Raw genomic sequence first — 142,312 nt, 5'->3', positions numbered from 1 at the left:
ATTCTGCCACCATTGTCACAGAAGGCAATGGAAACGCTCCTGACTTGGCTAGTCCTGTCTCTCCAGTCAAAACTCTACCCCATTCCACCATGTGTAAGTTTTGGGGTAACCTGGGTAGCTGATGTCCCCCCAACAAGTCCCATAGTTTATGCCGTCTTGTCCTCTCTTACGCTGTGCTGCCCTGCGATCCCCCCTGCAAGCACTCCTTCATGTCAAAATTCTACATATTCTTTTAAAAATATATATATATATTGGCTGTGCTGGGTCTTCACTGCAGCATATGGGCTTCTCTCTAGTCCCCCAGTTATATATATATTCTTGAGTGCCACTCAAATATGTCCCCTTACACAAGCAGCCTGACTTCCCAATGCCTTTACTGAGGATTGTCTAAGTCTCTCCCTGTGTTTCCACAAGGCCTCTGCTCATGACTAGGGAGAGGATGAGCCTTTGTGGGCTTCTCTGCTGCTGGGACCCTGTGACTCAGAAGGTGTGACTCTCCTATTTGACAAGGAAAAGTCGAGAGGAGATCCTTTTCATCAAATTAGAGCTTAATTTGATATGAAATCTCTTGTGATATTTTTTGAAACAGAGTAGAAAAATTTAGTAGTTGGGGGGATGTTCTTAGTCTTCACACCTTTTTCTCTTGGGATACTGAAAATCACCGATTTCTTTCACAGTTGTCACCATGCTACTAACCTTTCTCCTTAAGGCATAATCTTACACTAAAGATGTACCCTAACTGAGCTAAAGCTTTGTTCATCCTTATTCATTAATTTATTCAAGGAAGATGTGCTTATCATCTTCTCTGTTCCAAGCACCGACACCCAGGGGGTTTTGCATCCATTAACCGATTATACATTTGTGAAACTACAACCTTGGTTTTTACTACAAAGCAGAGGTGTATGGTATCTGTGAATGGGACTTTGGCCAAGCCATTGTGACATTGTGGATGGCATCAAGCCCTGAGTGAAGAAGGAAGGGCTGGAAGCCAGACTTTGCCACCTGCCGTATGTCCATGTGGGCAGGGCCAACAGAGCTCTCCAGGTACAAATAGCCCTGGGCTCCCCAGGCTCCTGAGTCCAGCTCCTGATTGCTTGTCATTCACCAAGGCTGAAAACTCAAAGCAAAATAAACCATGAGGCTGTCTGTGACTGCCCTGCTGGTTACTCTGGCCCTTTGCTACTACGAGGGTGAGTATCCTTTCTAATCTGCCCAGCACCAGCCTTGGTGAGAACTTTTCCCTTGTATTTTCACTGGGTGAACTTATCTGGGGAGTGGGGAAGCAACATATCAGAATCCAAACCTCTTCCTCTACTTGACAGTGAGTCCCCCACAAGCCCAGGCCTCATTTGATCAATTTCCAATATATTCTAGAACTCTTACCAAAAACTCATTGCAGGCAAATTTTAAAAGCTTTCCACCCAAAGTCTCACTCCTCGTCTGTGATCTGTGTTTCAGAAGCAGTGTGACCTAGTAAGATTTGGATGTGAATCACAGTACTTTGACCTTGAACAAAATGCTTAGTCTCTCCAGATAATCCTCTTATCATTCCATTTTTCAGGGTCCAGCAAGAGTAGTTTACCACAATAAAGTGGGATTAAGTGTGTCAAGAGTCTAGATATTTAGTAGTTACCACTGTTCTTGCTCCTAGAGTTTCTTAGGTGACAGCTGAGTTGACAGCCTTTTTAACTAATAGACTCAGACTCAGAAAATGTTACAGCTGGAAGGGTTTTGGGGAGAGATTTTTACTTCAGGAAGAGTCAGTGTTCTCTGAATCTCTGAATATAAGATCTTCAAATGGGGTCTGCAAATAAGCAGCACTCAGATATCTACAAATGCCACTTGTTTCCTAGGAGTCTTTCCACCAGGATTGGTAGAACTAGTGTGATCATTAGAGTCACAGACTTCATTTTTCTACAGTTAATTCCAGCCACTTCTTCATCCATACTTTCGCTCTGCTTCATGCCGTCAATACTGGTGCAAGTCCCTTTGAGTGTTTCTCTTTTATCGAACTTGCTAAACGTCCTTCTCTTTCCCTGTGCTGCCCTTTCAAATTCCCTGCATAGTTTGATGTCTGACCAGGGGGCAGATCAGAGCCTTGACAGAATACATCCCAGGCTGCCAGGTGGCTGTCAAGAGTTGGTGGGGATGGACAATCCAGACCAGGAAAAGGTGATCACTTCTGGCCTCAGCACCCTTCTGGTGGGGTCAGGAATGAGCACCCATTCCTACCTCTCACCTTCTCTAAGAATTCTGTACATCACTACAGAATACAAGAGTCAATCATCACTTTGTGTATAAGCTTCAAATGTGTTCAAATTGATTAGATTTTTTTTTTAGCTACATCTGCATCCAATGATAGAAACCTATGCTTTGATTTAGTCTCAAAGTAGCATATAGTTTACATACTCTTCTCCAGGTTTATTCTTCCTCCCTTCTGTGATCGCTGGTAAGATCTGATTCTACCATTCACTTGAAAACTCAGTTCCTAGAATCTCCTCTTCCCCAGTATCCAAGACAAAATACGGTGTCACTCAACTGATAGGCAAAACTTGATTTTTTTTTTAAATCGAAGGAAAGTGAATTTCAGCAAAGCGAGGGAGCTTTGGAAAGTAGTGGGTGTACTTTAAAAAAAGGAAAAAAACTGAACTCAGGGAAACTGATTTCTAGTCCTGGCTCAGCCACTTGCTCCGGGGTCTTGAGGAGTCACAGCCCTAGGGTCCCACGCTGCCATTGGCACAATTACCAGATGAGATTGTAACACCCTTGGGGTTGCTGTCTTGTTCTAATTCAGAGAACCACGGGGGAAAGTGACTTTCCCTACATCAATTGTATCTCTTTTCCTTCTGCTCCAGCCAATGCAATTGTCTGTCCAACGTTTGCTGTGGATCTGACAGAGTTCTTCTACTTTCCTGACCTGCTGTACAGGCTGTCACTTGCCAAGTACAATGCACCTCCAGAAGCCGTGGCTGCCAAGATGGAAGTGAAGCAATGCACGGATAGATTCTCAGTCAAAAACAGATTAATCATTACCAACGTACTGGTAATATCCTTCTTGCTGCACAGAAGCTTCTGCTCAGCTGCACATGCCAGGAGTGGGGTCAGCGGGCTGGTCCAAAGCGGGCAGCTGTCACTGCTCACTTCCGACCCTTGGCCACCGGCTGGATGGTGACATCCCGCCTGCCGAGCTCCCCTAGGGAAGATTGCACAGGGCCTCTGGACATGTTCCTCCTTCTGGGGTCACTCCCCTGGGTGCCAAGTGGTCCAGAGTGTCCTGAGGAGGAGGACGTGTGCTGTCCTGGCCCCATCGTAAGGCTCAGAGCAGCAGGAGATTGTCCTACTCTCCCCTCACTCCCGCCCCGATCCTGTAACCCTGTGTCCCCTTTGGACTGAACATGTGGGGTTCCTGGGAGATCAGAGAAAAGAATGCCTGGACTGCCCCCTCCAAACTTCATCCTCCTCCCTCCTTTGGAAACCCAAGTCCTGCCCATGATGACCACCTCACAGTTTATCTGCTTGTCTATGGAAAGCATTCTTTCCTGACTTGCGTGGTTTGCTGTGATTGTACCAGGTCTATGTCATTGACCATGCACTCTGGCTTCCTGCTTCGGGCCCTCCCACTTGCCTTTGGCTGGTTGAAATTTCATCGACCACGTAGTTGTGAATGAGAGTCTGTGTTAATGTAGTTAATGTGTCATCTCCAGCAGCAAGAATGATCTCTCCTTTCTTTCTTTCTTTTTCTGTTTCAGGGGAAAATACTGCTGAATTGTACTGTCACAGATGCGAAAGCTGTACTAAATCCTTCTTCTGCATAATCACCTGATCTTCCATTGAAAATGTAGAGGTTTCAACATCTTGCTCAATAAATGATTTACCCTGCACTTCTCTGCTTGTCCTGTTATTATTCAGCTGTTTCTGGCTTTGAGTAGGGGTGGTTTTCATCATGAAGTGACCATTGAGTGTCATCACTAGTAAATTTTAGAGGCCCAATATCCAGTTAGCCACAGAAACCTGAGGTGCAGGGCTCTCAGGAAGAAATATCTGGTTATGTATCAGTCTGCATTTCTCTGCAGGTTTTCCACTCATGGTGCCATGATGAAGGGGTGTTGCTGCTGTTTAGTCTCTCAGTCTTGTCTGACTCTTTTGCGACCTCATGGACTATAGCCCACCAGGCTTCTCTGCCCATGGGATTTCGCAGGCAAGAATACTGGAATGCATTACCATTTCCTTCTCCAGGGGATATTCCCAACCCAGGGATCAAACACGGCTCCTGCACTGGCAGGCGGATTCTCTACCACTGAGCCACCAGAGGATGAAGGGATACTTAAGGGTAAAAAGCAGTTAAACATTCCTGTTACTGGTCTTGATTTGAGGGATACCCACATCATGGCAACCCACTCCAGTGTTCTTGCCTGGAGAATCCCAGGGATGGGGGATCCTGGTGGGCTGCCATCTATGGGGTCTCACAGAGTCGGACACGACTGAAGCGACTTAGCAGCAGCAGCAGCACATCATATCTGGGGCTTCCCCAGTGGCTCAGGGGTAAAGAATCTGCCTGCAATGCAGGAGATGCAGGAGATGTGGGTTTGATCCCTGGGTCAGGAAGAGCCCCTGCAGAAGGGCATGGCAACCCACTCCAGTATTCTTGCCTGGTGATCCCATGGACAGAGGAGCCTGGAGGGCTACAGTCCATGGGGTCACAAAGAGTCAGGCACGACTGAAGCGGCTGAGCACGCACGCAGTATGCACAACATACCTGGCCAGTCACGTGACCTCCAACCAGCAGCATCATTCATACTTTGTCCTCATATTAACCATAACCAAACTGCTTGGTCTTTTTACCTTCACTGTGGTTTCAAACCTATGAATTGTCCAGTGCAATTTGTTCTCCATTTTCTTCTCAGTTTTTAGTGAATACTCAGGGCTCAGCCAAAGGTTAACTCCTTCTCACTCTGCACAATCACATTGATCATCGGCATCTCTACCTTCACCAACCTCTTGGCTTAATGCTTCCTCTCTCCAACTGTCCCAAGAACTCCAGAAGCAAGCATCCAGCTGCCACCTGGACAACACCCTTCAAGCACTCCACAGTTACAGCTGAAGGAAAGTATAAAACTGAAAACACCATCTGCCCGTAACCTACTCCTCTTTCAGGTGACCCCCTCCCAGCTACTTGACCCATCATCTAGTGAAAACTGGAAGATATCATAGGCTTCTGGACCAGTTTCCAGTGGCTGCTGTAACACATGATCCTACACGTGGTGACTTCAGTCAAATTATTTTCTCAAAGTTCAGAGGGCAGAACCCCCAAATCTGTTACACTCTACTGAAATCATTGTGTCAGGAGGGCCATGCTCCCTCTGGAAGATCTAGGTAGAAATCTGTTATGGCTTCTTCCAGCTTTGATGACTGATAGCATTCTTTATTTTGCACCCACATCACTCTGATCTCTGCCCTGTGGGATCACATTGCCAAATCTCCCTCTACCTCCTTCATATAAAACACGTGGGATTGCATTTAGAGGACCCTTGAGAATTCAGGTTAAATGTCCCCATCTCAAAATCTGTAACTTTATCACATCTGTGAAGTCTTTTTTTTTTTTTTTTTTTTGAGCCTTGGAAGGATAATGTTACAAATTTTAGGGGTTAAGATATGGATATCTTTAAGGAGCTTTGTCAGCTTACTACAGCTCATCTCGCCTCTGACATCTGCAGATTCACTAAGTTCTGCCCCCTCCACTGTGGCTTCTGAGTAGGCCCTCCTTTCCATCCTCACAGCCATCGTCACAATCCAGCCCTCATCCTTCCCGGCTTGGACCAAAGTCTCTTAAATGGTCTCCTGGGCTCTGTGATACCCATCCTGTGATACCACCTCACGGATGCCAAAGTGAGCCTTCTAAAATTGGGATGTGAATCTGAGACCACTTCTGTAAATACAAGGGCACGTGTTTCCAAATGCTTCAAGTAACAGAACTTATTATTCATTTGACAGCACTCTCAAATTACATGGGGTATATTTACACAATCACTTAATTGAGAAACAGAAGATAATGATTATCAATGAATAACAATGTTTTTATAATAAGTGTATTTTTAATCACATCAGGAAATACATGTGCTTAATTTAGTCCCTATTTTGTGAAACACATTACATATTCAGTCTACACACGATGCTTCATGGACACAGGGATTCATGGAGCTCTTGCAACACTCTGAGAAACCCAAATTGGAATCATTGCTGGGAGGATCAAGGCCCACCGTGGACACTACACATGAGGACTTCCACAACTCAGTCTCTGGGTGTCGATCCAAGAAATCCAACTAGTAGAATTCCAGAATGGAAGAGATCACAATGATAAGGAAATCTCCAAAGAAATACTGTGAGAAAATTTCCTATAAATGAAGAATATGAAATTGAATAATCCACTCACTCCCCACAACCAAACACATTTTGTGACTTTCTGTGACTTTAACTTACTCTAAAGAAAGATGCTGCTTTCAGAAAGAAACACTAAGTCATACCCGAAGATGGAGAATAAAAACGGAATCAGCTCAAGAGGGAAGGGATAGATGTATACTAATAGCTTATTCATGGTGTTGTACACAACATATAAAACAGTTATCCTCCAATTAACAATCAACTGTAAAAAATAGAATCAACACAAAACTAGAAGATACAGAAGTAAAACTAAAAATTCAAAGGCTCTGACCTGCAGCTATCAGTTCAGTCGCTCAGTCATGTCCAACTTTTTGCAACCCCGTGGACTGCAGCACACCAGGCCTCCGGGTCCATCACCAATTCCTGGAGCTTGCTCAAACTCATGTCCATCAAGCCGGTGATGCCATCCAACCATCTCATCCTCTGTCGTCCCCTTCTCCTCCAGTCTTCAATCTTTCCCAGCATCAGGGTCTTTTCCAACGAGTCAGTTCTTCACATCAGGTGGCCAAAGTATTGGAGTTTCAGCTTCAGCATCAGTCCTTCCAATGAATATTCAGAACTGATTTCCTTTAGGATAGACTAGTTTGATCTCCTTGCAGTCCAAGGGACTCTCAAGAGTCTTCTTCAACACCACAGTTCAAAAATGTCAGTTCTTTGTCACTCAGCTTTCTTTATCTGAAGCTAAATACAAATATAATTCTATATGCAATCAACTATCATTTAAACATGAAAATAAAGATATTTCAGAAGTGCAAATCCTCAAAAGTTTTGCCTCCAATGAGCTTTTTGTCAAAAGGTATTAGAGGATGTGCATTACAAAAAAGAGGAAGTAGATGAAGAAAGAAGTATGCTGCTGTTTAGTCACTGAGTCATGTCTGACCCTTTGGCAACCCCATGGACTGTAGCCCACCAGGCTCCTCTGTCCATGGGACCGTCCAAGCAAAAATACTGGAATGGTTTGCCATTACCTTCTCCAGGGTATCTTCCGGACCCAGGGACCAAACCCACATCTTCTGCATTGGAAGGTGTATTCTTTACCACTGAGCCACCAGGGAAGCCTGTGGAAAGAAGCATGCAATCCTGTATATACAGGAAATAACATGGATTTTTATATATTAACCAGTAGAGAACAGAAAAAATATTGAGAACATGTCAACATTAGGAGACAATTAAAAAAGTGGTAGATGAGAATGAGGGTACATGGTGAGGATGGGAATGGAAGGTGTCTAATGTTGTTCCTTAGGAACTCCTTTTCTCTCTAAGTTTTAAATATTCTTTTTCTTTTCTTTTTTTGATATTTTTTTAATTTAATTTAATTTTTAAACTTTACATAATTGTATTAGTTTTGCCAAATATCAAAATGAATCTGCCACAGGTATACATGTGTTCCCCATCCTGAATCCTCCTCCCTCCTCCCTCCCCATACCATCCCTCTGGGTCGTCCCAGTGCACTAGCCCCAAGCATCCAGTATCGTGCATCGAACCTGGACTGGCAACTCGTTTCATACATGATATTTTACACGTTTCAATGCCATTCTCCCAAATCTTCCCACCCTCTCCCTCTCCCACAGAGTCCACAAGACTGTTCTATACATCAGTGTCTCTTTTGCTGTCTCGTACACAGGGTTATTGTTACCATCTTTCTAAATTCCATATATATGCATCAGTATACTGTATTGGTGCTTTTCCTTCTGGCTTACTTCACTCTGTATAATAGGCTCCAGTTTCATCCACCTCATTAGAACTGATTCAAATGTATTCTTTACTGGAAATAGAACTGCCTTATGATCCAGCAATCCCACTGCTGGGCATACCCACTGAGGAAACCAGAAGGGAAAGAGACACGTGTACCCCAATGTTCATCTTTTTCTTTTCTTTTGCCCTGTTGTGCAACTTACAGAATCTTAGGTTCCTGACCAGGGATTGAACCAGTGCCAAAACAATGAAAATGCTGATTCCTAACCACCGTACCACCAGGGAATTCGCTCTTTTGTTTTTTAAATTGAAGTATAATTGATTCACAATGTCGTGCTCGTTTCTGGTATACAGCAAAGTGATTCGATTATCTATATATATTCTTTTTCAGATTGTTTTCCATTGTAGTTTATTATAAGATATTGAATACAGTTTCCTATGCTATACAGTGAGGCCTTGTTGTTTATCTCTTTTATGCATCATAGTTTGTATCTGCTAATCCTAAACTCCTAATTCATCCCTCCCCCATCCTCTTCACCCCCTTTTCCCTTTGGTAACCATAAGTCTGCTTTCTGTATCTGTGAATCTGTTTCTGTTTCGTAAAGAAGTTTATTTGTATCATTCATTAGATTCCACATAGAAGTGATGTCATATAATATTTGTCTTTCTCTGTCTGACTTACTTCACATAGTATGATAATCTCTTGGTCCATCCATGTTTGCTGTAATTGGCATTATATCATTCTCTATTATGGCTCAGTCATATTCCTTTGTATGTATATATCACGCCTTCTTTATCAATTTATCTGTGGGTGAACACTTAGATTGCTTCCATGTCTTGGCTACTGTAAACAGTGCTGCTATGAACATTGGAGTGCATGTACTTTTCAAATTAGAGTTTTCTTCAGGTATATGCTCAGGAATGGGATCGCTGGATCATATGGCAACTCTATTTTTAGTCTTTTAAGGAACCTCCTTACTGTTCGCATAGTGGCTGCACCAATTTACATTCCCACCAACAGTGTAGAAGAGTTCCCTTTATTCCACAACCTCTTCAGTGTATATTATTTGTAGACTTTTTGATGATAGCCATTCTGACCAGTGTGAAGCAGTGCCTCATTGTAGTTTTGCTTTGTCCTTCTTTCATAATAAGCAATATTGAGCTTCTTTCCACTTGCCTATTGGCCATCTGTATGTCTGCTTTGGTAAGATATCTATTTACATCTTCTGCCTTTTTTTTTTATTGGCTTGCTTGTTTTTTCCGAATATTGAGTTGTATGCTTATATATTTTGGAAATTAAGCCCTTGTTGAATGCACAGTTCACAAATATTTTCTCCCAGTCCATAGACTATCTTTTAATTTAGTTTGTGGTTTCCTTTGCCGTGCAAAAGCTTTTAAGTTTAATTAGGTCCCATTAGTTTTGTTGTTGTTGAGTCCCTAAGTTGTATCTGACCAACTCTTTTGCAACACTGTGAACTGTAGCTCACCAGGCTCCTCTGTCCATGGGATTTTCCCAGGCAAGAATATTGAAGTGGGTGCCCTTCCCTTCTCCAGGGGATCTTCCTGACCCGGGGATTGAACTTGCACCTCCTGCGTTGGCAGGCAGCTTCTTTACCACCAAGCAACCAGAGAAGCTCCCCCGTTAGTTTACTTCACTTTTATTCCTCTTGTCTTGGGAGATGACCTAAGAAGACATTGCTATGATTCATGTCAGAGGTTGTTATACCTGTGTTCTCAACTAGGAATTTCATGGTGTCATGTCTACATTTAACCTTTAAGCCATTTTGAGTTTATTTTTCTGGATAGCATAAGGGTGTGCTCTAACTTCATCAATTTACATACAGCCGTCCAGCTTCCCCAACACCACTTGCTGAAGAAACCGTCTCTTCTCCATCGTATATCCTTCCCTCCTTTGTGGAAGATGAATTGATTGTAGGAGTGTGGGGTTTTTCTGGGCTCTCTATTCTGTGAAAACTGTTTTTCAATATTTTTGTTTTTGAACAATCCTAAAAGGCAGAGGAACCAGAGATCCAATTGCCAACATCCGCTGGATCATAGAAAAAGCAAGAGAGTTCCAGAAAAATATCTATTTCTGCTTTATTGACTATGCCAAAGCCTTTGACTGTGTGGATCACAATAAACTGTGGAAAATTCTGAAAGAGATGGGAATACCAGACCACCTGATCTGCCTCTTAAGAAATTTGTATGCAGGTCAGGAAGCAACAGTTTGAACTGGACATGGAACAACAGACTGGTTCCAAATAGGAAAAGGAGTTCGTCAAGGCTGTATATTGTCACCCTGTTTATTTAACTTATATGCAGAGTACATCATGAGAAACGCTGGACTAGAAGAAACACAAGCTGGAATCAAGATTGCTGGGAGAAATATCAGTAACCTCAGATATGCAGATGACACCACCCTTATGGCAGAAAGTGGAGAGGAACTCAAAAGCCTCTTGATGAAAGTGAAAGTGGAGAGTGAAAAAGTTGGCTTAAAGCTCAACATTCAGAAAATGAACATCATGGCATCTGGTCCCATCACTTCATGGCAAATAGATGCAGAAACAGTGGAAACAGTGTCAGACTATTTTTCTGGGCTCCAAAATCACTACAGATGGTGAGTGCAGCCATGAAATTAAAAGACGCTTACTCCTTGGAAGGAAAGTTATGACCAACCTAGATAGCATATTTAAAAGCAGAGACATTACTTTGCCAACAAAGGTTCATCTAGTCAAGGCTATGGTTTTTCCTGTGGTCATGTATGGATGTGAGAGTTGGACTGTGAAGAAGGCTGAACACCGAAGAATTGATGCTTTTGAACTGTGGTGTTGGAGAAGACTCTTGAGAGTCCCTTGGACTGCAAGGAGATCCAACCAGTCCATTCTGAAAGAGATCAGCCCTGGGATCTCTTTGGAAGGAATGATGCTAAAGCTGAAACTCCAGTACTTTGGCCACCTCATGTGAAGAGTTGACTCATTGGAAAAGACCCTGATGTTGGGAGGGGTTGGGGGCAGGAGGAGAAGGGGACGACAGAGGATGAGATGGCTGGATGGCATCACTGACTCGATGGACGTGAGTCTGAGTGAACTCCGGGAGTTGGTGATGGACAGGGCGGCCTGGCATGCTGTGATTCATGGGGTCGCAAAGAGTCGGACACAACTGAGCGACTGATCTGATCTGATCTGATGTTGTTATTTTAAACAAAAATTCTGACAAGTACAGGAAGGTGTAAGACAAATGAAAAGAACAGCCTGGATAGAAGAAAGGGGGCTGAAAAAATGGTTTGTAGCAAAGTCTGACCCTAAAAGTTGGTTACAATGCTTAAAATTATCTATGGTCAACTTGGAATCTATGCTACACCAAACTTAGGAGAAGCTGGATGTGTTCTGTTGAAAGAATTACTGAATTTCCTTAAGGAATTAATTATCGTTAAGTGACAAGACATGAGTGAGAACTGAAGAAAAGTAGGAGGTATATCACTGAGAATGAGAGTCAATTATAGAAATGAGCAACCACTAGATATTCAAGGATGAACAAAGCTCCTAAGAGTTTGCATCCTCTGGGAAGAAAGAGTTGCTTAGGCAGGTGGTGGCTGAGTCAGATCTTGAAAGACAAAGTGGATGAGTATAATAGAGGAGAAAGAACCCTACCCCCACCCTCCCCACCCCCCCCCAGGAGTGAGGACAAACCGGGGAAAAGCCATGGATATGAAGCTGAACACCCCTATACTGGAGGCTGCAGATGCCCTCACTCCTGCCAGCATCTGTCTGCCCTGGGGCTGCACTTATAGCCCCAGAGTAGGTAGCTACCTAGACCTATTGATCCATCATCACAAGGACAAACAACTTAGATGTTTCCCTAGTCTTGAATTTCTCAACCATGGCTTTACTGACATCTGAGGCTGAAGAAGTCTTCTTTGAGTAGATGCCCAGGCATTGCAGGTTGTCCAGCAGCATCCCTGGTCTCTACCCACTTGATGCAAACAACATACCATCCACCCTGTGCGGACAACCAAAACATCTCTAGACACTGACAAATGTCCACAGTGTTGACACCCAAAACATCTCTGCTGCTGCTGCTGCTAAGTCGCTTCAGTCATGTCTGACTCTGTGCGACCCCATAGACGGCAGCCCACGAGGCTCCCCCGTCCCTGGGATTCTCCAGGCAAGAACACTGGAGTGGGTTGCCATTTCCTTCTCCAATGCATGAAAGTGAAAAGTGAAAGTGAAGTCGCTCAGTTGTGTCCGACTCTTAGCCACCCCATGGACTACAGCCCACCAGGCCCTCTGTCCATGGGATTTTCCAGGCAAGAGTACTGGAGTGGGGTACCACTGACAAATGTCCACAGTGCTGGAGGAAGGAGCATGGGTACCAGCCACAGTAGACAATCACTGTTCTAGCAATGGTAATACTTCATACAAGTTCTTCCATATACCCTTCACAATGTCCCTAAGGACCAGAGGTTCACAACTGAGGATGTCAATGGTTAGCAACAAAAAGTGGCCATGAAGTGAGGGGAAAGTTACCAGCTGAACAGAGAAGAGAATGGCGTAAATACCTAATTAGCCATGTAGCTATCACATGGGTATGGGGATTAAAAGCTTAACCACAGAGTTTTTGGAAATGTCAGTTGTGTAAAGTGCAGGATTTTGGTGGATGAGCCAAAAAGAATTAGCTGGAGGTGACTCTTGATCCTGGCTCAGCTTCCAAATCCGGCTCACCACTCTAAGTCCGTGGATAGATCCAGGTTAGATTGGATCAAGGTAACGCTTACTTCTTGGAGACAAGGAGGTGACACAGTCCGCGGACGGCTTGGGTTCCAACTTCCTTCTCTCTTGACCTGTCCTCTACTTATTTTGACTCCAAAGTCCTCATCCAGAGCATAAAGAAGATAGTGTTAGCACCAGGATGTCAGGCTAATGCCTGCTTTTAATGTTGAGTTTGATCCTTTAGTAGAGAGTCAAGTTTAAATAAGCTTCTCTTTCTAAATAGACTTAGTAGTAAAAGCAGGTATTATCATCAGTGAAGTCTTTGTATCAATTCAAGATCTATCTCAAAAAAACACTGACACAGTGATTAATTAAGCACTTACCATAGTTCCCTTCACACAAAAATCAGAGGTGCACCGGCCATGCCCTCAAGGAACAGAACAGGGAGGAAAGGGCCATGGATTCAAGATTCTGCAGAGATCAAAAGAGAGCTCACCATGGAGAGCCAAAGGGACCTTGGAAGGGAGATCTCCATAGATTGAGGGGCCAGGAAAGGGCATGAAAACACGCGGCTGTCCTTGATGAGGCATCAGGAATAAATAAGGATTTTCAACTCAGATGGACTGAGGCAAGAACAGTGAGGAAGGAGGGCTCACAGGGAGCAAAGAGCTGGAGAAGAAAACTATCAGACCCCCACGGAGGTCAGTCCGTAGTTCACACGGGGCAGTTGTGTAAGTCCAGGTCACAAGAATCCCTCTGACTTACTTCACTTAGTATGATAATCTCCAGGTCCATCCATGCTGTCACAAATGGCATAATTTCATTCTTTATAATGACTTTGCTTTGAGAACCCCATGAACACAATGAACAGGCAAAAAGATATGACCCCAGAAGATGAGCCCTCCAGGTCAGTAGGTGTCCAATGTGCTGCGGAAGAAGAAAGGAGAAACAGCTCCATAAAGAAAGAAGAGGCTGGGCTAAAGTGGAAGCGTCACTCGGTCTGGTGGTGAAAATAAAGTCCGATGCTGTAAAACAATGCGTAGGACTGATGCTGAAGCCAAAGCTCCGATACTTTGGCCACCTGATGTGAAGAGCTGACTCACTGGGAAAGACCCTGACGCTAGGAAAGATGGAAGGCAAGAGGAGAAGGGGACGACAGAAGATGAAATCGTTGGGTGGCATCATTGACTCTATGCACATGAGTTTGAGCAAACTCTGGGAGAGCGTGAAGGACAGGGAAGCCTGTTGTGCTGCAGGCAGTGGGGTTGCAAAGAGTCCGACACCACTGAGCGACCAAACTGAATGGAACTAACTGTGGAGCACAGTATGGAGATTTCTTAAAAAATTAAAAAGAATTGCGTTATCATCTAGCAATCCCATTCCCGGGCATATAACCAGACAAAACTGTAATTCATTCCTTCCAATGAATATCCAATACTGATTTCCTTTAGGATGGACTGGTTGGATCTCCTTGCAGTCCGACATTCCTACACTGTTGGTGAGAATGTAAATCGGTGTAGCCACTGTGGAATGTTGGAATCAAGATAGAGTGCTTTAGGAACTTCCCTGGTGTTGGTGTGCTTAGCTGCTCAGTCGTGTCCGACTCTTGCGACCCCAAAGACTGTGGCCTGCCAGGCTCCTCTGTCCATGGGATTCTCCAGGCAAGAATACTGGAGTGGGTTGCCATCTGGGTGGGCCCAGTGGCTAAGACTCTGTGTTCCCAATGCAGGCAGACCAGGTTCAATCCCTGGTCAGGGAATTAGATCCCACATGCCCCGACTAAAGATCCTATGTGCCACAACTAAGACCCAGTGCAGCCAAATAAAAAAGTAAAAGGGATTGTAGTTAATTAGTTGCTAAGTCATATCCTACTCTTTTGTGACACCATGGACTGTAGGCCACCAGGCTCCTTTGTTCCTGAAATTTCCCAGGCAAGAATGCTAGGGTGGGTTGCCATGTCCTTCTCCAGGGAATCTTCCTGACCCAGGGATTGAACCCACATGTCCTGCATTAACAGGCAGGTTCTTTACCACTGAGCAACCAGGGAAGTCCAATTAAAAAAAGGTACAATGCTTTATTTTCAAACTCATTCCCTTTCACCTCGGATCTGACCATAAGGCTTCCGTGGGTATTTTAGAGAAGGTAAAGCTGAAGCAGAGAGTTCAGTCATCTCGAAAGGTCCTAGTAGTCTTTCCAAGTTGATCATAAGGCATTTCTCCACTTTATAAAATTAATCGCTAGCAGCTGACATGTAGGCCGTTCCTGCTCTGTGCCCAGTCCTGTTCTAAGCACTTACATATTGTAACACGCTAGGACCGCACAACATCCCTAAGACTATTCCCACTGTGCACGGAGGCACAGCTGTGAAATCCCGACAGTGGGCTGAGCCCAAGGCAAGGGGGGCATCCGGTCTAGGAAAGGCCTGATGGCTTGAATAACAGACAACTCACTGACGACAAAATTGTTTCCCAAGCCAGGGCCTGTCCTGCAGTTCCTGGCCTGGTTAAGTGCCTCTCCACCAGAAAAACATCCTTGTTTACTGACATGACTGGTGATATTTTAGTTCTCAAGACTTTTAGACTTTGGCATGATCTTAAGGAAGCAGAGACTCACCTCCAAAGAACATGCCCCGGGTTAATGTTCCAACAGCCCTGGAGGTGAGAAGCAGAACCAGTTTTACCAAAGGAATGAAAATAAAGAAATAGGGATGTTATCTTGTCCCCAGAATATTGTGGAGTTGATTCATCTGGGTCACTTACAATTAAAAAAAAATAACTTCATGATCATCTAAATTTCAAAACGTGGTGCAGTCGTAAAAAATCCACCTGCCAGTGCAGGGGACGTAAGAGATGAGGGTTTGACCCCTGGGTCAGGAATATACCCTGGAGTAGAGTATGACAACCCACTCCAGTATTCTTGCCTGGAGAATCCCATGGACAGAGGAGCCTGGTAGGTTGCAGTCCATGGGGTCACAAGACTCAGACACAACTGAGCATAGAGCACACAAACTTCAAAATGATTTTGGTACACTTTTGGGTCAATGGATGAATCCCTGGGGGGGACAAAATGGTTGTCACTAAATGTTATTACTTACATTAAATATGCCACGGCCTCCAATGACCAAAATATGAGTATGAACATATCTCAGGTCTTCTATAAGCTCAATACCAGACCAAATATAATACTCCCTTACCAAATGCTTTCTCCCCCAAAACACAAGGTAGTCAGGGAAAAAGTGTGTGTTAGTCGCTCAGTCGTGTCTGACTCTTTGTGACCCTTTGGACTATAGCCCACCAGGCTCCTCAGTCCACGGGATTTCCCAGGCAAGAATACTAGAGTGGATTGCCACATCCTCCTCCAGGGGATCTTCCTGACCCAAGAATCGAACCCACATCTCCGTGTCTCCAGCAGTCAGGGTAAAATTTGTGAGTAATTCATCTCTACACTGCGGTTTATCATAGTAGATGGTCAATAAATGTCACTCAAACACAGAAACTGAAGGCCCCTCACTCCTCTAGTGTCAGGACTTAATTTGGGGACCTGGGTCAAAATCCCTTTGGGAAAGAAAACAAAATCAAGCCAACAACACAAGCATCCTGACCTTTAGATTTCTTCTATTTCTCCTTGTAAATGCTGGCTTGCAAAGCAGTCTTTTGCAAGGCGAGCTGTTATTTAATTCACTTAAGAACAATCATCCCTTGCTATGGAGAACACCCCTCTTTATTGTGGGCACCACATACATGATGTGGGATTTGTTTCAGAGTAATAAACCTCTGAGGGGGTCCAGGGTCCTTGCAGATAACAGGCATGTCCCAACAACTGGGTGACCAGCCAGAGCCTCCATTAAGTCCTGGTCAGGGATTTCATTACCAATGTCCTTCACTTGCCTTTGGAAGGCAGATCACCAGCAATGGTCACCTGGGGGAAAATACGTATGTAAGAACATAGCCTTCTTCCTTATTTCTCACCCTCTGGCTAAATCAGTAGTGTTCTCGGCAATTTATGTTCCAGCTGAATGACAGAAAGGGGTGAGTCCCAAATAATCCAAAGAGCAAATAATACATTCATGGGTAGTTAACTATTGACTCTTTTCTCTGACTCTCTAGTCCTTAAACCTAAGCTGACCTTGTTTCTCTTGTTCCTATTCTCTTTCTATTACCCCTATTTCAACTGGTGTGGGTTCTCTCTTATGAGGCTAGCCTGTCCCCCCTGTGACACCAAGAGATACACATTTCTTGCTTTCCTTGTCATGACAAGTACAATCTGCTCCTCAGGGCCTCTGTACTTGCTGTTCCCTCTGCATAGAACACTCTTCCCGGAATTTCCCTTGGATATTCTGTTCACTCATCCAAGCTTAGAAGGCCTTCTTCCTACAACTTGCCTGGACCTCCCTACAGGACACTGTCCTTAGTGGTTTTTTATTAGAGCTGTTGCTTTGTGATATCACTCATTCGGTTGAAGGCTTGTCTGTTGCCTGCCCCGTAAGCACCACAAGGGCAAGGTCCGGGTCTAACTTATCCCTGCAGATGAATGTGTGACACATAGCAAAGGGCCCAGTCAGAGTAGAAGCTCCTGGTATTGCTAAATGATGAATGGATGGATGGGTGGACAGATGGATGGAAAGATGAATGGGTGGTTGGCTGGATGGATAGATGAATGGATGGGTGGATAGATGAATGGATGGGTGGGTGGATGAATGAACCTCCCACTAATCCATGATACCCTGTTTTAAGCCCTGTGATAGGCTCTTTACATAGAGACAAACATACATACATCTTGACAAAACCAAGCATGGCATCATTCATGCCCCTTTTAGCAGTGAGGAAAAGGAAGCTCAGAATGACCACGAGTTTGTCCAAGGACACTTCGTGATTAGGTGTTGCATCCATGCTTCAAATCCACGTCTGTATGAACCCAGATCCCATCGCCATTCCACCATTCAGCTTTGCCTCCCCTAAGCAATCGGCTTTTCTACTTCACAACATCCTTTGTGTCAGTGGAAGAAAAACCCTAAAAACCTAACTAAAAGTAGATGAAAATTCATTCATAGATTTATAATAGAATAAATTGATGAAACTGAGTGAACTAATGAGATAGTCTTTGATAAAACAAATTTCACAGAGGTAAGACATTTTTAATTTTTCAGTTCAGTTCAGTCTCTCAGCCATGTCCGACTCTTTGCCACCCCATGAACTGCAGCACGCCAGGCTTCCCTGTCCATTACCAACTCCCACAGCTTGCTCAAACTCATGTCCAACCAGACAGTGATGCCGTCCAACCATCTCATCCTCTGTCATCCCCTTCTCCTCCTGTCTTCAATCTTTCCCAGCATGAGTCTTTTCCAATGAGTCAGTTCTTCACATCAGTCCTTCCAATGAATATTCAGGACTGATTTCCTTTAGGATTGACTGGTTTGATCTCCTTGCAGATTTTTAGTGTTTTTAATTTTTAACATTTCCCAAATTTAAAGCACCTTACAGAAAAAAAGCTTCTATAGACAAGAGAACTCTGCCTCCCAGAGGAGGTATGTGGTATCACACCCAGCTCTTGTGCTCGGTAAACCCGCAGAACAGACCCACAGCATATGCTACTTGTACTTTGAAGAAGAAGAGAGTAGAAACAAGAGGTGGAGGAAGAGGAAGAGGAGGAAGAAGAGATAATGATGATCACAATAATAATAAAAAACAAGGAGGACAACACAGGCTCACAATGCTGTGCTTTGCTTTATTCAGAAAGCAGATTTGCATTCATTTTACTTCAAGTCATATAATGCGGCCATGAAATTGAAAGAGGCTTGCTCCTTGGAAGAAAAGTTATGACCAACCTAGACAGCATATTAAAAAGCATAACATTACTTTGCCAATAAAGGTCTGTCTGGTCAAAGCTATGGTTTTTCCAATAGTCATGTATGGATGTGAGAGTTGGACTGTGAAGAAGGCTGAGTGCCAAAGAAATGATGCTTTCAAACTGTGGTGTTGGAGAAGACTCTTGAGAGTCCCTTGGACTGCAAGGAGATCCAACCAGTCCATCCTAAAGGAAATCAGTCCTGAATATTCATTGGAAGGACTGATGCTGAAGCTGTAAGTCCAATACTTTGGCCACCTGATGTGAAGAACTGACTCATTTATAAAGACCTTGATGCTGGGAAAGATTGAAGGTGAGAGGAGAAGGGAATGACAGAGGATGAGATGGTTGGATAGCATCACTGACTCGATGGACATGAGTTTGAGTAAACTCTGGGAGTTGGTGATAGACAGGGAGGCCTGGCATGCTGCAGTCCATGGGGTCGCAAAGAGTTGGACATGGCTGAGTGGCTGAACTGAACTGAACTGAATGTCATATATCTTGATGGCAGTTCTGAAATTGTTTGGGGTCCCAAAGACTCTGTCTCCTCAGTTTTCTACCAACAGAAAAATAGGCTGTCTGGGTTCTTGTTGGTTCTTGCTGTTGTTTCCTGGTCCAATGCCAGGTTTATCCTGTGACTCATTTCCTCATTTGTGGGAAGGATTAGCGTGGTGACCTGGAGAATAAAAGGAGGCGTTCTGGGCACTCACCTCTAAAGTGAGTTCCTTCTGCTCTGACATTAGACTGACTTGTCAGCAGCAGCTGCCTCCAACATGAAGCTGGTGACGGTCCTCATGCTGGTCGCCCTCCCCCTGTACTGCTATGCAGGTGAGTACTGATGGGCGCACAGATGTGGGGCTAAGGTTGCTGTCTGGTTCCCTGTGCAAGAGCTCCCAACCCCCAAGCACCAGTACAGGCCTGCCCACCAGAGACCTAAGCATCATCACTCATTCCAGAACATCTGAAAGAAGCCCTTTGTGAGCTTTGCCTCTGCCCTGGGGCTGCACGTAGTGTCTGACGACATTCAGGGTGTCCCACCATCATCACAGGTGCCATGGGATGAGGCTAGGGACTGACTACTAGAATTAGGCATTTCAGCAGGGCAAGGGGAAGAGATGCTCTGATGATTCTTGATTTTATACCAGATGGGTTTCCTGAAAGAGGCACTCTTGGAGTCTCCTTAAATATGAAAAGAAACAGGAAATCTGCCAGGAGGTAAAGTTCAGGCTGCGGTGGGTGACCCAGGGTCCTGCACCCAGTTGGGGAGTCCCAACTCTTCACAAGTTTTCACAGTTGATTTGAGCCCTTCTGGAATGCCTTTCCTCCCAGTCCCTCCCTGCTCAATGTTGACTGAAGAGGGGAGTTCACACCTCCTTGGAGGTCTCCTTCCCGAGTGAAGATCCAGTTCGAGAATAATGCCCTGGCGGCTAGTCTAGTCATCGGTAATAAGTCACAGACATAGTTTACTTTATTCAACTTACAAAGCTCTTTTGTTCTTCTTTCATTTCTGTTTATTTATTCTTAGTTGTACTAGGTCTTCATTACTTTGCCCAGGCTCTCTCTAGTTGTGGCGAGTGGGGGCAACCCTTCACTGGGGTGCGAGGGCCTCTCATTGCGATGGCTTCTCTTGTTGCAAAGCAAGGGCTGTAGAGCGTGGGCACAGCAGCTGTAGCACACAGGGTTAGCTGCCCTAAGGCATGTGGAATCTTCCCCAACCAGGGATCGAATTCACGTCCCCCACATTGGCAGGCAGATTCTTATGCGCTGTGCCACCAAAGAAGTCCTACAGAGCTCTTTTAAAAATCCTCACCTCATTTGTTCCTCAAGTACTTGCAGATGTGTTCAAGGTGACAGGCTCAAGGTCAACTAAATAAAAAATTACAGACCCAAGAATAAAAACCAGTTCTATCTAATCCAGTTCCAGAACTCTTTCTCCTACCCAACTGAAATCACCACAACAGATCACTTCACAAACAAGAATTTCATTTGTACATTATTTTGTTTGTTTGTTTCAGAAAATCATTAGCATCAACAGAGCTAATGGACAATATTCTAGAAGCAGTATATGTACAATCCTGGGAAATTTTACTTGTTACTTGGAATGATAATGGTGAAACATCATATGACTCTGAACAAAGAAAGACCAGATAAAGTTTAATATGTTGCCCTGAGTCAGAGCGTCTCACTTCCTCAACACCCTCCTTAGTCAAGGTTACATAAGGTTTGGCTTCTAGAGGCTAGCAAGAGGAAGCACAGATGTTTTAGGTCTTAGAGAAATCCCAGATCCCAAGTTTACTCTTGTAGAATAGAGAACTGAAGACCATTTGCCATAATCTTTATGAATAGACATCTCTGCTGCTGCTGCTGCTGAGTCGCTTCAGTCATGTCCGACTCTGCGCGACCCCATAGACGGCGACCCACAAGGCTCCTCCGTCCCTGGGATTCTCCAGGCAAGAACACTGGAGTGGGTTGCCATTTCCTTCTTCAATGCATGAAAGTGAAAAGTGAAAGTGAAGTCACTCAGTTGTGTCCAACTCAGAGACCCCATGGACTGCAGCCCACCAGGCTCCTAAATGACAACCACCATGGTTCTGCCCTCCAAAGATGTTCATGCATCCATAATGGAGCCCATGTTTGCCTTCTTTCTTCCCAGGTTCTTCTGGCTGCTCCCTTCTTGACAATGTGATTGAAAAATCAGTTGATCCCACTGTGTCCAAGGATGAATATAGAGTATATCTTAAAGATTTCGTACAGACTGACGTTGAGAAAAAGGCTGCAGATGAATTAAAGCAATGTTTTCTCCAGCAGTCAAATGAAACTCTGGCCAATTTCAAACAGATGTTGGTAATTTCAGCTTCTTCTGATGTGCTTTTACAACCAAGGGACAGGGACAAATAGACTCTACATTTGTTATTCATTACACTAAAGCGAGTGATGAATGTGTTTCATTTCCATTTATTTCATTGTGTGGTGAGTCTGATGACTTTGACATCAAGAAAGATGTCCAAGGCTACAGTGCTGAAGTCTTCAGTGAATAATAAATTTAAAAGACAGAAGAGGGAAAAGCAAAGGGTCTACCTAAACCACATTTCCCCAGTAGGCACAGAGGCAGACACACACACACACATTATGATCAGTGAAATAAACCAGTCACAAAAAGACAAAGGTAGCTCAACTCTTATACCAGGTTTCAGGAGTAGCCAATCTCATAGAAACACAGGGTGGAATAGTGGTTTTCAGAAGTCGGATATTGAGGGGAAATGGGGGTTATTTAACAGGTATATAGTTTCATTTTTGTAACCTGAAGACAGTCTGGAGATTGGTTGTACTGACTGCAGAGTGAATATAGTGTTAGGTATATTTGAAATGGTGAAAATGGTAAATAGAATCATTTACTATGTAATTTAAATTACATCATTTACTATGATCCTTATAATGAAGGATGCTAGGCTTTTTTTCTTGAAAAGCCTAACTCAGATGGATCTTTCTGAGTCACAGCCTCAAGATTTTACAGACTACAAAGTCAAAGATGAAGGTCCCGGCTATTTTCTACATTTCTGACAGAAAGTCTGCACAGGAATTCAAAAATTCCTTGGGTCCTTGTATTGGTGCTGAGATTGTCACGATTCTATGGAAAACTGATAATATACGTAGCATCGTTATAGATAAGTTATTAGAGCAAGAAATGTGCAGAAAAGAACTTACTCAAGGGACCTCTGGTGGGGAAAAGATCTGGAAGCACCAGCACTTCTTTGGCATTGATAAATGTCTCCTGAATGATAAGATAAATGGGATCATTCTGATTTAACTTCCAGGACTAATTCTCTTGAATGTCAGATGTGTGTGAACGCATTCAAGATAACAATTAGAAGAAATGTTTATTGTGTAAGATTTTATTTTGCAAGAGGGAGCTGAAAATCTAAGTGATTTTTTTTGTTTTTCAGCAAATCATATACGACAGTAAATACTGTAAATAATTCTAACTTTCTGCAAGACCTTTGGCTCAGAAATGTCAACTGGCGATGAGTATATACCACAAGCTGTCTGTCTTTTTTGTCTTTTAATCTACACACTGCAAGACAATTGTTGAAACCTCAAATACATTTTCATTTCAATAAAATATCTGCATATCTAAAGTTCTTTTTTGTTATCTGATTCAAATAGAGACTTTAGAGAGCTTCACATATAACACACACACAGAATTATTCATTAAATAACTCATGGGTGAAGGATGGAGGTATCTGAAAGGCACTTTGTCTCTTACCGTTTCTAGTCCAACATTAATTGTCTCTCTGGAAAAGCGGTTTTCCTCCCCTCCTCTTTCCCATCTCCCCAGGAACTAGAGGGGAGTTTCCAGTGGTTGGGTCATACCCAAGTTCCCTGACCTGCTTCAGTCTTCATCTTCATTCTGAACCCTGCTGGCCATGGGAGGCAGCTTTCTCAGCTCTCTCTGTCTCTTCCCCAAGTGTGCAGGGCTGGGAACAGAGCCATTGAGAGAGGTAACTCAGGCAAAGCCAGGGTGAATCCTGTCTTGATTTTAAAATCTGATATATGGCACTAATCTTAACTTTTAACATTAGTTCACAAAAATATTGTTTACCCTAATTCCTGAGATTTGAGTGAGTTTAAGTCGCTTAGTCCTGACCGACTCTTTGCAACCCCATGGACTGTAGCCCGCGAGACTCCTCTGTCCGTGGAATCCTCCAGACGAGAATACTAGAGTGAGTAGCCACTCCGTTCTCCAGGGGAATCTTCCCGACCCAGGGGTCCAACCCGAGTCTCCTGCATTACAAGGAGATTCTTCACTGTCTGAGCCACCAGATGGTTGATGCCCCCTAATAGAACTGTAGGACTGTCCCCACATGTGTCCCTTGAATGGCAGCGTAACTCATCCCCTCATTCACACAAGGACCTACGAAGTCAGGAAGATCAGGGGGAAATGTGCACTATGTTGGAACAAAGCAAAACAAGAAATTTTAAAATCGCACCTTAGCTCCCTTTACTTCTACCAGTCCCCACAACCCTCTCACCAAAGATAAGTTACTGCCCTTCTGCTCACACCTCCCAGAGTCCCTTTTCCTTCTGGGGCCATCCCTTCTACCAGGAAGACCTCTGGCCCTTTCTTGGGATGATTCAGCTCCCCGAAATTCTGACTCTTCCCTCCTATATAATGTGTACAGGAAAGAGGCACGAGGGAGGTCCTACGATGGGGAGCCATTCTCTGGTCAGACCAGTCTCAGCTTTGAAGGGGGGTGGTCTTAGGATTGCAAGTAAGGGCAGCTCCCGGCTGCAAGCAAGCCTCTCCCCAGCCTCAGTCTCAGCACTCGGACAGCTTTGGCCTCCATCTGCCCCAGGACATCGGAGAGCTGTCCCAGTGGAGTGAAGATTCCCGTTCAACACAGTCACGCATTTGCCAGGCACACCACCCGGCTGAGGATATAACCAAAGAATGTCTGCTGGAGGGGCTGATGCCTGCAAAGCCATGCAGAGCCCAAGAGGATGACGGAGGACTTTGCTGACAACACCAGCAACTGCCAGACATCCAGCAGATGGGAGTGTTGGAAGAAACACCAAAGATTGGAGCAAACGGAAGCAGCTTTCTGGAATGTCCATGTCAGCAGGTCACTCAACCGACTTTGGCCACAGCAGAAGACACAGTGTACTTTCTGACCACCATGGAATCACACTGAAAACCGAGAACAGAATGATCATAGGAAAACCTCTAATCACTTGGCTAAAAGAGACACACAAACATACACACTCCTTTAAAAACCAATGAATCATCAAATACTTCCTAAATATTTTTTTTAAGTGTCTGTCCCCAGGACTGACCTGTCACCCTATGGTGGAAAAGGGTGGTCTTGTGCAAACTGCAGGCTTCATTACCTAACATGTAGCATCAGCACTAAGGGGATAAGGAACGGGGAGCAGATGGTAGGTACACAAGAGCTAAATTCCTGCGGAAAATGCACTGCTAACAAACTCTGGTGGAAACAGGAATCCTAGAGACCAGTGAGGAGGCTGGAATCATGAGTGTCATGTTCAAGATTTTTGGCAAGGTAAACATACAGAAAACACCTCGTAGAACTGTTTTTCCTATTTTTCCTTCTAACTACACTCTGTAGGACTCTTCCTGCCTAGAGTTGGAGACAGGACAGTGACATCTCTCCAGGCAGAAATGCATCATTCTTGCTATACTTCTAACATATGTCTTGGACTTAAGCAAATATTACATCTCTTGGAAGTTAACACTCAAGTTAAACCACTTCTCACAAAATGCATGAACAGCATCAAAAATCATCTGAGATAGATAGATAGATACAGATCTGAATCACTTTTCTGTACACCTGAAATGAACACAACATTATAAATCAACTATATTTCAGTAAAAAAGAAAAAATACACAAAGCGGATGCCAATTGCCTGGGAATGGTAATAAAAATAAATGTGCTTTATGAGTTTATGACTAAAAGGGCTCAGTGAGGACTAAGATCGATGGAAAAGACTCACATCTGAATAAATCCTAGTTTCCATGAATAAAATTCAGAAATTCAGGGTTGAAAAGAAAAACCTACATGTTTCCCACAAAATAAGTAGAACTCACATCAGACTTTTCAACAGCAGCATGAAAAGAGACTGGACACAGAAAGCTGATTGTGTGCATGTGTGTACTCTGTCGCTCACTCGTGTCTTTGAGACCCCATGACTGTAGCCTGCCAGGCTCCTCTGTCCATGGGATTTTCCAAGCAAGAATACTGGAGCAGGTTGCCATTTCCTTTTCCAGTGGATCTTCCCGACCCAAGGACTGAACCCACATCTCCTGTGTCTCCTGCATTGGGAGGCAGATCCTTTACCGTTGAGTCACCTGGGAAGACCAGAAAGTTGATTACTTACTGCCCAAGGCTGAAGGGGTCATGGGAATGGGGAATGACTGCTGTCTGGAGGGTTCTTTTTGGGGGGTGATGAAAATGTTCTACAATGGACTGTGGGGATGATGGCACAACTCTGAATATATTTAAAAACCACTGAAGGGTACCCTTTAAATGCATGCATTCTATGATGTGTGAGTTACATCTCAATAAAGCTGTTGAAAAAAAAATGTGCTTTACAGGTCTTCCTGAGGGTGATGGGATTAGAAATGAAACATAGGGACTTTCATGGTGGTCCTGTCGTTAAGACTCTGATCTTCTGATGGAGGGGGTGTGAGTTCCATCCCCGGTCCTCGAACTAGGATCTCTCATGCCACGGGGCATGGTCAACAAATTTTAAACATAATAATAATTTTTAAAGGTATTTTTCTAAAAAGGAATAAAGAAATTAAATACAGTGTTTGCCTACCAGGATCAACAATTTACAAAATAGTTTATGCTCTTTTGTTGTTGCTCAGTCATGTCCAACTCTTTGCGACCCCAAAGACTGCAACACATCAGGCTTCCTTGTCCATCACCATCTCCCGGAGCTTGCTCAAATTCATGTCCATTGAGTTGGTGATGCCATCCAATCATCTCATCCTCTGTCATCCCCTTCTCCTTCTGCCCTCAATCTTGCCCAGCTTCAGGGTCTTTTCCAATGAGTCAGCTCTTCACATCAGGTGGCCAAAGTATTGGAGCTTTAGCCTCAGCATCAGTACCTCCAATGAATATTTAGGACTGATTTCCCTTAGGATGGACTGGTTGGATCTCCTTGCAGTCCAAGGGACTCTCAAGAGTCTTCTCCAACACCACAGTTCAAAAGCATCAATTCTTTGGTGCTCAGCCTTCTTTATGGCCCAGCTCTCACATCCATACATGACCACTGAAAAAACCATAGCTTTGACTATCAACAATTTACAAAATAGTTATGCTCTAAATAGTAAGGATATTAAAAACAGATATCAGAGAGCTATTTACCAAGCCCTTCTCCTCTGGAGCCAGGACACATGGCTGATCTTCTTTTCACTGAGTTCAGGCCAGTGGAATGTGGGGGCCATGAGAAACATTTCCTCCAGGCCTGTCCCAGAAAGCTCCCCTCCTTATTCCCTCTTCTGCCACCGAACACCAAGATCCAGGAGAGTCCTAAGGTTCTATCAGATGCTTCAGTGGTAAAGCCTGAGTGCCTGAATGACTGCATGAAGCTGGGAGAGTTTCAAGGACAGGGTGCTAGAAGTGATCTGCTCTAGGGCAAAGGAACATTGAACAGATATTGAACCTACACCTATATCTCTTCAGGGAGGTGTACTTTATGGGATTTAGAAAAGTAGGTTCCAGGGTAGGTTCACTTCTACCCATCACTTTCAAATGCTCCACAGGCACGGCATCTCTGTATGCCCACATGCCCAGGGAAAATACTCCCACTGCCCAACCTCAGCACCCACTGGGTTCTGAGGAGCATCCATTTGTCTCTTAGTGTCCAATCAAGAAACAGAAAACCTTCTAGGTATATTGAGCAGAGCGAATTTCATACAGGAGTTGATAATGAAGGTGAAAGGCTGGAATAGGGATAAGGGAGCATAAAGGATCCACAAGGATTGATAATTACAGAAGACAATACTGCCTCTCAAACTGGAGTTGAAAACTAAAAGGTCTTGCCCATCCCATGGGTGCAGGTGAAGTTGAAGTCGCTATTGTCGAAACTGAGCTTCCTGAGCAAGAACCAAAGGACCAAGGCCCAAGACATGAAGCCACGGCTGTAAACATGGCCGCGGCTGGGCTGCTGGTCTGCTCTACCCACTGCTGCCACAACCGCTGCAAGAGGCGATGTCAGAAGCTCAGAACACATGACTGCTGCCCCTACCCCGTTCTGATCTTCATCAGTGCCCTTCCCTGGAGAGCCTAATGAGAAGGCGGCTGGCAAGAGAGCCTGGGATGTGTCACACATGGGTCTTCAGTTCCAGCAGATGAGAGACAGGTAGGAAAAAGGAACTAACTCAGCAACTAAATAAATAGAGACCCTACCAGGCACACAGTGATTGCAATCTATAGTCTTGGTCTTAGATCTTTGATACAGTGAAGGCGAACATCTGACCTATAACAAAATTAACAGCTTGTAAGTTTTTGTCCATGACATGACAAAAAGACTTAATTAGCATAGTAAGTGTATCAACTAACCAACACATATGCTTAAAATTCCTATAAGATGCTTTTAAATTTTTAAATTATTTATTCATTTAGTTTCCTTTGCACTGGTCTTCGCTGCTGCACACAGGCTTGCTCTAGTTGTGGTGAGCGGGGCTACTCTTCATTGTGGTGCGTGGCCTTCTCATTGCAGTGGTTCCTCTTGTTGCAGAGCACAGGCTCTAGGGCACTTGGGTTTCGGTAGTTGCAGCACTCGGGCTCAGCGGTTGTGGCACACGGGCTCAGTTGCTCCACAGCGTGTAGGATCTTCCTGGACCAGGCACTGAACTTGTGTCCCCCTGCATTCGCAGGTGGATTCTTATCCATTGAGCCACCAGGGAAGCCCCTGTAAGATCTTATGTCTTTTGTCTTAAAGTAGAGTAGCTCTGGAGAAGGAAATGGCACCCCACTCCAGTACACTTGCCTGGAAAATCCCATGGACAGAGGAGCCTGATAGGCTGCAGTCCATGGGGTCACGAAGAGTCGGACACAACTGAGCGACTTCACTTTTACTTTTCTCTTTCATGCATTGGAGAAGGAAATGGCAACCCACTCCAGCATTCTTGCCTGGAGAATCCCAGGGACAGAGGAACCTGGTGGGCTGCCATCTATGGGGTCGCATAGAGTCGGACATGACTGAAGCGACTTAGCAGCAGTGGCAGCAGCAAAAAGTAGCAAATCTACAATGAGATTTGGGGAAAGAAGCAAAGGCTACATGTATGTAAGTGTTAGATGATAATGGAGATGAATGAGGGCCAAGAAACAAGAAACAAAAATCTTTCATTATCCCCTCCACTACAAAAGACTGTTGGGAGCAGAAAGTCCTTCTAGCGATCAAAGTCAACAGCCTTGGGGCTCCTACAGTGACTGTGAGCTCAACAGTTCCCTGGTCCTGAGGTTGTTTGGCTTCCTTCTCCACACTGTTCTTTCAGAATTCTTTTTTTTTTTTTAATGTACATTTAACATGTCATGAATGCCATAGCATTATTCTTTTTTTCCTCAAGGGGAAAGATGGAAAAAAACTGCTAATTTCATCATCATAAGTGGCACCTGTGTTTGCAGAGGACTCAGACTCGCCTATTTGGAAGGGACCGTGATGGGGTTGTGATTTGCTGTCCCCAGAGGTCTCCTGCACCTGTAGGGCTGACCTACAATGACGAGCATGTACCTCAAGGACCTGGCAGCTCACCTTATTGACTGTGGGAGGGGCAGGAAGAGCCTTTAGCACCTGGCTCCACTCCTACAAGGCAGCTTGCCCTCTGGAATTGCTTCAGGTAACATCCAATCCCCAGGAAGAACAGACTTATTTGAACAGTGCCTCACCTTGGTCTGGTAATCCTGACTCCTGCAGAAAACAACTTAGAATGGAGGGAGAGTCCTCAACATTCAAGTGTCCTCTACTTGGTAGAGAAAACTTCTGGAACTCTGCCTGGAAATCAAGAGCCCTTGAGAGTTTCACTATGCAATACTCCTCAGATCTTTCTAAATGCATCCTACATGTTCTTGACCTGGGAGGGTCCGCAGCTACACAAGATCTGCTTATTGTAGTTTCTTTAGCCCTTACATTGTCCCTGGTTTTATGTATGTACAGCCCTGCTACAGCTCTGGGGTAGGTGGAATATATGGGTATAATTTCATATTTGAAGCTGGGCATGTCTGTTGGAATTTTCAGCGCATGTATTGAAAGCTTAGGGCTGCATCTTTGTGAGAAGTCTCCAAATGAATAAAGTAAATCAAGTCATACATCAACAGTAAGTGCATCTGGTATATATCTATATAATGGAATTATACTCAGCCATAGAAAAGAAGGAACTTTTACAATCTGCAATCCCATGTATGGATTTGGAGGGCATTATGCTAAGTGAAAGGTCAGACAGAGAAATTCAAATACTGTATGATATCACTTATATGTGGAATCTAAAAAATACAAAGAAACAAATTAGTGAATATAACAAAAAAGAAATATTCACAGGTATAGAAAACAGGCTAGTGGTTACCAGTGAGGAGGGGGAGAGCAGGAGGGGCAATGTAGGGGTAGGGGATTAAAAGCACAAATTACTAGGTATAAAGTGAGCTACAAGGGATATATTGTACAACACAGTGAATATAGCCAAAATATTATAATAACTATAAATGGGATAAAACCTTTAAAAATTGCAAATCACTATATCATATACTTCCAACTTAAAAAATATTGCACATCAACTATATTTCAATATTTTAAAAAATGTGTCAGGGTAATGGTATGCTGGTGTTCTGCTATACATATCCTTACAGTGTTTCTGTATGTTTGAACCTAATTCCAAATACAAAATGTACTGTGATGAACACAGCTTCTGCCTTCTCAGGAAAGGAGGTCTTAGGCCATCCAAAGAGGGTACTTGATATCCCTGGGTCGGGGGGGTACCCCACTGATGCTTCATGGTGTATGAAGTCAGTTTACAAGTGGACGAGTGGTCCCCAAAGTCTAGGTGGTGTCTCCACTGATACCTGGCTGGATACCCAGCACTGTGAACAGCACAAGTAGCTCAGTGCACACAAGGAGTAAGTGTTAAGGGAATTCAGGAGCAAATCAAGCATTTCTAATATTTTCCTATCTCTTTCTGCCTAGGGTATGACACAGACAAGGGATTTAGGCATCACAGGACCATCACTTCATGGCAGGAGTTGATGAACAAGGAGACGGAAACAATCTCTGATGCTCCATCGCCTTTCCCACGTCCATCTGCAGCTCACAGCCACGGCCCAAAGTTATCTGAGCTGCTTTAGGCATAGGAGAGCGGTGGGCAGGTGGTCTGTGGCAGTAGAAAGGAGTGACTACACCACTCACATGTTTCCCTGGGGAACCCCAGGATATACATCTCATAATTTCCACAATGCAGAAGCGCAAGGGAAGAAGGAATAAAATGCCTTCGTGGAGTTTGTAAGACAAGGTGCATTGGCGATTGGGGGACCAGCAAAGATGGAGAAGGAAATGCAGCCCACTCCAGTGCTCTTGCCTGGAGAATCCCAGGGGCGGGGGAGCCTGGTGGGCTGCCGGCTGTGGGGTTGCACAGAGTCGGACACGGCTGAAGCGACTTAGCAGCAGCAGCAAAGATGTTTGCAGCTTTGGACAAAGACCAGATATTTATTTCAATTGTTGATACTTTTTAAATTTATGAAGTGAAATGCTATTGATAAATATATCTCTTCATGAGCTGAATGAGGACTCTTTGTGATTTTATATATGCATGCTGCTGCTGCTGCTAAGTTGCTTCAGTTGTGTCCGACACTGTGTGACCCCATAGATGGCAGCCCACCAGGCTCCCCCGTCCCTGGGATTCTCCAGGCAAGAACACTGGAGTGGGTTGCCATTTCCTTCTCCAATGCATGAAAGTGAAAAGTGAAAGGGAAGTCGCTCAGTCGTGTCTGATCCCTAGCGACCCCATGGACTGCAGCCCACCAGGCTCCATGGGATTTTCCAGGCAAGAGTACTGGAGTGGGGTACCATTGCCTTATCCTTATATATGCATAGATATTGTGAAAAAAGAAAGCAAAGTGGAGTCTCTCAGTCGCGTCTGACTCTTTGCAACCCCATGGACTGTAGCCCTGACAGGTTCCTTTGTCCATGGAATTTTCCAGGCAAGAATACTGGAGTAGGTTGCCATTTCCTTCCCCAAATGGATCTTCCCATCCCAGGGATTGAACCTGGGTCTCCTGCATTGCAGGCAGACTCTTTACCGTCTGAGCCACCAGGGAATCACTTATTGCTAAAATGAGGTACTTTTATTCATGTATTTCATCGTCATGGATGTAAACTCTGAAAACACTTGTCACATGATTTGCAGTTGTAGAATAAACAATTTTTGTAATAGCAATGCTGTTTAAATCTTTCAGTCATTCTGAACAACAGTCTAAAAATGGTGTGGTGATTTATCACTCAAAATGATTTTTAATAATTTTATCAGTCACAGCTAAATTAAGTCCTCTTTGGATTTTATTAAGGCAAAGAAGTAGAAATCACTTGATAGAGACAGTTTTTCCTTGGAGAAGGAAATAGCAACCCACTCCAGTATTCTTGCCTGGGAAATCCCATGGATAGAGGAGCCTGGCAGGCTACAGCCCAAAGGGTTGCAGAGAGTCCAACACTACTTAACTAAATAACAACGGCAGCACTTTGTTATATTGTGATGTATTTCATTTTTGTTTCCCTACTGTAGTATACTGTCAGGAATATTAAATGTTATTATTGGTATTTTGACAAGTGATATTTGAGTTGGAGATCTAGAGATCTGGACTTCTAGAGTCCTGATTTATGTTATCAGCACTTTTACTACCAAAAGGTCCAATGAATAATTTTGAAGTTTCTGTCTCTCTTCTCTCTATAGCATTTATTAAGCCAAATTCCAACACAATTATTCAAATAATCCAATAAAAATATATATTAGCATTTAAAAAAAATTTTGGTCTGTATCACCAAATAAGACTTTAAACTGTTTCCTTGAGGTCTAGGAATTTCTAAAGGCAGGGTCAAGGCTCCGTGTTAAGATTCTGGTGGATGATGCAGAGACCGACTGTCTTCAGTAAGTTGGAACAAGAGGGATTGTGAAAGGGGAGGTGGGAGATATATTCATCAGTTTCAAGATGTGGAATTAAAAAAAAAAAAAAGCACAATGTGAGAGTTGTGAGTTAAGTTTTATTTGGGGCAAAATGAGGACTATAACCCAGGAGACAGCCCCTCAGAGAGCTCTGAGACATTGCTCCAAAAAGGCAGGTGGGGGAAGGTCAGTATACATGTAATTTTGGTGAAGGAGGAATACATGCAATCAAGCACATACTTTTTCAGAAGGTTTCTGCTAGTCATAAGGAGCAATCGTCACCATGAAGGATTTTGGTGCTTTTCTAGATATGCAAAGATACAAGAATTGGGCTCACAAAATCCTGAAAGCATCTAACTATCTGAAGACTGCCAGTTCCCCGCTCCCCCCAACCCCAAGCACAGAATGCCTCATTTCTGCTCTCCACCCTAAAATCTTTTTAGGGGGTGTTGAAAAGCATAAGCTGCAGCAGCATGCAACTCAGTCCTCGTAGAGGCAGATGGCAAGTGCCAATGGCAAGGGCCAATTTGTAGTTGACAAAGACCTAGAGAATCCCTGGGATTTCAACCTCAGCCAAAAGGATGTGAGCGTCCAGAACATTGTGTTAAGGACTTGAGTCCCCAGAGTCCCTGTGTGTCTTGGGATAAATAATCTTTCTCCACCTACTACTTCCTATAACCTTCCTTCCAATAGTCAGTATTAAGGATATTAAAACCACAGTGACAGGTACTTAGAACTGGCCATTAAACAGTAAATAAAAGTGATTGAAAAGTAATGGCCTCTTCTTTACTGAGAGAAATCCCAGTGGAACCAGAGACAAATTCTGAAGCACACTTTGTTAGCACTGAGGATAAATAAACATTCTTCATTGGCAGAGTCAGGTAAGCTCGCCTTGACACTGGACTTTGGAAATGCGGTGATTTATTTTGTTTGACTTAGTAGTTATATTCTTTTTCCCCCCTATTATGTAAGTGTCATAACTGACATTTACCACCAGATACTGTGCTGGACATTTCGTCCCTATTAATTTATTTATCTTAAAACAAATCCCATGAGGCAGGCAATATTTTATTGCCTTATTTTACAGATGGGGAAGCTGAGGTTAGGAGGGTCAGCACCTTGCTGGCGTCCCCACACACAGAAAGTGCCAGAGCTGGACTTGAACCCAGGGAGTCTGGGACCAAAATCAGGCCCTCCTCTCAACTAAGCAAGCGAGCCCATGCTAATTTTGAGACATTCAAACAGTACTTTAGAACTCAAAACCAACCCACAACTATCCTGTTAAGATTTTAATGGCAGCTACACTGAATCTGTAGAGCAATTTGAAAGCAGTTGACATCATTAGATGTTTTCTCATTTCCTTGAAAACAAGGTGGTATTTATTAGGTCCTTTTTGGGCCACAACTCGAAACAAAATTATGAAATGAAAAGGCTCACCAGTAAAGCAAACATACAGTAAAGGCAGGAAACTGTCCATATACAAAGCCAGGAGGGCGGGTGAAAGACAGAAGTAGTGAACTCCTCCGTAGCCACAATAAGTAGTTAAGGGATACACAAAGAGTTAGATGTAAAATATGATGCCAAAAACAGTAATTTAGGGAATTCCATGGTGGTCCAGTGGGCAGGACTCCGTTCTTTCACTGCTGTGGGTTCAGGTTCAATTCCAGGTCAGGGAACTAAGATCCCACATGCAGTGTGCAACCAAAAAAAAACAAAAATGAAACAGTCATTGCGATGGGAGGGGCATACAAATGCAGGGCTTTTAAAAGATCAGCTACTTAGAATAGTCACATATAAATATATATAATACACACACATATATAAAAGTATCTATTTAGACTACTACACAAAACCTCATGATAGGTTTTTAATCCAGAAGTAGAGTTTCATGATGTTATCTTTAAAGGTCTGCTTATTTCTGATTAAATATATTTCAGCATATTTTTGTTGTTGCTATCATTACCTTTGTCCATTTATCATTATTTCCATTATGTTATATGCCCATGGCAGTTGGTTTATCAATTGTACTTGATGTTTGTATGCTGATCTTGATCTTGTATTCAGCTAATCTGATGAATTCTCATGAGTTCTAATAGTGTTTTCAATACGATGTCTTTAATTCCCTGGTAGTTTTGATCAGCTGTCTGTAAGGGGCGACAGATTCCTTGATTTTTCTTTTCCCATGGATTTTCCCCCCCCTTGTTTGAAGAGAGTATTTAAACAACATATGTCCCTCTTTTTTTTTTTTTTTAAAGTAGACGTTATTTTTTGGAGCAGTTTTAGGTCCACAGCAAAATTGAGTAGCAAGTTTCAATATAGTCCCTGCCCCCACACAGGCACAGCCTCTCCCACTATCAACAGATCTTATCAGATGGTTCAACTGTTCCGATGATGAATCTACATTTGTAATGTGTGTGTGTGTGTGTGTGTGTGCGTACGCTGTGCTCAGTCACATCTGACTCTGTGCAACCCCTTAGACTGTAGCCCACCAGGCTCCTCTGTCCATGGAATTTTCCAGACAAGAATACTGCAGTGGGTTGCCATTTGCAATAGGTAAGATTAAATCTGACTCCATATTGGATCTGCTTCTTTTACTTTAACCTTTGTATTCTGTTGCTTTTGCTACAAGTTAGTCATAAAGGGATATTGCCTACAAGCTTAAATTATACATAACAGTCCATCTCTGGGAACACAACCTCCCATGTCATGAGAATTAAGCTAAAATACCTTTCATTGTTAGAGTAGGACTGACGTATATACACTATCAAGTGTAAAATAGATAGTTAGTGGGAAGCTGCTATGTAGCATAGGGAGCTCACCTCCATGTTCTGTGATGACCTAGAGAGCTGGGATGGCACCCCAGTCCTGGAAGATCCCCTGGACGGAAGGTCCTGGTAGGCTACAGTCCATGGAGTCACAGAGTCGGAAACAACTTAGCAACTTTGCTTTCACTTTTCACTTTCAGAGGGCTGGGGTGGGGGTGGGTGAAAGGGAGGCTTTAGAGGGAGGGGATATATGTATACATACAGCTGATTCACCTTGTTGTACAGCAGAAACTAATGCAACACTGTAAAGCAATTATACTCCAATAAAGAAAAATAAAACCTAAAATACCTTTGTTTAGCTCCCGAGAAACCTCCTGACAAAGCCCACCTGTGAACGGCTACGGGAAGGAAGAAATTAACCCATCCCCTTCGGAGTCTGACTGGAACCGGGGAATGCTTGCCTTTTCCACCCCTCTCTCCAAGTTAGTGTAAAAGAAGCCTGTATTCTAACTCAGGGAAGATGGTTCTTTGGGACAGTAGCTCACCATCTTCTCAGTCTGCTGGTTTTCCAAGTAAAGTCACTATGCTTTGTCCCAATAACTCCTCTCTCAATTTATTGGCCTGTCGTACAGCGAGCAGTGTTGGTAGTCAGTGATCAATTCCAAAAGGATGGGAAAACTGATAAAGGAAAACAACCCTGAATATTCACTGGAAGTACTGGTGCTGAAGCTCCGATACTTTGGCTACCTAATGCAAAGAGCCGACTCATTGGAAAAGACCCTGATGCTGGGAAAAATTGAAGGCAAAAAGAGAAGAGGGTAGCAGAGGATGAGATGGTTAGATAGCATCACTGACTCAATGGACATGAATTTGAGCAAACTCCAGGAGATAGTGGAGGACAGAGTAGCCTGGCATGATGCAGTCCATGGGCTCTCAAGTCAACTAAGCAAAGAGGAAGACAGACGTGAAAAAAACATAAACTATGAACTTTAAAAATAAAAAGTCCTTAGCAAGCGGCAAGAGCTTGTGGAGTAATAAAACATGTGTAAACAATCTTCTCTGAGAGCCACCCCCGCTCGTGATGGAATACACCTGTGCCTGCACTAGCTCTGTTCTTGGATACAGAGAATTCCTCACAGCTCCACGGGCTATAAGAGAGCTGCCTAGATGTCCATCGGCAGACGAATGAATAAGAAAGCTGTGGTGCATATACACAATGGAATATTATTCAGCTATTAAAAAGAATGCATTTGAATCAGTTCTAATGAGGTGGATGAAACTGGAGCCTATTATACACAGAGTGAAGTAAGTCAGAAAGAAAAATACCAATACAGTATTCTAATGCATATATATGGAATTTAGAAAGATGGTAACGATGACCCTATATGTGAGACAGCAAAAGAGACACATCTGTAAAGAACAGACTTTTGGACTCTGTGGGAAAAGGCGAGGGTGGAATGATTTGAGAGAATAGCATTGAAACAAGTATATTACCGTATGTGAAATAGATTGCCAGTCCAGGTTTGATACATGAGACAGGGTGCTCAGGGCTGGTCCACTGGGATGACCCTGAGGGATGGGATGGGTAGGGAGGTGGGAGGGGGGTTCCGGATGGGGAACACATGGCTAATTTACAATATTGTAAAGTAATTAGCCTTCAATTAAAATAAATTAATTTTTTAAAAAGAGGGCAGGAAACAAGAATATGCTTTTTGAACAAAACACAAAAAAGGAATAAAAAATTTTGCTTGATGAGCTATGTGAATGAAAACAAATTCAGCGTTATCTCACAGAAGATATCTCAAATGAGATTGCATATATATCTCCAAAATAAAACATTAGAAATTTGAACTTTTTTATCAAACAATGTATGATGCATGGTGATAGCCTCCTCCTATTTTGGAAAGGAAGGATGGGGTCTGTAACTCCATTTATATCCATATACTTTGTGTTGTCTTTAATAGCTTTAAAAAGTCCAAACAATTTGCTCTTTGCTATGTTTCCATAATAAAGGCAAACAGTTCTCGGATAAAAAAAAAAAAGAGAGAGAGAGCTCTGACTACCTACCTGGGACCCTGGATCTACAGACTCAGAGACCATGAGGTGGGTTTACTTCTCCATTTATTTCAGACACAGAAAGTGAATCTAGGTTTCCTTTCTAGTTCTAAAAATTGGTGATTATATGGTTTTCACTGGTGCTGTAAACCAGGAACTGTTGACAACCTATGACTCATTTGACAGAAAGGACAAGAAAATAGTGGTCGGTGTTTATTGAGAGTTTAGTTTGTGTCAGACCCTGGTAAATGTTACACACACACACACACATATACACCCATACATTTATTCATCATATAAAACCTATGATGTGGCAGTTTTATTAGCCACCTTTTACAAATGAGAAAATTGCATTAAATTATATAAACAGAGTAATCATCCTAAGATCTGAGACCCTAAGATCTGAGAGTGAAAACTGTCTGAACCCCAGTCTCCGTGATCCTCGCCACGGTGCCCCTGGCTCCTTGGGGGTGGAAGTAGAGCTAGCTAAAGGATCTCCTCAACTGGATATCCTGCGGGATTAAGGGAGTACCACGGTTGCCTCCAACTGGGATTTATCCAAACCCTGCTAATGTGCTCACTGATAACACAGCTCATAAATGTGGCCCTCATTAGTTAAGGATTTTCTTGTTGGTTCTCAGCCCTGCTGCCCCCATAGAGTCACTGGTGGGGTTTAAATATTAATAAATGGAATTTGTCTGGAATTTATCTCAAATTTACTGAGTCAAAATCTCCAGAGAGGGGAGCATGGGGAATTTTTTAAAAGCTCCCACATGATTTGATTGCATGAGCAAGTGGGTGAACCTCTGGCCAGAACGCTCAAATGGACGTTCATTTCAGAGGATCAACTGTGATTTTAAAAAAGTGTCTCACACTTTTTAAACTGTGATTTTAAAAAAGTGTCTAACACTGCTCACACAGAGCAGTGTTAAAGACAGACAAAGAATGTTGCTCACCACCCAGTCTCACAAGGAGTAAGTTGTAACCCGGTTCATTGCAGCATTATTCACAGTAGCCAAGATATGCGAACAACCTAAGTGCCCATCAGTGGATGACTGGACAAAGAAGATGAGGTGTGTGTGTGTGTGTGTGTGTGTGTGTGTGTGTATAACACAGAATATTACCCAGCCATGAAAAAGGACATCCTGCCATTTGTGACAATTATAGATGGACCCTGGGGACATTATACTAAGTGAGGTACATCAGACAGAGAAACACAAATACTCTATGACATCCTCATATGTTAAATCTAAAAAAGCCAAACTTGTAGAGTCAGAAAGTAGATGGTGGCTAGCAGGGGATGGTGCTTAAGGGTATAACGCAGACGTTGTTTAAAGACACAAACCTGCGACAAGCGTAGTAAATAAGTCCTGTGAACTAAGGCGCAGGGTCGGCATATAGACAACAGTCTTGTATTATAATATTGCTGCGAGGCTAGGGACTAGAACGTACCCATTCCAACCACTAGAAAGAAACGATAAGGGCTTCCCTGGTGGCTCAGTTGTAAAGAATCTGCCTCCCAGTGCGGGAGATATGGATTCAATCCTTGATTCAAGAAGATCCCACATGCCTGCTGGGCAATTAAGCCCAGGCACGACAACTACTGAGCCTGTGCTCTAGAGCCCAGGAGCCGCACCTGCAGAGCCCATGCTTTCTAGAGCCCATGCTCCACAAGAGAGACCACTGCAACGAGAAGCTTGCGCCCTGCAGCAAGACCGTGGCCCCTGCTGGCTGCAACTGGAGAAAAGCCCATGCAAAACAAAGACCCAACACAGCCAAAACTATATAAATAAATACAAATAAATATTTTAAAAAGAAAAAAATGATAATTATGTGATGTGCCAGAGGTGCTAATTCTTACTATCCTGGCTATCATATTACAATATATAAGTGGATCAAATTAACCTGTTGTACACCTTAAATTTGCATAATGTCAGGAAGATCCCCTGGAGGAGGGCATGGCAACCCACTCCAGTATCCCTCTGAGAAAATTCCATGGACAGAGGAGGCTGGGGGGCTATGGTACCCAGGGTCACAAAGATTCCGGCACGACTGAAGCAACTGAGCATGCACACACAAAAACATATGTCAATGTGCTACATTTTTTCCATAAAAATAATAAGTCTCTAAGATAAAAAAATGAATAATAATATTCTTCCTTTGATTTTTTCAATAATATAAAAGCATAAAATCCATTCTTAGCTTTCAGGCCATGCAAAAACAGGTGTAGGGCCAGATTTGACCCATGGGCCATAGTTTCCTGACCCCTGACCTAACTCACAAAAAGCCCCCAGCCCAAATGGATTTACTAAATGATTTTCACTAACCTGCAAGAATCAGATAATGTCTATGACATTTAAACTGTTTTTGAGCACAGGTCAAACTAATGAACATTTACAGAGCATTCAGTGTGTCAAGAAATGTATCAAGCTTACTATACCCACTATTTAAACAGCTCCAATTAGTATGCTTCCCATGTTCTAGATGAGTAAACTGAGGTTCAGAGAGGGTAACTTGGCAAAGATCACAAAGCTAGGGAATGAAAGGATTGGTTTTTGAGCCTGGATCTCCTGTCTCCAGAATCCATACTGTTGTTTGTGAGAGTGTTGACTAATTACATCCCTTTGTGATTCATTCCGAGCTCTGAATCAAATGAAAAATATCCACAGGCGTAAAATATAAATAGCTGTCAAAAGATCAGCTCCAGAAAGCTGAATTCTAGGGCAAAATGAACTTTCCTAAGCATAACTGAATAGCTACTGTCTTCTGGCTCCACCCCCTGGCCTGCCCCAGTGAGCTTAAACACAAGGCGGGAGCAGAAAGAAAAAAGAAACAATTGAAAAAAGAGAAAAGAAAGAAAAAATAAAACAAGCAAACAAAAAAAGATGGCAGAAGCAGAGCAGCAATGAACGAACAAGGAGAATGATTAACACCTACATTCCAGAGTGTTATAAGAACTGCAGACAATTATACCCCAAAATAGGGCTTCCCTGGTGGCTCATATGGTAAAGAATCTGCCTGCAATGTGGGAGACCCAGGTTCGATCCCTCTATGGAGAAGGTCCCCTGGAGAAGGAAATGGCAACCCACTTCGATATTCTTGTCTGGAGAATTCCATGGATAGAGGAGCCTGGTGGTTTATAGTCCGACTCCCGCAAAGAGCTGGACAAGACTGAGCAGCTAACATACACACACACACACACACACACGCACGCACGCACGCACAGCCCAGAATAACCTCCAAGTGAAGGAACGAGTAGAGATGAGAAAAGAGCCTGCAGGCAGGCTAGATCCTAAAGGAGCTCTAAGGAGGGGTGTGGCTCACAAACTCAGCAATCCATTGCCCAATTTCACAGCCAGTTCTCCTTGCAGGGACTTCCCTGGTGGCTCAGACAGTAAAGCGTCTGCCTACAACGAAAGAGACCCGGGTTCGATCCCTGGGTTGGAAAGATTCTCTGGAGAAGGAAATGGCAACCCACTCCAGTACTCTTGCCTGGAAAATCCCATGGACGGAGAAGTGTGGTAGGCTACAGTCCATGGGGTCGCAAAGAGTCAGACACGACTGGGCGACTTTGCTTTCACTTTCTCCTTGCGGGAGGATGAAGACCTCTCTCCTCCAGGTAGACAAAGAGTGGGGTTATAAGCAGCTCTACTATGTTTACAGTTGCCAATAGCTATAACCAATGTAAATAACCGACTGCTATACACACGCTGATACAGAAAAGGGTCCAAGATGCAGTACTGAGTGAGAAGAGGAAGCTAGGGAACTCTACGCAAGACATGATTTTATCCGCTATCAGAATGGCTGCAGATGGAGGAGGCGCCCTCCAGTGGCCAGCGTTATAATCGCAAGTCTTCCACCAGCCCACTCTTAAGGGAATACTGCCACCTTGTGGTCCGCGCTCTGTAATTGTGTCCCGTGCCTCTGATCTGAAGTGGATGACTGAGGCGGGGCCTGTAGGACACCGGCTTAATTTCATCCACGCCTGGGAAAGGCAGTAAGAAATGATTCCGTTCTGAAAGAAGTCCCTGCAGCCTAGTCTAAATTTCCAAAAGACTGTCTCGTTTATCCCTTTAGAAAAAAGCTGAGATTCAAACCCTGCTATCACCAGGCTGCTCATCCTCATCTATCAGTCACAGCAAAAAAAAGTATTAATAACTCGCTTGGCAAAAAGCCCTTGCCAAAGAGACCAGGGAGTGCCAGACACAACCTCTGCCCCAGGAGAACTACAGTCTAGGATGAGATGATAGATGGAAAGATATTGATATTGACAAATGCAAAGCAGGGGCTTAGTAATACATTAATAGAACAAACAGGATTTTATTTATCTATGATTTACAGATCAGTTCTTTCCAAAAACTATTTAAGTGAGTTACAGTATTAGAAGGGAAGGAGGTGCTGAATCATTTAAGACAGAGAGATCCCAAGGCTTGAAGATGGAAGAACAGTCATTAATGCAAACATGAGTTATTGATCTTCAACTTTCAGAGTCAATCTGTAGTCAAAGCACTTAATTTATGACAAAGGAGGCAAGACTATACAATAGAGGGAAGACAGTCTCTTCAATAAATAGTGCTGGGGAAACTGGACAACTACATGTAAAAAACGAAATTAGAACAAACTTTAACACCATGCAGTTTTCAGTAGCTAAGTCGTTTCTGAGCCTTCATGACCCCATGGACTGCAGCATGCCAGGCTCCTCTGTTCTCCACTATCTCCTGGAGTTTGCTCAAATTTATGTCCACTGAATCAGTGATGCTATCTAACCGTCTCATCCTCTGCCACCCCCTTCTCCTTTTGCCTCAGTCTTTTCCAGCATTCGCATCAGGTGGCCAAAGTATTGGAACTTCAGCATCAGTCCTTCCAATGAATCTTCAGGGTTGATTTCCTTTAGGATTGACTGGTTTGATCTCCTTGCTGTCCAAGGGAATCTCAAGAGTCTTCTCCAGCACCACAATTCAAAAATATCTAACACATACACAAAAATAAACTCAAAATGGATTAAAGACCTAAATGTAAGACCGGACACTATAAAACTCTTAGAGGAAAACAAAGAACATGCTCTGACATAAATCGCAGCAATATCTTTTTTGAGTCTTCTCCCAGAGTAATGGAAATAAAAACAAAAATAAACAAATAGGACCTGCTGCTACTGCTGCTGTTAAGTCGCTTCAGTCATGTCCGACTCTGTGCGACCCCGGAGACGGCAGCCCACCAGGCTCCCCCGTCCCTGGGATTCTCCAGGCAAGAACACTGGAGTGGGTTGCCATTTCCTTCTCCAATGCATGAAAGTGAAAAGTGAAAGGGAAGTCGCTCAGTCGTGTCCGACTCCTAGAGACCCCATGGACTACAGCCCACCAAGTTCCTCCGTTCATGGGATTTTCCAGGCAAGAAAGAGTACTGGAGTGGGGTGCCATTGCCTTCTCCGAAATGGGGTCTAGTTAACTCAAAAGCTTTCGAACAGCAAAGCAAATGGTAAACAAACCAAAAAGACAACCCAAAGAATGGGAGAAAAGATTTGCAAATGATTCAACTGACAAGGGATTAATCTCCAAATTTACAGTTCATGCAGCTTAATATTATAGGAGTAAACAATCCAATCAATAAATGGGCAGAAGATCTAAATAGACATTTCTCAAAAGACATTCAGATGGCCAAGAGGCGCATGAAAAGATGTTCAACATCGCTGGTTGTTAGAGAAATGCAAGTCAAACTATAATGAGCCATTCAGTCAGAATGGCTATCATCAAAAAAAAATCTACAAACAATAAATGCTGGAGAGAGTGTGGAGAGAAGGGAACCCTCCTACACTGTTAGTGGGAATGTAAATTGGTACAACCACTGTGGAGAAGAGTATGGAGGTTCCTTAAAAGACTGAAAATAGAGTTACCATATGATCCTGCAACCCCACTCCTGAGCATATATCTGGATATAAGCATTGCAGCACTGTTTATAATAGTCAAAGCCTGGAAGCAACCTAAATGTCCATCAACAGAGGAACGGGTAAAGGAGGTGTGGTGTATTTATATATACAATGGAATGTTACTCAGTCACAAAAAAGAATGAAACAATGCCATTTGCAACAATATAGATGGACCTAGAGATTATCTTATTAAGTCAGAGAAAGACAAATATTAGATGATATCACTTATATGTGAAATCTACAGCATGATACAAGTGAGTGAAAGCCACTCAGTTGTGTCCAACTCTTTGTGACCCCATGGACTATACAGTCCATGGTATTCTCCAGACCAGAATACTGGAGTGGGTAGCCACTCCCTTCTCCAGGGGATCTTCCCAACTCGGGTATCAAACCCTGGTCTCCTGCATTGCAGGCAGATTCTTTACCGGCTGAGCCTCAGGGAAGCCCTGATACAAGTGAACTTATTCACAAAATGGAACAGACTCACAGACTTGGAGAACAAGTCATGGTTCAAATTTATGGTTACCAAAGGTGGAAGGGAGGAGAAGGATAAATTAGAAGTAAGAGGTTAACAACCCTAAAGGCAGAAAGTGAAGAGGACCTAAAGAGCCTCATGATGAAGATGAAAGAGGACAGTGAAAAAGGTGACTTAGAACTCTACGATCATGACATCTGGTCCCATCACTTCATGGCAAATAGATGGGGAAACAATGGAAACAGTAACAGACTTTATTTTCTTGGGTTCCAAAATCACTGTGGATGGTGACTGCAGCCATGAAATTAAAAGATGTTTGCTACTTGGAAGAAAAGTTATGACCAATCTAGACAACATATTAAAAAGCAGAGACATCACTTTGCTGACAAAGGTCCAATTAGCCCAAGCTATGGTTTTTCCAGTAGTTGGGTATGGATGTGAGAGTTGGACCATAAAGAAGGCTGAACGATGAAGAACTGATGGTTTAAATATGTGCTGCTGGATAAGACCCTTGAGAGTCCTTTGGACAGCAAGGAGATCAAACCAGTCAATCCTAAAGGAAATCAATCCTAAATATTCATTGGAAGGACTGGTGCTGAAGCTGAAGCTCCAATACGTTGGCCACCCGATGAGAAAAGCTGACTCATTGGAAAAGACCCTGATGCTGGGAAAGATTGAGGGCAGGAGGAGAAGGGAGTGACAGAGGATGAGATGATTGAATGACATTAGCGACTCAATGGACATGAGTTTGAACAAAGTCCAGGAGATAGTAAAGGACAGAGAAGTTTGGCATGCTGCAGTCCATGGGGTTGCAAAGAGTTGGACACAACCAAGCGACTGAACAGCAACAAATGGGATTAACAGATACAAAATAGATGTCAAATAAACAACAGGGAACTATATTCAATATCTTGTAATAATCTATAATAGAAAAGAATCTGGAAAAGAGTTTATATATATATGGGCTTCCCCGGTGGCTCAGAGGTTAAAGCGTCTGCCTGCAATGCGGGAGACCTGGATTCCATCCCTGGGTTGGGAAGATGCCCTGGAGAAGGGAATGGCAACCCACTCCAGTATTCTTGCCTGGAGAATCCCATGGATGGAGGAACTTGGTGGGCTACAGTCCATGGGTCGCAAAGAGTTGGACATGACTGATATGGGCTTCCCTGGTGGCTAAGCCAGTAAAGAATCCACCTGCAATGCAGGAGACCCTAGTTTGATCCCTGGGTCAGGAAGATCCCCTGGAGAAGTGAATGGCTACCCACTTCAGTGTTCTTGCCTGGAGAATCCCATGGACAGAGGAGCCTAGCAGGCTACAGTCCATGGGGTCGCAAGGAGTTGGACACGACTGAGCGACTAAGCACACACGTACGTGTAAATATATGAATCAGTTTACTGTACGCCTGAAACTAGCACAATATTTTAAATCAAGTATAGTGCAATAAAATAATAAAATAAAGAAATTTTAAAAGTGGCCTCTAGGCAGTAATTCCAGGGACTGGGGAAGTGGGGCGGGGTAGGGGGGTGTGGACAGACCACTGTTACTTTTCACTTCCAATTCTTTTGTATCATTTGGGTTTTTTTTTAAGCTGTACAGTATGCAATAAAATTATGTGCTTTCTTTTCCCCTCCCATATTTCTCTTTATATCATGACTCCACTGCCAATGAGATTTCCAAACCTCAACCACAGTCCAGATATAAATAAAGACTATTTCTAGGAATCGGACCACAGGCAGAATCTATTTGTACTCACTCATTTCCTACCCTGATTAAAAATTCTCTGGTCAGTAGGAAGGAGGAGAAAGCTGGACCTCTCCAAGATCTTCTAAGAACAGTCATGGGAAATGCTTACATGGGCATCCTAAAAACACCTTGAGACCTGTTTCTCAACAAATTCTTCTCCTGGAGGCAGGGCTACTAGAACTCCTAAATGAACTTGGAGATCTCAGAATAGAGGGGTCTGGGTTCCAGTTCTGGGGTTCCAGGTCTGGATTCCAGGTCTAGGTTCCAGGTCTGGGTTCCTCCTCCCTGGGGAGGGATAGGTAGCAAGCCCCAAGACTTTTGCACACCCTAGAAGGGCCGGAAAAAACTCATAGATCCACTGTGCCCCTGGTGGCACCTGGGAGCCAACGGAGGTTGCTAGCCCGTGGCCCTGGGAGCGCCTAAAGACATAGACAATATAATGAAGCAGATGCTCTCTGGCCACTAAGGTCAACGGGCAGGGGCGCTTGGGTTGTCCGAGGGGTGGTTCAGGTTAAAAGAGATGAAGGTTGTGCTGCGTGCGCTGGCGGCTCCTCCTCGCGAGCCTCCTTTCCATCTCTTCCTCCTTCCCTCCCGCCCCCTTGCTCTCTTGCTCTGTCCCTGGTCCCCGTCTGCCCCTCCCGCTCTCTCCTGCTCTGGTCCCCCTCCTCACTCTGCCCTGGCAACCCTCCCATGTCTTCCCCTAGAAAGCCCAGAGCCACTGTATTTAGAATCCCCTCTTTGGAGCTTTAACCAACCTCTGATTTTAAATGGTGTACCAATCCTTCGAAATCTTACTAAAATGATGTTGTTGAAAGTGAAAGGCACTCAGTCATGATCTGGGTCTGATCCTGATTCCTGATCCAGGTCTCCTGCATTGCAGGCAGATTCTTTACCATCTGAGCCACCAGGGTAGCCCATGGGCTACAGGGTGTCCTGCTAAAAATAAAAAGGTAAAGAATCTTCTTGCAATTCTGGAGACCTGGGTTCAATCCCTGGGTCAGGAAGATCCTCTGGAGGAGGAAATGCCAACCCACTTGAGTATTCTTGCCTGGAGAATCCCATGGACAGAGGAGCCTGGCGGGCTACGGTCCAGGGGATCGCAAAGAGTCATTCACGATGGAGGGACTATCACTCACTTCCTTACCTCTCAGACTCTCCTGCTTCTAGAGGTAGCCATGGAACCCTCTTTTGGCCAACGTAAAGTCCACTTGGGGACTTCCAAGGACACTTTCTTGAATTAAGGAGGCAAACTAAGCAGGCATGAGCTTCCTGCTTTGCCCTTCCCCATTCCTCCTGCCCAGCAGTGATCTGAGGGCCCAGAAAGATGCCAGAAACATGAAAGCCACTCGGTGAGAATGGCAGGAAAGGAAGACAGAGGGAATTGGGGCATCAGTGTCTACCACAGACCATTCCCACTGGATTTCTTATTATACTTTAAAGAAAAATCAACACTTCCCTGGTTAAACCACTTGGTCAGGTTTTGTCAGGGGCCTTTGAACCCAATCTGTAATCCATGCAATTGCTGTTGGTTGAATATTACATTCGGAGTTAAACAGCTACATCCCTTCCCCCATCCCACAGTCAGACAAAAAGACCCTTCCTCTTCAGAGGCCAGAATTTTATCTTTACAAGAAAAGAAATGAGCATAAGACTTTGGACTGGAACTGGGCATATGAGGCCCATCAGAAAGCTAAGTAAATGCAGGGGTGGGGGCAAAGATGAAATGATCAAATAGAAACCACACACCAACCCCTGGGACCGTCAGCCACCTTCCCCTAGTCCTCCGCCAGACTGCTGAATCCGAGACAAGTCAGGGTCTCGGTTAGGGTCAGGGACAGAGTAGGACTCAGCTCACTACCTCTGCTGCTGCTGCTGCTAAGTCGCTTCAGTCGTGTCTGACTCTGTGCAACCCCATAGACGGCAGCCCACCAGGCTCCCCCGTCCCTGGGATTCTCCAGGCAAGAACACCAGAGTGGGTTGCCATTTCTTTCTCCAATGCATGAAAGTAAAAAGTGAAAGTGAAGATGCTCAGTCGTATCCGACTCTTAGCGACCCCACGGACTGCAGCCTACCAGGCTCCTCCGTCCATGGGATTTTCCAGGCAAGAGTCCTGGAGTGGGGTGCCATTGCCTTCTCCGCACTACCTCTAGCCGAACGCAAATAATCATAAGCTGCGTTCTGATGGAAACAGGCACATGACCAACGTGAGTACAAAACAATCATATTCGAAGCGTGCATTTGAGAGAGAGATACAGACTTTAAGAAGGAGAGATTGCCCTGGATTGTCCAAGAGGGACCAATTTAATCACAAGGGACTTTACACAAGAAGGAGACAGGAGGGTCAGAGTCAAGCAGGCAATGTGATGACGGCAATAAAGAGAAAAGGTAAAGTAACAACGGAAGCAGAAGTGAGAAAGGAGGAGAGGGAGATTTAAAGATGTTAGGCTGTCAGCTTTGAAAATGGAGGGATGGGGCTTCCTAGGTGGTCCAGTGGCTAAAACTCCACACTCCCAATCCAGGGGGCACGAGTTTGATCCCTGGTCAGGAAACTAAGATCCCGCATGTAGCAACTAAGAGTTCACATGCCACAACTAAGATCCAGCCCAGCCAAAATAAATAATAAATTTTAAAAAAAAAAAAATATGGAGGGAGAGGCCATGAGTCAGGAATAAAGTGTTAAGTGTTAGTTGCTCAGTCCTGTCCGACTCTTTGCAACCCCATTGGACTGTAGCCTGCCAGGTTCCTCTGTCTGTGGAATTCCCCAGGCAAGAATACTGAAGTGGGTTACCATTCCCTTCTCCAGGGGATCCTCCCGACCCAGGGATCAGCCTCCTGCATTGCAGGCAGATTCTTTACCATCTGAGCCACCTGGCCTCTAGACACTAGATAAGACAAGAAAATGGATTCTTTGCTAGACCCTCCATATAGGACACGATCCTGCAGCCCATTTTGGACTTCTGACCTCGAGAATTGTAAGATAATAAATTTGTGCTGTTTTAAGCCACCAAATTTGTGATAATTTGTTACAGCAGCAATATGAAACTCATACAGTGGGGGAATGACTTATGCTGTGCAGTGGGGCGGGGGATCAGAGGGGAAGTCTTCACAGAGGGTTTTATTTAAACTGGGTTTTAAAGTACAGAAAGGAGGGGACTTCCCTGGGGTCCAGTGGTTAAGTCTCTGAGTTCCCAATGCAGGGGCACAGGTTCGATCCCTGGTCAGGGAAAACTAAGATCCCACATGCCACACGCTGTCGCAAAATAATAATAATAATTTGAATTGGGAGAGGAGAAGGAAACAGAGAAGGACATTTCAGGTGGGAGACCCAGCTTGGGCTAAGGCCTGGAGGAAGAGAGGGCTGTATAATATGCTGTCCAAACCAGCCCTCTTGAGGGCAAAAAATGTAACCAGGCAGGACCGTGTGGAGCCTTCCCAGGACAAATCCCCACATGTTCTGTGCCTGCTCTTGTCCTACAATTTAACTCCATTCCCTTTGCCTGGAGATAGTGTCAGATCCCAGAGGTTAAGGGCTCAGTCCCACAACGGCTCCCAATCCACTTTCGATGCCAATTGTAGCTATAGGTCCCAGATTACTCACAACTTCTGTCCAGCTTGAGGGCAAATCGGGGGTCCCCATGATCTCTGCCTCAGGGTCAATTAATTTGGTAGAGCAGCTCCCAGAACTCAGGGAAACACTTACGTTCACCAGTTTACTAAAGGATATGATAAAAGATACAGATGAAGAACCAGATGAAGGGTGCGTAGGGTGAGGTTTGGGGGCCCTGAATGAAGGAGCTTCAGTCCTCATGGAGTTGGGGTGTGCCGCCCTCCTGGAATGTGGATGTACTCACCAACCTGAAAGCTTAACCTGAACTGCATATTATTGGGGTTTTATGGAGGCTTCCTCTCGTGTTTGACTCTTTTGCAGCCCATGGACTGTAGCCCACCAGGCTCCTCTGTCCGTGGGATTTCCCCAGGCAAGAATACTGGAGTGAGTTGCCATTTCCTACTCCAAGGGATCTTCCCAACCCAGGGATCAAAACCTGCAACTCCTACATTAGCAGACAGGTTCTTTACCACTAAGCCACCAGGGAAGCCCTTCCTCTCACAGGCATGATCAATTACTATCTCCATTTCCAGCACCTCTCCCCTCTCTGAAGGAATAGATGGGGCTGAAAAGTCTACACTTCACATCACAGCCTGGTCTTTCTGGTGACACCCAGGAGCCCACCCAGAGTCACTTGACTAGAACAAAACATTCTCCTAGTGTTCTTATCACTTAGGGATCTACATCTGTTTTAGAAGCTTTGAATCAGGAATCAGGGACAGAGACCAATATTTATATGTATTACCTTTTATATCACAACTTGCATATAGGCAGATGGGTATCATTGTTTGCAACCAGAAACTTTGACTAACACAAGTGGTCTGGTCTCTACAGCTAGTTAATAATTTCCCTACAGTCAGTGTGGATCTTTGAGAGCTTTTATATTCCTCTAAGCACAGACCATGCAGACCATGCTATATCAGGATTGTGCCCAGAGGAATTAGGGGCACATAGTCAGGGGAGGGTGTAGGGTCGTGAAGCCTAAAGTGTTGTGTTGTTGCTCCTTGCCAAGCCCAGGGACAAACAGTGAACAAACAGCCCAAAGGCAGATGCCCAACAGACCCCAGCTGAATTCCAATGAGGCACCAAAGCTTTTGGCTGGTTGCCTCCTATGTGCTTTCTCCACTTCTCCCCAAATGGGGGCCAAGCAGGGTCCCTTCTTGTCCCTAGGAAAACAATTTAGCAGCTTGTCATCTTGAGAATTTACCCAGCATGCCTTGCAGAGTTTCCTACTTCCAGCAAGTATTGTGCAGTGTACTTGGTTCCTTAAAGTGTCTCACATTTCAGAAGTGTGTATTTATTTGCTGCTTCCTTCCTGGACTTGGCAATTTGAATGCTGTGTGCATTTGACACAGGGAAACATTCCAAAGGGACCAATGACTAGATTCTTGTCCAAGGCAGTAACACAGCTCTAAACTCCATTTAAAATCTATGGCTCCCCAAAACTATTTAGAAACAATTCTCATAAGTTTTTGTGAATTCTTGGTAGAAAGAAAGTCATAATTCATGGATACTCCTGCAACATAACTTATTTCCTGCTTCACCTCCCACATGTATCATAACCTTTGACCCCAAAAACCTACTTTATGGATTTTTCTTAGAGGATTAATCAAAATGCACATGAGGATTTATGTATAAAAATGTTCACTGAGTATTATTGCTAATAGCACAACATAGAAAACATTTAATAGCATGGAAATGCTCACAAATAATGCTGCTGCTGCTGTTAAGTCACTTCAATCATGTCCGACTCTGTGCGACCCCAGAGATGGCAGCCCACCAGGTTCCCCCATCTTTGGGATTCTCCAGGCAAGAACACTGGAGTGGGTTGTCATTGCCTTCACAAATGCTACCTGGGTGAAAAAAGTGCAAAATACAGCATTCTAGTAGAGAGAGAATACATCAAAAAATTTAACTGTGAGTAGCTCCAGGGGTCAGAATTATAGCCATTTTCATTTGGTTCTTTTTACTTTCCCATTCTCTGTCTATAATAAATACACCCCTTACCTGAAAATGTATTTTTGCATCCAATTTAGAATTCCCATGGTTGATTAGTCTAAAGAAGAATCTTGCGTTATGCAAGTAAAATAAGTATGTTCTTTTATTCCAATGTTGAGTTTAAATTATAATTACCAACCATCAGAATCCTTAGGACTCCAAATCTCAGCCCAACTGCTGTGCAATGCTGAAGACCCCCTATCTGAATGAAGTTGGCCCATTTTTTATTCAATAAACATTTGAGCAGTTACCATGTACCAGGCTCTGTGCCAGGCCCAGGGAGGAGCTGGGAATTGCTCCAAGGAATATAAAAGCTCTCAAAGATCCACACTGACTGTAGGGAAATTACCACCTAGCTGTAGAGACCAGATCGATTGTATTAGTCAAAGTTTCTGGTTGTGTACAATGATACCCATCTGCCTAGAGGAAGGCTATGATATGGAAAATAATATATATATATATATAAAGCACTGAATACAACAACCCAGATGTTACCCATTATGGAGCTGTCACTACCTCTAGGACACAGCCCCCAAGTGGGCACCGATGTGACTCTACTCGGAAAGTAGATTCCGGCCACCTCCATCTGAATGAAGCCCAGTGTTTTCCTCCCATGGCAATAAGTCATGCTCACTGATCAGTTCACAAATACCCAGACCATGCCAGTTTCATTCTTCCCAAGACCTATTGTCTCAGACTTCTGGAAATTTGCTCTTTTGAGTTTCTGAACCAGTTGTTTTTTATCCAACGAATGTTCCTGAAGACCTTCAGAGAGCGAGGCACTGTTCTGGCCTCATGTTACAAATAGAACTATTCATAAGATGCTCATAGCTTAGTCTGTGGCAGAAAAGTCCCCCAAAGGACTATACGCAGTGCTGGGAACTTCTGTGAAGATGTGGCAATGCCATGGCAGGAAGCTTAACAGATAAACCCCTCTTCAAATAGCTGCCTGTTCATTGAGAACTGCTGTGAGTGCTGCAAATGTATTTAGGGGGCCTAATTTTAACCTTTGCTGTTGCTGCTGCTAAGTCACTTCAGTCGTGTCCAACCCTGTGTGACCCCATTAACTTAACTCAAATTAACCTTTAATTTGAGACCTTTAACTTGTAGATCTGGCACTAACTCCAGGTAGACAGTATCAGAACTGAACTGAATTGCTGGCCACCCTGCTGGCATCCGGAGAGTCAGAGAACTGGTTGCTAGCGCTGGGAGCTAGCAATACCCCCGAAGCAAGTTACATAGTTTTTAAGGCTCTACACTGGACCAGAGAGATAAAGTTATAAGCCTGAAGAGTCTGGTATGATAAAATATGGTCCTATTTCTTTTATTAACTCTTTAAAAGTTTAGGTCAAAATTTACCAATATATATAAGGATGAAGGAAATGTTAACAGAGGGAGTAATAATTTTAATCATTCCCAACCAATTTCAATTACCCCCAGCCTACCCACCCAGATGAACTGAACTGAGCACTCTGACTCTGGGCTCTTAAGAAACAAAGGCTCATTCATCATTCATGGAATGCTTGAAGAAAAAGGAAAACCAAAAACGGCACAAATTTCCCAGCCTTCTAATTCCCCATTCTAGATCCCACGAAGAAGACTGTCACCAGTCCCAGGGTGGATGAGTTTACAAAGGACAAGATCTCAATGGTTCCTTCCAGACAGTGGTAATCCCCAGATCAGCAACAGCAGCATCACCTAAGAACTCTTTAAAAATGCAAATTCCTGGCTTCCACCCACCCCCCGCCCCCACCTCCCCACCTCACCCCTCACCTCACACTCCACTCCCCGAAAGACCTGCTGAGTCAGAAACATTTGGAGTGGGGCCCAGCAATCTGTATTTCACCTCCAGGTGACTCTGATAGTAAAATGAGGCCATGGCTCAGTCATGACTCGCGCACCCTTTCCATCATGGGAAGGGGCCCAGGGTTAGGGTTCAGGATTAGGGCCACCATCCTCCAAGATAGATCTAACATTGACTTTCACAAAATTCCTCCCACCTTATCTATCAGAGCAGAAGTGATTGCTTATTGCTGTCAAGGCTGACACAAAAGAAAACAAGGGACCTATATTCAGTGCCGTTTCCTTCTCAAACCTCTTGAGACTATCACTGACACAGCCAGCTTGTCTTCTTGGGGAGGCCAGTATAAAAAATCATTACATGGGGACTTCCCTGGTGGTCCGGTGGCTAAGACTCTGAGCTCCCAATGCTGGGTGCCCAAGTTCAAGCCCTGGTCAGGGAACTAGATCCCACAAGCCACAACTAAGAGTTCGAATGCTGTCACTAAAGATTCCACATGCCAAAATGAATATGGAAGATCCCATGTGCCACAACTGAGACCCAGCACAGCCAAATAAATAATCTTTCAGGTCAGTTCAGTTCAGTCGCTCAGTCGTGTCCAACTCTTTGCAACCCCGTGAATCACAGCAGTGGAGGCCTCCTTGTCCATCACCAACTCCCAGAGCTCACTGAGACTCACGTCCATCGACTCAGTGATGCCATCCAGCCATCTCATCCTTTGTTGTCCCCTTCTCCTCCTGCCCCCATCCCTCCCAGCATCAGAGTCTTTTCCAATGAGTCAACTCTTCGCATGAGGTGGCCAAAGTACTGGAGTTTCAGCTTTAGCATCATTCCTTCCAAAGAAATCCCAGGGCTGATCTCCTTCAGAATGGACTGGTTGGATCTCTTTGCAGTCCAAGGGACTCTCAAGAGTCTTCTCCAACACCACAGTTCAAAAGCATCAATTCTTTGGCACTCAGCCTTCTTCACAGTCCACCTCTCACATCCATACATGACCACAGGAAAAACCATAGCCTTGACTAGACGGACCTTTGTTGGCAAAGTCATGTCTCTGCTTTTGAATATGCTATCTAGGTTGGTCATAACTTTCCTTCCAAGGAGTAAGCATCTTTTAATTTCATGGCTAAAATCACCATCTGCAGTGACTTCGGAGCCCAAAAATATAAAGTCTGACACTGTTTCCACTGTTTCCCCATCTATTTCCCATGAAGTGATGGGACCGGAAGCCATGATCGTAGTTTTCTGAATGTTGAGCTTTAAGCCAACTTTTTCACTCTCCTCTTTCACCTTCATCAAGAGGCTTTTGAGTTCCTCTTCACTTTCTGCCATAAGGGTGGTGTCATCTCCATATCTGAGGTTATTGATATTTCTCCCAGCAATCTTGATTCCAGCTTGCGTTTCTTCCAGTCCAGCATTTCTCATGATGTACTCTGCATAGAAGTTCAGTAAACAGGGTGACAATATACAGCCTTGACAAACTCCTTTTCCTATTTGGAACCAGTCTGTTGTTCCATGTCCAGTTCTAACTGTTGCTTCCTGACCTGCATACAGATTTCTCAAGAGGCAGGTCAGGTGGTCTGGAATTCCCATCTCTTTCAGAATTTTCCACAGTTTATTGTGATCCACACAGTCAAAGGCTTTGGCAGAGTCAATAAAGCAGAAATAGATGTTTTTCTGGAACTCTCTTGCTTTTTCCATGATCCAGCAGATGTTGGCAATTTGGTCTCTGGTTCCTCTGCGTTTTCTAAAACCAGCTTGAACATCAGGAAGTTCACGGTTCACATATTGCTGAAGCCTGGCTTGGAGAATTTTGAGCATTACTTTACTAGCATGTGAGATGAGTGCATATTTAGGTTGGTGAAAAAGTAATTGCGGTTTCAGACCATGAATGTTAAATCATTATAACTAGGTTCAAACACATCTTTATTAATCAAAATAGGAACCATTACAATCAACACATTTTTGCCAATGAGAAATGTTTGTTTATTCCTGTAATGTAAAAATCCATGCTTCATATTACAGGGCAGCAATGGAGAAACAGACATAGAGAACAGACTTACGGATATGGGGAGAGAGGAGGAAAGGGTAAGATGTATGGAAAGAGCAAGGTGGAAACTTACATTCCCATATGTAAAATAGATAGCCAAGGGGAATTTGCTGTGTGGCTCAGGAAACTCAAACAGGGGCTCTGTATCAACCTGGAGGGTTGGGATGGGGAGGAAATGGGAGGGAGTTGCAAGAGGGAGGAGATATATGTATACCTATGCTCTTCAAGAAAATCAGAGATACCAAAGGAATATTTCATGCAAAGATGGGCTCGATAAAAGACAGAAATGGTATGGACCTAACAGAAGCAGAAGATATTAAGAAGAGATGGCAAGAATACACAGAAAAACTGTACAAAAAAGATCTTCACGACCCAGATAATCACGATGGTGTGATTACTGACCTAGAACCAGACATCCTGGAATGTGAAGTCAAGTGGACCTTAGAAAGCATCACTATGAACAAAGCTAGTGGAGGTGATAGAATTCCAGTTGAGCTATTCCAAATCCTGAAAGATGATGCTGTGAAAGTGCTGCACTCAATATGCCAGCAAATTTGGAAAACTCAGCAGTGGCCACAGGACTGGAAAAGGTCAGTTTTCATTCCAATCCCAAAGAAAGGCAATGCCAAAGAATGCTCAAACTACCGCACAATTGCACTCATCTCACACGCTAGTAAAGTAGTGCTCAAAATTCTCCAAGCCAGGCTTCAGCAATATGTGAACCGTGAACTTCCTGATGTTCAAGCTGGTTTTAGAAAACGCAGAGGAACCAGAGATCAAATTGCCAACATCTGCTGGATCATGGAAAAAGCAAGAGAGTTCCAGAAAAACATCTATTTCTGCTTTATTGACTCTGCCAAAGCCTTTGACTGTGTGGATCACAATAAACTGTGGAAAATTCTGAAAGAGATGGGAATTCCAGACCACCTGACCTGCCTCTTGAGAAATCTGTATGTAGGTCAGGAAGCAACAGTTAGAATTGGACATGGAACAACAGACTGGTTCCAAATAGGAAAAGGAGTTCATCAAGGCTGTATATTGTCACCCTGTTTATTTAACTTCTATGCAGAGTACATCATGAGATACCCTGGACTGGAAGAAACACAAGCTGGAATCAAGATTGCTGGGAGAAATATCAATAACCTCAGATATGGAGATGACACCACCCTTATGGCAGAAAGTGAAGAGGAACTCAAAAGCCTCTTGATGAAGGTGAAAGAGGAGAGTGAAAAAGTTGGCTTAAAGCTCAACATTCAGAAAACTACGATCATGGCTTCCGGTCCCATCACTTCATGGGAAATAGATGGGGAAACAGTGGAAACAGTGTCAGACTTTATTTTTGGGGCTCCAAAATCACTACAGATGGTCACTGCAGCCATGAAATTAAAAGATGCTTACTCCTTGGAAGGAAAGTTATGACCAACCTAGATAGCATATTCAAAAGCAGAGACATGACTTTGCCAACAAAGGTTCGTCTAGTCAAGGCTATGGTTTTTCCAGGGGTCATGTATGGATGTGAGAGTTGGACTGAAGAAAGCTGAGCACCAAAGAATTGATGCTGTTGAACCGTGTTGTTGGAGAAGACTCTTGAGAGTCCCTTGGACTGCAAAGAGATCCAACCAGTCCATTCTGAAGGAGATCAGCCCTGGGATTTCTTTGGAAGGAATGATGCTAAAGCTGAAACTCCAATACTTTGGCCACCTCATGCGAAGAGTTGACTCATTGGAAAAGACTCTGTTGCTGGGAGGGATTGGGGGCAAGAGGAGAAGGGGACAACAGAGGATGAGATGGCTGGATGGCATCACTGAGTCGATGGCCGTGAGTCTCAGTGAGCTCCGGGAGTTGGTGATGGACAGGGAGGCCTCCACTGCTGTGATTCATGGGGTCGCAAAGAGACACAACTGAGCGACTGATCTGATCTGATCTGATCTGATGGCTGGTTCATATTGAGGTTTGACAGAAAATAACAAAATTCTGTAAAGAAATTATCCTTCAATAGAAAAATAAATTCAAAAAATAAAAATCCATGCTTCAGGATTTGACGAGCTCTTGGAAAGCATTTTTTTGCCTCCTGCTGCTTGTGGAAGCATTTTCCCTGCAAAAAATTTCGAGGTGCTTGAAGAAGTAGTAATCAGTTGGCAAGAGTTCAGGTGAATATGGCGGTTGAGGCAAAATTTCATAGCCGAATTCATCCAACTTTTGAAGCGTTGGTTGTGCAACATGCAGTCCGGCATTGTTGTGAAGAAGAATTGCGTTCATTCTGTCTATCAGTGCTGGCTGCAGGCCTTGAAGTTTGTGGTGTATCTCATCGATTTGCTGAACATACTTCTCAGAAGTAATGGTTTCCCTGGCATTCAGAAAGCTGTAGTGGATCAGACAGGCAGCAGACCACCAAATAGTGATCATGACCTTTTTTTGATGCAAATTTGGTTTTGGAACGTGCTTTGGAGCTTCTTCTCAGTTCAACCACTGAGCTAGTCATCACTGGTTGCGTAAAATCCACTTTTCATCACATACCACAATTTGATTGAGAAATGGTTCACTGTTGTTGCGTACAATAAGAGATGATACTTCAAAAGGCTGATTTATTTGATTTTCAGTCAGCTCATGAGGCACCCATTTATCAAGCTTTTTCACCTTTCCAATTTTCTTCAAATGCTGAACAACAGTAGAATGGTTGGCACTGAGTTCTTTAGCAAGTTCTCGCGCAGTTGTAAGAAAATCAGCTTCGATGATCCTCTCAATTGGTCATTGTCAACTTCTGATGGCCAGCCACTGCACTCCTCATCTTCAAGGCTCTCGTCTCCTTTACAAAAGTTCTTGAACCACCACCATACTGTCCATTTGTTAGCAGTTCCTGGGCCAAATGCGTTGTTGATGTTGCAAGTTATCTCTGCTGCTTTATAACCCATTTTGAATTCGAATAAGAAAATTGCCCAAATTTGCTTTTTGTCTAACATCATTTCCCTAGTCTAAAATAAATACGATATAAACAGCAAGTGATGTCATTAGCAAAAAAATAAAGTGAGAAATGCACATTAAAATGGTGTATAATATAACCATATTTATTTAAGAATGTAGTCCAATATCAAACAACAAAGTTCAACAATCCAAAACTGCGATGACTTTTGCACCAACCTAATCAATAAATATGTAGTTTTTAAAAAAGAAAGAAATTATTACATGTATGACTGGGTCTTGCTGACCCACACGCTTTGATTCACACTGCATTTTCAGCCAAAATGTACTCACTATTTGAACCATCTAGCCTCCATGGAAGGGGAAGAAAAGCAACTATAGAGTTAGGTTATTCTATCATACTGAAGCCTTAATTTCTTTTCTCAACAAGTGAATTTAGGCAAATTACAATTGTAGCAGGAAGAACTGAAGGTTTCCTAGTCGAGGTTATGGCATAGCACATTTATGGCTGAAGCAGGCTTCCTTTCCACATCCTTGGCTTTTATCTGATATTGAATTCATCCCCTGGCTTGTGCTGGCAAACTGGAGGTACCCCAGTGATAGAGCGATGTAGGCTGGGATTCAACGTAGCTGCAGATAAGCCACAGTTGAGTATGACACATATTCTACTACCAGGAGAGACAGGAAGATGCTTCTAGAGTGCCTTGTGTGTAAAACAGCAGGTTAGTGAGAGAACTCTCACAGCTTAATAGCTGCCTAGGGGGACTTGCATAAATAACAATTGCTAGATGTGGGGTTGTGTTAGCCACAGAGGTCAGAAAGTCAATAATATAACTTTGGTTGTTGACACCTTCTGGCCTGGTCTGAGAAAAACCAGGACTTAGAAAAGAGCTGAGATCTCTCTGCATAATGCCGCCACCCCCAGTCCCCGCTCCCCCATATTTCTTCCTCTAATTCAAAGCTTCAGGCCCTGTGAGCTTTTGCCACTATTTTACACAATAATATAGTGGTTCATGGCACTAATCTATCAGTATCTTGCAGTTGTTTTGCTGGATAGAAACGTAAACATTTTTTTGAAGGTCACTAATGTTCTGAAGGAGATGGGAATACCAGACCAGCTGGCCTGCCTCTTGAGAAATTTGTACGCAGGTCAGGAAGCAACAGTTAGAACTGGACGTGGAACAACAGACTGGTTCCAAATAGGAAAAGGAGTACGTCAAGGCTGTATAATGTCACCCTGCTTATTTAACTTATATGCAGAGTACATCATGAGAAACGCTGGACTGGAAGAAACACAAGCTGGAATCAAGATTGCCAGGAGAAATATCAATAACCTCAGATATGCAGATGACACCACTTTTATGGCACAAAGTGAAGAGGAACTAAAAAGCCTCTTGATGAAGGTGAAAGAGGAGAGTGAAAAAGTTGGCTTAAAGCTCAACATTCAGAAAACTACGATCATGGCATCTGGTCCCATCACTTCATGGGAAATAGATGGGGAAACAGTGGAAACAGTGTCAGACTTTATTTTTGGGGGCTCCAAAATCACTACAGATGGTCACTGCAGCCATGAAATTAAAAGATGCTTACTCCTTGGAAGGAAAGTTATGACCAACCTAGATAGCATATTCAAAAGCAGAGACATGACTTTGCCAACAAAGGTCCGTCTAGTCAAGGCTATGGTTTTTCCAGTGGTCATGTATGGATGTGAGAGTTGGATTGTGAAGAAAGCTGAGCGCCAAAGAATTGATGCTTTTGAACTGTGGTGTTGGAGAAGACTCTTGAGAGTCCCTTGGACTGCAAGGAGATCCAACCAGTCCATTCTGAAGGAGATCAGCCCAGGGATTTCTTTGGAAGGAATGATGCTAAAGCTGAAACTCCAGTACTTTGGCCACCTCATGCGAAGAGTTGACTCATTGGAAAAGACTCTGATACTGGGAGGGATTGGGGGCAAGAGGAGAAGGGGACGACAGAGGATGAGATGGCTGGATGGCATCACTGACTCGATGGACGTGAGTCTGGGTGAACTCCAGGAGTTGGTGATGGACAGACAGGCCTGGCATGCTGTGATTCATGGGGTCGCAAAGAGTCGGACACGACTGAGCGACTGAACTGAACTGAACTGAACTGAATATCTAATTCATGACTAAACTTAGAAAATGAAGCTACATCTTGCACTGTGTCTGTCTAAATATGTCTTGGTATGTCTTTGTCTCTGGGTAATATTTTTGAGGTTTTTGTAAATGAGCTCTATTCAACTGGCTTAAAAAAGATAAGCGCTTACAAATCAAATAATTCTAAATTAAACAATAAATTCCAGGTTCATGTGAACTGGGAAATATTCAGTATAAAATACCTAATATTAATGTTTGTTTGTTGACCTATCTAATATAGACATGTCTTAGAGTAGTTAGCATTAAGTAGAATATTTTCATTGTACCTAGGTTTAATATAAGTTAAATATTATATCTGTTACAAGTTTCTCAATAAGGAAATTACCTCGAGTGAAGAAACTTCTAAAAAATGTAAATGAGATATGAGCTTTTATATACACTCTAATAAGAATAATTATTCTTTAGAAATAGCTGTCTAAAATAGTCTCTCCAGATTGGCATAACTTAAATTTCTAAGGGTTGTGCTAAGTGTGCTAAGTGTTGGAAGTCTATTGAATAGTTAGGTCATTTCCAAGTAAAATAAGATTTTGAAACATTTACTGCTAAACACTAATTTCCTTTTACAGAGAAACGAAAGAGATTTGGGACTATAAACGAATAATGTTTGGTGCCATCCTAAAATGTTCTAAGAAAGCAAGGGTTTTAGAAATTATCACTGGCATTTATACTCACCAATCTATAAAATGCTAATACAAAAGTTAGTTCTTGGTTGCTAAATGAAAGTAGGAAGTGTGTTTTCAGTATAAAAAACAAAAAAAGAAAGAAAAAGGTGTGGAAAATACAAAAGAGTTATGCATGATCAGGATTTTTTAAAATTGGATAACAATTAGTTAGATAAATGGATTTTGTTAGAAATGACACAGCCATAAGAAAACTGGTTAGAGTCAACTAGGTCCAAGATGGCGGAGCTGTCTTTCACTAGACCTTGAGCCTTGGTATTTAGGCCTATTGTGACATATCAACAAGCTAAATGAGACACCCATCAACATTGACTAAATCTGACCAAATGCTCTAAACCCTTTTAATTGATCTTTTCGATAAAACTTCCTAAATAGAGTTCTTTTGAAGTTCTTTTGACCTATAGCTAACTTTGGGGTGCTTCAGAGGGCCCCTGAAACATCCCAAAGAGAGATATTAAACTGGGTTTATTTGGTTGGTTAAATGACATGAAAAAGATTATCAAATGAGTAATAAATCGACTCATGTTATAATGTATGGTAAAATTACTAATAAGATACCCTAGAAATTAACATTTCTTAACATTCTGATATGTCCTGGTATTCTAATAGAAAACCTGATGACTTCACAAAAGTTAACAAAAGGACTGAATGAAGCACCGAATATGCTTATAACTTTTATGGTTTCTATCTGGAAAATTACGGGTTTTCAGGGACTAGGGAAAACCTTCCTCTCAAATGAATTATGACAATACTTTGGTAAAATTAAACGTTATAAACAAAACAATTATATTTTCTCTCTGACTCCTCTAAAAATTGGAAATTCTTAGGTTTCCAGTAAGTTTATCAAATGAGTTAGGAAAGTTATCTCACGGGTACAAAAATCTCAAAAAATCTTTGAGACCTTAAAAAGGGAAGAATTCACCTAGATTTGTTAGGCAAAATCTGTGATAAGCCTTTGGTGTGAGTTTCCCAGCCCTGTTTTATTTTAAAAGTTCAGTCTGAGACTCTATAAATGTTTCAGCAAAATAAAAAGTCTATGATCAACTGTGGTTATATAAACCATCAGACCAAAATTAGTGAGAATAGACCTATTTTGCAAACAAGCTAGGCTTAATTTGGTTATATTTGATAAAAATGAGGGTAACTTTAGGGAGAAAAAGACATTTCAAAAAATATTAAATCCCAGTTTGTTAATGGAGGTCTGCATCTAGTAAGACTCATCTCTTAGATAGTTTTTTACTGTTATGTGATATTAATGTAAAACTTAATTGAATTCTTAAAGAACACCCCAAGTTTGTTTCTGAAGCTTATCTCAGTAATCTATCTTTGGATGAAGATCAGATGCCTCATGACCTGCAACCAGGACTGGAAAAAGACATAATTTAAGGAACTGGCTCCAACCTGGATGGAAGGACTTTTGTACCAGCTACTCTTAACTAGCTCATGCACAATGAAACTGAAGGGAAATTAACTCTTAGATTAATTCCCACTTCCAAAGGCCCCTACAGTGGATTGGTCTATAGAGAAGACAGCTGACCTGATCTCACCTTAAAATGATGCTCAAGCAGGAGAAACTACACTACACCAGGATGAGAAGACGATGACATCAGAGGTAGACAGCTTGCCCAAAATGCTTAACCTGATTCGTATGATCATTTATGTTTTCTTGACTTCTTAGACCTTTGCATATAAATCAAATGCTTTTCTATCAAAGGCCTGATTCTATGCTAGTTTTAGAAATCAATTCAATTGTTGGGTTTGTGGCCAATAACCTGTGTCTAGTTCTGGGCTACCTTGTTAAATTTCTCTACTACAAGACTCTAACTGGTTGGCCCTAAGAAAATTTACTTAAAAAAAAAAATTATAGTCATATTCAGGTTACTGTGATATTACTAGATGGGATCCCCTCACAAGGCCAATTAATAATGCCTGCTCTGACTCTGGCCATAAATTTGAGCTTTTTTTCTATTACTCAAGCTTTTTTTTTTTTTTTTTTTTTTTATTAAGTTTATTAAATATTTTAAAAAAAAATCACATGCTCCCCATCCTGAACCCTCCTCCCTCCCAACCTCCCCATACCATCCCCCTGGGCCTTCCCAGCGCACCAGCCCCAAGCATCCAGCATCGTGCACTGAACCTGGACTGGCATCTCGTTTCATACATGACATTTCACATGTTTCAATGACATTCTCCCAAATCTTCCCACCCTCTCCCACAGAGTCCATAAGACTGTTCTATACATCAGTGTCTCTTTTGCTGTCTCGTACACAGGGTTATCGTTACCATCTTTCTAAATTCCATATACATGCGTTAGTATACTGTATTTATGTTTTTCCTTCTGGCTTACTTCACTCTGTATAATAGTCTCCAGTTTCATCCACCTCATTAAAACTGATTCAAATGTATTCTTTTTAATGGCTGAGTAATACTCCATTGTGTATATGTACCACAGCTTTCTTATCCATTCATCTGCTGATGGACATCTAGGTTGCTTCCATGTCCTGGCTATTATAAACAGTGCTGCGATGAACATTGGGGTACACGTGTCTCTTTCCCTTCTGGTTTCCTCAGTGTGTATGCCCAGCAGTGGGATTGCTGGATCATAAGGCAGTTCTATTTCCAGTTTTTTAAGGAATCTCCACACTGTTCTCCATAGTGGCTGCACTAATTTGCATTCCCACCAACAGTGTAAGAGGGTTCCCTTTTCTCCACACCCTCTCCAGCATTTATTATTTGTAGACTTTTGGATCGCAGCCATTCTGACTGGTGTGAAATGGTACCTCATAGTGGTTTTGATTTGCATTTCTCTGATAAAGAGTGATGTTGAACATCTTTTCAAGTGTTTGTTAGCCATCTGTATGTCTTCTTTGGAGAAATGTCTATTTAGATCTTTGGCCCATTTTTTGATTGGGTCATTTATTTTTCTGGAGTTGAGCTGTAGGAGTTGCTTGTATATTTTTGAGATTAGTTGTTTGTCGGTTGCTTCATTTGCTATTATTTTCTCCCATTCTGAAGGCTGTCTTTTCACCTTGCTAATAGTTTCCTTTGATGTGCAGAAGCTTTTAAGTTTAATTAGGTCCCATTTGTTTATTTTTGCTTTTATTTCCAATATTCTGGGAGGTGGGTCATAGAGGATCCTGCTGTGATGTATGTCAGAGACTGTTTTGCCTATGTTCTCCTCTAGGAGTTTTATAGTTTCTGGTCTTATGTTGAGATCTTTAATCCATTTTGAGTTTATTTTTGTATATGGTGTTAGAAAGTGTTCTAGTTTCATTCTTTTACAAGTGGTTGACCAGATTTCCCAGCACCACTTGTTAAAGAGATTGTCTTTAATCCACTGTATATTCTTGCCTCCTTTGTCAAAGATAAGGTGTCCATATGTGCGTGGATTTATCTCTGGGCTTTCTATTTTGTTCCATTGATCTATATTTCTGTCTTTGTGCCAGTACCATACTGTCTTGATAACTGTGGCTTTGTAGTAGAGCCTGAAGTCAGGTAGGTTGATTCCTCCAGTTCCATTTTTCTTTCTCAAGATCGCTTTGGCTATTCGAGGTTTTTTGTATTTCCATACAAATTGTGAAATTATTTGTTCTAGCTCTGTGAAGAATACTGTTGGTAGCTTGAAAGGGATTGCATTGAATCTATAAATTGCTTTGGGTAGTATACTCATTTTCACTATATTGATTCTTCCAATCCATGAACATGGTATATTTCTCCATCTATTAGTGTCCTCTTTGATTTCTTTCACCAGTGTTTTATAGTTTTCTATATATAGGTCTTTAGTTTCTTTAGGTAGATATATTCCTAAGTATTTTATTCTCTTCGTTGCAATGGTGAATGGAATTGTTTCCTTAATTTCTCTTTCTGTTTTCTCATTATTAGTGTATAGGAATGCAAGGGATTTCTGTGTGTTGATTTTATATCCTGCAACTTTACTATAATCATTGATTAGTTCTAGTAATTTTCTGGTGGAGTCTTTAGGGTTTTCTATGTAGAGGATCATGTCATCTGCAAATAGTGAGAGTTTTACTTCTTCTTTTCCAATTTGGATTCCTTTTATTTCTTTTTCTGCTCTGATTGCTGTAGCCAAAACTTCCAAAACTATGTTGAATAGTAATGGTGAAAGTGGGCACCCTTGTCTTGTTCCTGACTTTAGAGGAAATGCTTTCAATTTTTCACCATTGAGGATAATGTTTGCTGTGGGTTTGTCATATATAGCTTTTATTATGTTGAGGTATGTTCCTTCTATTCCTGCTTTCTGGAGAGTTTTTATCATAAATGGGTGTTGAATTTTGTCAAAGGCTTTCTCTGCATCTATTGAGATAATCATATGGTTTTTGTTTTTCAATTTGTTAATGTGGTGTATTACATTGATTGATTTGCGGATATTGAAGAATCCTTGCATCCCTGGGATAAAGCCCACTTGGTCATGGTGTATGATCTTTTTAATGTGTTGTTGGATTCTGATTGCTAGAATTTTGTTTAGGATTTTTGCATCTGTGTTCATCAGTGATATTGGCCTATAGTTTTCTTTTTTTGTGGCATCTTTGTCAGGTTTTGGTATTAGGGTGATGGTGGCCTCATAGAATGAGTTTGGAAGTTTACCTTCCTCTGCAATTTTCTGGAAGAGTTTGAGCAGGATAGGTGTTAGCTCTTCTCTAAATTTTTGGTAGAATTCAGCTGTGAAGCCGTCTGGACCTGGGCTTTTGTTTGCTGGAAGATTTTTGATTACAGTTTCAATTTCCATGCTTGTGATGGGTCTGTTAAGGTTTTCTATTTCTTCCTGGTCGAGTTTTGGAAAGTTGTACTTTTCTAAGAATTTGTCCATTTCTTCCTCGTTGTCCATTTTATTGGCATATAATTGTTGATAATAGTCTCTTATGATCCTTTGTATTTCTATATTGTCTGTTGTGATCTCTCCACTGTCATTTCTAATTTTATTGATTTGATTTTTCTCCCTTTGTTTCTTGATGAGTCTGGCTAATGGTTTGTCAATTTTATTTATCCTTTCAAAGAACCAGCTTTTGGCTTTGTTGATTTTTGCTATGGTCTCTTTTGTTTCTTTTGCATTTATTTCTGCTCTAATTTTTAAGATTTCTTTCCTTCTACTAACCCTGGGGTTCTTCATTTCTTCCTTTTCTAGTTGTTTGAGGTGTAGAGTTAGGTTATTTATTTGACTTTTTTCTTGTTTCTTGAGGTGTGCCTGTATTGCTATGAACTTTCCCCTTAGGACTGCTTTTACTGTGTCCCACAGGTTTTGGGTTGTTGTGTTTTCATTTTCATTCGTTTCTATGCAAATTTTGATTTCTTTTTTGATTTCTTCTGTGATTTGTTGGTTATTCAGCAGCGTGTTGTTCAGCCTCCATATGTTGGAATTTTTAATAGTTTTTCTCCTGTAATTGAGATCTAATCTTACTGCATTGTGGTCAGAAAAGATGCTTGGAATGATTTCTATTTTTTTGAATTTACCAAGGCTAGCTTTATGGCCCAGGATGTGATCTATCCTGGAGAAGGTTCCATGTGCGCTTGAGAAAAAGGTGAAATTCATTGTTTTGGGATGAAATGTCCTATAGATATCAATTAGGTCTAACTGGTCTATTGTATCGTTTAAAGTTTGTGTTTCCTTATTAATTTTCTGTTTAGTTGATCTATCCATAGGTGTGAGTGGGGTATTAAAGTCTCCCACTATTATTGTGTTATTGTTAATTTCTCCTTTCATACTTGTTAGCATTTGTCTTACATACTGCGATGCTCCCGTGTTGGGTGCATATATATTTATAATTGTTATATCTTCTTCTTGGATTGATCCTTTGATCATTATGTAGTGACCTTCTTTGTCTCTTTTCACAGCCTTTGTTTTAAAGTCTATTTTATCTGATATGAGTATTGCTACTCCTGCTTTCTTTTGGTCCCTATTTGCATGGAAAATCTTTTTCCAGCCCTTCACTTTCAGTCTGTATGTGTCCCCTGTTTTGAGGTGGGTCTCCTGTAGACAACATATGTAGGGGTCTTGTTTTTGTATCCATTCAACCAGTCTTTGTCTTTTGGTTGGGGCATTCAACCCATTTACGTTTAAGGTAATTACTGATAAGTATGATCCCGTTGCCATTTACTTTATTGTTTGGGGTTCGAATTTATACACCATTTTTGTGTTTCCTGTCTAGAGAATATCCTTTAGTATTTGTTGTAGAGCTGGTTTAGTGGTGCAGAATTCTCTCAGCTTTTGCTTATCTGAGAAGCTTTTGATTTCTCCTTCATACTTGAATGAAATCCTTGCTGGGTACAATAATCTGGGCTGTAGGTTATTTTCTTTCATCATTTTAAGTATGTCTTGCCATTCCCTCCTGGCTTGAAGAGTTTCTATTGAAAGATCAGCTGTTATCCTTATGGGAATTCCCTTGTGTGTTATTTGTTGTTTTTCCCTTGCTGCTTTTAATATTTGTTCTTTGTGTTTGATCTTTGTTAATTTGAGTAATATGTGTCTTGGGGTGTTTCGCCTTGGGTTTATCCTGTTTGGGATTCTCTGGGTTTCTTGGACTTGGGTGATTATTTCCTTCCCCAGTTTAGGGAAGTTTTCAACTATTATCTCCTCAAGTATTTTCTCATGGTCTTTCTTTTTGTCTTCTTCTTCTGGAACCCCTATGATTCGAATGTTGTAGCGTTTAATATTGTCCTGGAGGTCTCTGAGATTGTCCTCATTTCTTTTAATTCGTTTTTCTTTTATTCTCTCTGATTCATTTATTTTTACCATTCTATCTTCTAATTCACTAATCCTATCTTCTGCCTCTGTTATTCTACTATTTGTTGCCTCCAGAGTGTTTTTAATTTCATTTATTGCATTATTCATTGTATATTGACTCTTTTTTATTTCTTCTAGGTCCTTGTTAAACCTTTCTTGCATCTTCTCAATCCTTGTCTCCAAGCTATTTATCTGTGATTCCATTTTAATTTCTAGATTTTGGATCAATTTCACTATCATTATTCGGAATTCTTTATCAGGTAGATTCCCTATCTCTTCCTCTTTTGTTTGGTTTGGTGGGCATTTATCCTGTTCCTTTATCTGCTGGCTATTCCTCTGTCTCTTCATCTTGTTTAAATTGCTGAGTATGGGGTGTCCTTTCTGTATTCTGGCAGTTTGTGGAGTTCTCTTTATTGTGGCTATTCCTCACTGTGTGTGGGTTTGTACAGGTGGCTTGTCAAGGTTTCCTGGTTAGGGAAGCTTGTGTCAGTGTTCTGATGGGTGGAACTGTATTTCTTCTCTTTGTTCAGTCGCGCTGTGGGGAGGGAGGGAGGGATGCTGCAAGCAAATAACACTGGCGTGCGCTCGCAGTGCCTCAGCCACACTGGGTCTGCCCCCGCTCACTGCGCGTGTAGCCTCCCTGCCCACACTGCTCGGGCTCTAGGTTGTTCCGCCGGGAACAATCCGAGGCTGGCCCTGGGTTGCATGTACCTCCCAGGTCCAAGCCGCTCAGGTTCAGGCACTCGGATAGTCCTCAGAGGCGCAGACTCAGTTGGGCCTGAGTATTGTGCTCTTCCCAGGTCCGAGCAGCTCAAGTGATGAGGTGTTTGGCGAGCGCCAATGCTGCGACTTATCGCCTCCCCGCCACTCGGTTATCTGGGCGCAAAACCGGCGCACCTTCTTAGGCAGATGTTAACCGTCCAGACCCCCAAGAAGTTTTAGTTAGCAAAGAAGCCTGCTTACAGTTTTATAGATAATGTCTCTCTGGGGCTGCGATTGCCCCCTTCCGGCTCTGGCTGCCTATCACCGGAGGGGGAAGGTCTGCCGCCGGCTATCTCTGTTCAATTCTTTGTTCCGTGCGCGGGCCTGGCGGTCTTAGGTTGGGGCTGGCTTTTCGCGTAGTAGATATCCCACAGTCTGGTTTGTTAACCCAAATTATTTTGCTCAGATAGTGCTCAGGGTATTCAGGCCAGATTCTTACTCTAAGCGATGCAGCCCGCGCTGCGCCTCCCTGCCCAGCCCCCGCTTATTAATGGCGCCTGCAGGCGTCTGCGCTGCTTCTCCACTGGGGGAGTTACCGTAGGACTCGCAATCTTCGAGTTTTAATTGTTTATTTATTTTTTCTTCCTGTTATGTTGCCCTCTGTGCTTCCAAAGCTCGGCACAGATTCGGCAGTGAGAAGGTTTCCTGGTGTTTGGAAACTTCTCTCTTTTTAAGACTCCCTTCCCGGGACGGAGCTCCGTCCCTCCCTCTTTTGTCTCTTTTTTTGTCTTTTATATTTTTTCCTACCTCCTTTCGAAGAGTTGGATTGCTTTTCTGGGTGCCTGATGTCCTCTGCCGGCATTCAGAAGTTGTTTTGTGGAATTTACTCGACGTTTAAATGCTCTTTTGATGAATTTGTGGGGGAGAAAGTGTTCTCTCTGTCCTACTCCTCCGCCATCTTCTGAAGCTCTCCCTATTACTCAAGCTTGATCAGAGCAACAAGAAAAGTTTCAGCAAAGGAGGAAAAAAATCTCCCACAATTATGGGATGGATTTATATAGATAACACCAGGCTATGGTAATTTAGGTTTAAAGTCTCCTCTGTGTTGGAAACAATTAAATCATACTAAGGACAAATCAGTCTAGTAACACTAGAAAACGGGGCTATGTGCCTTATAGACGGTGCCAATATATAATTTCCCTGGAAGATAAAAATTCTACAGAACAGACTAAAGTCAGATGACCTGAGATATACTGGGCTACATCTAATGGAAGCTCTTAACTTAAGTCTTACTTGTGACTTTACTAATACTGCTGGCTATGTTATTTGTATTTCACCTGTTTTACAAAATTGCTGTTTCTTACACTGTCAAATGTGTGTCTGAGGCCTCCAATAGAATAATATATAGTCCCATATGAGATCGATGATGGTAACAGTGTAACTCTAGATATGGGAAGAAGCAACAAGAGGGAATATTTTCCTGGACCAAGAAGCTAGCAGAGCACCTAGGTGGTCCAGAGAATTTTGGATACCGTTTTATGGCCTAGTCCAGTAACAGCACATTGAGTGGCCTGTCAACAAAATCTTTGCCAAACCTGAGAATGGACATTCTCAGCACCATGGGATAAAATGGTCATGAAATGCCCCCCTCAAAATCATGGTCAAGTTTATGAGCAAAAAGGGGCTCTGCCAACTGAAGACTGACACTTGCCATCTACATCTACAAAGATTAAACCATGGCCGCTGCAACTGCTGACTTTCAACGCCCCTGAAAGGAGTTCAGGGTGAAAATCAGGAATGAGGCACTCTGTGCTCTGGGAAAAACTGGCAGAACAGGCCTTCAGATAGTTAGATCTTTTCAGGAGAAGATTTTATGAGTCCCAATTCTTGCACCTTCTCATACCTAGAGAAACACTGACGTCATTAATGGTGAAGTCTGCTTTGGCCATTAGAGTAGCTATGGTTCAGGTATCTCGAGAAATAACTAGGTGATGCTATGGGTGTACTTTCAGATTAGACCTTGTATTGCTAAACGCTTGAGTTTTCTGAGTCGTGTCAGGCTTGGATGCCACCATTCTCAAAACAGTGTCTGCTGGAAGCTAGTAGCTGTGACCTTACTTCTTATAAAACTAGGCAACTGGCTACCTGTCTCCCTGAAGTGCCAGGTCCAGACTGGGTTTTAGGCCTACTCTTCTAAAAAGAAATGAGATTTATTTTGTCTTCTAAATTCCAGTCATCACTCCTCCAACTACTTCTAATTGGGTCTGTTACACCAAAATGGCAGACCAAGGGATTGAGATTTTAATCATACAAGACTCAGATCTAGAACTTGGAACTCAGAAATACTTCCAATTCAGTGTCTATACTCCAAGCTGAGCCAGTCCTATGCTCCATTTTGACAGGAAGTTATCACAGTCATAGCTGCCTAGTTGCCTAAATTAAAACTGAGTAGAACTCTGTGGGGCTCTGGAGTAGAGATCAGTTCTGTGTTCTCCATTTCTTGTCTGTAGGATATAGGCTTCATTCAGCCTCCTTGACCTTCCCTGAGTTCCAAAGGGTGCATTCAAAAGATTGCTAATCAGGGAAGCAAGGGGATACAAAAACAGGAGAAACAATCAAAGGTTGGTACAGCCTCCAGACAGAGTCCTGGTTCCTACTCGAAGAAATATGCACAACAATGTCTTTGCACCCCCACCCAGGTGGAGGATGGTGACTTCAGACTGAACACAAGATTCCTGGAGCACAGGTCTGTTGCCTCACCACCAACCAATCAAAAAGGGTCACAAACCCTGCAACCCTCACCCCAAATGTTGCCTTCTGTTTCCGGGGACCAGAGATGACCATCCTGTTAGGTCTCCTGTTTGGCCCTTGTCTATTTCATCTCTGAGAGGGGCCAACAGTTTCAAACTAAATTGCTGTTACTAAAAGGGTGGAAGCTGGTTTCAGATGTGGAACACCCCAACTTAGATCAGGGAGAGAGAGAGACTTCTGCTCTGCTAGGCAGGCCTACGCCCATGCACAGCAGGAAGAAGTTACAGGAGGAAGAGACCTCCGCCCTAATTCCCAAGAAGTCTCTCAGGGGGGAGTTGTTACGGGAAGCACACTGATTGAAACCGCCCACCCTGGCCAGGCACCATAGTAACCATTTGCATGAGTTGTTCTATGGCAGGAGATCCTGATAAGGAATAGGGAACTAATAAGCCACCACCAACCGAAAGAGTTCAGGAAAGGTAAAGGAGACACCATGTGTCCGTCCACTTCCCAGAATCCCTCTCGCTAGCATCCATCTTGGCTGAGCGATGCGTGCACCACCAGGAAAAACTCTGAATTAGAATGATTGGCCAAAGACCACCCGGAAACTAATCCCATCACCATAAAACCCGAGACTGTGAGCCACGTAGCAGAGCAGTTCTCCTGGGTTCCCTTACCCTACTGCTCTCCACCCGGGTGCCCTTTCCCAGTAAAATCTCTTGCTTTGTCAGCACATGTGTCTCCTCGGGACAATTCATTTCCGAGTGTTAGACAAGAGCCCAGTTTCGGGCCCTGGAAGGGGTCCACCTTCCTGCAACATTTGCAACAGATGGCCAAAGTATTGGAGCTTCAGCATCAGTCCTTCCAATGAATATTCGGGGTTTATTTCCTTTATGATTGACTGGTTTGATCTTGCTTTCCAAGGAACTCTCAAGAGTCTTTTCCAGCACCACAGCTCAAAAGCATCAAATTTTCGGAGCTCAGCCTTCTTTATTGCCCAACTTTCACATTCATACTTCACAATTGGGAAAACCATAGCTTTGACTATACAGATCTTTGTAGGCAAAGTAGGTTTGTCATAGCTTTTCTTCCCAGGAGCAAGCATCTTTTAATTTCATGGCTGCAGTCACCTTCCGCAGTGACTTTGGAGCCCAAGAAAATAAAATCTGTCACTGTTTCCACTTTTTCCCCTTCCGTAAAGTGATGGGTCAGGATGCCATGATCTTAATTTCTATTTGGATAAAATGTAAACTTCTATTTGAAGGTGGCTATGGTAACAGTATGGAGAAGGCAATGGCAACCCACTCCAGTACTCTTACCTGGAAAATCCCATGGACGAAGGAGCCTGGTGGGCTGCAGTCCATGGGGTCCCTAAGAGTTGGACACGACTGAGCGACTTCACTCTCACTTTTCACTTTCCTGCATTGGAGAAGGAAATGGCAACCCACTCCAGTGTTTTTGCCTGGAGAATCCCAGGGACGGGGGAGCCTCGTGGGCTGACGTCTCTGGGGTCACACAAAGTCGGACACGACTGAAGTGACTTAGCAGCAGCAGCAGCATGGTAACAGTAATCTAGGGAGGCTGGGTAGTGGGGAACATTGGTGAATGGTTCGATCATCTGGATGGGGGTGGGGGTGTCAGAGCCTTTAAGGCTCTGGGACAAAGAGGAGTTTAAGTGTCAAACACACACACAAAAAATTGTACTTACGGTTGAAGGAATTTAATAGCTGGGATCCTGAGGCTCAGAGGAAGGGTTTCAGACTCTTCAGTGAACCGCAGGCAGAGAACCAGACCAATTACAGAGGTTATCTTTCTGATCTCTATCAAATGTTAAGGGGTGAGACAATTAAAGGGAAGAAAATAACTAGCAAGTCTGCGAAACATCCCAGGCAGAGGAAGGACTTCAGCTCGTGAACTGGGGCTTTTTAATTTTCAATTACAAAACCTTGACGCATCATTTCTCGCCACCCACCCCACCAGCGGGCCTCACTGCTGAGGTCCAGCCCCGGCTGATCCAGGGTATTCGAAGGGGAGACGGAGTCGGCGACTATTTACATATTTATCAAAGATATAAAGAGTAATAGAATGAGGATAGCTCAGTAGGAAAATTCAGTGGAGAAAAGAAGCTGAGTAGCTTGGTTTACGCCGGAGACCAATAAAACTTCAAGACAAGAAGTTTGCACCACTTACGTAGGCCGCAGGCGTCCTTCCGTTCTCCCGAAGGAGAGGAGACACTGAGGCCTCCCCGGTCGGATCTTAGAAGCCCAGGCATAATTAGTAAGCATGGTGGGTTCCGCGCTCCAGATGGAGACTCAGCTGGAAGTTAAAGGGAAGAATGACATGGGGAGACCAAGCGTTGGTGAGCAAGGCCCGTAGCTATATTTTTAACAGGGGTTTTTATACCCTAAGCTACACATAGAGGATAATAGGGGATGCAAAGTCAGCAGTTTTTGATCCTTATCAAAAACCAGGGTTTCTTTCCTGCAAATTTATCGTATACAAATGGTTTAGGTGATTTACATCATCTTCTGGTCAGAAGGCCTATTAACATTTTATGACTCTTGACAAAGACTTATCAACCGTAAGACTTATTTTCTCTAAGAGTAATTATTTTAAGGTTTGGCGCCATCTTCCAAAGATAAAATTGCATTCCTATAGGGCTGTGTAATGGGTTTACAACAAAGGAAAGAATTTATTACTTTAAGGGTCTAAAGTTACTAACACCAAGGCCACTACTTATTTTTTCTACATACCAACTATATTAATTAATACACATTCAAGGATACAATTCAGGGGATATGAAAACTTGGCAACAAGCATTGGCTCATCAATGAAATCTTTTACTAGTTTTATTCTGACAGTTTCTAACTCTCTGAGAGGCTCTAAGCTATTTGAATATCTTAAGCTTCCCGTGCCTCTCGAGGCTGGGAGACTGTAAACAATAGTATGCATAGCTGTAGGAGTCCGGGTAAATTTGTCAGGCGAGTTAGAGAGCCATCTGAGGGGTTTGGATTTAAACACTCCGAATTGCCCAGGAACTTTATTAATTGGAGCTGGAAGTTAACTCTTTGACAGAGAGAGCGAGATGGTGGTGGGGGACAGCCCCCAGTAAAGTCAGAGGTGAGAGCACAAAGCAATAAAGTAGGCAGACTCTGGTTTTTGGGGGGAAGATGCTCGAGAATATCCAGGGGGACTCCTGAGGCTCGATCCCGCCTTTGCGTATGCCGAGCCTTCTTCCTCATGACCTTTGTCACGAGTTGAATGCCTCACCGGCTCCCGGCACCTCACACCGAGGAGGAGGAGTTTCCCGCATCCCAATAGGAAGCTCGCGTGGGCGGGGAGGCCAGCATAGCTCCAGCCCCAGGAGACGGGAGGCGGGAGTCCAGCGCGCGCTGGCTACGAGGGCAGGAGTCCTTGCTCCCCCGCCGCGCGTTGAGGCCTTGCGGTAATTCAGCGGGGCTCGCTGCCCCGCCCTCGTGCGCAGGCGCAGAGCCGTTGCCCGCCGAGCGGTTGCCGGCGGAGCAGTTTCCAGAGCAGCTTTGCGGAGAAACCCGCTTGTGCAGGTTCCGAGGCCGCCAGGGCGGCTCGCCCGAGCCTGAATCCCCGGCGTCCGCCTCCTGCGGCGTGCTCGGTAAGTCGACGGGCCCTGCGGGAAGCCGCCTCCTCAGACCCGGGAAGGCACCTCGTGGGTGCCGGGGCCGATAGTGGGAGGGCGCTAGCGAGTTCTAGCCCCCAGGCCTCCCCCTGGCCCCGCGGCGCGGGTGGGAGCGCGGACAGGCCCCCGGGAAACTGAGGCTCGACGTGGGGCCCGGGAGGAAGGCTGGAGCTGCGGCCCCGGGTCGGGGTAGGTGTGGGTGGCTGGAAGGGGTGCCATCTCCGCCCCTTCCCGGCCCGGGCCTTGAGCCGGGGCTCCTCGGGGAAACTGAGGCCGGATGTCAGCGGGCAAGGAGGGGGCGCGGAGCATCGCACTGCTGCTGCGAGGCGGGCAGGTGCCCCGGGCCGGGCAAGGAAGGGCACCCTGGGCTTTTCGTGCAAAGTTCACACCCAGCCGCCTCTTCTGCTCGCCGGACTCCCTGGGTCTCGGGAATTCGCCTGAGGTTGTAAAAACTGCCCCTGTCCAGCAGTGGAAACCAGACCTTGTTCCCAGCGGGAGACATAAGCCCCATGCGGTTCTCTTGGACCCGTCTGAAAGAACGCTTTCGTCTTCCTAACCCCTAGGATCCATCGCCATGAACCCCGTCGTCGTGGTCCACGGTGGCGGAGCCAGCAATATCTCCAAAGACCGGAAAGAGCGGGTGCGCCAGGGCATCCTCAGAGCCGCCACCGTGGGTTACAACATCCTCAAGCAGGGAGGGAGCGCCGTTGACGCGGTGGAAGGAGCCGTGACAGTGCTGGAAGACGATCCCGACTTCAACGCAGGTAAATGTGCACTGCGGCTAGTGACCAGCGCCACACCGGGTTCAGCTTCCCACGCCAGATAAACAGAACCTTTCTAAAGTGTCGCTGGATCTCTTACCTAATATGCTGAAAAGGCTTAGTTTTTCTACCTGTTGACCAAGTTGCTTTGGGGCTTGCCTGGTGACTCAGGAGTAAGGAATCCACCTGCCAATGCGGAAGACTCTGGTTCCATCCCTGGGTGGGGAAGATCCCCTGGAGAAGGAAATGACAATCCTCTCCAGTACTCTCGCCTGGGAAGTCCCACGGACAGAGAAGCCTGCTGGGCTCCTCTGGGGAGTCCATGGGGTCGCAAGAGAGTCAGACAAGACTTAGTGACTGAACAAGTTGCTTTAAAGAATTTTAAAATTCATTATTCACCCTTTCTTCTTTAATCTGCTTTCTGGATTTCACATACCAAGAGGCTGTTTTATTACATCTTTTTATGGGGTAAGGGAATAGACTGCTTACCCCACAAACATGGCAACCTTGGAGCTTCAGGGTGTCATTTGAATGGAGGGAGGGAGGCCATGGAGAGACTGCAGGAAAAGGCAAATCACTCCAGATTGGTAGGTGGCAGATCTAATAAGCATGGGAACATACAGTAGAGGCTTGTCTTGCTGGATAAGTAGCCCTCTGTTCGTGCCCACCAGAATCTGAAAAGTTTATTTAGAGGCCTTATCTAGGTTCAGCCATGCATACCATCCAGATGATCTCAATACCACGTCTCAAGGCTATGTCTTTGGACAGTTTCTGGTGCAGGAAGGCAAATGGAGGGCGCCTTCCAAGGAAAGAGGAAGGGGTAAGGGCCTCTGATTGCCCCATCACTCCACCCGTCGTGACCGGCTCTTACAGTCCCACACACTTTCTCTTCTGCAATGTCCCTTGAGCAATTGTTTGGGTGGCTAATTTTGGCGGCTGTCTGCCTGCATTGGAGGCAGATGCCACAGCAAGAGTACAGGCACATACAAAAGAAAACACAGGTTAAGACAGTTTATCAGATCCCAGATACCTTTTTCCACCAAGAGTCTCATGATTCAAACCATTGTTCCTAAGTCTTATAGGCTGGGAGCCAAACCACTCAGAGTGTTCACCTGTGTCCTGTGATTTAATAAAAGTGACACGTTTTATTATCAGGTATGAGCACACAGCATTCTGTTTGGATAACGGCAGAGCTGCCTCCTTGCAAGGCAGTAATAATGGCCAAGGCTATTCTGTTTTGGAGGAGAGCTTGTCTCACTGGAGACTTTTCAATGTGCAGGAAGGACAGGCTTTGCTTGCCATCATTCTGGGCTTGATGAGGGAAGCCCTGCGTGTCCCGTCGTGTCCTCCAGCCCAGGGCACAGAGATGGCAGTGGAATGATTGTTCCAGTGGGAAACAGAACATGCTCACCTGGCCTTGAGTAGAAGGAGGTCGGCAGCCTTAGGAACTTGATCTGGTTGTAAATACCATACACGTTAGCCAGGGGAGGCGGTGCTGTCAGGCTTGAGACGGCCTGGGGGCAGGATACCCCAGACCAGAGCCCTCCCCTTCTCCTTTTTCAGCACGGCACCTTCCCTTGCAGGTTTGATGCATCTCAACAAGCCCAGCTTGCGGCAGGACAGCGGGAGTGGAGATTGAGTGGTCCCTCCTCCCCCATCCGGGTAGAATGTTCAATTGCAAATCCCAGTTGCTGATCCCCCCGCCCTGGTGTGACGGGGCTTGGTGTCCTCAGAACCATAGCACATTGATCCATGGTGAGAGGGCAGTGGCTGTTTCCCGAAGCCCCTTTTTGGTATCAGGCGCTTCCTTGGGGGTCCCCAGTCTGGCATATGAGACAGCAGTTCTACTGGTTGATCATTCAGATGTATTAAAACCTTGGACAGTACTTGTGTCGACGTAGCTACGGTGGTTTTATCTGTTAGTAATTTAAGGTACTGCCTTACTGTTCCATTTTTCCTTTCTCTCAGCCCTGCTGCTTGTGAGGCTTATATAGGAGATAGAACGTCTTTTGTCCAGTTTTGCATATTACAGTCCACAACCTTTGAAATGTGACCTCAGTCACTGTCTGTGTAATGAAGGTACTCCTGCTTGGTACTCAGCTTCTCTGATCTCCTAACAGTGGTACCTGGTTTGCATGGGGACAAGGGAGAGTTTGAGTTATGCCAGATGCGGAGTCCACACAAACCAGGATATGTTAGAACCCTCTCTCAGAGGACGGAGGCCAGTATAATCCGTTTGCCAGTCCCTCACCAGTTAGGAGCTCTGGTGGGTGGCCTCAGACTCCTTTGGCAGTTGCCATGGGCATTGCAGAGAATAAACAGGACATGCCATTACTGCATTAACCAAGTCACTGTGTTTTGAGGACAATCCGGCATCCGCGATATAGTGGCCATTCTTTCCATGCCTCACATTCTTGCAGGCAAGCCCAGATGACCCCTCCACACATCCCGACCCCACAGAGGCCCACTTCTGTTGTTTCACATAAATGCATTCACCAAGAGTGATTCTTTTGTGTTTGGCTTCTTTCACTCAGATCAATCCTTTTTCAGAGTAATAATCATCATAACTACTATGAGTGTCTGCTGTGTACCAAACCATGGTCTAAGAAACTTGCCTGATTAACTCACTTAATCTGTACTTCTGTCCTGTGGTTAGGTGTAATTATTGTGCTCATTTTTCAGATGAGGAAGCTAAGGCGCAAAGAGATTAAGTAACTTGCTAGAGATTAAGTAACTTGTCAGATTAAGTAACTTGCTAGAGATTAAGTAACTTGTCAGATTGAGTAATTTGCTAGAGATTAAGGAATTTGTCAGATTAAGGAACTTGCTAGAGATTAAGGAACTTGCTAGAGATTGAGTGACTTGTCAGTGTCTTCTACTGACATAGAAAACCTAAAATCTTGGGATTAGAATACTTCTTAGAATTGTACCACCCATACACCTGACATCTGTCACAGAAAAGAATTTCAGGAACTCTAACCAGTCATCAGATACTGAGTAATGGTTCTGTCCCCTAGCCTCTGCCCTGCATTCTTTAACCCATAGAATGAGACATAACTGCTTCCGTGGCTGTTTGTTGAGCCAGAGTTTACTAGATGCCCTTCCACCCCTTGCCAGCAGCAGCCCGTGGGGGACTCATTAAGCTCTATGCCTGTTAGCAGTCAGGACCCGGTCGGCTGACAGTGCCCACTTCTTCACAGGAGACCTTCATTTGGAGCAAGGCATTCTGGCCTCCCACCCTCTCTAAACCAATGGGGTGCATTGGTGAGCTAGGGACCAGGGAGCTGCAGCTGCTGGATCTCGTTTCTCTGCTCTGAATCCGGAGCCTGCATTCTGAGTGGCTCCCTTCTCATTTCCCAGTTGCCCACTCTGCACATTGAGGAGAACAAGAGCTGGCTAAAAAGAAGGAAATGAAAGATCTGGGGGTAAAGGTGGAACTTTTAATAGCATACTCTGCACCTCGAGCTCTGTTTTCTGTTTGTCTTTCCCAGCTCTTTTCAGCAACCTCTACTGTAATCCTCTAGAGGGACTATGTGGGAACTGCATACAAAAAGCTGAGCCCTGGCAGTTACTGAGTTAGGTGGCAATAATTTGCATTCCTGACAAAGCTTATCTGAATGTCTGTTAAAGCATTGTTTACATTGTATTGATCTTTCAATATAGGTTTCATTTTATGTTTGAAGCTTGTTTCATAACACTTTGTTTATTAAAAAGTAGTTTATTTATTAGACACCACCAGTTTAAATTTGAATGTTAGGAATATTCTTTAGAGACTCAGATTGGCACCCAAACAGGGACCCTTTGCTTTCACTGGAATTGAGCAGTTTTTACACAAACTTTAGTTAATTTATTTTCCCTATAGTTTTCTCTACAGACTTTTCCCTACAGACTCTGTCTGGTTGCCACGAGTAGGGGCTACTGTTCATTTCGGTGTGCAGGCTTCTCGTCTCTGGGGCTTCTCTTGTTGCGGAGCACACACTCTCGGCGCACGGGCTTCAGCAGTTGCAGCCCATGGGCTCAGTAGTTGCGGCCCACGGGCTTAGTTGCTCTGAAGCACGTGGGATCTTCCCAGACTAGGGATCAAACCTGTGTCCCTTTCATTGCAAAGTGGATTCTTAACCACTGGACCACCAGGGATGTCCCACCTTATTCTTAGTTTTTTGAGATTTTTTTAATCATGTATGGATGTTGAATTTTATCCAGTCCTTTTTCTGCATCTGTTGAGATGATCATATGGTTTTTGTTTTGTCTATTGACATGGTGAAGATTGACTGATTGATTTTTGAATTTTGAACCAAGTTTTCTTCTCTGGGATTAACACCACTTTGTTGTGATATATGTACATATATGTGTGTGTCAGTCAGTCAGTTCAGTCGCTCAGTCGTGTCCGACTCTTTGCGACCCTATGAAAATTGCAGCACGCCAGGCCTCCCTGTCCATCACCAACTCCCGGAGTTCACTCAGACTCACGTCCATCTAGTCGGTGATGCCATCCAGCCATCTCATCCTCTGTCATCCCCTTCTCCTCCTGCCCCCAATCCCTCCTACCATCAGGGTCTTTTCCAGTGAGTCAACTCTTCGCATGAGGTGGCCAAAGTACTGAAGTTTCAGCTTTAGCATCATTCCTTCTAAAGAAAAATGACATATATGTAATTGCCGGGAGCCGACAAGAGACATTCCACTCGTGACAAAGGTCATGAGGAAAGAGGCTCGGCATACGCAAAGGTGGGATCGAGCCTCAGGAGTCCCCCCGAATATTCTCGAGCATCTACCCCCCAAAAACCAGAGTCTGCCTACTTTATTGCTTTGTGCTCTCACCTCTGACTTTACTGGGGGCTGTCCCCCACCACCATCTCGCTCTCTCTGTCAAAGAGTTAACTTCCAGCTCCAATTAATAAAGTTCCTGGGCAATTCGGAGTGTTTAAATCCAAACCCCTCAGATGGCTCTCTAACTCGCCTGACAAATTTACCCGGACTCCTACAGCTATGCATACTATTGTTTACAGTCTCCCAGCCTCGAGAGGCACGGGAAGCTTAAGATATTCAAATAGCTTAGAGCCTCTCAGAGAGTTAGAAACTGTCAGAATAAAACTAGTAAAAGATTTCATTGATGAGCCAATGCTTGTTGCCAAGTTTTCACATCCCCTGAATTGTATCCTTGAATGTGTATTAATTAATATAGTTGGTATGTAGAAAAAACAAGTAGTGGCCTTGATGTTAGTAACTTTAGACCCTTAAGGTAATAAATTCTTTCCTTTGTTGTAAACCCATTACACATCCGCCCTATAGGAATGCAATTTTATCTTCGGAAGATGGCGCCAAACCTTAAAATAATTACTCTTAGAGAAAATAAGTCTTACGATTGATAAGTCTTTGTCAAGAGTCATAAAATGTTAATAGGCCTTCTGACCAGAAGATGATGTAAATCACCTAAACCATTTGTATACGATAAATTTGCAGGAAAGAAACCCTGGTTTTTGATAAGGATCAAAAACTGCTGACTTTGCATCCCCTATTATCCTCTATGTGTAACTTAGGGTATATAAGCCCCTGTTAAAAATATAGCTACGGGCCTTGCTCACCAAAGCTTGGTCTCCCCATGTCATTCTTTTCACATTCTGGCTGAAGTCTCCATCTGGAGCACGGATATCCTCTGTGACATTTATTTGCATGGGCTTCTAAGACCCACTCTAGAAGGTGTCTAAGGTGGGGCACCTTCTGCTATTCGAGAGGGCGCCTGCGGCCTCCGTGGTCAGAGCTAACCTGGTGTCACGGGTTATACTGATTTTCCACGTAAACCAAACTACTCAGCCTCTTTTCTCCACTGAATTTTCCTACTGAGCTATCCTCATTCTATTACTCTTATATCTCTAATTAACATATAAATAGTCGCCTAGGCTGTCTCTCCTTCGAATACCCTGGATCAGCCGGGGCAGGACCCCGGCATGTAATATATTCATAAAATGCTGGGTTTGATTTAATGGTGTTTTCTTAAGATTTTGCATCTGTGTTCATGAGATACTGGTCTATAGTTTGATTTTCTTATAACATCTGTCTGGTTTTGAAATGAGGATGATGCTGGCTTCATATGATGAATTGAAAAGTGTTCCCTTCTCAACAGTTTTTCTCGAAGAATTTATATAAAGTTGGCATTATTTCTTTGTAATATTTTGTAGATTGGCTTTTGGTAGATTGGTAGATTGATTTTTGTTTGTTTTGATGGAAAGTTTTTATCTAAGAAATCAAAGTCCTTAATAGGCATGGCACTGTTCAGGTTATCTATTTCTTCTTTGAGAGAGTTTTGTCAGTTGTCTTTCAAGAAATGTTTATATTTTATATAAGTTGCTGAATTTGCAACATTTCTGTGTTATGCTTTTGATATCTGTATGGTCTGTAGAGAGGTTCCTTCTTTCATTCCTGATATTTGTAATTATGTCTTTTTTTTTTTCTTTGTCAGTCTGGAGTTTATCAAGTTTACTGTTCTTTTCAAAGAACTAGTTTTTTGAGGGGATGGATTTTGTGAATTTTTCTGTTGTTTTTTTCTTTTGCTCTTTTTCTGTTCTGAATTTCATTGATTTACCTTTGTTATTTCCTTTGTTCGTTCAGCTTGCATTGGAAATAATTTACTTTTCTTTTTCTTTTTAGATCATTAATTTGAGACTGTTCTTTGCTGATATACGCATTTAATGTTTTAAATTTTACCCTAGCACTGCTTTGATTTTTTTTTACCTGTTTTTATATGTTGTCTTGATTTTCATTCCACTCAAAATGTATTCTAATTTTCCTTGTGATTTCCTCATTATATCATGAATTATTTAGAAATATAATATTTAATTTCCAAATATTTGTGGATTTTCCAAATATCTGTTACTGATTTTTAGTTTAATTCTGTTACAGTCAGAGGATATGCTTTATGTGATTTGCATTCTTATTAAACTTCCTAAGGTTTGGTTTTTGGCTCAGAATGTGTTCTACCATGCCCATTTGCACTTGAAAAGAATGTACTCTGCTGTTGTTGTATAGAACAATAAGGTCAAGTTCATTGGTAATGTTGTTCATACCTTCTGTATCTTGACTGTTTATTTCTACTGATTACTGAGACAAGAGTATTGAAATCTTTAATTGTAATGGTGGATTTGTCTTTTTCTCCTTTGAGTTCTATCAGTGTTTACTTCGCGTATTTTGAAACTGTTAGCTGGTGTATAGATTGTTGTCTTCTCAGTGAACTGACCCCCTATATCATTGCTTGGTGTCCTTATTATTATTTAATGCTCCTTATTGTGAAGTATGCTTTGCCTGATGTTAGTATAGTTGCTCCAATTTTCATTTGATTCATTTTGGCATGGTATATAATTTGTCCATTCTTTCACTTTTAAACTATATGCATCTTTATATTTAAAGTAGATGTTTCATTGGCAGCATATAATTATGTCCTATCTTTTCATACAGTTTGACAATTTCTGCTTTTTATTGGGGCTTCCTTGGTGGCTCAGATGGTAAAGAATTCACCTGCAAAGTGGGAGACCTGGGTTCGATCCCTGGGTTGGGAAGATCCCCTGGAGGAAGGCATGGCAACCCACTCCAGTATTCTTGCCTGGAGATTCCCCGTGGACAGAGGAGCCTGGCAGGCTTGTAATAGAGATGTTTAGACCATTTCCATTTAATGTGACCACTGATATGGTTAGGCACAAGTTTGTCATCTTGCTGTTTGTCTTCTCTTTACCCAGTCTATTCATTGTTCCCCTTGTCCTCTTTTTCTACTTTTTTCTGCCTCCTTTGGAATAATTGAATGTTTATAATTCCATGTTACCTCCTTTGTGGGCCTAGTAACTAAACTTCTTTTTTAAAGGTTGTTTTGGAGTTTATAGTATACATCTCTCACTTATCACAGTCTGCCTTAAGTAATATCAAACTTCATGCATAATAGAAGAACTTTATGCAGCACACGCCTGTTTCTCCTTTCCTAGCCTTTGTGCTACTGCTTTCATATGTTTTATAAGTGATAAGTTACCCAATGCGTCGTTATGATTTTTACTTTAAACAGTTATATTTTAAAGATACTATAAAAGTAAAGGGAAAAGGGGTTTCTGCTTTTCCACATGTTAGCCGTTTGCAGTGTTCTTCATGCTTTGAGGGAATCCTGATTGCCTTTTGCGGTCATTTTGCTTCTGCTTGAAAGACTTCCTTTAACATTTCTTGTGTTTCACAACTGCTTTTGATGACTTTTTTTTGTTGTTAGCTTTTGTATGTCTATAAAAGTCTTTGTTTTGGGTTTTTTAAAGATACTTTCACTGTGTGTAGAATTCTAACTTGACATTTTTTTTTCCTTTCAGAGCTTTAAAGATGTTGCTCCTCTGTCTTCTGGTTTGCATTGTTTCTGGCAAGAAATAGACTATCATTTTTTTTTTCCTTCTATGCCTAATGTGTCTTTCTCTGGCTGCTTTTAACATTTTCTCTTCTCATTGGCACTAAGCTGTTTGATCATGGTGTGCCTGAGCGTAGTTCCCTTCGTGTTTCTCTTCCTTGGATTAAATTCTGATCTGTGAATTTATAGTATTCACCAAATTTGAAAATTCACCATTTCCTTAAACATTTTTTGTCCCTCTGTCTCACCTCTCCTTTGGGGATTCCAATTATACGTGTGCTGGACTGCTTGAAACTGTCCCTGAGCTCAGTGATAAACTCTGTTAAGTTTTTTTTTTCCATCTTTTGCTGTGTCTTAAGTTCATTCTTCTTTTCTGTAGTGTCTAATTTGGTATTAATCCTATCCAGTGTATTTTTCATTTCAAACTTTTTCATTTCTAGAAGTTCTCTTTGGGTCCTATTCATATTTTCTTCCACATTCTGGTACATATGGAATAGTTACAACAGCTGTTTTAATGTTCTTGTCTAATAATGCCATCATTTATGCCATTTCCGAGTCTGTTGCTATTGACTGATTTTGTTGTTGTTGTTCCTCATTATGGGTCATAATTCCCTGTTTCTTTTTGTACCTGGTGATTTCTTATCAGATACCAAATACTTCTTAGGTGCTGGATATTTTTGTACTCCTTTAAATATTCTTGAGCTTTGTTCTTATCCCTCTGACGAAACAGAGCCACATAGAGGTTAAGAACAACTACCCTTACAGGTATTATCTAGGTAGAGAACGCTGGAGAAAAGCTGCTAGTGGTAAAGAAAACAGAGTAATGAGACCTGATGGTTTTAATACGTTCAAGGAAACCTAGTGTTGCAGTAAAATGTTGCCATGGAGAGGAGATGAAGCTGGAAAAGGAAGTCAAGAGGCCAGATCAGGAAGGGCTTCACACCTTTTATTTTGTAGGTCATGGGGTACCGAGTCAGATTTGTGTTTTTAGAAATGTTCCTTTGACAGAGAAGTAGAGGATGAATTAAAGTAGGCAGCTTGGAGAGCAAGCTCTGAAGCCATTTCTAAATTGTTAACTCTTGCTTTTCGACTTCTCTTTGGTTTTAGGTTGTGGATCTGTCTTGAACGAAAACGGGGAGGTTGAAATGGATGCCAGTATCATGAATGGGAAAGACCTGTCTGCAGGGGCGGTGTCTGCAGTCCGCTGTATCGCAAATCCCATTAAACTTGCACGGCTTGTTATGGACAAGGTATGTGGGACCAAACCACCCTTTCCTAAGGGATTGCCACTGCTGCACTTCAGCAACCAAAAGGGGTCTCACTGTGGGGAAACACTTGAGATCACTGTTCTCCTAAAAGTGTGTGACAGAACAAAAGCAATGTTATTATTTAAGTTTCTCAAGGAAACCAAGATTCTGACTCATGATCACTTGACCAGGTGTTACATGTTATCTTCCTGTATTTTCTTCAGCCTGTTCTCAACACGAGGTAACATAACACATTCAAACTGAAGAGACCAGCTGTGTAAATAGCATGTATGGGAGAATTCCCCAGTGGTCCAGTGGTTAGGACACTACATTTCCACCGCCAGGAGCTGGGGTCAGTCCTTGGTCAGGGAACTAAGACCTCAGAAACTGTGCAGCATCGTAAATAGATAAATAGCATACATAAAATAAAAATGGATTAAAGTTTAAGACCATATGTAAGTTGAATTCCTGATATTCCATCATTTGGTGGTTTTTGAAAATACAAAAACTCAGAGAGGTAGGCTTTTTTCAACGTTCAGAAAATTAATGCCAGTGGAATTTGCATTCTTGAGGCTTTTACCCAGAGAGAACAATTATTTCCACACAGTTGGAACAATTAAAAAGAGTTTAACTTTTTCAAGAAACTAACTATTTTCCCGTTTCTTTCTGGCTCCAGACACCTCACTGCTTTCTGACTGACCAAGGTGCAGCAAGATTTGCAGCAGCCAATGGGATTCCAACAATTCCTGGACAACAGCTGGTAACAGAAAGAAGCAGAAAACGCCTGGAAAAAGAAAAGCTTGAAAAAGATGCTCAGAAACCAGACTGTCAGAAGTAAGTGTCATTTGTGGCTCACATGTCGGGGAGTTATCCAGATGTGGAAGTTTGACACATGTCTGATTATCCACATTTCTTAAAAAAGTCCAATATCACAAGGTAGTTTCAGTTTTTGTATAGAATAATTCACACTAAATAATGAAAAAGCTGCTTTTTTGATTCTGAAATTTAACCTCATTTTTTATTCCTATGAATAGTTTATTCATAGTCAGCTGAGAGTTCCTTTTCCAACATGATTTGACAGAGGAATGCTGGGTGTTGATGTATTAATTACGTGCAAGCTTCTCGAGCAGTTTGTTGTCTTCTGTACACTGCCTGGCTCCTCTGTGATCTACACCACCCTCAACTCAGGCACCTTCCACGGGGCAGAGAAGCCCTGGAAAGTGAATTAATCATGTGTTCTGAATTATTGTTTTCCGTGTTACCCATTCAGAAGTGCCAAATAAAAGCCTCCCTGTTTAAAGCAAAACTTGAAAAATACAATTTGAGTGTGGCCCAGAATAAGGAATATAATGGAATATAATCTATTAGTTCTACCCACCCTTTTAGATTTGTAATGTTTAATCAGAGATATACTTTAGTATCACCTTAAGAGCTTTTTCAAAATATCCATGTCTGAGCTCCTTTCCTACAGGATCTGATTTAGTGGAGCTGAGGTGGAGAGACCACGCAGGTCCATTAGAAAAAAAAGTTTTCCAGGTGATTACGACATGTCCCCAGGTTAAGCATCTGCTTCACAAGATGGCCATATGTTGGTAGCTGTGATAATCTTGACCAAAGGTGCTATTGTGTCTGGGGCTGCTTTATCAGTGGCTCATGTCCATTTTAATAGAGATTGACACATTGTTTCCAAAAATTCTGCAACAACACCATCTCTGCCAGCCTTAACTGTTCTTCTATATAAGCAAGAGGGGCTCCTGCCCTGGGCCTTGCACTTTAGAAGACCCTCACATCACAAATGGGCTTCCCCAATGGCTCAGTGGATAAAGAAACCACCTACCATCTACAATGCAAGAGACATGGAGATGCAGCTTTGATCCCTGGGCTGGGAAGATCCCCTGGAGGAGGAAAATGGCAGCCCACTCCAGTATTCTTGCCTGGAGAACCCCATGGACAGAGAAGCCTGGCGGGCTGCAGTCCATGGAGTTGGAAAGAGTTGGACACAATTAAGCAACTTAGCACACAAGCAACAGTGTAGCGCAAATACACAAAACAGTTGGTTGATTGCAGGCCCGTGGGGCACCTCTGTCACTGGCCTTGGCACAGTGTTACCTGTCACCTTCAACATCCGCTCTTGGGACTGATACCATTCAGCCCCCAGGGAAATGCTTCTCTCCATCTCTTGCTCTGTGTCTTGGAAGTAAAGGCCACCTGAGTCTAAAAGCTTGTGGATTATACCACTGCTGACATCAGAAATAGACCCTGTTGGAGTGTGGGGGAAGAACTGAACAGCAGAAGGACTTAGGTAAGAAAAAAAGACAATGTTTTTTGAAACAAATTCTTGTATAACGAAGTGTTTCCCAGTAGTGCCAAGTGTCCTTTTCCTTTCTACATGGTTCAGTTTGCAATTCTGGAGTTATCCACAAATCAGTACAATATCTGCAAGATTTGCACTGAGGGCTATAGGTCTAGACCCGCACTGTCCAATAGAAAAAATGAGAGCCATATATGTAATTTAACCTTTTCTAATAGCCATATTAAAAAAGCAAAAAAAAAAAAAAAAAGTGAAATTAATCATATTTATATCATTGAAAAAGCAAGAGATTTCCAGAAAAACATCTATTTCTGCTTTACTGACTATGCCAAAGCCTTTGACTGTGTGGATCACAATAAACTGTGGAAAATTCTGAAAGAGATGGGAATACCAGACCACCTGATCTGCCTCTTGAGAAACCTATATGCAGGTCAGGAAGCAACAGTTAGAACTGGATATGGAACAACAGACCGGTTCCAAATAGGAAATGGAGTACGTCAAGGCTGTATATTGTCACCCTGCTTATTTAACTTATATGCAGAGTACATCATGAGAAACACTAGGCTGGAAGAAGCACAAGCTGGAATCAAGATTGCCGGGAGAAATATCAATAACCTCAGATATGCAGATGACACCACCCTTATGGCAGAAAGTGGAGAGGAACTCAAAAGCCTCTTGATGAAAGTGAAAGAGGAGAGTGAAAAAGTTGGCTTAAAGCTCAACATTCAGAAAACAAAGATCATGGCATCTGGTCCCATCACTTCATGGCAAATAAATGGGGAAACAGTGGAAACAGTGTCAGACTTTATTTTTTTGGGCTCCAAAATCACTGCAGATGGTGACTGCAGCCATGAAATTAAAAGACGCTTACTCCTTGGAAGGAAAGTTATAACCAACCTAGATAGCATATTCAAAAGAGACATTACTTTGCCAATAAAGGTCCGCCTAGTCAAGGCTATGGTTTTTCCAGTGGTCATGTATGGATGTGAGAGTTGGACAGTGAAGAAAGCTGAAGGCCGAAGAACTGATGCTTTTGAACTGTGGTATTGGAGAAGACTCTTGAGAGTCCCTTGGACTGCAAGGAGATCCAACCAGTCCGTTCTAAAGGAGATCAGCCCTGGGTGTTCTTTGGAAGGACTAATGCTAAAGCTGAAACTCCAGTACTTTGGCCACCTCATGTGAAGAGTTGACTCATTGGAAAAGACTCTGATGCTGGGAGGGATGGGGGCAGGAAGAGAAGGGGACGACAGAGGATGAGATGGCTGGATGGCATCACCGACTTGATGGACATGAGTCTGAGTGAACTCTGGGAGTTGGTGATGGACAGGGAGGCCTGGCGTGCTGCAATTCATAGGGTCGCAAAGAGTCGGACACGACTGAGCGACTGAACTGAACTGAACTGAAAGTTAACTCATTATACCCCAAATATTATCATTTCAACATGTAATCCAAACCAATATTGTAAAGCAATTATCCTTCAATTAAAGATAAATGAGTTTTTTAAAAAACATGTAATCAACATAAGAAATTATTTCTGAGATATTTTACATGCTTTTGTGCTAAATCTTTCAAAGCTGCCATGCATTCTGCACTGACAGCATGTCTTACCGGGGACCCCCCACATCTCTGGTGTTCCGCAGCCAGCAGTGCTGTATTGGGCATTGCAGGTCTAGACAGAATCTGCCCAAGGAACCAACTCTTTATGCTGGCAGCTAAATGGATGCTGAATATGAGAATTATGAATGGTTTTATTCTTATAAACATACTTAAGATTGAGGGACTTCCTTGGTGGTCCAGTGGTTAAGATTCTGTGCTCCCAATGCAGGGGGCCTAGGTATGATCCCTGGTCATGGAACTAGATCCCACACACAGCAAATAAGACCCAGGGTAGCCCCCCCCCCCCCAAAAAAAAACACAATAATATGTAAGGTTGAATTAAATTTTTTTAAATGTTGGAATGTTCAACTTTTAGGTAATTTTTATTTTAAATGGTTCTATTCATTAATTATAATAAATGTTTGCTGCTGCTAAGTCACTTCAGTCTTGTCCAACTCCGTGTGACCCCATAAAGGGCAGCCCACCAGGCTCCACCATCCCTGGGATTCTCCAGGCAAGAACACTGGAGTAGGTCGCCATTTCCTTCTCCAATGCATAAAAATGAAAAGTGAAAGTGAAGTCGCTCAGTCATGTCTGACTCTTTGCAACCCCATGGACTGCAGCCTTCCAGGCTCCTCCGTCCATGGGATTTTCCAGGCAAGAGTACTGGCGTGGGTTGCCATTGCCTTCTCCGATAATAAATGTTTAGACCTTAATAATTTTGTGAATTTTAGAAAAAACTAAATTTTGAAATTATATCTACAAATTACTTTTATTCTCTTTTTTTGGATTTGCCCTTAATTTTGATGAAAATATATGCTGATGTACACTATAAGTATAGTTACATTTCAGTTTCTAATTCCTAGACTACTGAAAACGTGTACAAGTCAAGATTTTGATAGAAAAAGAATACTAAAATGGAGCTCATGAAAGAAAACTAAAAGAAAAAAAGGAGTAAAAAAATCTTCAAAGAAATGGTCTGCTTTAAAAGTAAGCAGTCTTCTTCCAGGATGACCCACATAAAATTCACAAAGAGAACATTACAGATTCTTTGTTCAGTGAAGATTTAATTATGTATCAAAACAATGAAAATTAGAAATATTCTCGCCAAATCCACAACTTGAACCGTTCAGATAAATCCTGACAACTTCATGTTCTTTACTAAAGGAAGATTTAATTGCTAATCACAAAGAATCATAACGCCAGAAGACATGTGCAGTTATTGGAATTGGAGGGGAAAGGCTGAATAAACAGCAAACAGTTGTTAACCAGAAAAGGCAAAGATAAAAAAGATAGATGTAATGTTCTTGAAAGAATAATATAATATTTGGGACTTCCCTGGTGGTCCAGTGGTTAAGACTTCGCCTTCCAAGGCAGCCGAAAAGCCAAAGCGTAAAGCGGAAACAGTGTTGTGATAAATTCAATAAAGACTTCAAAAACGGTCCACATCAAGAAAAATCTTTAGAAAACTAATAATATTTGGCCAAGTATAATGGTGCTTTTTATGACCTCATCACATAGTGTTTATAAAAAACAACGCGAGGGCTTCCCTGGTGGCTCAGTGGTAATGAATCCACCTGCCCGTGCAGGAGACATGAGTTCGATCCCTGATCTGGGACAGTCGCACATACCATGGAACAACTTAGACCGTGCCCCACAACTATTGAGCTTGTACTCTAGAACCTGGGAGCCACAACCGTTCAACCCATGTGCCACAGCCGCTAAAGCCCGCCTGAAGCCCATGCTCCGCAACAAGAGAAGTCACCGCCGTGAGAAGCCCTCGCACCACAAGAAAGAGAGCGTCCCCCACCCCACACCCCGCCAGTCCACAACTGGAGGAAAGCCTGTGCAGCAACACAGACCCAGCACGGCTGAAATAAGAAAAAAATAAACTTTTTTTAATGGGACATTTTTAGGCTTAGTAAAGCATTATTTCAAAAGTTGATAAAACGCCAAACATAATTAGGGGGAAAAAACTAATGATGAGTATCTAGGAGAGAGAATTCAGATAGGTTCGTTTAATGGGTAATAAAGCAAGAGATGAAATCATGTGTGAAGTTTAAAAAAACTCATTTCCACTAGAATGTACGATGATCAGAAGACATGTTGGAAAAACAAGGCACGCCTGTAATAAAGGGGCTAACATGGTAGGTACATGAAAGGTGTGTAAGCGCGAGGTTTGGCCAAGAGTCCAGAAGTGCTCTGTGTGGCACGTCCAGCTCACAGCGACTTTGCTTCTAGGCGACGAGCCGTCAGCTGCTCCAATGCTGAAAGTGATGTCTGACTATGTGTGGAATGTAAACCAAACAGGCTTTCTTCGCTGTCACCATGAGTGGGGAATGCTGGAGTCAAAGCATGTCCCATGTGCCATTAACATAGAAGTGTATTAAGCCATGTCGTCACCTGTGGGAGTGTCTCACGTCTAGCCTGTCACTCTGTGTTTTGGCAGAAACTTGGGGACTGTGGGTGCTGTTGCCTTGGACTGCCAAGGAAACCTGGCTTATGCAACCTCAACAGGGGGCATCGTCAACAAGATGCCGGGCCGCGTCGGGGACACGCCGTGTGTAGGTGAGCTGGACAGGTGACCCCTGCCCCTGCCCTCCCCCTGTCGTCTTGTCCTCATTCTCGGGTCTCTGTCCCCCGCCCCATTTCTTTCTTCCTTCATCTCTTCCTCTTCCTGTGGCAGCTGTAGAATTTCTGGGGGTGGCCTGAGTTGGGGACGGTTGTCCAGGGACACCGTGGAGAAGGTGGCCTGTACAGTAGGTACCTGATTCCTAAATGCTGTGTTTGGGAACAACTTGGGAGGGAGGTGGAGACGGGGTGCTGAAGTCACCCCAGCACCCCCAATGGCTCTTTCTTCTCTGTAACCCGCTTCACGGTCTACAGACTAATTATGCCCAAAGGCTTAAGTACGTGAAACGTCTTCCCAGGAATGGGCTCAAACGAGCAAACTAAGAAAGCTGACAGTTTAAGTCTGCAGTTATTAGACTGGAGTGGCGTAAGAGCAGCACAGCACCACTCGGTATTACAGGGACTTTCCTGGTGGCCCAGTGGTTAAGACTACGCATGCCCAGTGTGGGGGGCACAGGTTTGATCCCTGGTCAGGGAGGATTCTGTATGCTGCACAGCCAAAAAAAAAAGGATATTACACATCGAAGTGTTCTTTGCATTAACCCTGGAGCACATTATCTAATTCCCAGGAGTGTGTGTGTTTGGGAGAGGGCGCAAAGAGGGTGTGTATGTGTTTCATCCTGTGAGGGCTGTGTAGATTTGCCCGAGGGCAAAGGAGGAGCTACCCTGGTGTAGCTGCTCCAGGAAAGGTCAGGCCTGCCTCCCCGAGGCTCCCCCTGTCCCCTGATTTCAGAGTATTCGCATGGTGGTCACTAGCGCACCTTGGCATGACACCCTGGCACTCTTGGGATTTAATTTTCATGTAGCTTTAGACCTGTAATATGTGTTTGACTTTCCTGACTGTTGCTGCTCAGTTAGAACCAATCCCCTTCCTTGAGCAGGATCTGGAGGTTACGCTGACAATGACATCGGAGCTGTCTCAACGACAGGGCACGGTGAGAGCATCCTGAAGGTGAATCTGGCCAGACTCGCGCTCTTCCACGTTGAACAGGGTATGTGGAACCGGGAAGCTGCTTATAAATAGATGGAGAAGGATAGGAAACCCTTGCTTTGCTTTCAGGTTGAGTCCCTATCTGTTAGGGTGCAGAAAGAAGAGAATTTGGAATACTATTCACCTTCTGCCTCCAGGGGGCAGAAGAGAGACTCTGAGCCTGGGTTCATCCCAGTGGAGCAGAGGGGACTCGTAGAGAGAGTTAAGAGTCATTGTTTGAGACATTCAAGTAGAAATCAGTTACCAATAATCTTTGTTAACACGCTTTGTTTTTTTCATACTGTAAATAATTTCCCCATCAGATTCCTTTCAATAACTTGTGCTGTTCTCAACCTCTTGTTGTTTTTCAGGAAAATCACTAGAAGAAGCTGCCAATGCATCACTGGGTCATATGAAGTCAAAGGTCAAGGGCGTAGGTGGTATCATCATGGTCAACAAAGCAGGAGAGTGGGCGGTGAAGTGGACCTCCACATCCATGCCCTGGGCAGCTGCAAAGGATGGCAAGCTGCACTCGGGAATTGACTTCGGCGACACGAGCATCATTGACCTGTCCTAAACCCCCAGAAGCTGTATTCTAGAAACTAGCTTGGAGGTGACGCACGGTCTCCTGGCGTGGAGACTTAGCTTCATCAATTAGATCTAGAAATAGAAAAATTCTGCAGCCTGTCACTCGTTTTGTTGCCTTGATCAGTGTCTGGTTGGGGGCGGATTCCAAAGTGTGTGAGAAATGCCCATGTTAAGATAAAAATAAGACCAGTGAAGATGACCAACTCCACGGAGCCTCCCTCATGAATAGTCCCCATTGTCTGAGATTAGAAAGAAGAAACAGCAAGATCTTAACAGTAAAGAAAGGGCTTCGATGCAGGGAACGGTTTTGGAGTTGGGGGACCTACAGCAGTAACAGAGGCTGTAGGTTCAAGGGTGTGGGGGGTTCGGAGGAGAGGGCTCTGGGGCAGGACCCAGTGCAGGGCACAGCAGGCAGGAAGGAGCCAGCGGACGCGGTGAAGGGGACACGGCAGCAGAGTTAATGGAACACTGGATGTTGCAGAGCTCATTCAGAGTCAGAAGAACATTAGGCAAAAGAAACAGAAAAACTGGTTTTGTTAAGAAAGTGAGATCTTCTCTGACTTACCAATACAGACGTGTTTCCAGATGCTGTAAAAGGACCCTCTGCTGACCCCTGGCTCTCAGCTGCAGGTGAAGGGTCGTCATGGGCACCCTGGAGCCCTTCCCAAGATTAAGAGCTTTCTCAAGCTCACTCCCGAGCCTGCTCACCTTGTTTCCGCCCCGCCAGCCAGCTTCCGCCTCCCAGACCCCCGGTTCTTCACAGTGAACCATGGGGCTTGTGACCTCTCTGCCTCTCCTACAACAGGAAGGGCCAGTCCGTGTCCAGATGACCCCGACTTAACAGCGTCCGTGACTATCCAGTGCCGTGGGTTCCCCCAGCTGAACTGGGTGTCCACTGTAGTCAGCATGGTGGAGAAAGTCATTTCCTTGGTGGAGAGTATTCCTATTAACCTCTTTACACTGGAGACAGTATTTTTGCTGTGACAAATCTGCTCATTTTTTTACAACCTGTCAGGGCTTACTTTCTCTCTGAAAAGAAATTGCTTCACTTTAAATTCCATATGCCACTAATAAAATGTATTTTGAAAGAATAACAGTGTGGTCAGGAGTCACTGTTGACGAAGACCAGAATGTACATGACCTCCCTTGTCTGTCAGTTCAGACAGGTGAACTTGTTAGACCTCTCAGCCTAAGGGTGGTGTGTGGATGTGATAAGACCACCTGCCTTGAGGAGAGTATTTGAGAGTTTCCAGAAGAATGGAGTTTTGGGGGGATGGGCTAAGGAAGAGGCCCAGCCACACTGCAGTAATTAGCAGGGCTACAGATCCATCTTCTTGCCAGTTGCCGACCTTCAAGCCAGATGGTCTCACAGGCCAAGCCCCTGTCCCCTGACCTTCCCTGCACCCGTGTCCTCTTCTCTGAGCCCGAGAGAGAGAGAGAGAGAGAGAGAGATGGAGGCCGGCCGAGTTTGAATCTTGCTTATCCCCACGACCTGGGTGACCCTGGGCAGGATAACTTCTGAGAATGTGGTCATCTATAAAGTAGGTCACTCTGACGATTAAATGAAACAGACGCCAGCTGCTCAGTGTTTCATCTCCAGAGCCTCTGGACAAACAACATGTGGCCAGGCCCCAGGGGAGTCCATGCGGTTGTGTCCTTTAAGCCTCAGATGCAACCTCCGCCCTTTAGAGATGGCATTCTGTCAGCAGGCGTGTTCATTCACTGGGGCTGCCGGCACCCAAACACCGCAGGCGATGGCTCATGATAGACATTCCAGAGGCGGGAAGGCCCAGGTCCAGGCGTCAGCAGGGTGGCTCCTCCAGAGGCCCTGTCCTTGGCTTATCTCCTCCTCGTCCAAGGACACCAGTCAGATGGGGTCAGGGCCACCTAACAGCCTGCTTTCCACCTCTTCACAGACCCTGTCTCCAAAACCCTGAGTGGCAGGGCTTCAGCACGAGGATTCTGAGCGTCCCGATTCAGCCCCAACAGGAGGCAGAGCAGGACCATTCAGGAGTTGGGAAGGGAGAGACTTCTGCAGAAGTAACCATCGCTGAGTAGAGAAGGAAGGAGCAGGCAGCGAGGACTGGTTTCACACGTCTCGTTTTTGTTCACAAGGGACGCGGCTCTGGTCACGGGGGCCTCTGGGGGCTCAGCTCTGGCCACCCAGTCAGGGAAGGGTCCCCCAGCTCCTCTGTGGCGGCCAAGGTGTGTGTTGTTGGCCTCAGACCTCGCTTCTGTGAACAGTCACTAGACTAGTCCGGAATCTCATATGCAGAGACCAGGGGGGAGGTCTCTCCTGCCCCACAGGCTGCCCAGCAGCAGCTCCCCAACTGTCCCAACAAATGCGGGCTCGAGGCCACGTCTGGGGGGAACACCAGCCCCGTATCCCTTCTCTGCCACAAGAGGGCAGCAACCCACACTGTCCACAGACTTCAGCCCTAAAGGAACACAACTCACCTCAGCAAAACAATGTACTCAGATATTTTGGAACCAAAAGAGGTTTTCCTGTTCCTGACCTTCATCTAAATACTACGATTTGTTTTAGAGCACAGTTGTGGGGAGAAAAAAAAATGGTAGCAAATGCCCCACAAAATCAAAATCAGCCACGTCTCTGTCTTTTAAATCACTGAAGCCTGCTCTGCACCGACTGCCGCAGCCCAGGGGTGAGCTCGGCCAGGCAGTCCCTTCCAGCCAGGAAGAGGCTCACACCGCATTTGGCCCAAACGTGGGGACCCAGAGCCCAGTGAGGGCAGGTGTCTGCTGGGTGCGGCTCGACCCACCTGCTGATCTGGACGAACAGTCCCAGGAAGGAAGGGCCGTAACCGTGCAGCTGCTGGACAATAAGTGTTTTTTGTCCCACCTCCCCCCTCACACACCAATAATGTCCTTTTTAGACATGTTCCTCTCTTGCAGGAGAAATTACAGACTCTGAGGGCAGAGGAGGGAATGGTTTCCCCGCTCATCAGAAATGGAAGTGTGGGGAAGCCCGGGGGAACACCGTGCCCCCTGCCGCACTTCTGCTTTCGCCCGCCCACACCCGGGAATCAGGGAGTGTGCCCAAAGAGTGTCTGGCTCCTCCTGGGCAGTGTAGGAGAGACCCAGAAAGGAATGGGGCTGGGCAGAAGGGCAGAGGCGGAGCCAGGTCCAGAAATGGGGCCGGGAGGGGGCCAGGCCAGTGGAGGGTGTGGGTGCCCAGCGGTGGCTCCATCCAGGGCACGGGTGCCATTAGATGGGCAGACCGCCTGTCCACTCACCTGCCCCGCACACAAGACCCAGAGGAGTTGAGCCACAGCCTTGTGAGAGGTGAGCTTAAGGGGAGGCCCAGGATGATACGGCCCTTCTGAAAGATGAAATAAGGCCCAGAGAAGTGGGTTTTCCAGGGCACTCATTGCATTCCAGTTAAACTGTGGTTTATCTCGGCCTCCCTGGTCCCAAACCCTCTATCTGAGTGATGGTCTTATCACATCACGCATGGTACCCCGTCTGGCATCACTAGTGGTGCCCAGACGCACATGGGACAGTCCCACCAGTGCTGCCGGTGACTAGCAGGGAAGTACAGGACATTTAGCAACTTTATCCTTCAAATTCTGCTTTTTTATTTCCCCAACCCACTATTAACATGGACTTGGATTTTCATACAAAGAAGTTTGGGGCAAGCCTGGCCTGGGCTGGTTGAGGAGGCCAGGCTGAGTTATCTTTTTTTTTTTTTAATCACTCACTAATCACTCATCATCTTAGAGTCAAGTCTGTTTTTTGCTCTGCAATAATTAGCTCTATCTGGACCTTGTGCCAAACTCAGGGCTTCCCAGATTGCACTAGTGGTAAAGAAACTGCCTGCCAATGCAGGAGACATAAGGGATGTAGGTTCAATTCCTGGATCAGGAACATCCCCTGGAGGAGGAAATGGCAACCCACCGCAGTATTCTTGCCTGGGAAATCCCATGGACAGCGGAACCTGGTGGGCTATAGTGCATAGGGTCACAAAGAGTTGAACACAACTGAAGCAACTCAGCACGGGTCAAACTCAGGTGGAGTTTGCGTTCTAAGCTGTGGCTGGGAGCAAAGGAGCAGAGAGGTTAGTTCTTCCTGTCCCATAGGACCATGGCTCCAACCACGACTCAGGCTGTTCTCTTGCAGAGGAGCAATTTTTAACAAATGTTTTTTAGTTAAAAACAACCTTTTAACATAATAAAAGAGGTATATGTTCATTGTAGCAGTTGAAGACAATGACCAAAAAAACTTAAGTGTGAGAAAACATAGAGCCACAAAAATAAGAAAAAATAAGGGGAAAAGATTTTTAGCACCCAATCAATATCACTATTAACACCTATGGTACATATTCATTATTATTTTGTCCAAAATGAGATCACACCATATATGCATTTTTAAACTTTTTTCAGTTAACAATCCAGCTTTCCATGTCAGTCAAGTTTCACCTTTTGTAACACTCATTCAACATTCAGATTTCTCCAATGTTCTCAAGAAAAACGTCACCGACAGCAGGTTTGTGCAGATCCTCGGCCTTGCGGGGATGGGTGAGCGATCGTGCATCTCAGTCCCCCCTCTCGGGTCCTGCCCTGCTTTAACGGCTCTGACCTGTTGGGTGGTCAGGCCAGGGGCCCCGCAGCACCGTGCCTGCCTGGCCAATCAGGCTGCCTCCTCTGGTTCCACAGCACAAGCCTGCCGAGCTGGGCTGTGGGAACAGCACCGGGCTTAAGGTTTGGAAAGGGAAACACGGGTTGTGCCAGAGCACACGGCCTCACCCAGAAGCTTGGCAAGGCCCGAGCTAGAGTGGGACGAGCAGGTGGGGAACGGGTTCGTCTCGTGCACCGTCCAGGAAAGACCTCGAACCGCCCTTCCTGCTGGGGCCTCCTCGTCACCTCTCCCCGGGGTCACTCACTGCCTTCCCAGCTCTGCTCACCTTCAACCTCTCCTACGGCTGGCTGGCCACACAGTAAGCAAGAGGTTTCGCCAAGTGCCTCCTGGGCAAAGGGCATTTCCAAAAGTATTTACAAATTGGCATAGGCGGATGCCAATCTCGCAGTGAATCCAGGACTGTTTCTGTGGGATGAGAACAAAGGCTGGGCTTCTCTCGCCTTCCAGAACAACATTCCCCTGTCCACGGGCACCAGATCCCTGGGGCTTTGAACTCCTGAACTCTCTCCCCCAGTGCTCTGTTCAGACACCAAGTATTTAAATCTTTCAAAAGGAAAGTCCAAGGCGAGTTTCTCCCTCCCTCCCACCCCTCCCCTACCTTCCCCCGGGCTGCCTCAACCCCCCACCTCTCCCCTGCCTTCCCCTGGGCCCCCTCAGCCCCCTGTGCTGCATGGCTCACTGTGGCCCCTGCTTCTCCGGTGACCTCACCCCGGATCCGGCCTCTCTGCCTCGTGCTTCCCAATCGCCCCAGCCATCTCTGCACTTCTTATCTCTGGCTCTTGCACAGACATCACACCCTGGATGCCTCATGACTCAAAACTCCACCACTCCCCCTCCAGGCCCTTTTCCCACCCCATCCCTGTCTTTGTTGGAAATTCCTGCCTGTTTGTCCATGGTGATGGAGGCTCAAGCAGAAATGGTCAGGATGCAGAGCGGATCACCCTGCACAGTCAACCCTCCCCTGCACGCTCCCTGGTTCCAGCCCCAAGGCCTTGCTCGGCAGTGAACCACGGCTGTCCTGGGAAGGGACGCGCCTGCCTGCTTGCACACCAGGTCTCAGACCAGGGCCCGCCACCGTGGTGCTCCAGGGTGGCCTCCCTGGGAAAGGATTTCATTGTCTTTGAGAGGAAAGGGTCCAGGGCTGTTTCCTCTCTCTGGTCGCTGGGGCCATGGCGCGATCACCCCCTCCCCAGCTGGGCCAGTCCCCTGATCACGCTGCACAGCAGGATGGCCCAGAGCGGGAAGAATGTCCCTGGCTGCTCTAAAACTCGGCAGGCAGGCTGCCCTGCCCTTCCGGGAGTCCGCTTCCCAGGATGGGTGTGGCCTGGCGCCCGCAGTCCCCTAGGCCCCCACACTAGCCCACCCAGCTCTGAGACCTCGGCCCTCTGCACCGACACCGCCCAGCTCCTCAACGCTTCTCGGAGTCGAGGATTCCCGGAGGGCCGCCTGGGTGGCAGCTGGGCCTGTGCTCAAGTTTGAAGACAGAGGAATGAGGAAGCCCGACAGCCAGTCCTCCCAGGAGCCCATCCTGACCACCCTCAAGGTTAGGTCCCCCAAGAACCTCCGAGGGTTCCTGCTGCTGCCGTGTGAGACACCCAAGCCCTGGGCCAGCTCCTCCCGCTGCACCCCCAAGCGAGGGGCTCCCCAGGCCTCTGCACACCCCATGCCCTCTCCCGTAATGCCTTTCCACCCCTGAAGGGTTGGCAGGGGGAGTAATGGGAACCTCTCTCAGAAGGGAGTTGTGAGGATCAATCAGTCAAGACACAGAAAATTCTTAGAAGTGTGTCGGGCACATAGTGAGCACGGAGGAAGTGTTAGCTCTCATTTGTGTGTTGTTTTGTCCCCAGGCCACACCAACCAGAGCGAACTCTTCCTTTTCTGAGCCCCTGCCACTCTCAGGGTCCCCAGCCAGAGATCTGAAATGGGCCTCCATCCTATGGACCCCGAAGTTGCTTTACCCATATGGACACGCAGACTTCAGGGCTTGGCCAACAGGCCTGGCTACCCCCATGTGGGGCAAGGGCTTGGGCAGGACCCCATCCTCGATGACGCCAGCACAAAGGGGAAGTGTCTTCCTTTTGCAGGTTACAAAGCACGTTCCCATCTTTCTCTACTTCAGAGAACAGACAGGGCAGAAGTCATTATTCCCATTTTCCAAATGGGGCCCTTGATACAGAGGGGCAGTGAACACCTCACTCACCCAGACTACGCTCCAGTGAGTGGCCCAGTTAGGCCCTGGATCCAGCTTTGTTTGCTGGAAGCCCAGCGCTTCCTCAGCACCACACTGGGTCACAATCAGTTAAGTGCATCTTCCTCCTTCTGAAAAGCAGCTCAGATGCCAAAGGAATTAGAGATGGCCGCCCGATGAGAACCAGACGCCCTGCCCCTTGTCTCTGGGCCGGCTCCCAGGAAAGGGAAGACAGTGGACGTGCGGCCCCCGAGGCCCGGCCCGCCCTGTGAGCTCAGCTCCTGGCAGAGGGAGCCTCCCTAAGAAAGGCCAGGAGCCCCCCGAGCCTGGAAAAGCCTCTCCCCAGAGCTGGACCAGACCACCAGGCTGCTCATCTCCGGGGTCAGAACAAGGAGTGTCCAAGGCCAACTGTGCAGTCATTCACCCTCCCTAAACCCAACAATCCAGCTAACTTGGTGCTGTACCCATTTTTCAGATGGGAAAAGTGAGGCCCAAGGAGATGTGACTCCCTGAGCAAGCAAGGAAAGCTGGATGACAGCCCATGCCTCAGCCCTGTTCACAACAGGGCTCGGCGGGGGCAAACTCACCCAAGACCTGGGGCAACACAGCCAGCCCTGCCCAGCACCCCCTCTAACCCCTGCCCAGAGGCTGGGCCCACCAGGAGGCCCCAGGCCCCACTGTCTGCTGGGTCGCTGGTAGGGGAGCAAAGTCAGCTCCTAGTTGAGGTGAAGGCCCACTCAGCAGAGGTTCCAGCAGGTCAGGGCCTTGAGTGGGGAAGGGAGGCTGGGCTCCCTGAGAACATGAGTGCATCAGGGAACAGGCAGAACTCGAGTCCACAGCCAGGGCACCCAAGGTCACTGGCCAGAATCGCTCCTGGGGGCCGTTTCTACCACCAGCTCCCCACCTGGATGCTAGGAGAGCTGCTGGGGCCAAGGACATAGCCAGGCCCAGCCCCAGGCCTGGTGGGTGTGCATGTGTGGGCGGTGTCCCTGCCTGAGTCCAAGTTCAGGAGCCCAGCCAGGGGGATTGTTCACATTCGTTTAACAAACAGAACAGCCTTGACCACAAGGTCAAAATAACAATGAATTCAAACTCCACTCCAGTCCCAGCCCACCCTCCAGCGCGGTGCTGCTAGAGGACTCAGGGAATTGAGCGGTGCCCACCTCCCGTCCCCACCCCAGCAAGCCCCTTTTTCCTGCATCCACCAGATGTGTGTCCCCCTCCCTTGCCCCTTGCCCCCACTTCCCCTGCTCCAGCCTGCCCTCCACCCCACTTTAGTACCTTTCAAGGGGTCCTAAGTTAAAGCCAAACGCCCCTTTGTCACTCAAGGCTCTGTGTGGACGGAGCACACCGGCCTTGTCCAGCTCATGGGCCTCGGCCACGTCGGCTTCTCATGGGGCCCTGCTCCCTCTGGCTCCAAGCTTCACACACTCCTCTCTGCCCAGAGGCCCCCTCTCCTACCCAGCACTGGACAGCACCTGTTGATCTCAGAGCCCACCCAAGGGACGCTTCCTCCAACACCCAGGCCCGGTAAGCCCTCTGACACCCCCAAATCTCTTCTTCATGGAAACCATCACCATTGCAATTAACATGTGTCTCCCACCCTAAATGATGTCCCCAGTACCAGCCCCAGGTACATGGCAGAACCTGAACTACTGAGTCCTGAACAGCCAGTGGAGGGGCTGGACACTCCTAGCTCTGACCTCGCTTCCTTCCAGCTTCCTCCCTGCCACCCTCAATTCAGAGACACCTCCTCCAGGAAGGCTTTCTGTCTTTCCCTTCCCTGAGTAGCTCCTAGTAGACAACTCGTAAACCATGATCACCTTGTCCATCTGCCTCCCCATATGCTTGTGAGATCCTTGAGGGAGCACGAAGCCCCGGGCTCCGGCCAACCACAGTCTCTTCCCCACCCACTCCCCTTGCCCCGCTCAAGCTGAGGTCCCTGAAAAGCATGGACTTCCTCCCATCAGTCCCTGAACTCTGACAGCCCTTCTGAGAGGGACAGCCTCCACTAGTCCCAGTTTACAGATGACATCCCTGAGGCTAGGAGGAAAAAGGCTCAAAGTTCTGCATTGCTCGGAACATCCTCATGATGGGTACTGTGTCGCCTGTTAGGAAGTTGGCCAGCCTCTGGTCTCGGGCCTTTTCTCAGAGAGGCCCAGCCTTCCAGAGGGGGAGAGACAGACAGACAAAGAGAGAGAGAAAGGGAGGGAGAGAGAGAGAATTTAGTTACTTCGGTCAGGGTTGTATTTTAAAACTGACTCTTGAGCAGTTTGGACCACAGAGAAGTATGTAATTACACAAAAATGTTAAGACACAATTTACAGTAAGTAAATTTAAGTAAATTTACAGTAAGTAATTGTCTTCTATTTGCCAAGTTCTGTCAGTCCCTTCCCAACACATGCTCATCTTGTCCTTCAAAATTTTCTACGGAAAAAAAATTCCATGGAATTTCTCGACAACAGTAAGTTTTTAAAAAGCCCGCACGTGGGATGGGGGAATGAAGGGCCAGAATTAGGTTCAATCCCTGCCCATCCCTGCCCTCAGCGATGGCCCAGCTTCCAAGAGCAGCGAGGAGGACACAGGGCTGGAGACAGGATGGTCAAAGGGCTCTGAGCTCCCTGGGCAGCAGAGACCACAAGGACCAGAGGTGCAAGGGGTAGGGGGCGGTTAGGGGGCCAGGCGGGCTCAGCATAGGGCCTGTAACTATAGACCCTGCAGATGGATTGCAGATCAGTCGCAGCTGGGTCAGCCTCCCAGGGTTTAGATGCTCCTCCTTCTACTTATTTGGGGTTTTTTTGGTTTGTTTGTTTATTTTGATTTTTTTCCTTTAATTTTATTGGAGCATAGTTGATTTGCCATATTGTGTTAACTTTCAGATGTACAGCAAACTAAGTCAGTTACACATATATCCACGCTTTTTTAGATTATATTCCCGTAGAGGGCATCACAAAGTATTGAGCAGAGTTCCCCGTAGTATACAGCAGTTCCTTATTAGTCATCTATTTTTCATATATAGTTGTGTGCATATGTCAATCCCAATTTTCCAGTTTATCCCCTCCCCCACCCTCTGGTAACTGTAAGTTTGTTTTCTACCTCTGTAACTCTATTTCTGCCTTGTAGTTCAGTTGCACCCTGTTTTTTAGATTCCATATAGCGATACCAAACGATATTTGTCTTTCTCTGTCTGACCTACTCCCTCCTCTACTTGTGACTGTGAGACCCTGGGCAACTTCCTGAGCCTCAGTGTCCCCACCTGTGAAATGGGGTCAGGAGCAGAACCTCCCTCACAGGACTGTTGAAAGGCCTGAATGAGAGATCCGGTGGCGTGCAGTGCCGGGCAGAGGGTGGGTGGCCACGGCTGAGGCCATACTCTCCCTGAAGAGGTGACGGAGTTCTAATGGAAAGTTGGCTCTGATCCGAGTCTTGAAGGTGAGAAGGGTTTCAACAAGTGTAGATGGGAGTAGAAGGTTGGTGCACTCCGGGAGATTTAAACTGATGATGAGGACAGACAGGTGAGTGCATCTCAGGAAACGGAAGAATTACTGAGGATAAGCCCCAGGGCCTGGGGGCAATAATTGTCACAGAAAACACTGAGTTTGGGGTTTTTATTTGTTTGGGCTGCTCTGGGTCTTTGTTGCAGCATGTGGGGTCTAATTTCCTGACCAGGGATCAAACCCGGGCCCTTTGAATTGGGAGTGTGGAGTCTTAGCCACTGGACCACCAAGAAGTCCCAACACTGAGTATTTTAGCATTTAGTATCTGCCAGGGGCTTCCCTGGTGGCTCAATGGTAAAGAATCCACCTGCAAATGGATTCTATCCCTGAGTCAGGAAGATCCCCTGGAGAAAGAAGTGGCAACCCACTCCCGTATTCTTGCCTTGGAAATCCCATGGACAGAGCAGCCTGGCGGGCTACAGTCCATGGGGTCACAAAAGAGTCAGACGTGACTGAGCGACTGAACACAGGCACGTGGCATGCTCTGTGTGCCATCCATGTTCCCCTCCCTCCCCACCCAAGATCACAGAACACCTGGCAGTGAGGGTGGGGGATAACATGCTCCGAGCTCCATCCGTTCATTCAGCAAATATTTAATAAGCATCTACTATGTGCAGGGCCCGGGCTTCTCAGGCGGTGCTAGTGTAAGGAACCCACCTGCCAATGCAGGAGGCAAGAGATTCGGGTTCAATCCCTGGGTCGAGAAGATCCCCTGGAGGAGGGTACGACAACCCACTCCACTATTCTTGGCTGGTGAATCTCGTGGACAGAGGAGCCTGTCCAGCTACAGTCCATGGAGTCACAAAGAGTCGGACATGACTGAAGAGACTTAGCATGCACACGCCCATGTGCAGGGCCCTGGAGAATTATAGGTGAGCACGGAGCTTAGTTCTAGGGGAGAGATAGATAATAGACAAACATGTAAAGGAGATCGTTTCAGGCGGTGATAAAGGCTCTAAAGGAAAGAAAGCTGAATTCTGAAATCCAGAGTGACTGGGGAAAGGGGACGCGATGATCAAGGAAGCCTTATCCACAGAGGGGCTGTTAGAGTTGTAATCAGAAAATAATTTGGGACGAGCATCCAGGCAGAGGGAGGTGAGCCGGCCCTCCATATGCCCACCATGGCCACAGGGTACTGAGTCAGGGGGAGGGTGGGATGACCCAACGTGGGACTGGAGAGATAGCTGAGGATAGGTCACACCAAGTGTGGACCAGGTGAGACTTGGGATTTTATTCTGAGTGTTGTGGGAATGGCTTATACAGAGAAGTGACAAGACCAGATTTATTTTTCAAAGATCTCAACAGCTGCTCTGAGGCGAACGGACCTCAAGGGGCACTGTGGGGACATGACATGGGATCCATGCTCCACCAGAGCCTCAAGCAGGAGCCCCCACACTGTCCTCCCAGGCCAGGCCTCTCCAGGGCCACCGTGGAACAGGCTGCTCCCAGCTGGCCCCCGCCTGACCAGTGGGTCTGTCTCCAGCCTCTGCAGCGCAGGAACGCCTGCTCTCTAGTTATCACATCTTGTGGCGTTCTGAATCCACTGGGGAAAGACCACCAGTGAGTTTAGAGGAAAGTAAATGACAGCAACAGAGGTTGTTTTTCAGCATTTTTCCAGGCCCCAAGGGCCCATGAGGTTCAGAGCATCATTGAACTGTTTGTCCCTGAGACGCTGGCTGTGGTCTCGGCGAGGCAGCGGTGAGCAGTGGTGTGAAGCGAGATTTTAGTTCCCTGCCCAGGAATTGAACCTGGGTGGCCTGGATGAGAACCAGGAGTCCCAGCCATCAGACCAGCAAGGGCTAGAGGCTAGAAACTATTTTTCCCTGGATCTTTGCCACCAGTGAAAAAATACATTAATCATGAAAGCCAAAACTGTAAATGCAGGTACAAAGTTTATTATTAGAGGCACAGCATAACAACAAGTGGGGGGGGGGGCACACAGAGAAACAATTTGTCAATTTGTTTAGTTAAGATGGAAGCAAGGCAGAGATGCATAATCAGAAAGAGTGTGGGTGTCCCCATTAGTAAAAAGGAGCTCAGAAAAGAGCCACCGAAGTCATTTATATAGAGCCGTTCTTCCCCATCTTTGTTTACCTTTAGCCAATTTTCTGGTTTCTTTCTCCACATCTGACCTGCCCTAAAACTCCCCTCAACATTCAGGTGCTACTTTTTGCAAAGATGGATTTCAATGCAAAGGTGTCTGGAAGAAGCAAGACTCAATATGGCCTGGCATCCCTGACTTTTGACCCCCAAGGAGGCTTTCTGCATGTGGGTAGTGTCTCCCTTGCACCAAGGAGGGGAAATATGTGACCTCTTAATCCTTTACTCAAACAAGGTTCAGCCCCTCTTTGTTCCTGACATGACTTAAGGCGTCCACAAGAGACAAAGCCTGGCTAGTGCCCTGTTTCAATTGTTACTTCCATTGATGACAGCAAACAGGAGGTTGATTTGTAAGTGCTTAACCTGGAGCCTGGGCTTCCTTGGTGGCTCAGCAGTAAAGAATACCCCTGCAATGCAAGAGACTTGGGTTCAATCCCTGAGTCAGGAAGATCCCCTGGAGGAGAACATGACATCCCACTCTAGTATTCTAGCCTGGAGAATCCCAGGGACAGAGGAGCCTGGCAGGATATAGTCCAGAGGGGCACAAGGACTCGGGCGAGACTAAAGTGACTTAACATGCCCACCTATCTCCTGTCTCAGGAAATGCAAACAGGAGGCTAGTGTAAATGTCTGACCTGAAGTCCATCTTTTTCTCACCCCAAGAAGTGTAAACAGAAGGCCGGTTGTAAATGCCTAGGCTGGAGCCCATCTATCTCCTGCCTCAGTTGCAGCTCGAGCTGAGCAATAAGCAGCCAGCTGAGCTGTGCTCTGCAGATCAGACCTGCAGGAAGACGCTCAGTTCAAGTACTGTTTCTGCCCCAACTCTCTGTGCAACCTCTCATGACTTATGGCATCTCGCTGGGCCTGAGACCCCTTCTCCAGAACAAAGGGTGGAGCTGATGTTCGCTTCAGCCCTTCCAGACTCCAGAGGCAGAACCTCCCAGAGTTCGAGCCGGAGGCAAGCCATCTGCAGAGAGCCACGCAGTCATCTGGAGGCCGAGACCTGGACAGTCTGACCTCTTCCATGCTGTCTTGGCTAGAGAGACCGCAAGGATGTCACTGGGGTCTCACCACCTTGAGGGATGGGGTGAGCAGCAGCCCTGTGCCCGCGGCTCCCAAGCTATTCACTCACGCTGGGAAGTTCTTGAAACATGAACCTATGTTATTTTTCCTCTTATTTATTTTCCTCTCTTGGCTCTTGCCCTGATCCAGGTGGCCCAAGGGAAGGGCTGTCACAGAGGAAGGCGAAGAAAGGGGCAGTCTTTTCCTGGCTTCTGCAGTTCAAAAGCCCCCCTTTCAGAGGAATGGAAAGACCTCCAGGCACTTGTTTGTGTAAGAGTCAGGCTTCCTGAGCCCCCACCACACCCCCAGACTAGAAAAGGACTCCCAGGGCAGCTGGGAGGCACAGAGTAAGTATAGACACACCTCGGAGATACATGTGGGTTCAGTTCCAGGCCACCACAATGAAGTGAGTCACATGGATTTTTTGGTTTCCTAATGCATACGAAAGTTACGTGTACACTTACACTGTAGCCTATTAAGTGTGCAATAGCATTATGGTAAAAAAATGTACAACTATACACCTGTAAGTGAGGCAACAGTGTAAATCAACTATACTTCAGTTTAAAGAAAAGAAACAAGCAAAAAATCTACACACCTTAATCAAGAAATACTTTATTGGTTAAAAATGCTAACCACCAGAGAGCCTTCAGCGAGTCATAAACTTTTTGAAAAAGCGACACCAAAGATCCCTGATCAGAGATCACTGTAACAAATAATAATGAAAAAGTTTGAAATGCTGCAAGAATTGCCATCATGCGACATACAAACATGAAGTGAGCAAATGCAGTTGGAAAAATTGGTACCAAGACATTTGCTCAACACAGGGCTGCCACAAATCTTCAATTTCCAAAAGATACCATCTCATGAAGCACGTCTGGACTATCACAGATCGGTGGTCTCTGCTGAAATAAGTCCAGGCAGTAAGAGGGTTTAAAACCAGTAAGACTCACTAGATGCCTATACGCTTTTTAATATCACCATGCACCAGCACTTCTCAACAATGTCAGTGATAAAATACTCCTATCTGGAATATTCTCCTAAGTCCAAGTTGAAAGCATCTGATATGGGTAACGTTGAGTTTTCATAGTACATATGTAAGCTCCAAATTAGCACACGTTTACCGCTTATCTTTCAACAGACATTATATTCTACATGAAAATTATTTCTAAGAACTCTCAGTCTCCAGCAGGTTCATGTCAAGAATAAGTTTGTCATGAAGACAAGAACACAAAGCTACTAATAACAACCTTTGTAAACCCATGCAGGAAATTAGGAGGGCTACAGGACTGGAAGGTGGGAAAAAATGGATATTAAAAAGTTTATACAAGGACTTCCCTGGCGGTTCGGTGGTTAAGAATCCACCTGCCAGTGCAGGGGACACAGGTTCAATCCCTGATCGGGGAAGATCCCACACGCTGCAGAGCAACTAAGCCCATGCGCCACGGCCCCTGAGCCTGTGCTCTGGGACTTGCGCTGCACAACAGAGGAGCCACCGCCGTGAAAAGCCCGAGCAACACGGCTGGAGAGTAGCCCCACTCGCTGCAACCAGAGAAAGCCCTCTCACGGCATCGAAGACCCAGAGCAGCCAAAAATTAATAATTATTTTTTTTAAGTTTTTACAAAACCTTTCTTTTGTTTTCCAGTCACACTGCGTGGCATGCAGGATCTTAGTTCCCCAACCGGGGACCCAAACTGTACCCCCTGCAGTGGAGCCACAGAGTCCTAACCACTGCACCACCAGGGCAGTCCCTGGACAGACTTAAATGAAGTCTCCTAAGGTAGAGAAAGCAGATATGATAATGGCTTTCCAGCATATAAAGGATGGCCACAAGAAAGAAGAGTTTCATGTATGTCATATTGCTCGAAAAGGCAGAACTAGCACTAACAGGTATATATTTGCACATAGGTAAATAGAAAATTGATGGCTAAAGCTATTTAACGAAAGAACAAACTGAGTAGAATGATGATCTAGAGGAGTGGGATGCTGAGATAGGAGAGTTGCAAGAGGGAGAGGGTATATGTATGCATATAGCTGATTCAGTTCGTTGTACAGCAGAAACTAACACCACATTGTAACGTAGCTATATCCCAATAAAGGAAATAAAGAAATATAAACAAAAAATTTTAATAAATAGATAAAAACAATAAGCTAAGTACAAAGTATAAAGCTTGCCATCTTGAAAGGTTTCATATAGAAGCCACTGACTAATCCACTTAGATTGCTGTGAAAATTAAATTTGTTCACTATAGAAAGCACTTCGTACTGTCTGGAACACAGAAATAGCTCACTACATGTTACCTATTATAACTATTATTATTACCTGAAAGTTTAGTAAAACTTCTCTGTAAAACCATCTAGACCTTCTGATTCTTAATTACTGTGCTAGTCAGGTTGTTGGGAGAAGGCAATGGCACCCCACTGCAGTACTCTTGCCTGGAAAATCCCTTGGACGGAGGAGCCTGGTGGGCTGCAGTCAATGGGGTCGCTAAGAGTCGGGCATGACTAAGCGACTTCACTTTTACTTTTCACTTTCCTGCATTGGAGAAGGAACTGGCAACCCATTCCAGTGTTCTTGCCTGGAGAATCCCAGGGACGGAGGAGCCTGGTGGGCTGCCGTCTATGGGGTCACACAGAGTCGGACACGACTGAAGTGACTTAGCAGCAGCAGCAGCAGTCAGATTGTTAAGTTTACTTGGGCCCAGTTTTACAGTTTGTTTTCTTCCATTTTATCTGCGGTTTTTGAAATATTGTTCTGTTATAATCCTGTATACTATATTTTGTTGTAATGAAGAACGTTATTTTATCAGTGGCTTACAAAAAAGAGTAAGTTTTTTCGAAGGTGTGGAATGCTTGGAGCTGACTTCAGATTCAGTTCTAGCCTCCAGCTCCTGTTTGCTACACAGCCCTGTGCTCAAACGGCAAGTCCAAAGTGATCCACCGACATGCTGGGCTCGTAAAGAGCAAGGAAGAGAACTTGAGTTGCTTCATTTCTGTCGTCTCAGACCGCTTGGAGCTTCTCTTTGGGCTTAAATTTTTAAACAGTAAAAGAATGTAAGGCATAATATTTTTGTTTCAGATGAACATTTTAGTTCATACATGAAACATTGGACTGAATTTTACTATCTTTAAAGTTGAAATGTATTCTTTTTCAATTGCTGGTTGTTTGAAAACTAAAGAACAAATCAAATAAATAAAATAGTGCATCAGGGGTACAATTTAGCAGTTGCTTACATTTACCTTTTGCAGGTATGTAATTCAGTTTTATACAAATTCACTTCTGGGTAAATTTTAATTGAATAATTATTTACGTAAGATGTTAATATAGCAGACTGTAACCAAAGAATCAGAGTTCATTAGGTAAATATACAAGCTCTTGAATAAATAGCTGTGTGCTGTGTTTGTGTATGTTTTATTGAAGTGCAACTGATTTACAATGCTGTTAGTTTGTGTATAGCAAAGTGATTCAGTTATACATACGTGTATATTTTCAGACTCTTTCCATTGTGAAAGTGAAAGCTGCTCAGTTGTGTCCGACTCTTTGCGATCCCATGGACTATACAGTCCATGGAATTCTCCAGGCCAGGATACTGGAGTGGGTAGCCTTTCCCCTCTCCAGGGCATCTTCCCAACCCAGGGATGAAACCCAGGTCTCCCGCATCACAGGTGGACTTTACCAGCTGAGCCACAAGGATAGTCCCTGTGCTATATTGTAAGCCCTTGTTGGTTATCTACTTCACATCTATAGTAGTATGTATGTATTGACCCCAAACTCCTAATATATCCCCATTGACCCAAACTCCTAACATTTCCCCACACCCTCTTTCCCTTTGGTAACCATAAGCTTGTTTTCTATGTTTGTGGATCTATTTCTGTTTTGTATATAAGTCCGTTTGTATCATTTTCTTTTTAGATTTCACATCTTAGTAATACCACATGACATTTGCCCAATTTACTTACTTCACTAGATTATTTCAGTTCAGTTCAGTCCAGTTCAGTCGCTCAGTCGTGTCCGACTAGTATGATAATCTCTAGGTCCATCCTTGTCGCTGCAAGTGGCATTATTTCATTCTTTTCATGATTGAGTAGTATTTCTTTGTAGATATGTACACATCTTCTTTACCCAGTCATCTGTCAATGGACATTTAGGTTGCTTCCATGTCTTGGCTACTGTAAATAGTACTAAATAGCTGTGTGAAAATGGTGTGCTCTGATATTTATTTTTGCCAGCAGGGTGTGTGTGTTTCAGTAAAAGAAAATGATCTTGATGGATAATTAAATCAGTGGTCACTATCTGCCTTTCTTTTCTGACCTTTATTCTTCATTTCATTTCACAGTTGTACTGAGAATAAGTTTTGTTGTCTAGAGTAGGGAGGCATTAAAACGGGATCCTCTCTGGGTATCAAATCCACCAGGGAAGGCATGGAGAGATCAAGCCTTAGTGAGGTGGCAGAGCCTCCAGATGGGTCTGAAGAATCTGAGAGCAGACAGCAGAAGCCCCCCACAACAGAAATGGGTGAATGATAGCATCTTAGGTGGGATCACAGCAGGATCTCCCAGCCTCAGCACCACTTGGGAGCAGCAGCAGGATTCCTGGGCACCCAGAAGTGGGTCCAAGGTGGCAGAGAAAGCCAGTGAGCCTGAGGCCTGCACAGGCTGATGACCAACAGCAAGAGCTGAGCTGGTGACAGGTGGCACCAACCAGCACCGATGCCCCCACTGCACAAAGTCCACCGACGTCTTGGTTCTGAGCAAGGCCCCTGGAAGTTAGTACAACTCTGGACAGGGAGGGGCCCAGGAGGACTGAGGCTAAATTCCCATCCCCTTAGCAGAGTGAAGGCTTGAGACTGAAATTGCATTTTATTTTAGTTATCATAGAAATGTTATATACTATTATTAAATGTATTGCTCAGTCATGTCCGACTGTCTGTGACCCCATGGACTGTAGCCATCAAGCTCCTCTGTCCATGGGGTTTTTCAGGCAAGAATACTGGAGTGGGTTGCCATTTCCTCTTCCAGGGAATCTTCCCAGCTCAGGGATCAAATCCATATCTCCTGCGTCTCCTGCGTTACAGGTGGATTCTTTACCACTGAGCCACGGGGAAGCCCATTATATGTGTTATGTATGTTTATATATGTATATGAGACAAAATACATTACATAGTATATTACATATAAAATATATAAATAAACTATAACTATTTTAGTTATAAAAATAGAGAGAGATGATAAAGTTCTCATTCATGTTTGAGGATACTGCATCACCCTGATAGATAGAGTGACATGGTACCCAGAAGAGATGATGCAGGCCATGGGAGGGGCATGCAGGGCCAGGGGCTCACCCAGCTCCTCTGCGTGAGACATCAGTGGGTCTCAGACTAACAGCCTGAAAGCCCGTGGCTGTCTTCCCTCCCGCTCCCTGTTCATGTGGGACCACCGCAGTTCCACAGAGCCCCTCGGCCGGCCAGCAACAGACCTGAGCCCTGACCCACGTATGCTGACCCCAAGGGCTCACGTCCCCTGTGATGGCCACAGGCAGAGCCGTACCACCCACCCGAGGCACCAGGCAGAGGGGCCTCCGCGGTGACCTGCCAAGTCCACAGCGGGAGGAAGCTCAGGGCAGGGGAGACGGGAGAGGACCAACGAGGACGGCAGAACCTGGTGACTCACGGCAGAACAAAAAGGCTGCAGGACTCAGCGGGCAAGTGAAAGCTCCCTGGGAAAGGTCAGGAAGTGAATTGTCACGCGCTGTCAACCCATATCTGCTGCCCAAATCCCCAGAACCGCCAGTAAGACGGAGGGAACCAGTTTCCACCCTGCAGGACAGGGCCTTCCATCACCCTCACAGTCCCCACCCTCAGAGGAAGCTTCCCCCAGAGCCAAGAACCTGCTGGTTCTGCCAGGCGTCCAGGTCTCAGGGAAAGCCCAACCCCGGCTCCCAGCCCGTCCCCACCCTCCCACCTCGCCCCCAAGTTTCAGCTCCAGCAGCAGAGAGGGCTCAGATCCTCAGCGGGTTGAAGCCTGCCGCACCCCCATCCCTCCCCGAAACTCCAGAAAGAGCAAAAGCCGAGTCGCTTTGTACTTGGGTCCAACCCACAGCAGGGAGTGGGTGAAGCGTGTCCACAGGATGCCACTAGGGGGCCCATGTGAGCGTCTTGGCTGGCCACTCCCCTTACTCTGAGAGCTAAGGGATGTCTTGCCCTGGGAAGGTGAGATCCCCGTGGAAATCAATACCGCGGACACCCACCCCAACACCCTACCTGCTCCCACCTCCCCAGCCCTCTCATTCCCCACCATCAACCCCTCCACAGAGAATGTTAACACCAGTGAGGAGGACAGCGCATCCAAACCCAGGCGTCTGGGCAGGTGTGCCGTTACCGTGTGGCTGGTAATGGCAGAAAAGCTGGAAACAACGTTAAGGTCCATCAAAAAGGTACTGGTAAAGGAAATTATATTACATCCTGCAAACACATAGTCTACAGCATGAGAAAAGTCAAAATCTGTAAGTGCCAAGGTTTGGAAAGATATCCCAGATGTAATAGTAAGTGGGAAAAGCAAGCTCCAGAGCTGTGTAAGTAGAATGATACTCTCATGGGCTGGTTTTTCTATATCTGACACTCACTCCCTTCCTGGTGGCTCAGGCAGTAAAGAATCTGCCTGCAGTGTAGGAGACATGGGTTCAATCCCAGGGTCAGGGAGATCCCCTGGAGAAGGGAATGGCAACCCACTCCAGTATTCTTGCCTGGAGAATCCCATGGACAGAGGAGCCTGGCCGGGCATCAGTCCATGGGGTCTTGAAGAGTCGGACACAACTGAATGACTAACACTTTTCACTTTCCCCTCCCATTCATTCTCTGATCTTTCTATGGTCTGCTCTGTGTCCCTGGAGGCTGACCTCTAAGGACCACAAAACCCAGGCTTCCTTGCTTCTGAATACCAGTTGGGTAGGCCAAGGGAAGGCTCTGGCTATAAATCAGAGGATGGGAAGAGACAGAAGCTGAGGTATTCCCTCTGGTCCCTCCTTGCCTGCTCTGATGATGGCTGTGTTCTGCTACGGCCACTCCTACAGATATTGGGAAATCCTACTGGTTTTGATGTTTCTTCCCCATATCATATCAGACACATTACAATATATAGTCTTCTCACAATAAGTATAATTTTGCCTATCAAGTTTCAAAAGGAGCGTGCATAAATTTAATACTTCTGCTCCTAAGACTAGATTACGCATTTGGTTCATACAACTTAAAGTTTATTGCACCTGGTGGTTGGTGGTTTAGTCACTAAGTCGTGTCCGACTCTTGAGACCCAATGTACTGTAGCCCACCAGGCTCTTCTGTCCATGGGGTTTCCCAGGCAAGAATACTGGAGTGGGTAGCCATTTTCCTTTCCAGAGGATCTTCCTGATCCAGGGTTCGAACTTGGGTCTTCTGCATTGCAGGCGGATTCTTTACTGACTGAGACACCAGGGAAGCCCTACATATAACTATATCATGGTTGAACTCAGTCCCATCAAGCTAGTGGAAATATTGTTACCTAGATAAATATTCATTGATTACAATTTTAAAATTTTCTTTTTATACTTGGAAGCCAAGACATACAACAAGACAATTTTTTAGGCCCTCTGAAAGCTCACAGGCCATAGGCATTACAGCTAGTAGACAGTTTTATCTATTCTGGCTGGAATGTCCAGACCCCTCCTGCGAGAGCTGGGTCAGTGTAGGAGTCATTCTCAGGAGCCATTGAGACAGACTAGAATGGACCCGAACCACAAGCAAAATTCTGCTCTCTCAGGGACTATTTCCTGAACGAACCCAGAGTTGGAAACCTGGAGTGGAGGGAGGAGGCTGAAGTCTACAGCTTGCCCCATGAGCTGACCCCACAAGCCTGTAGCCTGACCAGCCCTGTTCTAGCAGCCAGGCCGGATGGATAGGATCAGACTGGCCCTCCCACAGCCTTCAACCTATTTTCTGGGCCAGGCTGGGACTTGCCATAGGCCAGATGCCAGCCCAGGCTGCACCCCAGCTTCCAGTTCAGAGGATACAGCAAGCATCAAGCCCAGGAAGGAACAGTTGGTCTCAGTCAATGCCTTCGCTGGGCTGCTGCTTGGCTGGGCCCTCCCACCCCCATCAGACCTCTAAGTGGGCACCTGGGCAGACTCCCCAAGGGGCACTGATCAGAGCTCACCAACCTGAACTACCAAGGAATGTAGGGCACGGCAACCCACTGGAGAATTTTCCAGGCAAGAATACTGGAGTGGATTAGGGTTAGGGTTAGGGTTCTCCAGGGGATCTTCCCAACTCAGGAATCAAACCGGAGTCTTCTACATGGGCAGGCAGATTCTTTACTGTCCGAGCCACCAGGAAAGCCCAAAGTGAAAGTGCTAGTTGCTTAGTCATGTCCTACTCTTTACAACCCAAAGGACTCTAGCCTGCCAGGCTTCTCTGTCCATGGAATTCTCCAGGCAAGAATACTGGAGTGGTAGCCATTCTCTTCTCCAGGGGATCTTCCCAACTCAGGAATCGAACCCAAATCTCCCACACTGCAAGCAGATTCTTTACCATCTGAGCTACTAAGCTTCTTTACATGGCTCACCTATAAGGGGATCTCAGAACTTCTCTTTATTCATCACATAACCTTGCCTATCAACCCTTGCCCTGGGGCCAGGTCAGGAAGGTGGGCAGCATGCTTTACCCAAGGTCTTCTGCGTCCCCCAGAATCATGTGTGTAGAGTTGAACAAGGAAACTCAAACTGATGGACTTCTTCTTGTGCCTTCAACATGGAGACAGGCCAGTATAATACTTGCCAATATTCACAGAGCATTTTCTCCATGCTGCTGCTAAGTCGCTTCAGTCGTGTCCGACTCTGTGCGACCCCATAGATGGCAGCCTACCAGGCTCCCCCATCCCTGGGATTCTCCAGGCAAGAACACTGGAGTGAGTTGCCATTTCCTTCTCCAATGCGTGAAAGTGAAAAGTGAAAGTGAAGTCGCTCAGTCGTGTCCGACTCTTAGCGACCCCATGAACTGCAGCCTACCAGGCTCCTCCATCCATGGGATTTTCCAGGCAAGAGTACTGGAGTGGGGTGCCATTGCCTTCTCCTTTCTCCATGCTAGGCAGCCCTTAATGTGTATCTCGCGTGCGTGCTCAGTTGCTTCAGTCACGTCTGACTCTTTTGAGACCCCAGGGACTATAGCCCACCAGGCTTCTCTGTCCATGGGATTCTCCTGGCAAGAATATTGGAGTGGGTTGCCATGCCCTTCTCCAGCAGATTTTCCCACCCAGGAATCAAACCAGGGTCTCCTGCATTACAGGCAGATTCTTTACCATCTGAACTACCAAGGAATGTTCATCCTACAGACAAGAAAATGGAGGCAGAGAGGAGTGAGGTACGTTGCCCAAGATAATAAAGTTGGTAAGCCATGTGTCTGGGAGTCAACTCAGACAGGCTCATTCTGGATCCTGTTCTCTCCCTTTTAAATTATTTTTAACTGTGGCAAAACACATATAACATGAACTTTGCTATCTTAACCATTTGTAAGCATAGAGTTCAGTAGAATTAGACACACACTGCTGTGTATTCATTACCCCATCCACCTCCAGTTCATCACCCCAAACTGAGACTCTGTCCCCATCAGACAAAATTAGCTCTCAGTCCCCCGCCCCTGAGCCCCTGGCACCCAGCGTTCTTCTTTCTGTCTCTGTGTATCTGACTATTCTCCATACCTTGTGTAAGTGGACTCACACAGTATGTATCTTTCTGTAATTGACTTATTTCACTGGGCGTCACATCCTCAAGGTTCATCCACGTGGTAGCAAGTGTCAGACCTAGTCTTCCCTTTTTCAAAAATTGTTTTGTATTCATAATATCTTTATGTAATTCCAGATTCAAAGGGCACCAAAGTGCTTATAAATGAAGTCTCATTCTCTGGGTCCCCTCATCCACTTTGTGGAAACAGCCAGCACCACCCACGTGCACAGACGTCCTCTGCGTATACAAGCAGTGATCTATGTGAATTGTTTTGCTGTTATTTTCTGTTTTTTACTCTGTTCTGCCTTGTTTTTGGTTTTTGTTTGCCTGTTTGTTTTTCCCCTTTGTAGCCTGCCTCAGAGATCATTTCATGATCAGTTCAGAAAAGCTTTCTCTCCTGATCTTTCAACTACACAGTACTTTACTCCATGAGTCCCCATGGTGGCTACTTCAGAACCTATGCTTGTAACAGTATTAAGGCACCTCTGAGCCTGTACCTCTCACAAACTGACAAGGACTCATTCATCAATTCATGCCACACGGATTCTTGTTTAGCAAACATTCTGTACAAGGTTAGAACAAGTAAAGAACCACAAAGTTAAAGCCCTGGGCAGTGGGCACAAAACAGAGGGCTGTAGAGGCTGAGAGCAAGAGTGACTGCTGACAGGCACCGAAGGTTCGAGAAGGCTTCCCACTGATTCCCTCCCGTATCCTATTCCTCCCAAGTCTCCTCTAGATCAGGAAATAGCCCCTGGGTACTCGGTGCCCTAGCCAGAAACCAGTCAGGCTCACCCAGATGCATCCCTCTCCCACCCATCTTAATCTATCCAGCATCAAGCCTGTCTCTGTGTCTCTCACATCCTCACCCCACTGCCATCAGCTGGTCCAAACCCACCATCCCTTTCGCTGAGCTGCTCCATCACTCCATCCCTCCCTCTCAGGGCAGTAGTCAGCGACATCTCTTCCGAAAGGAAATCAGGGACTTCCCTGGTGATCCAGTGGCTAAGAGTCCACACTCTCAATACAGGGGACCTGAGTTTGATCCCTGGTTAGGGAACTAGATCCCTTCTCCCTCCTGCAACTAAGAGTTCACAGGCTGCAACTGAAGATCCTGAATGCTGCAACAAAGGCCTGGCTCAACCAAATAAATAAATAAAATTTTTTTAAAAAAGAAAAGGGAAATCAAACCCTGCTACTCCCTATGAACACCTTCCAGATTGTACATCCATGTTCATGGCAGCACTGGGATGATTAAAATGAGGGCACAACCCAAGAGTCCATTGATGGATGAACAGATAAGCAAAATGTGATCCAGACATAAAATGGAATCATATTCCCCTCCAAGAGGAAATAAAAACCTGCAATAAGCCACAATGGATGACCCTTGAGGATGTTCTCCTGTGTGAAATAAGCCAGTCACAAAAAGACAAATATTGCATGATTCCACTTTTATGAGGTACTCAGGCTTGTCGAAATCATAGAGACAGACAGTAGAACAGTAGTCGCCAGGGGCTGGGAGAGGTGGGGTGGGCAGTTGCTGTTTAGCAGATATAGAGTTTCAGCTTCACAAGATAAAAGGAGGTGTGGTGGTGGACACTGGTGATAGAGGCTCATCACTGTGAAGGTATTTAATACCAGTCATTTAAGAACATTTAAAGATGTCTCAGACGCTGCCCAGACGCTCTACCCCTGCAGGTCTCACCTGCTCAGAGAGGACCACCCCATCCCCCTACAAAGCAGTCTCCCTCTCCTTTTCCACCATGGTGTCCACTTCATTCTCCCCAGTGCTTAGCACATCGTGAGTGTCTCATTTGCTTCACCATCTGCTTGTTGTCTGTCCTCCCACCAGAGTGAAGCTCCACGTCGGCCCCCGCTGACCTGGGCCCGCTCAGTTTATGCTTGCTTCCCTGCCGTGGGTTAATACTGTCCTGACGGCAGATGCTGAGGTGGAGTTTGGGGTACGAGATTATTACTAGGGACCAATAACTGTGAAGGGAAGCAAGCGGAAGCTGGGCTGGGCCGCAGGGGAAGCTGGCCTGCAGGCCGTGCGGGCCTGGCAAAGGCTGGGCCAGCCAGGCGGGTGCTCTGGAGTAAGGACTACCTGCAGGAGCTGTCCAACATGGCACCGACGTGCCCTCCTTGTTTGCACCCCAGGGAGGGTGTGACCTTGGGCTCAGCAGCTCCCTGCAGCTGGGGCAGACCCCCAGGGGCTGGAGAGACCCCCAGGGACTGGCCACTGGCTGCTCCTGACCTCACTCCTCGCAGCTCGGCGGCAAGTTCATCTTGAAGGGGCTCCTGGCAGGGCTGCTCCATGTCTCTGCCAACTCCCAACTCCTAGCACAGTGCCTGGAACACAGCAGATGCTCGGCACTTAATGAATGAATGAATGAACATTTGATCGAATTTTGAAATACAGATAGGATTTGGAGAAGACAAGGCAGATGTGTGTTCCAGGCAAGAAGCACAGCTTGTACAAAGGTAAAAAGGCATGGAGAAAAACAAGGACTATTCCCAAATCAGCATATACTAAGACAGTTAAATTTCCATGCAGGAGTGTTGTATGAAATGAGAGAAGGTTAGCACTCCCCTTGACAAGGATCGAAGAGGCTCTCCGGCCTGACCACACGCATACGGTTAAGGCATGGCCACCAACTTCATGGCATCTAACCACTTTTTTCAAAGTGGGGCTCTGTAATAACCTAGAGGGGTGGGGATGGGTGAGAGGTAGGAGGGAGATCCAAGAGGGAGGGGATATATGTACACCTATGGTTAATTCATGTTGATGTATGACAGAAATCAAACCAATACTGTAAAGTATTGATCAATCAAGTAAAAATAAATTTAAAACAGAAACTTAAGTGAAAATTAAATGAAGTTTAGGATAGTGATGTGGAGACTTTATAAATTATGTAAAATTAAATTTTCTAGTAGTTTGGAGAAGACAATGGCAACCCACTCCAGTACTCTTGCCTGGAAAATCCCATGGATGGAGGAGCCTGGTAGGCTGCAATCCATGGGGTCGCTAAGAGTCGGACACAACTGAGCGACTTCACTTTCACTTTTCACTTTCATGCATTGGAGAAGGAAATGGCAACCCACTTCAGTGTTCTCGCCTGGAGAATCCCAGGGACAGAGGAGCCTGGTGGGCTGCCGTCTATGGGGTCGCACAGAGTTGGACACGACTGAAGTGACCTAGCAGCAGCAGCAGCAGCAGTTTGATAAGTAAATTGAAAAGTCCACAATTCTGTTATCGAATTTATTCTGGAAAAAAAAAAAAGATTCCACGCAGAAGAGCAGAGGAATGAGATTCAAATGGTAAGCAAGGGCCAGTGGACAAGGGCCTCATAAGTTGCACTTGAATTTTATCGCATCCGCCCAAGGCAGCTTTAAAAGTGTTTCAAGAAGGAGGAGGATACGATAAGCAGACTTTAGACAGATCATTCTAGTGGCCTTTCCCAGGATGGCCAAGGAGGAAGAGCCAGGAGGCAGAAGGCCATTTAGGAGGTGACTCTGAGTCGGGGAGGCCTGTGTTCTAAGGCACAGGCTTTGGAGAAGAAAGGAGGCTGCCACTGACATGGTGTCAGAAGGGGCCACGGTCACAGCCTGGAGCCACCAACACAGGAGCTCGGTCAATAAAGAATCAACATTCAAAGAACAAGGATGGCCAGGGAGGAAAACAGGAAAGCAGAGAGTCGTGGGAGCATAGGAGAGAGAACAATTCAAGAAGGAAATGGTGAGAGGTTAAGGCCATGAAGAGGTCAAGTGCTATGAGGCCTGAAGCGCCCATGGATTTGTCATCAGGAAGGCAGGACTCCAGACCCGGCTGGCACAGTGAGTCCTCCAACCCAACCTGGGCATTAGGTTTCTGGAGAACTTAATCTGTCAACATGCTTCAGTCCAGGGTCTCGCCCAAGTCTGACCACAAGACACTCTGGACCGCATGACTCCAGAGGCTTGAAGTCCAGCCACTTCCTTGGAGCAGAGCCCGTTGGAGTATCAGGAAACCCCAGTCTTAGTCCTGTCACCGCCACTGGTATGGGGCCTTGGGCCTCAGTTTCTCCTGGGACGATAGGATCAGGCGGGCTCTGCTGTCTGTCCATCTGCACTGCCCAGCACTCAGGTCCGAAGGGAGAAGCAAAGGCGGCCAGCTCTCCAAAGCCTATGACTCAGGCACTCTTACTGCCTCCACGTTGGACTCTGGTTCCCCTCGCCCAGGTGGCCCATTGTGTGAGCTCTGTTTCACTGGGGACAGAAACTGGGTTGAGAAACGAGAATATTTACTTTTTCCACCGAGCTGATGCCCAAGTAAACAATGTGATCCCGTAAGTGGATCCCATGGCCTGCCCTCCCCACTGCAGGAGAGTATAAGAAGGTATCCCAGTGGGCACATCACCCATGAGACCAGATCCAGAGACAGGGCCAGAGCCTTCCCCACCAGCCTCCTGCCCACCATGAAGCTCACCATCGCCATCGTCCTGGTCACCCTGACTCTCTTCTGCAGACCTGGTAAGTATCCAGAGTCCTCCACCCCAAGCCAGCCTCAGCAACTCTCCCAGCACTGCCCAGGAGAGGGGGCAGCTGTCCATGTTCTCTGTGTGGCTGCTGGGAGAGCCTGGGAATACTGACTTCCAGCCAGGAAGCTGGGTCTGGCAAACAAACCCATCTTAGGAATTTAGGCAGAGCCCTGAGGCTGTGATGAAACATGTAAAAGACCCCATCTTCCATATCCAACAACCTCAGAAGTGCAGAGATGGAGAAGATCCCACCTAGACGCAGTGACCAGCAGAACAGGAGTAACTAACGAGCTCCCCAAAGCCCAGGACTGGACAGACCCCGAAATGCCAAGAGACCCCCAGGTTTGGGGTCAACACATCACCCTGGTAGCCAAAGGGGCTGGAAGGAGCCTCATGGCTTCCAAAGAAACCCAACCCCAGGCAAGGTCTCCCATTCTGGGCAGAGAAGAATATTCTAGATAGGGTTCTTCCCTTTGGAAACTGCCAACTCAGAATGGAGATTTCTAAACATTTTTTTGTCCTCTGCAAAAAGGATTAGGAGTCTCTGAAGAGTTGCAGCTGTCATGAAGAGGAGAGTGATGGGGCAGGGGATGTGGATCCCATCTTCCTCGAAGCCCCTGATCTTTTGGGAACTGGGTTACTTGGCTGCTTTTTACTCCCTATCTGTCTCTTCTACTCCTACAACAACAACAAAAAAATGTAAACACATTCCAACTTCTTCACTTTCAAAGTTCCCTAAGAAAAATAGAGAGAAGTTTTATGACCTTGGGGAGTGGCGGGGGAGTTAGGAAACAGAGACCAAGAGGCAGCAGGAACAAGTACGGTGCAGAGATGCCTGTTTTAAAGGGGAAGTAACATCATTTGGACTGAAATGTACGTTAATTAGATCTTAGCGCCAGGTGCAGCCCACCAAGACAGGGTGAAATACGTAGGTGGTGGGTCTGGGATGTGTTTGTATGTCCGTGTGTGTGCACATATAATACCGGTAATAAGCTCTAAGGTTTATCTGTGCCCATCCCTGTGCTGAATCTCATTCACATATTATCTCTTTTCATTCTTACAACAACTCTATGAAGTGGGGACATTATCCCCCATTTTTCAGATGAGAAAACTGAGCTACAGAAAGATAAAGTAACTTGCCTGATGACACAGTAAGTTGCAAAACAGGTATCTAAGTTCTGGAGAGGGTCTGACTTGGAGTGACCACTTTGGGTGGAACCTCGGAGTTCAGGAAAGGGAGTTTGCACACAAGGTGACGAAGTCAAGGACAGGGATTTAAGACTCAATGGGAAGACAGGGCAAACAGAGAGCTGGGCATGGTGATTCTCCCCATGATCCCGGGATTGTTGTTGTTTAGTTGCTAAGTCGTATCTGACTCTTTGCAATCCTATAGACTGTAGCCCTCAGGCTCCTCTGTCCAGGGGATTTCCCAAGCAAGAATACTAGAGTGGGTTGCCATTTCCTTCTCCAGGGGATCTTCCAGACCCAAGGATCGAACCTGCAATCTCCTGCATTGCAGGCAGATTCTTTACCACTAAGCTACCTGGGAAGCCCCATGATCCTGGGGGCAGGGACCTAAAAAGAGAGCATGAAAGGGGGCGCCCTCAGATGAAAGGAACATGGGGGTGGGACTAGGAATAGGGGCAGAGGTGTGTCTGCGGGTGGATGAGCCTACAGGCCCAGCACCCACAGCGGATGTCCCTTCCGGGCCAGGCTCGGGGGCTCACGCTTGGCGGGTACAAGTGCCTCTTCCTGCCAGAGCCTGACTTTGTCACGTGGGCTCAGACCATCACTAACCATCAGTAAGAGGCATGTTTCCGGTGGGAGCCAAAATCCTTTGTGGCTTCTCCCCAGCCCCCACGCACCACACCAAAAAAAAAAACACCTCAGATCAGCAGCTTCTATTCTCAGAGCTCCGCCTGGAACTCTAAGATTAAGAGCTGGTAGCACCTTGCCCGTTGCAACCCAGGACGCGCAAGGAAGGCTCAGGCAAGCCACAAAAAGCTGGCCACAACCCAGAAGGCATCCACTTGGCGCCAAAGAGCCAATTGCTCGGAGCGTCACCCTCCAGGCTGGGGGTAAGAGGGCCACTAGCTCTTGTGGACAGGCCCAGCTGTGTGCATCTGGGTCAGGCCCCGGCAGGGAGCTGGCCAGTCTAGACACGGGCATGGATACAGGGGCTCTCTCCTCTCTGTTCTCCAGCATCCACAGAGGTCTGCCCCAGCCTTCTGTATGTCTTGGGAAACCTCATCGCCGGAACACCTTCCAGCTATGAGGCTACCCTGGAACCTTTCAGCCCTGACGAAGACATGAAAGAGGCAACAAGTCAGCTGAAGACGCTGATAGACACCCTCTCCCCGAAGGCCAAGGACAGCATGTTAGAGCTCATGGTACACGGCTCCCTCCGCAACTGCTGCCCGCATCCCTGGGCTGCAGTGTCACCCACTTCGGGGCATGCGTGCATGCTCAGTTGATCAGTCATGTCCAACTCTGCAACTCCATGGACTGTAGCCTGCCAGGCTCCTCTGCCCATGCAATTTTCCAAGCAAGAATACTGGTGCTCTGCTGTGCTTAGTCACTCAGTCATGTCCAACTCTTTGTGACCCCATGGGCTGTAGCCCACTAGCCTCCTCTCTCCATGGGGATTGTCCAGGCAAGAATACTAGAATGGGTTGCCATGCCCTTCTCCAGGGGATCTTCCCAACCCAGGGATCGAACCCAGGTCTCCCTCATTGAAGGCAGATTCTTTACCATCCGAACCACCAGGGAAGCCCCAAGAATACTGGAGTGGGTAGCCTATCCCTTCTCCAGGGGATCTTCCAAACCCACAGATCAAACCCACATCTTTTTGTCTCCTGCATTGGCAGGCAGATTCTTTACCACTATGTCACCTGAGAAGTCCCTACTTTGGGGACACTTTTCTAATCCAGAAAGGAGAATCACAGTGCAAATGTCCCTGGGGAAGCAGGCACAGCCATCTTATCTTTTTTAAAGAAGCTCCTGAGGGACCCTCCTGGCATCCCAGTGGTTAAGACTCCAAGCTTCCACTGCAAGGGGCATGGGTTCAATCCCTAGTCAGGGTGGCCAAAAAAAATTTTAATTAAAAAAATTAAAACTAGAGAAGCTTCTGAGAAATAATCCAAGCTTAGTTCCTCCCACAAATACTGAAGCTCTTAGATGATATTAAAGTTTCTGGGTCTGGCTTTGACATTTTCATTCACTATTGTATTGGGGATTTTGTTTGTTTGTTTTAGATGAAAATAATACAAAGCCCAGAGTGTGCTTAGGATTCAGAAGCTGAAGATCTCCACCTGCCGAGGCCCCTGCCACTCCCCGGATGCTCCTTTCACTCCATCCCCACCAGCCCTGCCTGACTCCTGCAATAAAGTACAAGCAAGCATCTCATCTGTGTCCCCGCCTTTTTTATTCACCTGCTAGAATGAAAGGTGTGCCGCTTCTGGGGTAAGATTAGAGCCAAAAGAAAGGCAGTGGCCGTGGAAACGCATCCCCAAGAGTCCAGGCCTTGTCTCACTTCCAGTCCACAGATGGCCAGACCAGCTTCTAGCACATACTCCTGTCCCCGGGCAGAGAGCCAGCCTGGAACCATTCCCAGGGCCTTGCTCAAACCTGACCTACAGGGAACGGTGGGGGTGGTGGGGGTGTTGGCGGGGGGAACGTTAGACATGGTGGCAGCTGACCTCAGGCTGACCTTCCAACCCCCATCCATTTAGTAATGAAATTCAGCGTTCTGTTTCTTCCAAGCCCTTTGGGATCCCGCTCTTGGGTTGAAAAAGAAATATTTAAAGTGATTATGCTACCCAGACATAACCGCAAACAGAGATGGAGTTTTCCAGAGAGTTCCATCTCCCAAAGATAAATGGTGGATCTTTGAAGCATTTTGACAGAGCAGTACGGTGCTCTGAGGGGCTGGCTGGCCCTGTGACAGTCTGCAAATCACAGCCAGCGCAGATGGTCTCTTCCCACCTATAGAGGATCCGATTCCTGTAAGAAACTTCGAAAACAAAGGCTGGAGGGAGGAGCAGGTTCAATCCCTTGATTAGGGATCCAGGGTCCTTGGGGGGGACTTTGAGGACAGACAGAGTCTGGGGGGCGTCCCCAGAGAGGGTAGGTTAAGTGTTTCGCTTACTTCACATTTGCTGCATGAAATAATTCTCAAACTATTTTTTCAAGCAGAACCCCTCCTCTCGTGCATTTTCTACATCCTTTATCAGCCATCCTGATGAGGACATCCTATTTCCAGGCTGAAACTGCAGAGGCTTATGGGTCAAGCCGTCCATTCACGTCACTCTCTGTCCCCAAAAGGCTAGTGGAGAGTGGGTGGGAGGGGGTCAGGCTGGTCAGCACCTAGTGACTGCTGCCCACTGGCAATGGTGCTCTTATTTGACCCCAAAGCCCTTCTCTGACTTGCCCTTGCCCCGACCTCCCGCCATCCCTTGAGTCCGCATCCAGCCAACTTTCACTCAAAAATCGAATCGGCCACCCCCTTCCTTCTTGCATGAAATCAATCCTCAGGTATTTACTGGCACTTACCATGTATTCATGGTGGCGCTCGGGGCTCTGAGGAAGCCGGGAGCAGATTTCATAACCCAGCAAATATGCATGAAGCGGTTGCTCAGTGCACAACCACACTGAGACCCAAGTAGAGCAGAGTGAAGACAATGGCGGCCTCTGGTCTCAGGGAGCCGGTGACCTGATGGGGAAGATCGCCAGCCTCCCGAAAATCAACAAAGAAGCAGACAGACAGATAGGTAAACCTGTGCTAAAAGCATAAAAGAAATAAAGGGAGGGGGCTCCCCTGGTGGCTCAGTGGTAAAGAATCTGCCCGTCAATGCAGGAGACACGGGTTCAACCCCTGATCCAGAAAGATCCCACATACTGCAAGGTAACTAAGCCCACGCACCCCAACTATTGAATGCGTGCTCTGGAGCCCGGGAGCCACAACTACCGAGCCCACGTGCCCTGGAGCCTGCACTCTGTAACAAGAGGAGCCACCACAGTGAGAAATCCAAGAACCACAGCTAGAGGCAAACCCTCGCATCAACGAAGATCCAGCACAGACAAAAATAAATACATAGGTAAAATTTGTTTGGAAAAAAGAAAAAAAAGGGAGTGACGTAAGCAAGAGTAGCGTGGACACAGGATTTCCTGGTGGTCCAGTGGTTAAGAATCTACCTTGCAAAGCAGGGGATGCAGGGTCCATCCCTGGTCAGGGAACTAAGACCTCGAAAGCTGTGGAGCAACGAAGACCTGATGCAGCCAAATAAATTAAAAAAAAAAAAAAAAGAGTAGCGTGGACAGGCCAGCCCAGGAATCCCCGGGCTCAAGGTCTGAGCAGAGACAGGTGGGACTGGGGGAGATGGGGGAGGCAGCCAGAGGCAGAAGCGGGACAGGAGGACGATCAGGCAGGGGCATGGAGGGGACCAATGTGAAAAGCCCCTTCCACAGCCTCTCCCCCACTCCGACCAAGTCAAGCTCTTCAAAGCTTCCCCACACTCTTCCCATCAACTGCAAATGCAGAATGCACCCATCACTGGTTCTCATCTCCCATCCTCCCCACTGCTCACTCCCTTTCTGCAGTCTACCCCGCTGGCCTGCAGTTCTTTTTGTTTTTTAAAAACCAAGCTGCCAAGCCTCTTCCTACCTCAGGGCCTTTGCACAGGCCACACAGCATTAACTGCTGGAAACTGTTGACAGTCGCTGTAAAAATTCACCCTAGGAACTTCCCTGGTGGTTCAGTGGCTAAAACTCTGAGTTCCCAATGCAAGTGGCCTGGGTTCCATCCTTGGTTAGGGAACTAGATAGACCCCCACATGCCACAGCTAAAAGTTTACATGCCACAGATAAAAGATTCCACATGCCATAGTAAAGACCAAGATCCCACATGCCACCACTAAGACCTGGCACAGCCAAATAAATATATTTATTAAAATAAATAAATATTTATTTATTAAAAAAAAAAAACAAGTAGTGCCTCCAATGCAGGGGACGCCAGTTCCATCCCTGGTCGGGAAACGAAGATCCCACATGCCCTCTGGTGCACCCCCTCAAAAGAAGAAAAAAAAAATCGCCCTACACCAAAATAGGCAAGACTAGAACTCATCCTAAACGTGAGTCCCATGTGGATATAAACACCCTCCCAACACCCCCTGTCCCGGGGCAATCGGTCCCTGACCCGGCCACACGATCCCCAGATATTGAATGAAAGTGGAGGACGCGCACAGGGAAAGCGGGAATAGAGAGGGCATCCGCAGAGGGCACGGAACGAGAGGGTTGCAGAGAGAAATCTCTTCCGTTCGGATTTTTCCAAGAAGCTAAGTGGTCCCGCGGGGACGCGCCTTCCGCGCCCTCAGCAGCTGGCGCCATCATGGCCACTAGGGGGCAGTGTCTACCAAGGTGTCCAGGTCGGGGCTTCTGAGCGCTGCAGCTCCACGCAGCCTGGCTCAATCCGCGGGACACGTGATGAAACGCAGTTCCTTTCTAGGTTTGGTGTTTTGGGGGGTTTTTTTGGTTTTTTGTTTTTTTTGTATCAACTGTGATTGCTTTAACTTGATTTTTCAGGATTTTGTTGTTGTTGTTTTTTTAATAAGAATTCTGAGGAAAAACAGGCAGTCATACAAAGTTGCTGCCCGCTGAACCCTGCCAGGCATGTGTCAGCTCTTCTGGAATTAGTAATAATTCCCTTCCCGAACAATTGCGAGGGCGAGTCCAGCTGAATCTAGAACGTGAGATGGTCCGGAAGGTACAGAGGAGCCCCGGGCGCTAGTGGAGCGGGTCCTCTGACCTCCGTCCACCTTTTTTAACATCTCAAGCAACCTAATAATTACTTTTATTGATTGCTTACTCCCTGGCAAGCATTTCTGCAATTTCTCATTTCTTCCTCACACAATCCAGATTCAAGGCCAGACCCCCAACCCCTGCCCTACAGTAGAGAGAAGGATCCCAAAGGCAGGAATTTCCTGAGCTATTAACTGAAATGACGCTGGTGAAAAATGTCCACCTACCCCCCCAAAATATGCACCTACGTGCCTGCTTATGCAGACACACACACACACACACTCAGACTATAGCCACCCCACCCCTCCCTCACTATCTGCCACAGAGGACGGCCTGTGATTGTAAAAATTCCAGAGCAGGTCAGGGGGATTGGCAATTCCAGAAGAGATTCTTGGTAGAGGGTGGGTGGGGCCTCCTTGGGGGTGGTGAGCCTCCTGCCTCCCCTCTCCCCCACTGCTGAGTCCCTCCAGTTCCTTTGCATCCAGGTCATCTTTAACTCACATACCTTGGCCTCCAGTGAGCCATCCACCTAGGCGAGTGTTGTTCAAGCAGATAAGGATCCAGGGCCATAAAAGGTTCAGAATTTTAATTACCTGTTCAGAACTAGGGAAATATTTACCTAGGGCAAATACAGCAGGTATCTGGGGATAAAAGGAAGTCCAATTATATGGCAGGGAGAGTCTCCACCTCAGAGGGGCTGCAAATGTAGGCGATCCCAAGAATGCGAGCTGTCAGCACACAGAAATGTACATTCAGTTTTAAAAGAGCAGAATGCAAGATGAACTGATCACAGCCACAGAAAGAGCACATATCTGTGTGACTCACGTTTCGGGAAAGCAGAAAAAAATTAGAGAAATGAAAGAATGTCATGGGATTCTTTTTTGTCTTTTTTTCTTTTCTGCCTGGCCACACTGGGGCCGTGGCTTATCTTTGAACAGACCTCAAGCTAAGAAGGATTTTTACATTTGAAGAAAGAGGATGAGGAGAAGTGCGTCCAGCCCTAGTTAGATAAATATATAATTATATGATCAGCCTTTTTCACTATGAATATGCTAAACTCTAAAATGCAAGGAGGCCAGTGTAATGAATAGAAGCTTCCTGAGTTTGAGAAGCATTATGCACAAACTGTATAAAGTGAAAATGTAATGTGCATGGAACCTTCCTGATGGTCCAGTGGCTAACACTCCACACTCCAAAGGCAGGGGACCCAGGTTCAATCCCTGGTCTGGGAACTAGATCCCACATGCCACAGCTAAAGATCGTGCATGCTGCAGCTAAGATCTCTCGCGGCCAAATAAATAAATAGGTTTTTAAAATTAAATACAGTAAAAAAAAATTTTTTTAATAAGAAATGTAAAATGTATCTCAATAAAGCCAAACAAGTTAAAAGCAAGAAATGTATTATTAGCACTATATTACTTTTAGCATTCATACTTTTGAAAAGCCCAGAGGAAAGACCCCATTTCCTGATCATGTTATAAACTAAACTGTGAATCTGGGAGAAATTTTTTAAAAACAAATATATTACTCCCACAACCTGCAACCAAAAGAACAATTACTATTTATTTTTTGGCCACCCCATGTGACTTGCAAGATCTTAGTTTCCAGACCAGGTATCGAACCCCTGCCCCCAGCATTGGGAGTGTGGAATCTTAATTACTGGACCACCAGAGAAATCTCAGTTAGATTTATTCTTAAAGGAAGCTGAAGAGGAGTAGTTATTACTAAACATGGCCATCGTTGCAGAATCAACATTGCAGAATCATTGCAACACTGCAGAATCCAAGGACTTGCCCTTGCCGTGTCAATATATAGCCTAAACTGATGGATCTGTAGGAAAGCTGCAGTTTTACACCCTCAACACGTGAGCGGATTGAAGTTAGCCTGGCAGGAAAATCTATAAATGATTCATGCGGCAGGAAGAGGAACCAAAACCAACCCTCATCAACTTTATCAAGATGATATGGGTAAAATAATGTCTAGTTTATGGCTAATGCAAGCAAGCTGCTTGCAGATGCCAGGGGTTTTGTGGGTAGTCATTCACCATAGGGTGGTTGTTGTTCAGAGTGGCTTCAGATAAATGATAAAGAAGACATCAATTGATGATGAAAGGGCCACACAAACAATGCCTTCTGCAGCGTGTAATTAGGGAGCGTTCCTCCCCAGGCACTTACGGAACACACCAGCGGGCACGTGGAAACAATGTGAGAATGAATCATTGAGAGTTAACCACCCAACATATTTCCATGAGCAAACCCAAATTATGAACCTTTAGTATATGCGGAAATAAATCTGAAGATAGATTCAGCTAAGCATGCACAGTTGCTAGCATCAGAATGGATCAACCAGGGCCTTGAAACTCAGACTTGTCCCCCATCAAAGGAATGGATTCCAAGCCCATGACAAGAACCTAGTTAACTCCTACAATAGCTGAAGCTGTATGTCTGCAGCACCCAAGCATCCTGAGTGTCTTCAAGGGATTCAGGTCAAAGTGTCCTTTAGAATTCCCTCTTCCGACGCTGGTGACACATGTGGATACTCTGTCAGCCCTAGCACAGGTAGGAAATGCTGTCGGTCAGGGGCTCCCAGGGAGAGAGCCTGGGCCCTCTTCTCATCTCATGGGTAGTGAGGAGATGAGGACCGACCTCAGGGCACTGGGGCCAGAAGAAGGATCTCCTGACCTCTGACTTTATGCATCCATAGGTCTCTGAGTCCACCGCTTTCTCAATTTACCTTGAATGTGCCCCCTTCTCTCTACTCGGATCCCAGTACCACACCTTCGCTGTCTGCGGCCTGGGATATTGCAAATAACCTCTGAACTAGTCTCCTATGGCTGCTGTAATAAACTACCACAAACTTAATGTGGTTTTTTTTTTTTTTTTTTTTAATCCTCAAACGTATTATCTTACAGATCTGGAGGTCAGAAATTCAAAATTATTTCACTGGACTAAAACCCAAAGTGTTGGCAGGCTGTGTTCCTTCCGGAGACTCCCAGGGAAGAGTGTGTTTCCTTCCTTTTTCAGTTTTTAGAGGCCACCTTCATTCCTTGGCTTGCGGCCCCTGCTTCTATCTTCAAAGTCAGTGGTGCAGGCTCCACTCTCCCTCTGGCCTCCTCCTCTGCCTCCCTCTTCCATGTGGATGGACCCTTGTGACTGCTCTGGGCCCAGCCGGGTAATCCAGTGTGATCGCTTCATCTCAGCATCAGCTGATTAGCAACCTTAATTCCATTTGCCACCCTCCTTTCTCTTTGTCATGTAACCTAATGTATTCACAGCTTCTGGGGATGAGATCATGGCCATTTTGGGAGACCGTTATCCTACCTCCTAAATGGCGTCTAAGATGTCAATCTCATCCCTGTCCACAATATACTTCCCACGATTGCTAAAAATCAAAGAGTCATCTTCAATGCTTTTGATGACAATCCTTCTCTGCTAACAGTCCCCTACAGGATAAAGTTCAGACTCCTCGATAGCCTGGGAGGCCCTCCTGGGAGCCTGGCCCTGCCTGAGCTCTGGACTCAAATCCTGCTGCTTCCCCCACCTACACCGGGGGTACGGCAGTGGACAAGGCTTGGAAATAAGCTGCCCTCCAGGTTAGGCTGGTCCATTCATAGACAATGAATGCAGTGAGCCATCTCTGGGGAATGAATTAAGAGATGGTCTCTAACTAGGAGGAAAGAATGCAGCTACACCCGACACTCCACCAGGGTGATGAGAGAGTCATCTGGGGTGTGGGGCTCGAATGTGGGTGTCGTGTAGGACATGGAACTCCAACCAGATGTCCTGGGCCAAAGAGAAGGAAATGGATTGCATCGAGAGGGAGGCACGGGGGTCCTGAGTGAAGAGAAAGAGCGGTGGGAGAACGCTTAGCGGTTCTAACTGCACTCGCCTCCGGACCTTCCTGACGCTCATCTGCAGGAGACGGCATGCCTTTCGGTTAACTAGCCTCTGATTGATGAACCTGCTAACATGCCTTTTTTTTTTTGGCTGCCCATAGGCTACTCTAGTTGCTGCACACAGGCTTCTCTAGTCGTGGTGAATGGGCTCTCTAGACAAAATCTCGTATTTTCAGGGTGGTACGCCTGTAGTTTGCATGGGCTATCTAGTTGCCCTGCAGCACGTGGGATCCTAGTTGCCCCACCAGGGATTGAACTTGCATCCCCTGTATTGGAAGGCGGATTCTTAACCACTGGACCACCAGGGAAGTCCCTCCACCAAAGCGCTTCTGGTTGCAGCTCTCAGTCTGGACGCTCAGTGTGCAGCCGCCCCTGGGAGATGCAACTCTTATACTGTGTCCCTCAGGCAGGTCCTGAGGCTACAGAGCCACGAGGTATACCCGGGCAGGGCTGTCTAAGGGCAACCAGAACCCACTTCTCATCAGTCCCCCAACCCAGGGGCATGGGGCAGAAGGGAGAGCAAAGGGCCCATGTCCTAATGCTTCCAGCCCAGGACAGACCATCTTCCTGGTGGCAGACCTCCTTCCTCGGGTGACACTTTCCGCATTACCACGCAGCACACATTAATATTGAAACAGGCAACAAACCCATGCTACTCCCACCTCCCCAGACTCTAGTCTCCCCTTTCCAAAAAGTCACCTGAAGACCCAAGCTCCGTCCTCCGTGCCCTATGCAACGTCTGGGACATAGCTATATATATAATATATATTTTTAAAAATTTATTATTTTATCTAAAATTCAAATTTAACCGGGCATCTTGCATTGGTCTTATGGGAAAACCCAAACAAACTTTTTGACCAACATAATATTGTTATTTGCGAAATCTGGCAACTTTAAGATTCCTTCAAGGCTCAGCTCCTGGGATTTCCCTGGTGGTCCTGTGGTTAAGAATCCACCTTCCAATGCAGGGGATTTGGGTTCGAACTCTGGTCAAAGAACTAAGATCCCACACGCTGAAGGACAGCTAAGCCCATGTGCCTTAACTACAGAGCCCACAGGTTCTGGAACCCATACACCAAAACTAAGACCTGATGTGGTCAAAACACAATACAATAAATAAATTAAACTTTAAAGAAAAAATACATCTTTGTAAAAAAAAGCAAAACAAAACTCAGCTCCTGGACTCTTCCTCCAGTGGTAAGTTAAGACCAGTGCGGAAACTAAGACTGTAGATTAAGTACATTACAGGAATGGAGAGCCTTTTGATTCCCCCTCTCTTCTTCCCGGTGGGAGCACATTGATGACCTAATGGTGCCAGGGAGGTAACCCTGACTCCCGAAGTCAGGGCCATCACTCTCTGGCCAACCTGTTGGAGGAAGGCAAGCACTTTGTGGGCAGGAAGTTCTAACCAAAGTCATCAACACATTCCCCCAAATCAGAAACTCACTCTTCCTTTCTCCTTTCTTGTCTCTCATAAAGATGAGATTGGCCAATGAAACTGGATTCTCTGAACCCACAAACCCATCTGAAATGTATTCACTTCACGATTGATAAATTTCAAGACTTTACTATTCTGCAATTGCATTGACGTTGAAGATGTTAAGTATTAACCCAAAACCAAAAAAAAATTATCTTTTGATATCTACACTGTAGACAACAATCTCAGACTGTACCCCAGTGACCCTAAACTTCGAAAAATTCTTTGCCTAAAGAAATGTATTGAATGATGTGTTGAAAATATTGATTTGTGTGTGTGTGTAGACTAATAAAGAAACTCCGGGAGATGGGGAAGGACAGGGAAGCCTGGTGTGCTGCAGTCCATGGAGTCACAAAGAGTCGGACATGACGGAGCAACTGAACAACAAAAATGAAGAAAAAATGGGTAGAGGAGAAGGGAAGAAAGATGGAGAAAGAAAGGAGAGGAAGGAGAGAAGGAGTTGATGGTCTGTGTCTTCATCACTTGGGGGCAGAAGTCAGATACTGACTCTCAAAAATAGTGTCAGACAGTTGCTGCCTGTCATCAACATGCCCAGTAACTTTAACAACTCCCGGGAAGGGAGTAGTGAAAAGGCTGACTCAGCATAGATGCTCGATAGGATGTTTATTGAGTAAATAAGTGAGGAACCATCACCTAAGCCCTGTCACCAAAGCCCACTCTGGTTACAAACCCGCTCCCCTGGGAAGTGACGAAATGCACCGGGAGCAGCTGGCACTCAGCAGTCCTGCCTCTAGAACCGGCTGGGGCGCTAACAGCCACCTCGTGGAAGGTGTTCCTTTAACTGCAGGTGTTTGTTTCCTTTGGCACAGCGATATGTAATTTCCCATTTTTAGAACAATGCTCCAAAGAACCGTCACAAAAACAACCTTCGGAGGGGGCGGGTTTCTTCCTGGCCTCGGCTACAGCCCTGTAAAACAACAATAGCAAAGCGATTTTTATTCAAAACATGGTTTGCATCTCCCCCACGAAATCAGGAGGGCTTTCTAGTTAACTGTGCACAGGCTGAAGAAAAAAAATGTTCCCCCCCACCCCTTGGAAGAGCATCCTAACAAATGCTTGCCTTTGGGAGGGGTCAGTTTGGAAGTGATTCCACAGTGGAATCTGTTTTGGTCTTGACACGCCTCCCTCTGTGGGTTCCCATGTGGCAGGGGGAGAAAGGAAGCCCGGAGAAAGGCAGGGTCTGTCCTTCGGGTGCCCCGAGCAAGTCTGAGGCCAGAGAGGACAGTGTGTTCTTGAGAACGTGCCAACAGCAGGCCGGAGGTGGTGAGGAACTGGGGCGGGGTGAGATGCGCGACCTCTGGTCTTAGCCATTAAGGAGCCTCTCATCATCCTCTCCAAACCAACTTTCTTCCTGCTTCCTACACGCCAGAGAGGAGCTCCCAGACTTGAGTCCTCTCTCCCCCTTTGCCATCTACCTGCACCCTCCTTCCATCCCACCCCCTCCACTCATCTCTACCTGTGGCCGAGCTGATTTCACCTCCCACGTGGGTCTGCACACCCCACCTTCCTCCTACACCCACCCTGCTCAAGAATGTTCCACGACATCAGTTCCTCTAGAAAATGTCCGGCCTTCTTGGTGGACCGGTCTTCCTTTCCAACTTGATCTTCCTCTGTCTCAACATAAATCTTAGGCACTCACCCAAATGGTGGGCTCACTCTCCCCCAGTCCCACCTCCTCTAGGCACCCCCTCCTTCTCCCTCCCCTGACTTAGAATGACCTCGGTTCTCTCTCTAGGTGCAAATCCTACCCGTTTTTGAAGGTCCACACAAATAATACCATCCTGCTGATCAATCTGGTTGAAAATGACCTCCATCCCCTCTCCCTCACTGAAGCACTATGATTCTGCCCCCTTCTCTCTGTATCTCCGCTTTGTGAAGAAATCATTAGCATAACTTTTTCCCCCACCCAAACATGTGTTGAATGGTTTAGTGGAGTAAAGTCTTTTTAAGAAGGTTGAGGGACTTCCCTGGCAGTCCAGTGGTTAAGATTCCATACTTCCAGTGTAGGGGTCCAGATTCAATCCCAGGTTGGGAGAACTAAGATCCCACATGCTGTGCATCCTGGCCAAAAAATTAAAATAATAACGGTGTTGGAGGGAATCATTAAAAGGGAATCAGTAAAGGGAAAACTCTGACATTTCTACACCACCCTCTTCTGAGCGCTTGCTATGGGGCTGACACTGAGCTGAGCACTTCCTATGTAGGACCTCGTTCTACCCTCTCAATGAGACGACAAGGTAAGTACCGCAGTCCCTTGTGTACAGACAAGGAAACAAGGGCTTTGAGAAATTTCCCGAGAGCCTCACAGTTTAAGGGGAGCACGGCTGGAGTTCAGGCTTGGCTCACAACACGGATTGCTATGGCCAATAATCAGTACTTCATTCTCAGAGAATTTACAACACAGAACAGTTAGGGTGAACTGGCAGGGTAGGAAACCATGAGTTCTTTCTTCTTCCGATTGGAACAAATTCATGGAAAGGATGCATAAAAGGGATTTTAAAAAGAAGAAAAAGAGATTTGAGTTCCTGGAATATCAGGATACATGACTAAGTTCTCTATGTGCTGTGCTGTGCTAAGTCGCTTCAGTCATGTCCAACTCTTCCCTATGGACTGTAGCCCTCCTGTTCCTCTGTCCATGGGACTCTCCAGGCAAGAATACTGGAGTGGGTTGCCATGCCCTCCTCCAGAGGATCTTCTCGAACCAGGGATGGAACCTGCATCTCTTGCATTGGCAGATGGGTTCTTTACCACTAGTGCCGCCTGGAAAGCCCTGAAATTCTTTGTAAGATATGGTATCTAAGGACTTCCCTGGTGGTCCTGCAGTTAAGATTCCGTGATTCTGATACAGTGGGTATGGGTTTGATCCCTGGGCAGCGGCAAGAGTTCTGATTGTGGAGTTCAAGTCCTGACCCCTGCACCTACCAGCTGGGAGTCTCACACAAGCTAATGAACCTCTCTAAGCCTCAGTTTCCTCATCTATAAAATGAGCATAGTTACCTGGCCAAAGGGGACTTTGGGTGGATGAAGTGAAATAATCTATATGAAGCTCCTGGTACATATAAGGTGTTTAATACATTATTATTACTGTTATTACTTCCCTTAGACATGAGACTCTGCATTCCTTTTCATTTTTTTTAAACCAAAGCATCACATGTAAAAAGTACATAAAATGCATTCATCTACTAAATCATCTACTTTTATATGCTTGATAATCATCTACATTTATATGCACATATATACCCACCACCCCAGTCCGTATACAAACGATTTCTGTCTCCCTCCAAAGTTCCCTCGTGTACCTTCTCATTCCATATACCCACCAAACACAACCATCATCAGACTCATCATAGTTTCTCTTTGCTTCTCCCTGAACTTCAGACGTCTAGCCAAAGCTATGGTTTTTCCAATAGTCATGTATGGATGTGGGGTTGGACTATAAAGAAAGTTGACTGCCAAAGAATTGATGCTTTTGAACTGTGGTGTTGGAGAAGATTCTTGAGAGTCCCTTAGACTGCAAGGAGATCCAACCAGTCAGTCCTAAAGGAAATCAGTCCTGAATATTCATTGGAAGGACTGACGCTAAAGCTGAAACTCCACTTTAAAAAGACTTTACTTTGGCCACTTGATGTGAAGAACTGACTCATTGGAAAAGACGCTGATGCTGGGAAAGATTGAAGGCGAGAGGAGAAGGGGACGACAGAGGGTGAAATGGTTGGATGACATCACTGACTTGATGGACATGAGTTTGGGCAAGCTCTGGGAGTTGGTGATGGACAGGGAGGCCTGGTGTGCTGCAGTCCATGGGGTCGCAAAGGGCTAGACATGACTAATCGACTGAACTGAACTGCACTGAACTTCGGATGAATGCAGACAACGTGCAATCTGTCAAGGTTGCGTGTGTGGCACTCCATCGTATGAATCAGTACCATCGTACCACAATCAGTGTTCCCAGTCTTCATTGACGGGATTGGGCAGTAGCTCCTTTGAATACTCTGTGCATAATTTTTGGTCAGCCCAGGCACTGGATATATACATATACCTGTGAGAGGAATTACTGGATTCGAGAGTAGGCATAGCTTTAAGTGTGCTAGACTCTGTCACTGTTCCACGAGGCTATCCTATGTCTATGTCGCCCACAGCAATGCACCGTAGTGTCAGTGGCTCCATGTCTTTAATGGCACCTGGCGTTCACTCTTATTTTTAGTATTTCTGGTGGCTGTGTAGAGGTATCTCTTTGTGGTTTTAATTTGCATTTTGCTGATGAGTAATGATATTGAGCCCCTTTTCATACTTTATTTGGCCATCTGTACATGCTCTTCTGTGAGTGTCTGCAAGGCTTTTGCTCAGCTTTTACTGGGTTGTTTGCCTTTTTCTTATTGATTTATAGTGGTTCTTCATTGACTCTGGAAATGATATATGTACAGATATATATATTGCAGCTATCTTCTTCCAAAACTGAGACTTTCCACTTCATGTTTTTAAAGTTGCCTTTTAAAAATTTACTTTTTTACTTGAAGTTGATTTACTATGTTATGTTAGTTTCAGGTGTACAGCAAAGTGATTCAGATTTTTTTTTTCATATACTTTTCCATTATAGGTTTTATGAAATATTGAGTATAGTTCCCTGTGCTATACAGTAGGTCTTTGTTGGTTACCTATTTGATACATAGCAATGTATATCTGTCAATCCCAAGCTCCTAATTTATCGCTCCTTCCCTTTCCCCTTTGGTAACTAAAAGTGTGTTTTCCACGTCTGTGAGTCTATTTCCATTTGGTAAATAAGTCCACTTGTATCATTTTTTTAGATTCCACATATAAGTGATAACATATATTCACATTTCTTTGTCTAATTTGCCTCACTTAGCTTGATAATCTCTAGGTCATCCACGAAGCTGCAAATGGCATTATTTCATTCTTTTTTATGGCTAAGTAATATTCCATTGTGTGTATATATCACATCTTCTTTAGCCATTCATCTGTCAATAGGCACTTAGGTTGCTCCCATGCCTTGGCTATTATGAATAAGACTGCTATGAACACTGGGGCTGCACGTATCTTTTTTAATTAGAGTTTTCCTCTTTTCATGTTTTTAACAGTGCTTTTGACGACGAGCCCTGGCGGCTCAGAGGGTAAAGTGCCTGCCTGAAACACAGGAGACCTGGGTTCGATCCCTGGCTCTGGAAGATCCCCTGGAGAAGGAAATGGCAACCCATTTTAGTACCCTTGCCTGGAAAATCACATGGACGGAGGAACCCGGTAGGCTACAGTCCATGGGGGTCGAAAAGAGTCGGACCCGACTGAGCGACTTCACTTCCACTTTGATGAAGAGAAGCTTTTAATTTTGATAAAGTCCAATTTATCTATTTTTCTTCTATGGTTAAGAAGTGCTTTTTGGTGTTCTCTTTTAGAAATGTTTGCCCACCTCCACAGTCATGAAGACACTCTATATTAATTTCTTTTAATAATCTCATGTTCGTGGTATTTTCCTGTCAAGTTGGAGATTGATTGTTAATTCAATGAGGAGCAAAGTTCTCACAGGAAACATTAATGAAGCATAACGGGCTCACATGATAACGCTCAGGCGGTAATGACTGCCTAGGTCTTAGGACCATCCAGTCTGCTCTTTGGCGGCATCAACAGGCACCCTTGCTGACTGGCTGCGCTGCTGAGATTTCACTGGAGGAGCCCCTAAGAGAGGAGCAGCATCTTTTAGAGTGAATCACGGAGGAGGAGATGGCAGTCCCCCTCAGCGTGGGCCCAGCAACTCACACTCACACCCCCCACGGTGATCACCTTGCAAGCACATCCTTCTCTTCCCCTCTAAAAACCTTTCCCCATGCATTTCCTTTGCTCCCTAAAATTTCCCTTTCATTATCATTTGTCTAGCCATTTATCAGCTGGGGGCATTTGTTATACGTTTGTCTTTTAAATCATTTCTTCCCTTCTGTCTCCATCCCTAAAAGCATCATTTCTCAACCTCAGTCCTGTTTTCACTGTGGACCCAATACTCCTGTGCTGGTGGGTGGGGGTCTCTACACTGGAGGATGCAGGACTCTCCCTGCTTCTCTTTTTCCTACCTTTCTTCTCCCTGTCAATCAAGAAACCCACAGGAAAAGTGAGGGGGTGGCTGGGAGGTGAATCATAGCTTTTTCAAGCTCACACGGGCCTCAGATATGATCTAGTGCAACCCCCGCTTTCACAGATGAGGAAACGGATCTGAGTGGGGGAGGGGAGGATGCATCAGAGACGAATAAGGGAATAAGGGGTGGGTTGGGGGAGGGGAAGGCAAGTGCCAGGCCACAGAGGAAATCAAAATTCCAGGGCCTGAAGCAGAATTTCCAGTCCCACCAGGGAACCTGGAATTGCCTCCCACAGCTCTTTTCTCTCTCCAAGCCACGAGCCCCATTCCAGAAATAACCCAGTACTAGTCAGGTGGAGGTACAGAGCCAGAACCAACAAGCCCCCAGCATGGGGTCAGGAGTGCTGGTCCCTGGCAGCCCATGCCAGCGCTTCCAGTGGACACAGATGACCACAATATCAGCGAGGGTGTTTCATGATGACTAATGCTATAAGTCATATATATATGACTAATCTTAGCTTAATCCTATAATTATGAGGGAACTGAAGGTCAGGCCACCTGGCCACACCTGTCCCAGTGGAGAAGTTACAGAGCAAGAGATCCATGAGAGCAGGAGGGAGCCCTGAGACCGTGTCAGTCCTGGCCTGTCTCCAGGCAGGCAGACGGCTTGGGAGAGCCCTCGGTCAGAATCTCCCAAGTTACACGGTAGGTGTTAACACCTGTTGAGTGCTTACTATGCCCTGGACACTGTTCTAAACAGCCTGTGAATACATGAATTCAGTCCCTCCTCCCCAAGCCTCTGAAGGAGACACTGTCATTCTCCCATGTTGGAGACGCTGATACGGATCCCAGGGAAACCTTGGTCAAGCATCGGGGTGCTCTCCGGGAGCATCTTTATGGGGTCACAAGGCAATACAAATCACCCCCCTCCTACTGTAGCCCATGTCAACCTCACCCCTTTACACAAGTGTGGAGGCACTCTGGTGTGTAAACGCCTATCCCTGTATGTATATACCTATCCCTATAGGTATATAATGGAATACTACTCGGCCATACAAAAGAATGCAATAATGCCATTTGTGCAACATGGACGGACCTAGAGATTGTCATCATACTAAGTGAAGTAAGTCAGAGAAAGACAAATATCATAGGATATCCCTTATATGTGGAATTTTAAATGTGATAGAAACAAGCTTATTTACAAAATAGGAACAGACTCACAGGCATAGGAGAAAAACAAACTTACGGTTACCAAAGGGGGCAGAGAGTAGGGAAGGAATAAATTAGGAGTTTGGGATTAGCAGATACAAACTACCATATATAAAATAGATAAACAACAAAGTCTTACTATATAGCATGGAACTATATTCAGTACCATATAATAAATCATAATGGAAAAGAATATGAAAACGAATATATATTTATATGTATAACTGATCACTTTGCTTTACACCAGAAACTAACACAATATTGCGAATCAACTATACTTCAATTTAAATTTTTTTAAACAAAAATAAAGGGAGTTCCCTGTTGGTCTGGTGGTTAGGATTCTGCACTTTCACTACTGAGGGCCCAGATTAAATCCCTGGATGGGGAACTGAGATCCCAAAAGACGAGTGTCATGGCCAAAATTAATAAATAGTAAATCAAATGTAAATTTAAATAAATAATCTTTTTTAAAAAGCCTAGGCCAAGAACCTACACAAAGCCCTGGATGGCGCTCAAGACTTTAGTGGTACATGATGAACATTTTTACTTTAGCAGTTATGAATTTGTTTCAGTGCTTACTAGAAAACGTCCAGGTTTCATTTATGGTAGTGATATAGAGATTTTTTTGTAATTAAATATAAGTTTTTAAATTTATTTTCTTAATTAATTTATTTACTTCACAGCTGCTCTCGGTCTTTGTTGCTGCTCCTAGGCTTCTCATTACCATGACTTCTCTTGTTGCTGAGCACCAGCTCTGGAGCACAGGCTCAGAGCTGTGGCGCCCCAGCTTAATTGCTCCACGGCATGTGGGATCTTCCTGGACCAGGGATCAAACCAATGTCCCTTGCATTGCAAGGCAGGTTCTTATTCGTGTCCAGACTCTTTTGTGACATCATGGACTGTAGCCCGCCAGGCTCCTCTGTCCACGGGATTCTCTAGGCAAGAACACTGGAGTGGATTGCCATTTCCTTCTCCAGAGGATCTTCCCCACCCAGGGATGGAACCCAGCATCTCCTGGGTTTCCTGCATTGGCAGGCGGATTCTTTACCACTGTGCCACCTGGGAAGCCCTAAATATAAGGTTTTTTAAATAAACCTACTTAAAGACAGCTATCAAACAAATAGCAGGTGATGGCATGTGGATGTGACAGAAATTCTGATGAGGGACTTACGTGTGGGCAAGGCTGCTCTGGTCTCGTCTCGTCTTGAGAAGAGCTGACCCCTGCCGGAGCCCCCTGAAGACCTGGGCTGTCCCCTCACACCTCTTATTCCCCACTGCCATCCTCAGAGCCTCTTTCTCAACAGCCTTGAAGATCAGAGTCAAATAGCTCTCCGCCGTCTCTGCCCCTTTCCACATGTGGGTCACTATTTTAGGATTTTCTCTGTTTTCTGGTGATGAAAGAGTAACCCAGCAAGGCTGATAAATATACTCAAATCCACAAGTAAGAGGCCAAGTGTGATGACCGAAAGGAATGAGGAAACCCCACCCCATTTTCTTTGGACATGGTCCTGGGCGTTCTGCCCCCAGCTGGACTTCTGAGGCTGGGGCCATGCCAGCCCCAGGGGGTCCTCCACTGAGGGTCTCTCCCCAGTACTGTTCTGTGAGCTGGACAATGTGCCCAAGGACCCTGCCCTCTCCCCCCTCTTCCTGGGGACACGGTGGCATGGAGCAGCCTCGTGGCTCCTGTCTCGAGAGCCTACAGGAAGTCCCGTGGTTTCGACAGCCCTCTCTGCTCAGCCAGCCTCCAATGGTACTGCTTTCCTGGTGGGACACGAAGGACTGTCCTTCCTGGGCAAATAGGGAATGTTTTCAGAGAACACTCATAAGTGAGATCAGGAGGACTCACTCCAAGCCCCAGGGATATAATGACAAATAACAGGAGGGAATTTGAACCAGCCACCAAACCCCACCATCCCCAGGGATTTCTCAAGATGGGAATCAGATGTCATTGGCCTACAAGTGTCTGGCTGGCTCCTGGGCGCCACCTCCCCCAGAGCTGGGCGGATGCCCAGCCGAGGAAGCCTGAGCCTCTCAGGGCATTGTTCTCTCGCAGAAGAGGATCTCGAAAGCAGAAGGAAATTAGAAACAACCATACGATGAATACCAGATTCTCCTCTCTCCCTGCTTCGGCTGCCAGGAGATTAAGCAGCGGGGCTGGCTGACAGCTCACCCCACCCAGCAGCTGCGGGCCCTCCAGGACACCACTCCATGGGA

At 45.4% G+C, this 142,312-nt stretch overlaps 4 protein-coding genes, 3 long non-coding RNA genes and 1 other non-coding gene across 12 annotated transcripts; 6 read left to right on the top strand and 2 right to left on the bottom strand.

Moving 5' to 3' along the window:
- Nucleotides 1-943: 943 nt before the first annotated feature.
- Nucleotides 944-3,881, top strand: LOC147342051 (secretoglobin family 1D member). 2 transcript variants are annotated; one of them, XM_086384509.1, is made up of 3 exons: nucleotides 944-1,190; nucleotides 2,856-3,043; nucleotides 3,750-3,881. In XM_086384509.1, exons 1-3 carry the CDS (start codon nucleotides 1,136-1,138, stop codon nucleotides 3,813-3,815), a joined length of 309 nt encoding a protein of 102 aa, XP_086240635.1. In that variant the 5' UTR covers nucleotides 944-1,135; the 3' UTR covers nucleotides 3,816-3,881. The 2 variants fall into 2 exon arrangements, with proteins under 2 accessions (XP_086240635.1, XP_086240636.1); XM_086384510.1 differs by having other exon boundaries at nucleotides 979-1,190; nucleotides 2,856-3,037.
- Nucleotides 3,882-19,358: 15,477 nt separating this feature from the next.
- LOC147342050 (mammaglobin-A-like) lies at nucleotides 19,359-22,822 on the top strand. 2 transcript variants are annotated; one of them, XM_086385223.1, is made up of 3 exons: nucleotides 19,359-19,514; nucleotides 21,340-21,526; nucleotides 22,631-22,822. In XM_086385223.1, exons 1-3 carry the CDS (start codon nucleotides 19,460-19,462, stop codon nucleotides 22,710-22,712), a joined length of 324 nt encoding a protein of 107 aa, XP_086241349.1. In that variant the 5' UTR covers nucleotides 19,359-19,459; the 3' UTR covers nucleotides 22,713-22,822. The 2 variants fall into 2 exon arrangements, with proteins under 2 accessions (XP_086241349.1, XP_086241350.1); XM_086385224.1 differs by having other exon boundaries at nucleotides 21,340-21,530.
- A 10,375-nt stretch (nucleotides 22,823-33,197) lies between these two features.
- On the bottom strand, nucleotides 33,198-74,079 carry LOC147342048 (uncharacterized). Of its 3 annotated transcripts, XR_015157502.1 has the most exons (4): nucleotides 72,926-74,079; nucleotides 72,444-72,555; nucleotides 72,055-72,154; nucleotides 33,198-34,031 (listed from the first exon to the last, which is right to left on the bottom strand). It is a non-coding gene; the product is annotated as an uncharacterized LOC147342048 (long non-coding RNA). The 3 variants fall into 3 exon arrangements; XR_015157504.1 differs by lacking the exons at nucleotides 72,055-72,154; nucleotides 72,444-72,555; nucleotides 72,926-74,079 and adding exons at nucleotides 35,175-35,324; nucleotides 35,666-35,804 and having other exon boundaries at nucleotides 33,489-34,031; XR_015157501.1 differs by lacking the exon at nucleotides 72,055-72,154 and having other exon boundaries at nucleotides 33,492-34,031.
- On the top strand, nucleotides 34,697-37,162 carry LOC147342049 (uncharacterized). Its single transcript, XR_015157506.1, has 2 exons — nucleotides 34,697-34,908; nucleotides 35,480-37,162. It is a non-coding gene; the product is annotated as an uncharacterized LOC147342049 (long non-coding RNA).
- Nucleotides 74,080-74,215: 136 nt separating the features above from the next.
- ASRGL1 (asparaginase and isoaspartyl peptidase 1) lies at nucleotides 74,216-93,953 on the top strand. Its single transcript, XM_086383508.1, has 7 exons — nucleotides 74,216-74,366; nucleotides 74,954-75,154; nucleotides 84,624-84,766; nucleotides 85,440-85,597; nucleotides 91,120-91,238; nucleotides 92,183-92,293; nucleotides 92,643-93,953. The coding sequence occupies exons 2-7, from the start codon at nucleotides 74,965-74,967 to the stop codon at nucleotides 92,846-92,848; spliced, it is 927 nt and encodes a 308-aa protein (XP_086239634.1). The 5' UTR covers nucleotides 74,216-74,366; nucleotides 74,954-74,964; the 3' UTR covers nucleotides 92,849-93,953.
- A 3,284-nt stretch (nucleotides 93,954-97,237) lies between these two features.
- LOC147342046 (uncharacterized) lies at nucleotides 97,238-98,338 on the bottom strand. The gene is made up of 3 exons (XR_015157505.1): nucleotides 98,224-98,338; nucleotides 97,781-97,920; nucleotides 97,238-97,552 (listed from the first exon to the last, which is right to left on the bottom strand). It is a non-coding gene; the product is annotated as an uncharacterized LOC147342046 (long non-coding RNA).
- A 20,323-nt stretch (nucleotides 98,339-118,661) lies between these two features.
- LOC147342045 (U6atac minor spliceosomal RNA) lies at nucleotides 118,662-118,787 on the top strand. Its single transcript, XR_015158218.1, has one exon. It is a non-coding gene; the product is annotated as a U6atac minor spliceosomal RNA (small nuclear RNA).
- Nucleotides 118,788-119,278: 491 nt separating this feature from the next.
- On the top strand, nucleotides 119,279-124,027 carry SCGB1A1 (secretoglobin family 1A member 1). The gene is made up of 3 exons (XM_086383507.1): nucleotides 119,279-120,614; nucleotides 122,825-123,012; nucleotides 123,877-124,027. The coding sequence occupies exons 1-3, from the start codon at nucleotides 120,560-120,562 to the stop codon at nucleotides 123,907-123,909; spliced, it is 276 nt and encodes a 91-aa protein (XP_086239633.1). The 5' UTR covers nucleotides 119,279-120,559; the 3' UTR covers nucleotides 123,910-124,027.
- The last annotated feature ends 18,285 nt before the right edge of the window (nucleotides 124,028-142,312 follow it).

This window comes from Bos grunniens, chromosome 29 (genome assembly GCF_055505025.1).
Source record: "Bos grunniens cultivar Pamir isolate PY7600 chromosome 29, Bosgru_T2T1.0, whole genome shotgun sequence".
In the NCBI taxonomy this organism is placed as follows: Eukaryota; Metazoa; Chordata; class Mammalia; order Artiodactyla; family Bovidae; genus Bos; species Bos grunniens.
The sequence above is the reverse complement of the archived record's forward strand: the minus strand, read 5'-3'. Positions and strand labels throughout refer to the sequence as shown.

What these genes read in the sequence shown, in the direction of transcription:
- LOC147342051 (XM_086384509.1), top strand. Translation starts at nt 1,136, where the DNA reads ATGAGGCTGTCTGTGACTGCCCTGCTGGTTACTCTGGCCCTTTGCTAC. An exon ending in GGCCCTTTGCTACTACGAGG is followed by an intron (nt 1,191 to 2,855) that starts GTGAGTATCCTT and finishes CTTCTGCTCCAG; the next exon opens with CCAATGCAATTGTCTGTCCA. An exon ending in TAATCATTACCAACGTACTG is followed by an intron (nt 3,044 to 3,749) that starts GTAATATCCTTC and finishes TTTCTGTTTCAG; the next exon opens with GGGAAAATACTGCTGAATTG.
- LOC147342050 (XM_086385223.1), top strand. Translation starts at nt 19,460, where the DNA reads ATGAAGCTGGTGACGGTCCTCATGCTGGTCGCCCTCCCCCTGTACTGC. An exon ending in CCCCCTGTACTGCTATGCAG is followed by an intron (nt 19,515 to 21,339) that starts GTGAGTACTGAT and finishes CTTTCTTCCCAG; the next exon opens with GTTCTTCTGGCTGCTCCCTT. An exon ending in CTGGCCAATTTCAAACAGAT is followed by an intron (nt 21,527 to 22,630) that starts GTTGGTAATTTC and finishes TTTGTTTTTCAG; the next exon opens with CAAATCATATACGACAGTAA.
- ASRGL1 (XM_086383508.1), top strand. Translation starts at nt 74,965, where the DNA reads ATGAACCCCGTCGTCGTGGTCCACGGTGGCGGAGCCAGCAATATCTCC. An exon ending in CACGGCTTGTTATGGACAAG is followed by an intron (nt 84,767 to 85,439) that starts GTATGTGGGACC and finishes TTCTGGCTCCAG; the next exon opens with ACACCTCACTGCTTTCTGAC. An exon ending in CAGAAACCAGACTGTCAGAA is followed by an intron (nt 85,598 to 91,119) that starts GTAAGTGTCATT and finishes GTGTTTTGGCAG; the next exon opens with AAACTTGGGGACTGTGGGTG.
- SCGB1A1 (XM_086383507.1), top strand. Translation starts at nt 120,560, where the DNA reads ATGAAGCTCACCATCGCCATCGTCCTGGTCACCCTGACTCTCTTCTGC. An exon ending in GACTCTCTTCTGCAGACCTG is followed by an intron (nt 120,615 to 122,824) that starts GTAAGTATCCAG and finishes TCTGTTCTCCAG; the next exon opens with CATCCACAGAGGTCTGCCCC. An exon ending in ACAGCATGTTAGAGCTCATG is followed by an intron (nt 123,013 to 123,876) that starts GTACACGGCTCC and finishes TGTTTGTTTTAG; the next exon opens with ATGAAAATAATACAAAGCCC.